Raw genomic sequence first — 128,756 nt, forward strand, 5'->3', positions numbered from 1 at the left:
TGTACATTATTTTGATCAAAATTATGTTTACTAAATACCTTTATTATTATTACTACCTTTATGCATTATTTGCAGTATATTTTTTACTTTTTAGCTCAGGATATTTGTGTTTTTTGCTTTTTGTTTTCTCTGATATACAGCATAGTATAATGCTGTATATAATCCCCCAATCCAACCTGGAAGAACAGAAAAATAACTTACTATACTCACCTGCATGGTGGTCCAGTCCGTTGGGTTGTCGCTGGTCCTGAGCCTCCCATCTTCTTATGATCGCCGCCCTCCTGCTTGCTTCTTGTTGATGACACGCCCCTGCATCATCCACACAGGCTCCCTGGCATCGCACTCCTGTGCAGGAGTACTTCTCTGCCCTGTTGATGGCAGAACAAAGTACTGCAGTGCGCAGGCACTGGGCTTCTCTGACTGTTCCCGGCACCTGTGCACTGCAGGACTTTGCTCTGCCCTCAACTAGCCAGAGAAGTACAGCTGCGCAGGAGTGTGATGCCGGGGAGCCTGCGTGGATGATACAGGGACCCATAGTCCACAAGAAGCAAGCAGGAGGGTGGAGATCACAAGAAGATGGGAGGCGCCGGACGAAGATCAGTGACTCCCCTCGGACTGGACCGCCCCACAGGTGACTATAATAAAGGATATTTTTCTACTCTTACAGGTCGGATTGGGGGCTTATATACAGCATTATACAATGCTGTATATAAGCCCTGAAAGGTGATGGACGCATATATATATCGGCCAAGACTGCTGACAGGTTCCACTTTAATCTGTAACTTACTTTTATCAGTCTCAAGTTGTGTCAGTGACCATTGTGGGGGTGGCTTGCTTTAACATGAGGGTCGTAAGAATTGTGGCCACATGTGTACAAATCTTCTGTTTGAGATAGAGTGCAGATCAACAACTCTCTGCTTCCAAAACCAACCCAGCAGAATACTATAAGTAGTATATCAGTGGAGAACAGACAAAATAGCTGAAATAAATAGAAAACCACTGCTAAAAAAAACAGCAGCCAAATTTGTAATCTTTTGAGTCACAGTCAGTATAAAACCATTACAAAAAGGGTATTCCTTGAATTTATCCATCCAAAGATTGTACATTGTAAACAAATTGTAATGCCAGATGTTCGGTCCTGGTCTCAGTGTAGAGAATGTGATCCACTCGACTCCTGTTTTGGCCTCCTCTCCCATTGTAAAGTCCTCTGCTGCTGAATGTACTGAAACAAAAAAACATAGAAAAGTACTGAAGCTTGTTCAGGATCTGCTGCCTAGCCCCTTCCCAATGTAGACCATTTTTACTTTTGCACTCTTTTTTTCAGACACTTCTTCCAAAAGCCATAACTTTATTTTTTTTGTTTATAGCCATATGAGAGCTTCATAATTTCACAGAATGAGTTGTAGTTTAGAATGACATCATTCATTTTCTAACAATGTAATAAAGGAGGAAAAATTAAGTGCCGTGAAATAGTGGGGAAAAAAAAGCACAATTCTGCTAATGTTTAATTTATTGTTGTTTGCAGCGTTTATGTCAGCAGGCATTATGACAATACCAAACCTGTACAGTTGTTTTGTTTCTTTCTGTTTTTTTTTTATACTCTCAAAAATGCCAATTCTGGAGATTCGATTTAGGGAATGTGAACACGCGACGTACTCGCCAAGTTTTCCAAGGAAACAGCCTGTGGTGGTTTTTCTCCTCATTTTTGCAATAGTTTTGCCGCCAACAGCTTTTATATGGACTTTAAATGCTGCATACATGTTGGCTTCAAAGCGGAAGTCACCCAGAGTGTGAACATGCTACGTCTTCTAAACGCTTTCAAAGTCAGACATGACAAAAGACAGAACGTGCACAGAAAGTGGTCTTTAGGCTATGTGCACACATAGTTTTCGGTGGTGTGGATTTTGGAAAAACCACAGGTCAAAAAGACCTGGGGTATACCTGCGGTTTAGCCCTGCGGTTTCACACCTCTACAATGGAGGAGATGTGAAACCGCAGCGGATTCTGCACAAAGAATTGACATGCTGCAGAAGGTAACCCGCAGCAAATCGGCGCGGAAAAATCCGCAGCATGTGCACTGCGTTTTTGGTTTTACCATTGGAAACAATGGTACTATACAACGCAGCAGAAATTGCTGCGGACCCGCAGGGCCAGAAACACTGCGGATCCGCCGCAGAATCCGCACCGTGTTCACATAGCCTAAGTGTTCATTCTTTGTAGTAGTTTTTAGCTGATCTTCTAGGCAGGTTCCAGGGAGAATCTGCCTGAAAAATACATCGTGTGCACATACCCTTATTCTATATTATATAATCATAGCATAATTTTGCACAGTTGCCAATACAAAAAAAAATCATTTTTATATTGGGAAAAGTCGGGCAATGTTTCTAGTAAGTTTTAATGTTTTTAGAAAGTTGTTTTTTTTACCCTTTCCCTTAATTTTTCAGTTATCCTGGAATCTTTGACTAGTCTGCAATTTTCATTATGTTTTGCAAAACTGAAGTATTGTTGCACTGCATAGTAAAAGCGAACATTTAAAAGTCACCTAAGACATACTTACTATGTTTAAGCGACATAGTCAGTAGTTAAACAGCAGTGATCGAGCCTGGCATGGATGAGGAGGGCTCAGCGTCCGAGTCCGCTCCATACACCTGCACCCGATGAGTGACATACAAGCAAGTCACATGTCAGGAAGGTGTTATTGTACTTGCAGGCAAAATAAGGCTATTGTCTACACATACAAATGTAAAAGCCCATCAGCTGGAAGTAGTACTGGGTTTATACAGGGTCAAAGTGTTTAATTTAAAAGAGTACCCATCACCAATCTGGGGCTGATTTTTTTACACCATAAAACAGTGGGCATCCGGTTGTGTGATCCCTGCATACAGAGAGGGAACCCAGAGCCCTCCGCGGCTGTGCTCACAGTAGAATAGCAAGATCTTGCTCTTTCCAGTAATCCAGCTATGCTGCAAAACATTTTTAAGCCGCTACAGAACACAAAAGTACACTGGAAAGAATGAGACGTTCCTTCACTGCGACAGCAGCGGAGGAGGGTAATGAATCCCGATCTACATGTTGGGATCCCAAAACCCGCATATTCGGGCACGACTTTTCTATAAAGTCAGGCACTTTAGAGGGACATTGGGGTTAGTTCTGCATGGTATTGTTAAAAGATTAAGTTTAGAAAAGTCACCAATCCAGGGCTACCCACTGTCCTATGAAATAAAATGGGCCGCTCAAGATTGGTGATAATTTCTCTTTAATAGCTACAAAAACACCAAATTTAAATATTAGACAAAGATAACACAAGTAAAATGCAGTTTTTTTTTTAATTAATCTCATTAACCCCTTCATGACCCAGCCTATTTTGACCTTAATGACCTGGCCATTTTTTGCAATTCTGACCAGTGTCCCTTTATGAGGTAATAACTCAGGAACGCTTCAACGCATCCTAGCGATTCTGAGACTGTTTTTTCGTGACATATTGGGCTTCATGTTAGTGGTAAATTTAGGTCGATAATTTTTGCGTTTATTTGTGAAAAAAATGGAAATTTGGTGAAAATTTTCAAATTTTTATTCTGTTAAACCAGAGAGTTTTTTGTGACACAAAATAGTTAATAAATAACATTTCCCACATGTCTACTTTACATCAGCACAATTTTGGAAGCAAAATATTTTTTTGTTAGGAAGTTATAAGGGTTAAAAGTTGACCATCGATTTCTAATTTTTACAACAAAATTTACAAAACCATTTTTTTTTTTTTTTTTTTTAGGGACCACCTCACATTTGAAGTGTGGGGGGGGACCACTGTTCGGGCACACGTCGGCACTCGGGAGGGAAGTAGTGACGTTTTGAAATATCGACTTTGATGGAATGGTCTGCAGGCGTCATGTTACGTTTGCAGAGCCTCTGATGTGCCTAAACAGTGGAAACCACCCACAAGTGACCCCATTTTGGAAACTAGACCACCCAAGGAACTTATCTAGATGTGTGGTGAGCAGTTTGAACCCCCAAGTTCTTCACAGAAGTTTATAACACAGACCCGTGAAAATAAAAAAATCATTTGTTTTCCACAAAAATATTTTTTTAGCCCCCAATTTTTTATTTTGCCAAGGGTAAAAGGAGAAATTAGACCCCCAAAGTTGTTGTGCAATTTTTCCTGAGTACACTAATACCCCATATGTGGGGGTAAACCACTGTTTGGGCACACGCCAGGGCTTGGAATGGAGGGAGCACGGTTTGACTGTTTGGCCATATGTTGTGGTATGAGTTTTTTTGAATTTTTTTTCTATGTTAGCTGTTTTGTTATTAGTGTTAGGGACCTGCAAATTATGAGGAGCCTTGACGTGGCTTGCAGGCTCTATCTATTTTGGCCAAAATATTAACCAATACCTCATTTAATGTACTCATTGTATGCATTAATTTTTTGCACTAAGGCTACTTTCACACTTGCTTTTTTTTGCAGCGCTTTTTTTGCGCAAAAAAAGCATGGAAAAGACGCATAAACACATACAAACGCTGCGTTTTTTTCAAGTATTTTTATGCGCATGCAGGAAAAAAACGCGTTTTTATGCGTTTGTATGCGTTTGCGTTTTTTTCCACATTGTTTGTCCTCACCCAAAAAAACAAAAACAAATAACAATCTGGCAACACACACGACCAATGGGACGTCAGTTGCGGTGTGGTATGCTAATATATATATCCTGTCTACAGTATTCTTCACATTTGCTTGATTGTAGTCGTGTCAACATGGATCTGCGCTGGAAGAGTTTTCACTTCAACTTGGATTTGGACATCGCGATGGCTCAGGCTTATGCAGTTGCTTGCCATGAACAAAGGAAGAGAGAGAGGCAGCGAAGACGGCAGCGGCGGCGTATGTGGATACATCCGATTGTTGAACTCCGGGAGAGCCGTGGGGCATACCACACCCTCTACAGTGAGCTACAGGCAAACCCGGAGAAATTTACACATTATATCCGGATGTCCCAAGGAAGCTTCAGGGATTTGCTTGCTCGTGTCCAAGAATCCATCCGGAGACAGGACACACAGCTCCGTCGTGCGATTCATCCTGAGGAACGGCTACTGGTGACATTACGGTACGTAATATTTAAAAACCAAGGGGTGGGGTCTGATGGTTTGTTTTTTTTAACATGTACTATTCAAAACCTTGACTAATTATTTTTCGTGAATGTACTAATATTTTATTTTATAGTTTTACAAAACCATATACAGAAATATTAATTTTACTTCTTTCTCTGTTTCACAGATTCCTGGCGACTGGAGAAACCCTATCTTCACTACACTTCCAGTACCGTATTGTAATCTCTATCTTGTCTGGAATTGTTGCGGACACCTGCCGGGCTCTCTGGAATGTTCTTTGTCCAGAATTTATGCCCCTGCCCACCGCTGAAAAGTGGATGGAAATTGCTGACAAATTCTGGACAGTATGCAATTTCCCCAACTGTTTGGGAGCTGTTGATGGTAAACACATACGGATCATCAAACCCAAAAGAACTGGATCTGAGTACTATAATTACAAAAAGTATTTTTCAATAGTACTCATGGCCATTGTGGATGCCGGATGTATGTTTGTAGCAGTGGACAGTGGAGCATTTGGCCGTGGTAATGACTCACAGGCTTTTAAGAACTCGGACATGGGCCAGAGGTTGTATGGCAACCAATTTAATTTCCCTATGTCACGGCCTCTTCCTCACTCCGAAGCTCCGCCACTGCCCTTTGTAATGGTTGGGGATGAGGCTTTTCAAATGTGCGCAAACTTACTGAAACCCTACTCCAGCCGGGACTTGGACCACACAAAAAAATATTTAATTACAGGCTGACCAGGGCCAGAAGAACTGTCGAGTGTGCTTTTGGGATTCTTGTCTCCAGATGGCGAATTCTCGGCACAGCCATTAATCTTAAACTTGAAACAGTGGATGAGGTGGTGAAGGCGTGTGTGGTTCTACATAATTTTGTGATGGCTAAAGAGCACCCGACCTTTGAACTGGATGATGCTGCTCCTAACCCATTGCCTGAATTCACTCAGCACCCTCTCAGGTCATCCGTTGAAGTTGGCTAAATGAGGGACCAATTTGCGGCCTACTTTATCTCTGATGTAGGACGGGTGCACTGGCAAGATGAAATGGTGTAAGAATGTTTTCGTTTGTGTATGTTAATAAAAAACCTGATTTGATACCAGTACCGAGTGCACTATGTTTTTACACTCCAATAAAATAAAAAACTTCCCATGTATACCTGTGAATTCATGATGTTCTCAAACCTGCGCAGGTAAATACACATGAGTTAAAACGCAGCATCGCTGGTCTGCGTTAAATATATTGGTACGTAAGCAAAGCTGCAGGTTAAATATGATATGTGTATTAACCAGGCCATGATTGATAAATAGTTATGATTATGACATTTGAGCGACTTTGGTAGGATCGGGTTTCATGAAACCAAATTTGTTTCAAGTGAAACTTGTCCAACTAGTGGAAAACAAGTAGGAGATTCGTTCAAAACCAAACCACAATGCAAAGACACTCGCCTTTTTTTTGCCCGAGTTTCACCAGTTTGTGTTTCAGGAAACCAGAACCTAGTCGGTAAAACGCTAGTTATTATACTAGGCCTTGGTATTTAACATATGATGTGTATTTTACCCATCAGTGGATTCAACACACAAGAGTATGTTGTTAATTACAAGGTATATCAATAATCCCCCTTGCCTAGAATCACAATAAGTGAAATGAGGATGGTACAAACAGCCAATCCTCCAAACACTTTTTATGACATCTTGCAAAGTTTAAGTCGCATTGTGTGTACGGCGCAGTGTGTGTGAGCGGCGCCAAAAACATTAATCAAACTTTGCTATGGTGAACCAGAAATTTTAAATTTATTTTTAACCAGAAAAATTAAAGAAAACTTTATTTTTTTCTGTGTTTGGGGGCAGATGGTTGCAAGTTGGGGGTGTGCAGGGAAGATGCAGAACTTACAGTTGAAGAAGGTGTTCTAGGGGAAGGGGCAACAAAACTTGTGGGGGAAGGGAGTCCAGTTATGGGAATTGAACTAGAAACACTTGGAGAGGAAAGAGGTTCAGGGACATTGGTCCTAAGTGCTTGTCTCCGTAAATTTGTCTGCTTGGACCTACTTGGGCCCAATGCCCACCTTGATTGATGGCGCCTTGAACTTGGGGCAAATATTGAATGTGGGTCCCCCGTCTGCAGCTGTGGCTGCTGCTGCTGCAGTGGCTGCTGCTCTGTGGTGGCGGTGGCAGTGCTCGTCCTTGCAGGAGGAATGGTGGCGGCAGGGCTACTACATGTTGTTGTAGTGGCAGGGCTGTTCCATATTTGCATAGTGGTGGCTGTGCTCCAAGCATGCATGGGGGTGGCGGTGGTGCTCCAGACAGGAGCAGCGCTTGCCATGGTGGTGTTGGTGAAGTGACCAGCTGCACTCAGACTTTTGGTGGTGTAACGGTGGGTGTCCTGGCTTTGAATAGAGGTGTCCGTGCAGTGGTATGCAGCACAAGTCGGTAGTGAGGTGAAGCGAGTCAATGGTGGCACAGGTGGAAATGACACCACTGACTGCTGCCCGTAACGATTATGCTGCATAGCCTGCAAGAAAGCATTGTTGCAGGCCTGCAGCACATTCAGCTGTTGCTCAGGACTAAGGTGTTCCGCCATGTCCTTTTCAATCTTACTAAAAAAATGGTGCACTGGTCTGTTGAGGTCGGCCTCCAGACGGTCAAGGCGCTGTTCAACAGAATGGAAGCGGTGTTCCATCTGGTTAAAACCACGTTCCATGAGTGAAAAACCGCTTTCCACTCTGTCGGACAGCGACTTGAGGCTGGCATTAAAGGCCTCGCTCAAGTGCATAAACTCGGGCAAGACATTCCTGTCCAAGGCCCTCTGCCGCTGGCGGGTAGTGCCCGCATAACCAGTGGCAGAGACCTGGGACAGGGGAACACCTGATGGACCAGCTTCCTGGTCACCAGCGGTCTGTGTGGCTGACCTGCAAGGTGCTTCCTGGCTGTCGGATGGCTGGGACGGGTCAGAGGACGTCCGATGAAGGACCGCTCCAGGGCCAGGTTGCAGGGTGCTGCTCCAGGTGCTGTGGAAGAAAGGAAAATCATTACTATCATGCCTTTACAAGAAGCATCAGCTGTGGATTAGAAAAACACAGATTACTAAAAAAAAAAAAAAAATTGTAATACTTACGATCTGGTGGCAAGGACAGGTCTTAGGAACTGCAACGCATGATAGTATCGGTATCTTGTTCTTGTCCTTGACGCAGATCCACTGCGAACCTGGCCCTCAGCACGAACATCACTATTGAAGCGGTCCATGATCGAGCGCCAACGTGTTCGGAGTTTGTCCACTGTTGGAAAAACAAACCAACAACATGTAACAATTGTGTTTGATGCACGACATATGCTATCACTAAACTCAAAGGTGCCATCAAGGACAATAGTCACTGCGGCACAATACAGCAATACGATACACAAAGCAGTCACTGTAGAGCCAGATGACACTGTTGGGTTTCCTGCTAGAATATATCTAGCACAAAACCCAACAGTGCCATCAAGGACAATAGTCACTGCGGCACAATACAGCAATACAATACCCAAAGCAGTCACTGTAGAGCACGATGACACTGTTGGGTTTCCTGCTAGAATATATCTAACACGAAACCCAACAGTGCCATCAAGGACAATAGTCACTGCGGCACAATACAGCAATACAATACCCAAAGCAGTCACTGTAGAGCCAGATGACACTGTTGGGTTTCCTGCTAGACTATATCTAGCACGAAACCCAACAGTGCCATCAAGGACAATAGTCACTGCGGCATAACAGAGCAGGGAAATACTTACTAAACGCCTTTTTGGAGGATGCCGTGGCGCTGTCCCAGCCATCCATCAACGCTGCGGCCACCTCATTCCATAGCCACCGGGTCACCACATTGTCCTTGTACAGCCGGTCACGGCTGTCCCACAACGGGGCACGCTCCTGAACCAGGCTGATAAGCTGCTCATTATCCAGGTATACGTCTTCATCCCGTTGTGGAACCTAGACAAAACACATTCATTAGAATATTCAAATTTTGAGTGAATAAAAAGTTACAAAAAAAAAATCCAGAAAAGATGAAATATAGAAGATAAAAAATAAAGAACATTACAAATCATTTGATACTTACATTCCGTATCACCACCGGGACTTGGCTTGGCTGCTCCTACTGTTCGCCCTCAGTAGTCACGTCCGCAGAAGATGACGATGTCTGAAAAAAAAAACCCAACAAACAAACGTAAGCGATTTGGAGAAGCAGCAGATATACTTACCAAACGCACGAAAATAATCACCTCACGGTCTGCTTGCGCCAGTTCCTGCCGGGATGGGGAATATTCTGATTCCGATGACATACTGCATGTAAAAATAATAAAACGCATTAGTACATATACAATTTAAAAGGACAGGCATACATTATTAGATGTAATAATACTCACATTCTTGACGCTGAATCTGGGATTGAAGATGGGTTCGTTTTTAGCTGAATTTCTGCTCTCCAGTCTGTCACTATAGTTGTGGTACAGTGTTGGCAGACACCTCCTTTATATAGACATGTATAAAAAAATGCAACATGTAGCGTCTGGAATATAAAATCGCACACCACGAAAAATGCATACGTGCGCATGCCAATACGCACGTATGCGCACCCATGTTAAATATAGGGGGAAAAAACGCAAATGTGAAACCAGCCTTATATCATTTTTTGCAGGATGCAGCCGGGCCTCTTTTTGTTGGCTTGGTCTATTGGGGCGTCTGTCACTGTGTGTTGCATATTATAATGCTGGAGCAGCCCGCCTGAGAATACTATGGGCGTCACTAATAGGTTGCAATCCAGACACTTTGAATCACACTTACATGTGTGACTGACGTCCTATGCAAGCCTTATCTATGTGCATTTTTTCTACTAGGCAGCCAACCCCTCCATGGTTTGGTAGGTGTGGGGTGGTTGTTTTTATCAGTAGTTTGCACCTGAGCTGCCCCTTGCCTTTATTAATGGAGGCCTGCTGTATCCTGCTATATGTGCACTCATTTCGCAGAGCTCACACCGCGATTCCCCTGCAAATACCTCCAAGAATCGCTGAGTCAGCCCACAGGTCTCCTCAGGAGCGGGATCCGAACGATGGCGTTCGTCTCTCTGCAGGAGACACAGGACAAGATTCCGGCCGCCACCCACTACAGGCCTCACTCCTCGCTGAACAGCTGCGGGGTCTCCTCATTGAAGCTGCCCACGCACCTCCCGGGAAGCTAGATGTTGTCAGGAGCCCGGGGGACCATGCCGCAGGCAAATATATCACTCTCAGCAGGCTCGGTGTCAGGATAATTGCCCGGATTATAGGAGCTCTCTCAAGGTGCGTCCTCACGGCTCTGCTACATCGCCCCGTCCCCGGAAATGTTATTTTAGTAGCAAAAATGTAATTTTTGTATTTTCTGCACATTTATTAGTTACACAGGGGCTAATAAATAAAAAAATTGGGGTTTAAAATTTTTTTTTATTTTTTTTTTTAAAAGTTACATTTTTTTCCTTCAACATTCCAAAAATTCCTGTGACACACCTGAAGGGTTAATAAACTTATTGAATGTGATTTTGAACACCTTGAGGGGTGAAGTTTTTAGAATGGTGTCACTTCAAATATAATGTGGCTCCTAAAAAATGGTTTTGCAAATTGGGTTAAAAAAAAAAATTAGTCAATCGCTGATCACTTTTTACCCTTCTAACAAAAAAAAAATAAAATAAATCATGTTTCAAAAATTGTGCTGATGTAGACATGTGGGAAATGTTATTAATTATTTTGTGTGACATAACTCTCTGATTTAACCCCTTTACCCCAAAGGGTGGTTTGTGCGTTAATGACCGGACCAATTTTTACAATTCTGACCACTGTCCCTTTATGAGGTAATAACTCTGGAACGCTTCCATGGATCCTGGTGATTCTGACATGGTTTTCTTGTGACATATTGTACTTCATTTTAGTGGTAAAATTTCATTCATATAACTTGCGTTTATTTGTGAAAAAAAACGGTTTCTCATTTTAACATCATATTTTCTTTTTTTTTTTATGGACCACATCACATTTGAAGGCACATTGATGGATTGGATCTATATGATAAAAAATACCCTAAAGTGACACCATTCTGAAAACAGCACCCCTCAAGGTACTCAAAACCACATTCAAGAAGTTTATTAACCCTTCAGGTGGTTCACAGGGATTTTTTGAATGTTTAAAAAAAAAAAAAAGCGAACATTTAACTTTTTTTTTTTTTTTACAAAAAAATTACTTTAGGTCCAATTTTTTTTTTTTTATTTTACCAAGGGTAACAGGAGAAATTGGACTGCAAAAGTTATTGTGCAATTTGTCCTGAGTACGCCGATACCTGATATGTGGGGGGAACCACTGTTTCGGCGCATGGCAGAGCTCGGAAGGGAATGGCGCCGTTTGGCTTTTTCAACGCAAAATTGGCTGGAATTCAGATCGGACGCCATGTCACGTTTGGAGAGTCCCTGATATGCCTAAACAGTGGAAACCCTCGCACAAGTGACCCCATTTTGGAAACTAGACCCACCCCCCAAGGAGCTTATCTAGATATGTGGTGAGAACTTTGAACCCCAAGGGCTTCACAGAAGTTTATAACGTACAGCCGTACAATTAAAAAAATCATTTTTCCACATGATCTTTTCACCCCCAATTGTTATTTTCCCAAGGGTACAGGACCCCAAAAGTTATTGCGCAATTTGTCATGAGTACGCCGATACCCCATATGTGGGGGTAAACCACTATTTGTGCACATGGCAGAGCTCGGAAGGGAAGCAGTGCCATTTGACTTTTTTGGCTGGAATGGAGACCGGACGTCATGTTGCGTTTAGAGAGCCCCTGAAGTGCCTAAACAGTGGAACCCCCCACAAATGACACCATTTTGGAAACTAGACCCCCCCAAGGAACTTATCTAGATGTCTGGTGAGTACTTTGAAACCCCAAGGGCTTCACAGAAGTTTAACACGCCCGGGCGTGAAAATAAAAAATCATATTTTTTCCACAAACATGATTTTTTAGTCCCCAATTTTTTTTAGTTTTCCCAAGGGTAACAGGAGAAATTGGACCCCAAAAATTGTTGTCCAATTTGTCCTGAGTACATCGATACCCCATATGTGAGAGAAATCTACTGCATTGGCACACGTCGGGGCTCGGAAGGGAAGTAGTAACGTTTTGGAATGCAGACTTTGATGGAATGGTCTGCGGGTGTCATGTTGCCTTTGGAGAGCCCCTGATGTGCCTAAACTGTGGAACCCCCCCACAAGTGACCCCATTTTGGAAACTAGACCCCCCCCCCAAGGAACTTATCTAGATGTGTGGTGAGCACTTTGAACCCCCAAGTGCTTCACATAAGTTTATACCGTAGAGCCATAAAAATAAAAAAAAAAAAAATCGTATTTTTTTTCCACAAAAATTATATTTTTGCCCCCTATTTTTTATTTTTCCAAGGGTAACAGGAGAAATTGGACCCCAAAAGTTGTTGTGCAATTTGTCCTGAGTAGGCTGATACCCCATATGTGGGGGTAAACCACTGTTTGTGCGCATGGCAGAACTTGGAAGGGAAGGAGCACCGTTTGATTTTTTCAACGCAGAATTGGCTGGAATTGAGATCAGATGCCATGTTGCATTTGGAGAGCACCTGATGTGCCTAAACAGTGGAAACCCACCAATTCTAACTCCAACCCTATCCCCAACACACCCCTAAATAATCTCAGCCCTAACAGGAAAATGGAAATAAATCCTTTTTTCTTAATTGTATTATTTTTCCCTAAGGGGGTGATAAGGGGGGGGTTTAATTAACTATTTATGGCGGGTTTTTATGTTTGGCAGATGTCACACGCTAAAAGACGCTTTTTATTGTAAAAATAGTTTTTGCACCACCACATTTTGAGAGCTATAATTTTTCCATATCTTGATCCACAGATTCATGTGAGGTCTTATTTTTTGCGGGAAGAGTTGACGTTTTTAATGGTACCATTTTCAGGCATTTGACTTTTTTTTTTTAAATCACTTTTTACTCCGATTTTTGGGACGCAGAATGAACAAAAAACAGCATTTCATGAATTTCTTTACGGGGGCACTTACACCGTTCCATGTCCGGTAAAATTGATAAAGCGGTTTTATTCTTCGGGTCAGTACCATTACAGTGATACCTCATTTATATCATTTTTCATATTTTGGCGCTTTTATACAATAAAAATAATTTTATATAAAAAATATAATTATTTTTGCATCGCTTTATTCTGCGAGCTATAACTTTTTTTTATTTTTTTTGCTGATGACGCTGTATCGCGGCTCGTCTTTTGCGGGACAAGATGACGTTTTCAGTGGTACCATGTTTATTTATATCCGTCTTTTTGATCGCGTGTTATTGCACTTTTTGTTCGGCGGTATGGTGATAAAGCATTCTTTTTTCGCCTTTTTTATTTTTTTAGGGATTCACTTAAGGGTAAAGTTAACTAGTGGGACAGTTTTATAGGGCGGGTCATTACGGATGCGGCAATACTAAATATGTGTATTTTTATTTATTTTTTTTATTTACAAAAAAAAAAAAGAATTTAGGGATTTTTTTATTTAAGAATATATTTTATAAATTATTTTTATACATGATTTTTATTTTTTTACACTTTATTATAATGTCTCATTGTGAGACATTACTGTAAAGTGTCAGATCGCTGATCTGACACTTTGCAGTGCAGTGTCAGATCAGCGATCTGACATGCACCGAGGATGCTTTCTCAGCGCCTGCTCTCAGCAGGTACTGAGAAAGCCGCCTCCCTGCAGGATCCCGAAGGACCCTGTGGCCATATTGGATCCGGGGGTCTGCAGGGAGGAGACCCTTGGTGCTAACTAAGGTGTGACTCTTCTTAATTGTTTGTGGCCAAATTGTATCTCGTTGAGATATTTTACGTTCATGGAGAAAAACCACTCGTGATTGACAACACATTTACCGTATTTTTCGGACCATAAGACGCACTTTTTTTCCCCAAAAATTTTGGAGGAAAGTGGGGGTTGCGTGTTATGGTCACAATGTTCCTACCTGTGCGGGGGCCTCCGGGCTTGGAGGAAATGCTGGCGGAGCCGCCACCCCTGCACCGGAGCACAGAGAGCCGCCACCCTCACCCCACAGAGCCCAGCTGCCCCAGCACAGCCCACCGGCCCCAGCCCCAGTACAGCTGCCCCAGCACAGCCCAGCTGCCCCAGCCCAGCCCACCTGCCCCAGCACTGCCCACCTGCCCCAGGACAGCTGCCCCAGCACAGCCCAGCTGCCCCAGCACAGCTGCCCCAGCACAGCTGCCCCAGCACAGCCCACTTGCCCCAGCACAGCACAGCTGCCCCAGCACAGCACAGCTGCCCCAGCACAGCTGCCCCAGCACAGAACCGCCGCCGCACGAGTCTGGACCACTGAATGACCCCTGTGACCACTCCTCCACCTGTGCCGGATCCCTTCCCAGGTAAGCTGAATTCGGACTGTAAGACGGACCCCCATTTGACACATTTTTTTCCCCCCTATTTTCCTTCTGAAAATTGGGGTGCGTCTTATGGTACGGTACCAGAAGCAAATCTATTTTATTGCTCAGAAGGCACATCCTTTTATAGATTATCAATGTAAATCTGTCATCAAACCTCCAAGTCCTCCTTCTTTTGGGAGGACTTTGATCAATATTCATTAGATTTTATGATTCTGGCTTTCTCCTAATCATTACTCATTCTTTATTAGCTGAGTGCACACGTTATCATATCAGAGTCCACTGGAGTGTTGTATAATCTGCTAACAGGCATGAATTGGAGCATGTACACACATCACTTAATATCTTGTGATTCTTATACATATTCAGCAAAGCGTCCAATTTGTTTATTAACGTCCATTTTTTGTATATCTTCATAATCAGATAATTATCCTTAACATCACAAATAAACGCAAGTCATATCAAAGAAATTTTACCACGATCATGCAGTACAATATGTCATGAAAAAACAAATCTCAGAAACAGCGGGATCATTTGACGTGTTCAATAGTTATTACCACAAAGTGACATTGGGGGCTGAAGGAGTTAAGTCACGACATCCTGATGGAACGCACTTTTGCGTGCCCATTGCCAAGATTGGGTAGAAATGGTACATGAAGAGCAATGCAAGACTTAATATACAGTATATACTCGTGTATAAGCCGACCCCCCCCCCAAATTTGCCACAAAAAACTGGGAAAACTTATTGACTCGCGTATAAGCCTAGGATGGAAAATGCAGCAGCTACTGGTAAATTTCAAAAATAAAAATAGATACCAATAAAAGTAAAATTGATTGAGACATCAGTAGGTTAAATGTTTTTGAATATCCATATTGAATCAGGAGCCCCATATAATGCTCCATACAGTCCAAGAAGGCCCCATAAGATGCTCTATACAAAAGACACCCCATATAATGCTGCACAACGGTTAATAATGCCCCATATGCTGTCCCATAAAGGTAATGGCCCCATAAGATATTCCATAGATTATGCTCCCATAAAATGCTCCATAGATTATGCCCCCATATGCTGCTCCATAGATTATGCCCCCATATGCTGCTCCATAGATTATGCCCCCATATATTGCTGCTCCATAGATTATGCCCCCATATATTGCTGCTCCATAATTATGGCCCCATATGCTGCTCCATAGTTTATGCCCCCATATATTGCTGCTGCAAATAAAAAAAAAAAAAAAAATAACAATCACACTCTCCTCTCGTCGCTGGGGGCTCGGTGCCGTTGTCCTGAGCAGGCGGTGACAGGTTCTGATGTCACTACTGGCTCAGGACCCCGGCACTGGGGTTATTTACCAATCCCCACTCCATGGCTGCGCGTCGCTCTGTCCTCTCCTCCGCGTCCTGTCAGTGACGTTCAGGCAAAGGGCACGGCGCACACTAACTACGTCACCGTGCCCTCTGCCTTGAACATCAGACAGAGGATGCGGAGAGGACAGAGCAGCGCGCAGAGATGGACCCGGGGCAGGTGAATATAGCTTATACTTACCCCCTCCTGGCGCGGTCTCTGCAGCCCCGCTTCTCCTGGTCTCAGGCTCCTTCCTTCAGCGGTCACGTGGTACCGCTCATTTAAGTCATAAATATGAGCATATTCATGACTTTAATGAGCGGTACGACGTGACCGCTGAAGGAAGGAGCCTGAGACCGGGAGAAGCAGGGGGGCTGCCTGGAGGGGGTAAGTATGACCTGACACCCCCGCCAACCCCCTGGTATATGACTTGCGTATAAGCCGAGAGGGGGACTTTCAGCCCCCAAAAAATGGGCTGAAAATCTCGGCTTATACGCGTGTATATACGGTATTTAAAAAATATATATATATTTATAAAAAGAAAAGAAAAACATAACAGAAATAACCCCACACTTAAAAATAAAGAAATTAAAAAAAAAACAAAAAAAAAAAAAAAAAAACATATTTGGTGATTTAGTGTCTGTAAGGCTGGTTTCACATTAGCGTTTTTTAGCACAGCGCATCGTGCGCGTCCATGCGCATGCGCCATGTTTAAAATGGCGGGCACATGGTCTAGCGTTCGCACGTGTTCGTATGCGTTTTCGTGAGCATGCATTTTTTTGTAGTGTGCGCCTAGGCGCGCCAGACGCAACCTGTTGCATTTTTGGGTCCGTCCAACGGCGTTAAAAAAACGCATGTGCACGCTTGCGCACGGAATGTGCCAAAATAAAACATTACAATCTATGGGAACGCAGGCGTGCGCATGGACTTGCGCACGCCTACGTTTGAAATCGTATGTGTTTTAAGAGTTAGCATGGCTAGAAACTGGTTAAAACGCAGGCGCCTAAAAAACGCAAGCGCATGATGTGTTTTTTGCATGCGTTTTTATTGCGCACGAAGCGCAGCGCTAAAAAACGTTAATGTGAAAGTAGCGTTAGACCTACAAAAATATAAAAAGGTAATTTTTTTTTCTTTTTAAGGTACAATCACCACACCCAAAAGGTCTAATAAAAAGCTATAAAAAAAATGATGCCACTGAGAAACTACAGCTTAGCATGCAAAAAAACAAGCCCTCATAACTCCTTTGACGGAAAAACTAAAACATTATGGGTCCTGGAAAATGTTAACACAAACCTTTTTTTTTTCTTTAAAAAAATCCTCCAGAGATCCAAGATGGCCACCGACATGATTAGACACACAGAGGAGATCCAAGACTGGGCTTATCAATCCACTCCATCCAGCTCAATCAGGACCCCTACAAACAACAACTGGAACACAACTAAACTCAGGATTCCTGAAAGCCCATTATATTGGGATCTGGACTGTAAATTGTTGCCCAGGAGAGTCAAAGGCACCATAGCAAATGTGAGGCCTGCGCATGCGGCCTACACCGACAGATGAGAGCCTGACCAAAAGTGATTGCTGACCCACAGCAGAATCCCTGCAGCCACCTCAGAAGCCGGACAGTAGAAAGGAGCCCCCGAGGTGGGCTCACACAGACCCACCACTGGGTGCACAAAGCCTGGACAATGATCCCACCAGATGACCCCCACAGCAGATGGGACTAGAAACATTCTTCTCTCCACCTTTTCTGAGGGAATCTGACTCACCCAGCCCGGCGGTGGATCCACAGCAGCACTTGACTGGTAGGTGCAGGCACTGTGGAGAGAGAGAGTAGAGCAGAGCCAGTGAGGCCATACATGCCGAGGTGCGAGAGGCAGGAGGCCAGTGAGTGCTGGCAGACACACGGCCTGGAAACTCCCCAGCACAAGCTGGAACTTTGACGACATCTTGTGGCCAAGAGAGGAAAACACACTATAAATTTATATTTGGTGTTTGTACATTACATATCCTCTTGATCATAACACCGAGGGATGAAAACTGAAAATTTGCCTACAACTACATAGACAGTTATCGAGATAAACTTCCGGAGGTCAGCGCTGAGCAACTACTGCTTCTTTTATAACGGTGCCTGCTTACTTTACACTTACACATGTTTGGATAAATAACGGATAAAGCCCCCTTCCATCAGGGCTCGCCTTCCGTATTGCGGTTGACCCTGGCCCAATTTGGGATATACCTTCGATCTAACCCTAACAAGACTGTAAGCTTCGTTAGCCAAATCTTGGCTGTGGTATCCCCCCCCCCCTTCTCTCTCTGTGTATACCTCGTGGCTGCATATTCTGCTCCACCATCCATGGATACATTCGTGAATCAGGGTAGCTCCAAATCGGTCAAGACCGGAACTCAGGTTGTCAGATCTCCTCCTAAAACATCTAACACCACCATGTCTGAGGAATCCCTCAAAGCAATTGCTGCTTCTATTACAATGAAGCTCATGTCGGTGATTGACGCCAGACTTCAATCATCACTGAATCAAGCACATCACAGATAACTGAACACACCAATAAAATTTCAGTGGCAGAACAGCGGATTTCTGACTTGGAGGACACAGTACAATCCTTTGTTATTCAGATAAAGGACAGAGGCCACGAGATAGAGCAGCCTCGGGAAAAATTTGATGACCTGGAAAACCGGACTCGTAACAATCTACGGATCATCGGCGTTCCTGAAACTGTAAAAGACCTACACCACCTTACTTCCTCATGGCTCCCACGAGCACTCAATTTGCCTGACATGCCTGGCTCTATGGTTGTGGAGCGAGCACACAGGATTGGACCTGAACGCTCTGATCCGAAAGCTCATCCAAGCCCAGTAATTTTCAAGTTGCTCAATTACCAGGACAAACTTCAGTTGCTCCGGGTGTACCGAGCCGCCTCCTCATTGAAATATGAGGGCCATTTCCCTCCTTATGTTTCAAGATTTCTCCTTCTTGGTGGTGACCAAGCGCCGTGCTTTTTCTTCAGTATGTAAACTATTACATGACAAAGGCAATCGTTTTGCTCTTCTCTACCCTGCACAACTTCGGGTGGTGCTTCAAGGAAAACAGGTATTTTTTGATGACTCAGATAAAGCATTAGAGGAAGTTGAGCGCTTTTCCCAGGCTTCCTCTCCGATCACTTGACTCTGATTTGTAGCCATGTATTATTTTGCCTTTAAGATTTGATTTTGAGCTTATGGCTTGATCTATATTGAACTTTTGTTCTTTTCTCATGTTTTTCCTTCTAGGGGATACCATTAGTTAAGGTAACTTAACCCGATGTTTAACTTTTTGGTTTATATGTGGTTTCTCAGTTCAGTTGGAGGTGGGCTTCCTCTCCTTGGGCACGCTTTATGTCCGGTCTTTTTGGCTAACTTGGGTTGGTAGGTTTGCTCGCTGGAACAGACCTTTGCCCAACTCTTTTTTTTTTCCTATTTCTAAGTTCTGGCCCCAATGTGGGATAGGTTAACATGGCCGCCCATAATAACATAGCTTCTCACATTAATTTACGCTCCATCGAACTTCTATCATGGAATGTGGTTAGCCTCAATTCACCAGTCAAGCGCAGAAAAGTACTAGATCACATTACTCGTCTACGCCCCCATATTGTCTTTTAACAAGAAACCCATTGGCTATGCAGGGGTCACCCAGCGCTCCATAATAGACATTATGCGGAGTGCTTGGAGGCTTCCTTTACACAGAAAAAACATGGTGTGGCCATTTTGTTTCATAAGGATGTCGATTATTCTATACAGGATGTGGTGAGGGACCAGGCAGGGCGATATATTTTAGTCAAAGCTATTATTGAACAGCGGGAATATTGCCTTATAAATGTTTATGCACCCAATACTACTAGCCCCTCCTTCTTTGCTAAACTTGAAGAGATGGTTCACGGCTGGAATCCTACCAATATATCATTGGGTGGAGAGTGGAGATTTAAACGCCCTTCATGATGCTTTTTTAGACAGATCTACCCCCCTGCCAGCATCTCACCCTCCATCCAGAGCGATTTCTACCTTGTTAAACAAGCTTGACTTGGTTGATGCCTGGAGGTGCTGCCACCCTACAGAAAGAGAATATACCTTCTATTCTAGGGTACATGATGTTCACACTCGAATTGATTTTTGGCAAACTTCTGCCTCTCTTCTTTCCCTTCTAAAAACAGTTGACATTCTCCCTTCAATTATCTCAGACCACTCCCCGGGTCTTTCTTACTCTGGAACTCCCCACTAATAGATCTGTGTCTTTGCGCTAGCGTTTCCCCTCTTATCTCTATACTTCAGATGATTTCAAGCGCTATATGACGGGCTGGTGGGAGACTTTCATGGAGGACAACTTGGAACACTTGGAAGATATCAATCTATTTTGGGCCACTGCTAAAAAAAGTACTTGGGGGACATGTTATCTCTTATGTGTCCCAGAAAAAAAGGAAGTTGTTGTCCTCCTTGCGGCCTCACCTAGACCAGCTCATAGAGACTTTAAATTACATAATACTCCCTCCTCCAGAGAGGCTTACCTGACAGCACAATAACACCACTAAAAAGCTCCGGCAAGTGTCCAGGACTGCAGAGCGGCGCTGGAAGAAAACAAATTCGCAAGATGACTTCACCACATTCAAACAGGCAACATTCGACTTCAAATCTGCCCTCACCTCTGCTAAACAAGCCTACTTCACAACCCTCGTATCTTCCCTATCTTACAACCCAAAACAGTTATTCAAAACTTTCAACTCTCTCTTCCGCCCACCACTGCCTCCTCCAACCTCCCTTATCTCTGCCGAGGACTTTGCCACACACTTAAAAAACAAGATTGACTAAACAAGGCAAGTCTTCATCACTCAACCACCACAACCCCTTTGAATACCAGACCAATGCCCAAACCCCATAACCTCACTCTCCAACATCACTGAAGGGGAGCTTAATCGCCTCTTTTCCAAATCGCACCTCACAACCTGTGCACTTGACCCCATCCCACCTCCTCCCCAACCTCACCACCACACTTATCCCATCCCTAACCCACCTCTTCAACCTATCACTAATGCCCGGTCCCTTCCCTTCTGCTTTCAAGCATGCCACAATCACGCCTATCCTTAAAAAGCCAACCCTCGACCCAACCGCTATGTCCAGCTATTGCCCAATATCATTGCTTCCATTCACTTCCAAACTCCTGGAACAGCATGTCCACGCTGAACTTTCCTCCCACCTATCATCTAACTTGCTCTTTGACAATCTACAATCTGGTTTCCGCCCCCATCACTCCACTGAGACAGCCCTGACCAAAATTACTAATGACCTACTTACAGCCAAATCAAATGGACAATACTCTATACTCTTGCTTCTAGACCTGTCCTCTGCATTTGACACAGTTGACCACTGCCTCCTACTACAGATCCTCTCCTCCTTCAGCATCAAAGGCCTTGCCCTATCCTGGATCTCCTCATACCTTTCCAACTGCACATTCAGCATCTCCCACTCCCACACCACCTCCTCATCCCACCCTCTCTGTGTTGGAGTCCCCCAAGGCTCTGTTTTAGGACCCCTACTCTTCTCAATCTATACACTTGGTCTGGGGCAACTCATAAAGTCCCACGGATTCCACTACCACCTTTATGCTGATGTCACTCAGATCTACCTCTCTGGCCCAGACGTCACCTCTCTGCTGTCCAGAATCCCAGAGTGTCTATCAGCAATATCCTCCTTCTCTCGCTTCCTCAAACTCAATGTAGACAAATCTGAACTCATCATCTTTCCTCCATCTCACAGATCTTCTTTACCCGACCTAGCTATAACAATTAATGACATCACACTTTCCCCAGTACCAGAAGTCCGCTGCCTTGGAGTAACCTTTGACTCTGCCCTGTCCTTCAAACCGCACATCCAAGCTCTTTCTACCTCCTGACGCCTCCAGCTCAAAAATACTTCCAGAATCCATCCTTTCCTCAACCCTCAATCTACTAAAATGCTTGTGCATGCCCTCATCATCTCCCGCCTCGACTACTGCAACATCCTTTTCTGTGGTCTCCCTGCTAACACCCTCGCACCTCTCCAGTCCATCCTTAACTCTGCCGCCCGACTAATTAATCTCTCTCCTCGCTACTCCTCCGCTTCTCCCCTCTGCAAATCTCTTCACTGGCTCCCATTCCCTCAGCGTATCCAGTTCAAATTACTAATAGTGACCTACATGGCCATCTATAACCTGTCTCCCTCATATGTCTCTGAACTAATCTCCCGATACCTTCCCTCACGTAATCTCTTGTCCTCACAAGACCTCCTCTCCTCCACTCTTATTCGCTCCTCACCCAACCGCCTCCAAGACTTCTCCCGAATAGCCCCTATTCTCTGGAATTCTTTGCCCCAACAAGTCCGACTATCAACCACATTTGGATCCTTCAGACGGAACCTGAAAACCCACCTCTTCAAGAACGCCTACAGCCTGCAATGACCCCGCTACCTCCTTCTCTCTCACCACTACCGGTGATATCACCTCAACCAACACCGGAACTGCTGCAACCTACTGTCTCCTTCCCCACCATCCTGTAGCATGTAAGCCCGAAAGGGCAGGGTCCTCTCTCCACTCTGTATCAGTCTGTCATTGTTAGTTTGATTACTGTAAGTGATATCTGTAATTTGTATGTAACCCCTTCTCATGTACAGCACCATGGAATCAATGGCGCTATATAAATAAAATAATAATAATTTAAATACCCTATTAAATGAGCAGGCACACAACCAATTACATCATCAACGTAACCGTTATTTTCTTTGGGGTAACAAACCAGGCCGTCTCCTGGCGTCTAACAAAGCCATTCATAGATTCATAGAATCGTAGAGTTGGAAGGAACCTCCTGGGCCATCTGGTCCAACCCCCTGCTCAAAGCAGGATTCGCTAAATCATCCCAGTCAGATGTCTGTCCAGCCTCTGTTTGAAGACTTCCATTGAAGGAGAACTCACCACTTCTTGTGGCAGCCTGTTCCACTCATTGATCACTCTAACTGTCAAAAAGTTTTTTCTAATATCTAATCTGTGTCTCCTCCCATTCAGTTTCATCCCATTGCTTCTAGTCTTTCCTTGTGCAAATGAGAATAAAGTTGATCCTTCTACAATGTGACAGCCCTTTAGATATTTGTAGACAGCTATTAAAGCTGATCAAAGCGGCTACTAGGGTTCCCAATATTGCCTTACCCGATGGCTCTATCACTCTTGACCCAACCCAAAATTGGGCGGTTTTTAGAGACTTATGCAGATCTTTATGGCCCATCTCTGGACTCTCAGGAGGATGGATATGCATTCCTACACAAGGCTTGTCCACCAAGGCATTGTGACTCTCAGAGGAAGATCCTAAACCAACCAATTTCTTCTGAGTAGGTAAGATCAGTCATTAAATTTTCAAAACTGCATAAAGCCCCTGGCCCGGATGGGTTCTCCATAGAGTTTTATAAACTGTTACAACCCTTAATTACTCCACACCTCACTTCTCTTTTTAACCATATTTTGGACTCGGGTTCTCTGCCGCATAGATTTAATGAAGCTTGTCTGTCATTACTTCTAAAACCGGGCAAAGATCCGCTTCTCCCTACCTCGTACCGCCCGATTTCCCTTTTAAATGTTGATTTTAAATTGCTCACCAAAATCATGGCTAATAGATTACAGTCTATGCTTCCTGATATTCTTACCTCGTCTCAAACGGGCTTTGTCCATGGTCGGTCTATCACTTACAATATCAGGACGGAGTTAGCGGCCATCACACATAGTTACCAGGCTAGGGCCAAGCAGAATATAGTGGCCAGTCTTGACGCTGATAAGGCTTTCCACCGTGTGTCCTGGTCTCATCTTATCAGAACTCTGAAGTATAGACTGTTTGGCTTTACCTTTTTTTAATTTTATACGTACAATTTACACTAACTCCCAATCTTCGATTTGGCTTAATGGTATCCAGTCAACCCTTTTCCATCTTCAGGGGGATGAGGCAGGGCTGTCCTCTGTCACCTTTGTTGTTTAATATTGCCCTTGATCCCTTACTAAGATGTCTGGAAATGATCCCTTCCTTTGGAGGCATAGGGGTCGGTCACCATACACTTAAAACTTTGGCATTTGCTGACAATATCTTACTCATGATATCCAATCCTAAGGAATCCATTTCCTCTATCTCATGCTTTAGCTATTTTTAAAACTGCTCTGAAACGGTGGCCGTTCCCTTTTCCCTTTCAGTGGAGGAGAAATTCTTTACGTTATCTTGGCGTGGACCTACCATCAAATCCTCATGATATCTATAAATTAAATGTTCAGCCTCTTATTTCTGTAGTTATACAAGAAATTCAATCCTGGAAATCCCTTAAATTATCCTTTGCAGGTAAAGCCCATCTAATTAAAATACTCTTTCCTTTACAGTCGCTCCTGGTTCTACTTTCTAAAGCTGATGATAGGCTACTGACACGACCCTTCTGCCAATTTATTTGGGGCTCAGAAGGGGCTCTAGAATTAGTATTTTTAAGCTACAACAAACCAAATCATTGGGTGGACTTCATCTCCCAAATTTACGCCTCTACAGTATAGCGGCTGCTCTTCGCCATTCCCTTGATTGGATATACGCATTTAATCGCTTCACTAACACCCCAATAGATGAGGCCATGTGTAGACCCCTTCAGCCTCCCAGCATTGCTTCACCTACGAAATGCTGAAATTCCAGTGGAGGTTAGAGATAATCCTCTATTATGGTCGGTAATCTTAGGATGGCGTCAAGCTAGACGAGTTAGCGGTCTTGACCCCCACATCTCGATGTTTCTTCCCTTTCAAGGTAACCCCTCCTTTCTACAAGGCAAGCCACCTCCCATTTACAAGGTGCTTGGAAACAATGGGTGTAGACTGGTCTGAGATACGTTAAATAATCAATGCCTTCTTACCTTAGAGGACATGGTTTTCAAATACCCAATCCTTACAGAAGACAATTTTACTCTATCTCTCAAATTAGACATTACGTAAGCTCAATATCGCAAGACATACCGGATGATGCTAGAACACACCCTCTAAATTTATTATCCATTAAAGCCCAAATGGGAACTTATTCTATGAGTCTTATATATAAATCATTAAAGCCTTCTATACATTGGTCAGACTCTACACCAGGCTCAGAAAAATGGGTTGCTCAATTAACGAACTGTCGGGTAAATGACCTTTTGAAAGCCACTCTGCGTATTAGCTCTATATTACCATATGACAGTTACATAAATATGTCTCTTATGATATTTCATAAAGCATACATATCCCCGGAGGTCAAGTCTAAAATGTCCCCCTCGGGGGACTATCCCTGCCCTATATGCTTACCAGGGCCGGACTGGGCCTAAAATTCAGCCCTGGCATTTGAAGTTACACAGGGCCACTAGTCACATGGTGACTATATAATATCTTTGTACACTTGTAGGTTACAAGAAGTGAGAGGAGATTAACACGACTATATAACATGTAGTCACAGCTGTGCCCAGTATTTCAGCTCAGTCCTATTTATTGCTTTTAGGTACAGTACTCCTCCCAAAGCTCTGCCCCCTTTTGTACGCATGGTGACAGAATTCCTGGCAGAACTGCTCTCTATTGGGCAACCAGACCCCCTGGTCATAGCCACCCCTATCATACCTCCCAACTTTTGAAGAAGGGAAAGATGGACAAAGACTGCGGCGCGCGCAGCGCGCCGCTGCAAATTTTGGCCACGTCCAGCCACACCCATTTCACAACTAGTCACACCCATGTCCACACCTAATCGCACCCATTTAGCACTGCTGATCACACTGACTGGTACTGAGGGCACAGTGGCTGGTACTAAGGAAGAGAGAAAACAGAGAGAGAGAGAAAAAAGAAAACAGAGAGAGCGAGAAAGAAAGGGGAAAGAAAGAAAGAACAGTGAGAGACAAAGAAAGAACAGTGAGAGACAGAGAAAGAACAGAGAGAGAAAGAAAGAGGGGAAAGAAAGAACAGAGAGAGACAGAGAAAGAACAGAGAGAAAGAAAGAACAGAGAGAAAGAGAGGAAAGAAAAAGAAAGAAAGAGGGGAAGAAAGAACAGAGAAAAAAGAAAGATTAGAGAGAGAAAGAAAGAAAGAACAGAGAGAAAGAAAGAACAGAAAGAGAAAGAAAATGAGGGAAAGACAGAACAGAGAATGAAAGAACAGAGAAAGAAAGAAAAAGAGAGAAATAAATAAAGAAAGATTCTACAAAGATACTATAGCAGCCCGGCTCCCATTGTAATGCCCACCTGAGCCTCCCGGTGCAGGACATATCATGATCCGCTCACATGGCCGGCATCCCCGATTCCAAGGCGATCCTGCTGTCTGCGCTGTCGGAGGAGGACACGGTGATGGATCTGAAGCATTCCTGGTTCCGTCACAATCTCCTCAAGAAATTATCTCATTTCCGGTCAGCTTCCAGCACATCACTTCAGGTGGAACGTCATGTGTGTGTTTTAAGATGCTCCTCGGGGCTCCGCCGTGTACTCCTGTGTCCGTGGGAAAAGCCCGCTTTGTACACGTATGGCTCCACTCCATACACGCGCGGCTCCGCTCCGTACACACATCTCGTACGCGCGGCTCCGCTCCGTACACACATCTCGTACACGTGCGGCTCCTCTCCGTACACCTCGTACACGTGCGGCTCCGCTCCGTACACCTCGTACACGCGCGGCTCCGCTCCGTACACCTCGTACACGCGCGGCTCCGCTCCGTACACCTCGTACACGCGCGGCTCCGCTCCGTACACCTCGTACACGCGCGGCTCCGCTCCGTACACCTCGTACACGCGCGGCTCCGCTCCGTACACCTCGTACACGCGCGGCTCCGCTCCGTACACCTCGTACACGCGCGGCTCCGCTCCGTACACCTCGTACACGCGCGGCTCCGCTCCGTACACCTCGTACACGCGCGGCTCTGCTACATCCACACTGTAAATCCTAACCCCACATACTTACCTCAACCAGCACCATGACAACAGCAAAGCAGAGTCTTGCAGACGGTAGAGGCAAGGCTGAGCGCACAGGACCTGTGATGAGGTCACAGGAGGGGCGGAGTCAGGGGGTGACGTCGGGGGTCTGGACAAAGGCTCCTGATCATGTGATTCCCTGATTCCTCCCCTCCTGTGACCTCATCACAGGTCCTGCGAACAGAGCGAGCAGGCAAGCGAGTGCGACGCTCTGAGTGGCTGCGGGGGGGGGGAGGAGGTCTCATGCTACGGCGAGGATGGGGTGTGGGGGGGGCGTGGTGGCTTATCTCCCTGCAGTGCGGGAGGAACTTGAAACTATCACCGCTGTGCCCGCAGAGGGCCGGCGGCAGAAGCAACAGTGGCCGCAGCCGCTGGCAAGCGGCCAGATGATCGGGCGCTGCCGCCCGCGGCCCACGTGACAGCGGCCCAGCGGGAAAATGCCCGGTTGGTTATATTGCCAATCCGGGCCTGATGCTTACACTCCCCAGCTGATATTTTCCATTGCCTTTGGGACTGCCCAAAAATAAGGGAGGTGTGGGATACACTTCTGCAACATTTCATCAACACTCCTGGCATATTTATCTCTCTCTCCCCTGAGTGGGCCATATTTAATATTCTCGCACAGGACCAGTTGGTGAGGCTTTCTGTCCAGCAGCACCGCATCTTGTTCAAATGGGCGTCAGCCACACGTAAAAGCATTCTCCATTTGTGGGCACAGGATGTAACACCTTCTTTAAGCCTAATTACTACAAAAGTAACATATCTCTTCACAATGGATTGGATAGAGGCCTTACTTAATAAAGAAAAAGACACTGAACGCTTTTTTTCACATGGTCCTCTATTATCAATACTCAGGCATCTTCCACACGCCAGGCGATACATAGTTGTTTCCAGCTCACCAACTGGTATATGAGAGAGCAGCTTGCCGGTAATATTCCTGTTAGACTGGATTGAAATTGTGTTACGAAGTTATGGAGTCTGCCTGGTGGAGTGGGGGGGGAGGGTTATAGTTGAAAAATGCAGACTAATGTTAATAATATTGCATAAATGTTCTTCTGTTATGTTATTGGACATTATATGAATACTTTGTATTACACTCAATAAAGACGGTTTAAAAAAAAAAAAATAAATCCTTCAGACTATCATAGGAAAAAAAAAGAAAAATGTACAGGTTTGGTATCACTGTAATCATAATGACCTGCAGAACGATGCCGCTGAGTAATTTTTCCCGCAAAAAGAACACCATAAAACTGAAAACCAAAAAACAATGTTGGAACTGTGAGGGTTCTTTCACCATTTCACCTCATTTGAAATTATTGTTTTTACCATTTTTTCACTTCATCATATGATAAAGGTCTAACCCTAATGGTGTCATTCACTACAACTTGTCCCACAAAAACAAGTATGTTGATGGAAAAATAAAAAAAAGTTACGGCTCTTGGAACAAGAGACAAGGAAAACACAAGAACGTTGTCAATAGCAAGGCAAGCACAAAGAAATATATATCTATAACTTTATAGAAATTAAAGCCTGATTTACAGTAAACAGTATTATTGTTACCTCCTTGGTGTTCTCCAGTGTGGTATAGCAATATAATTCATTCTCTAGGGACCTCACAGTGGAAAGATATAGCTGTTTAGCCATGTCTACAAATGACCGTGTGAGGAATAGCTGTTGCTTTAGCATGTCATTCAGCGCCAGGGCCATTGGATTGTATGAGGTCAAAGCTGGTGGATTGCAGAAAAAGGAGAAAAAGAATTAACATTGAGCACAAGAATCTCATTAACTGAAAACTTTTAACAATGATTATACAATGAACCACAAGGCATGTTTTCAGCCCAGTTATTTTAATCAGTATAACAGAGCCAACCTGAGATTGTTTGTAGTTTACTTAGCAAAATCATGATGACAGGTTCACTTTAGGTGAAATGTAGACAGGATAAAAAAAAAAAAAGGTGTAGGGAGAGACAAAGAATGGTACAGAACAGAAAAGGGAGACAGCCAAATTGGAGTTCATTTTCCAATGTGTCTCTGATAAATGAGAATTTACATTTGATGACAGCTACTTTATCAAAGATAAGTTCCCACTACCTTCTGCTTTACTGAGAAATTGTAAATGTGGTGTTGGAGAGAGAAAAAAAATGAAATGAAGTGGTTGACAAGGGTTTCATATAAGGAACAAAAAAAAAAAAGAAGAAGAGGCAGGGGTGTAACAATCGCGGTTGTACCGTCTGTATCAGGCCCGTGCGGGAGGAGGACCCACTGGCACCAGCAGCTGCTATTTCAGCTGGATGTGCGCCCGAGATACGCACATTCAGCTGTAATGTATTGTGGTGCAGAGAGCTGTAAGGTCCCTGCACTGCAATACTCACCGCCGGCCAATAGGAGGCAACTGATGTCAGCAGTTGGTACATGGTTGTGACATCATACGTTCTGCCATCTACAGACGAGGAGGCAGCACGAACAGGGGTAACGAAAAGTACCAAACTTACAAATATACACACAAACAAAAGAGGTATGCACTGGGAAGTGGAGGATGGGGTTAAACCAAAAGTAGGAGAAGAAAGGGAATTATCACACACTCAAAACCTAGCAACAGTCACAGATATACCCACCAAACACCTTCTATTAATTTAATCAAAAACATCCAGCCGTGCAGTATAAGATATCTCTGACAAGGAGTGCTAGCCAGGCCCTAGTGTAAATAGGAGATGGGAGTGGCTAACAGTGCACAGCTGAGAGCCTAAACACTCCAGAAGCTCTCAACAGAGTGGATTAACCCCTGCACTGCCAAAAAAATTTTACACCGTATAATAAGAAGGTGAAATGCTTTGAATCAGTGGAGGAGTAGGAGTATATACAGTACAGACCAAAAGTTTGGACACACCTTCTCATTCAAAGCGTTTTCTTTATTTTCATGACTATGAAAATTGTAGATTCACTCTGAAGGCATCAAAACTATGAATTAACACATGTAGAATTATATAATTAACAAAAAAGTGTGAAACAACTGAAAATATGTCTTATATTCTAGGTTCTTCAAAGTAGCCACCTTTTGCTTTGATTACTGCTTTGCACACTCTTGGCATTCTCTTGATGAGCTTCAAGAGGTAGTCACCGGAAATGATCTTCCAACAGTCTTGAAGGAGTTCCCAGAGATGCTTAGCATGAGGGCCCTGCTCGCAAGCTTACAATCTATGAGGAAAAAAGGGAGACACGAAAGGTGGGTGGTAACTGTTGTTTTCATTATTCAGACCAGCCATAGTGTTGAGTATGTAACAGTACGGACACAGAGGTAATAGATGCATAAAGCATGTGGGAACATGATGCGGGGAACCTGGTTATGGTAAAACTTTTGACTGGGCCACCCAGGGATAGTTAAGTTAATATGCTGAGGCGGTAGGCCAGTCTGAATAAATGCGTTTTTAGGGCACGCTTAAAATTGTGTTGATTGGGGACTAATCGTATTCACCTGGGTAGTGCATTCCAAAGAATTGACACAGAACGTGTAAAGTCTTGGAGACGAGAGAGGGAGGTTCTGATTATTGCGGATGCTAACCTCAGGTCATCAGCAGAACAGAGGGCACAGGTAGGGTGGTAGACTGAGATGAGGGAGGAGATATAGGCCTTGTTTTTTGCGGGACGAGTTGTACTTTTGAACGACACCATTCGTTTTAAAAATGGTGTCCTAGAAAACGGGAAAAATAATCCAAGTGCGGTGAAATTGCAAAAAAGTGCAATCCCACAGTTGCTTTTTGTTTTGCTTTTTTACTAGGTTCAATAAATGCTAAAACTGACCTTCCATTATGGTTCTCCAGGTCATTACGAGTTCATAGACACCAAAATGTCACATGTCTAGGTTCTTTTTTATCTAAGTGGTGAAAAAAGTTACAAACTTTGTTAAAAAAAAATTGCGCCATATTCCGATACCCGTAGCGTCTCCATTTTTTGTGATCTCGGGTTGGGTGAGGGCTTATTTTTTGCGTGCCAAGCTGACGTTTTTAATTATACCATTTTAGTGCAGATACGATCTTTTGATCACCTGTTGAGGTGACAAAAAAAAAAAACGTAATTCTGGCTTTTTCACTTATTTTCTTGCTGCGCCGTTTAGCAATCAGGTTAATCCTTTTTTTATTGAAAGATCGGGCGATTCTAAATGAGGTGATACCAAATATGTGCATGTTTGATTTTTTTTTTCAATTGCTTTATTTTGAATGGGGGGGCGATTTGAACGTTTATATTTTTCATATCTTTAAAAACATGTTTTTTCACTTTTTGCATGCTTCAATAGTCTTCATGGGAGACTAGAAGCTGCCATAACCCAATCGGCTCTGCCACATGCAGACAATGATCAGATTGCTTTAATGTAGCAGAACACCGGGTGGCGCTCATAGCAATCCGCCAGTGACAACCATAGAGGTCTCCAGGAGACCTCTGGTTGTTATGTCAACCCATCGGTGAACCGTGATCACGTGATATGATGTGCTGGAAAAGGTGCAGGCTCATCGCCGGAGCCAGCACCAAACAGGGGGAGGCGTCAAATGATGGATAGATCTGTCATTGGTTTTTAATAAGCATAATACTAAGGTCAGACCGCTTACATTTGCAGCACCAGTCCAGCACTACAATAAAAAAAAAACCACTGGAGTGGTGCTAGCAATGCTCCAACTCCGGTCATTCAGAAAATGTTATCAAGTGCAAAAATGCTGCGTTTTTTTCTGCTTCATTTTTTCTGCAGGTGTCCACACCAAAATATGCAATAGCAATCTGCTCAGATTATTACGTAGTCCCCTTTTTGAAGTGTTTGTGTTGTATATCTGACATTAAGCTTATTTTAAGATCCCAGGGAAGCCTATAGGAAAAACAATGCAGCAAGAAAAAAAAAAAAGGCACAGATCCACAGCATCAAATGCACAGTGGGTGTGCGTTTTCAACTAATAATATCCACATTCACAGAGTTGTGAAACGAACAAAAAAAGAAAAAAAACAAAAACATAGCGCTTCAGGAAAGTGGGAATTTGAGCTAAGTGTGACTATACATCGGTGCCTCCATTTTTACACGGCCTTTGCGAAAGGCAGAAAGAGCACTGTGGAAAGTAAGATATACACTTCACCAATGTCATCCACACTAGCCAGTTCCACACCAGGATAGGATGATTAACAGGTAGATGTGGGATTAGGTATGGTTACAATACACAAGAAATACACTGCTCAAAAAAATAAAGGGAACATTTAAACAACAGAATATAACTCCAAGTAAATCAAACTTCTCTGAAATCTAACTGTCCACTTAGGAAGCAACACTGATTGACAATTTCACATGCTGTTGTGCAAATGGAATAGACAACAGATGGAAATTATTGGCAATTATCAAGACACCCTCAATAAAGGAGTGGTTTTGCAGGTGGGGACCACAGACCACATCTCAGTACCAATGCTTTCTGGCTGATGTTTTGGTCACTTTTGAATGTTGGTTGTGCTTTCACACTCGTAGTAGCATGAGACGGACTTATACAACCCACACAAGTGGCTCAGGTAGTGCAGTTCATCCAGGATGGCACATCAATGCGAGCTGTGGCAAGAAGGTTTGCTGTGTCTGTCAGCGTAGTGTCCAGAGGTAGGGAGGCGCTCCCAGGAGACAGGCCAGTACACCAGGAGATGTGGAGGGGGCCGTAGGAGGGCAACAACCCAGTAGCAGGACCGCTACCTCCGCCTTTGTGCAAGGAGGAACAGGAGGAGCAGTGCCAGAGCCCTGCAAAATGACCTCTAGCAGGCCACAAATGTGCACGTGTCTGCACAAACGATTAGAAACCGACTCCATGAGGATGGTCTGAATGCCCGACGTCCACAGATGGGGGTGTGCTCACAGCCCAACACCGTGCAGGACGCTTGGCATTTGCCACAGAACACCAGGATTGGCAAATTCGCCACTGGCGCCATGTGCTCTTCACAGATGAAAGCAGGTTCACACTGAGCACATGTGACAGACGTTACAGAGTCTGGAGATGCCGTGGAGAGCGATCTACTGCCTGCAACATCCTTCAGCATGACCAGTTTGGCAGTGGGTCAGTAGTGGTGTGGGGTGGCATTTCTTTGGAGGGCCGCACAGCCCTCCATGTGCTCATCAGAGGTAGCCTGACTGCCATTAGGTACTGAGATGAGATCATCAGACCCCTTGTGAGACCATATGCTGGTGCGGTTGGCCCTGGGGCCCTCCTAATGCAGGACAATGCCAGACCTCATGTGGCTGGAATGCGTCAGCAGTTCCTGCAAGATGAAGGCATTGAAGCTATGGCCTGGCCCGCCCATTTCCCCCATACCTAAATCCGATTGCGCACATCCGGGACATCATGTCTCGCTCCATACACGAACGTCACGTTGCACCACAGACTGTCCAGGAGTTGGTGGATGCTTTAGTCCAGGTCTGGGAGGAGGTCCCTCAGGACACCATCCACCGCCTCATCAGGAGCATGCCCAGGCGTTGTACAGTAGGGAGGTCATACAGGTACGTGGAGGCCACACAATACTGAGCCTCATTTTGACGTGTTTTAAGGACACTACATTCCACTTTAATTTTGTGTGTGACTCCAAATTTAGGCCTCCGTTGGTTAATAAATTTGACTTCCATTGATTTTTGTGTGATTTTGTTGTCAGCACATTCAACTTTGTACAGAACAAAGTATTCAATGAGAATATTTCTTTCATTCAGATCTAGGATGTGTTATTTGAGTGTTCCCTTTATTTTTTTGAGCAGTGTATATAGTCATATTTAATGTTGGGGATGACTGGTCCCTTTAACATTCTGCAGTATCAGGGCTCTATCTAAGGCTACGTTCACACGTAGCGGAACTCTCGCGGAAATTACCACGAGAATTCCGAATTCCATTCCGCGGGAAAATCGTATTTTAAATTCCCGCAATTTTCCTGCGGAAAAACTAGCATTTTGCAAGCGTTATTAGCTTGCAGAAGTGCTAGCATTTTCCAAGCGATCTGTAGCATCGCTTGGAGAACTGATTGACAGGTTGGTCACACTCGTCAAACATAGTGTTTGACGAGTGTGACCAACTTTTTACTATTGAGGCTGCCTATGCGGCATCAATAGTAAGATAGGATGTAAAAAAAAAATAAAAAAACATTGTTATTCTTACCTTCCGGCGTCCCGCGCAGCCTTCCCGCCTCTCTCTACGCTCCCAATCCCAGTAATCCTTTGCGAGAATTACCGCGATGACGTCGCGCGAATGACCGCGAGACTTCGCAATCCCGCGAGAACGGACGTCATCGCTTGCAAAGGATTACTGGGACCGGGAGCGTGGAGAGAGGCGGTAAGGCTGGGCGGGACGTCGGAAGGTGAGAATAATATTTTTTATTTTAAATTCTATTTTTTACAGGGATATGGTACCCAAAGCCCAGAGGACAATCTCCTCTCCTCCGGACCGTGGGTACCATCCGCAAATGTTCTGCTTACTTTTCGCATGGTGTGCACAGTCACATGCGGAAAGTAAGCAGAACAATGCATTCCTATGGGTGCGGGATCGCCGCGATTCCGTTAAATTAATGAGCATGCTGCGTTTTTTACCGCAAAGCGATTCCGCTGCGGTAAAAACCGCAGCATTAGCACAGCATTGCGGAATCCCATGGGAATGCATGGGATGCTTATTTTTCGCGGCAAAATCGCGCGGTTAAAACCACCGCAAAAACGCGAAAAAACCACCACGTGTGAACATAGCCTTATGGGGCTGGAAAACCCCTTCATGGGCATAAATGGCATAAACAAAAAGTTATTTATAAACAACAAACTGAGCTCTAGTTTTCAAAAGTGGAGACAAAAGTGAATAGAGTTTAGCAGGAGAGGACATGTTGCACAACAGGCTGACAAATGTCTTACTTTAAAGCCAGAATATTACTGTATACTTATTGTTGGTTTTAAGAGCCAGAGATGTGCCACATTTATAATAAAAATAATAACAATAATATTCTCTTAACTTATATAGCGGCAACATTTTCAGCAGCATTTTACAGTTAGCACACATTATCATCGCTGTCCCCGATGGGGCTCACAATCTAAATGCCCTATCAGTATGTCTTTGGTGTTATATGGCGCATAATACACCTCTAAATAAATTTGGCGCTTTTCACTCTTGAAATTGTTAGTGTTAAGGGGTTCTCCATTACAAAACAACCCTAGCTGAATCAATTCATGACCCAAATTAAATAAAAACAGTGTATACACACCTCCTGTTCCTAGCAGTGACATGACTTTGCTGTGTTGTGTGCAAGTTGAAGCCAATGAGAGGCCATTTGTGACTGCAGCTCATCAATATTCTGTTAGGGCAGCCATCCGCTCTGATGAAATAGTAAAGGGTGTAGCAGACGGACGGCTGCCACTCTCTACAGCTAGCACATGACACAACAATGTCATATCACCGACAGGAACAGCTGCACCCACATCGCTGACATGCTGCTGCTGCAGGAGGAGAGTATACATGGTTTTCATGTTAATTCAGGTCCTGAATTCATTAACCCCTTTAATCCCAAGGGTGGTTTGCACGTTCATGACCAGGCCAATTTTTACAATTCAGATCACTGTCCCTTTATGAGGTAATAACTCTGGAACACTTCCATGGATCCTGGCGATTCTGACATTGTTTTCTCGTGACATATTGTACTTCATGTTAGTGGTAAAATTTAATTCATATAACTTGCGCTTGTGAAAAAAACAGAAATTTGGCGAAAATTTCGCAATTTTCCAACTTTGAACTTTTATGCCCTTAAATCACAGAGATACGGCACTCAAAAAACTTAATAAGTAACATTTCCCACATGTTTACTTTACATCAGCACAATTTGGGAACCAAAATTTTTTTTTGATAGGAAGTTATAAGGGTTAAAAGTTGACCAGCGATTTCTCATTTTTACAACACCATTTTATTTTTACGGACCACGTCACTTTGAGGGGTCTATATGATAAATACCCGAAAGTGACACCATTCTAAAAACTGCACCCCTCAAGGTGCTCAAAACCAGATTCAAGAAGTTTATTAACCCTTCAGGTACTTCACAGGAATTTTTTGAATGTTTAAAAAAAAAAAAAATGAACATTTAACTTTTTTTCACAAAAAAAATTACTTCAGGTTCAATTTTTTTATTTTACCAAGGGTAACAGGAGGAATTGGACTGGAAAAGTTATTGTGCAATTTGTCCTGAGTACGCTGATACCTGATATGTGGGGGGAACCACTGTTTGGGTGCATGGCAGAGCTTGGAAGGGAAGGAGCGCCGTTTGACTTTTTCACTGCAAAATTGTCTGGAATTCAGATTGGACGCCATGTCACGTTTGGAGAGCCCCTGATGTGCCTAAACAGTGGAAACCCCCCACAAATGACCCCATTTTGGAGACTAGACCCCCCAAGGAACTTATCTAGATATGTGGTGAGCACTTTGAACCCCCAAGGGCTTCACAGAAGTTTATAACGTACAGCCGTACAATTAAAAAAATCATATTTTTTCCACAAAAATGATCTTTTCACCCCCAATTGTTATTTTCCCAAGAGTAACAGGACCCCAAAAGTTATTGTGCAATTTGTCCTGAGTACGCTGAAACTCCATATGTGGGGGTAAACCACTATTTGGGCGCATGGTAGAGCTCGGAAGGGAAGCAGCGCCATTTGACTTTTTTGGCTGGAATTGAGATCGGACGCCATGTCGCGTTTGGAAAGCCCCTGATGTGCCAAAACAGAGGAACCCCCCCAATTCTAACTCCAACCCTAACCCCGACACACCCCTAGTCCTAACCCTAGCCCTAATGGGAAAATGGAAATAAATACTTTTATTTTATTATTTTTCCCTAACTAAGGGGGTAAATAAAGGGGGGTTTGATTTACTATTTATAGCGGGTTTTTATTTTTGGCAGCTGTCGCACGCTAAAACACGCTTTTTATTGTAAAAATAGTTTATGCATCACCACATTTTGAGAGCTATAATTTTTCCATATTTTGACCCACTGAGTCACGTGAGGTCTTATTTTTTGCGGGACGAGTTGACGTTTTTATTGGTACCATTTTCGGGCATGTGACATTTTTTGATCGCTTTTTATTCCGATTTTTGGGACGCAGAATGAACAAAAACCAGCGTTTCATGAATTTCTTTTGGGGGGTGCGTTTACACCGTTCCGCGTGTGGTAAAATTGATAAAGCGGTGTTATTCTTCAGGTCAGTACGGTTACAGTGATACCTCATTTATGTTTTTTTATGTTTTGGCGCTTTTATGCAATGAAAACAATTTTATATAAAAAATAATTATTTTTGCATCGCTTTATTCTGCGAGCTATAACTTTTTTATTTTTCCGCTGATGATGCTGCGTGGCAGCTCGTTTTTTTGCGGGACAAGATGACGTTTTCAGTGGTACCATGTTTATTTATATCCGTCTTTTTGATAGCGCGTTATTGCACTTTTTGTTCGGCGATATGATGATAAAGCTTTATTTTTTGCTTCGTTTTTTATTTAAGGGGTTCAATAAAGGGGTTAACTAGTGGGAGAGCTTTACAGGGCGGGTCGTTACGGACACAGCGATACCAAATATGTGTACTTTTATTGTTTTTTTTATTTTCAAAAAATGAATTTATTAGGGAATTTTTTTTTAAAGTTTATTTTGCGATTTTGTTATAAATTTTTACACTTTTTTTTTTTTTTTTTTAATTTTGCAGGCATGAGGAAGCCGCCTCCCTGCAGGCCCCCACCGCTATTTTGGATTCGAGGACCTGCAAGGAAGGAGACCCCCGCAGCAGTGCTGCACATTGTGCTGCTGCGGGGGTCTCAGGGAAGCATGGAGGGACCCCCTCCCCCCCCCCCCCCCGATGCTTCCCTAAACCCCCGATACACTGCGATGTGCCAGGGGTTAACGCGTCAGGGGCGGTCCGTGATCGCTCCTGACACACAGTGCCGGGTGTCAGCTGTGATAATCAGCTGACACCTGGTCGCAATCAGCTGCGCTCCCCCCGTGAGCGCAGCTGATCGCGCTAGACGTACTATTCCGTCCTTGGGACTTAGGTCCCAGGTCACATGGACGGAATAGTACGTCTAATGTAGTAAAGGGGTTAAAGTTGGGGTTGTCCTGTAGTAGAGAACCCCTTTAAGACTGTCATATGAAATGATATTCTTAATAATCTCCAATACAGACTAGTTTTTAGGTTTAGCTGTAATTAATATAGTGCAGTGTTCTGTGACATCCCATACATAAAATTCAACAATAGGAACTTACCTTCTATTAGATCAGGGCTCACAACATGACCGACAATTGACACTGGATCCATAAAAGGTGCAGCAGAACTTGCTGGAAATGAAAAAAAGAGAATTGAAATATCTCAATACCGCCTACAGGACTAGAACCTCTAATAGTTTACTGTCCTGTTTAAAGCCTTCTTCCCATGTCCTCGTGATTCCTGCACAGTAAAGAAACAGGACTTGTGAGATCGGTGGTCCATGTGCCATCCGTATGTAAATATGTGACATCCGTGTGCCACGTACCGGAACCTGTGAAAAGTAGTACAGTTCGTGCTGATCCCAGGCGCCGTTCACAACATTGACGCTTGGTCTTCCAGAGATCAGCGCGACCAGGCAACAATGAAGGGAGCACCCGCTGTGTACAGTTTGTGTAAAATGCAGAATTATATAAAAAAAAATTTCAAGTTGGCTCCCGTGTAATTTTTAGAACCAGAAGAGGGAAAGCCCATGGCTGGGGGCTGATGATGATAATCTGGGAAAAGGGACAATATCCTTAAAGGTTTGAAGTTCTTAAAAGCTCACAGCTGTTTGCTTAGCCTTTACTGGGACCCCAGGAAAAAGAACAACAACAAAAAAAGACGTAGGATCCCCTATAAACTCAAACCAGCAAAGGCTTTGAGTTGTTGCAACCATTCACGCTGAAAACCAGGATACAATGAGATGCTGTTTTTTTTAACAGGAGAAATCAGCTTCAATGGATTAGTCGTTAAGGGGAGTATAAAACTGGTTTTTATTTTTATTTCAAATAAAGGATTTTATTCTTGCTGTGTATTTCAAAACTTACTATGGGGTTAGTAATGGGGGGGGGTTGTCTTATAGACGTCTCTCCATTACAAACCTCTGGGCTTGAAGTCAGCTGACAAAACAAGGCTGACATCAGCCCAACAAATATTATCCCACTTGTCACCGCAACATGTCAAGTGGGAAGACAGAAGCTAATCGTCAGATTTGGTGACCTTATGGATGCACCATTTTTGGGGTGGCTGAGTGCTGATATTGGTAACCTGGGAGGGGACAATATCTCTGGCCCCTTTCCAGGCTATTAATATCATCCCACAGCTACCACTTGCTAGTTTGAATTTATAGAGGAACCCTATGTAATTTTTTTCTCTGGGGTCCCCCATAAATTCACCAGTAAAGGCTAAGCAAACAGCTGTGAGCTGTTATTAATAGCCTGGGAACCTTTTGGGATATTGTGCCTTGTCCCATATTATTAACATCAGCGCCGGGCCATGGGTTTCCTTATGAAAATTATGCAGGAGCCCACACCATTATTTTTATGCACAGAGTGGGTGCTTAATGCAACTCCCATCATTGTTGCTTGGTTGCACGGATCTCAGGGAGACTAAACGACAATAATGAGAGCTGCCTTCAGCAGCCGGCGCCTGCGAACAGCGCAAACTGTACCGCTTCTTCCCAAGCGCCGGTATGTGTTACGCTGATGACACACAGACATGTCTGTGGGTTTTTCACATGGACACACAGCCCATGTGAAAAACCTGACATGTGCAAACCACCATTGAATACAATGGGTTTGCATGTGTCTGTATTTGCGACCCTTAAAAAACGGACCGCATACGGACACAAAAAAAACGGACACGTGAAGGGGGCCTTACTCTGACAATAGAGCAATACTGACCTAAGAACCAAGTTAGTTTTACATAAGAAGTTGACCCTCTTTGAAAGCCCATCAGCACCACCACAATGCTATCAGAAGGTGACAGCAGGTCGCTATTACAGCTAGTGTGCAGAAAAAGAAATTCTTTTTTTTTTTTTCTTAAAGTGTAAAAATTTAGGCTTGAAAAGCACTTAAATGTCCCGCCATATTTTTTTTTTTTTTTTCTTTGTTGCCTCTTAGCAGCTATAGCTATTTTTCCTCGATGTGGCTGTGTGAATGTTTTGTTTTATGCATGGCAAATTCAATTATTCTTTTAGGGCTGCTTTGAGGTACAAATAAATTACTATGTGATTTGTATAATTTATTTTGCAACACTGTAAAAAAAAAACCTGTAATTTTTTTGTTAATATTACTGTTCAGTTTCATGCCAAATAAGTTGAATGAATTCTCTAGATTTTTACAGTCGTGTGAATATCCAATATGTGTAGTGTTTTTGTTGCCTAACTGTAAGTAGATCATAAAATATATTTCATTTAATGAAAAAAAGTTGCTTTTTTACAGTGGGGACTTTTTATGTATATATATGTTTTACATAATTTGCTTCCTAACAAATGAAAGATCTCTGTACAACATTTTTTTTCCCACCGTAACTAGGGCATTCGTAGGGAAACGCAGCCCAGTACCGTAATATAAGTCGCTGGCAGACCTGATGTTGGTCGACAAGAACCTTGCAGCCCTAACATGCTGCTAGACACCTGGTGATGTGATCACCAGCTCCTACAGAAGCATCTAAGGTGCAGTAATAAACCGCTTCGGTCTTGTCTCCAGGGTTCCTGGTCATGTCTGAAAGCCGAGCATTCAACCTCATCCTGTGAAATTACAGAAGCATCACACACTGTAAATTTACAATGCTGACGGGTTAACGCTCAGGACCAAAAACCGTAACTACATGGCACTTGGTGCTTATGAGGTTAACGCAGTAAAAATATAAAAACTACATATACTGTAACTGATGTTGGCGCAGCAGTTATATTCCGTACTTTGATAGTAAGGTCCCATCAGATCATGCAGAAGCCTGGGGTTTCCGCCTGTGGCAGTGGTAAGATAAGAATATACGGGGGACAAGGATTCAGAAACATCCAAGGCACCAAGAAGTGTTCTTCTTAAAAGCTTCCATCTTTATTCCGATATTAAAAAAAAAAAAAAAAATGATGATACAGATTTAAAAAGACAGAGTGAGGCAACACGTATAACAGTTTAGGCTTCAGAAAGGCCATGATTGGCTGAAACATTACCTCGCTTTGTCGTCTTGCATTAGGTTTTTTGTTTGTTTATTGTTTTAAGACTGGAATAAAGATAGAAACTTTTTAAAAGAACACTACATGGTGTCTCGGATCTTTCTGAATCTCTGTAGCCTTTGGACGCAGGGAGAGGCTCTGCAGAGAAAGCACAATATTATCAATGGTGCATGGGAACAAATCGGATTGTACAGGGGACAGTGAGCGGATTTTTTTGTATATCTTATATTTATTTTAGACCCCAGTACATAAGGAAAATAAATTAGCTGTGACTCGATTTTACCAGTAAAATTCACACAGTTTGGCTAATTCAATTCTCCTCAGATGCAATCATCTCCAATTTTGTATGCTGTCTGTGCTGATGCAGAAAAATACTACAATGTATCCTTAAACACAAGTAGCAGTTGGGCTATAAATTTAAAAGAAAAAAAAAAGAAGATTTTGGGTACTCACTGGGTACTGCAATGGGTGCATGATGCGGCAAATAGGAGGCAGACACAAAGCAAAAAAAATGTTAACTCCTCCTCAGTAAGATACACCCACCAACTGGAACTAAGTTAATCAGTTAGAGAGAAAGCAGTAGGAGAAGAAGAAAAAAAAAAAAAAGACACAAGAATGGAAAAGAAAAACTTCAAACTGGCTCAACATAGGCACAAACAAAGGTGGATGCTGTGTCCCTCCAATGAAGGCTCTGAGAAAGATTTTACATGGAATACCAAAATCTTTTCTCTATCGCTTCATTGGGGGACACAGGAAGACATGGGACATCCTAAATCAGTCCCAAGGGTGGGAAGAAGAAGGAAGAAGCCATACCTAGGTCTGATCTCAGGCTATTGCCACTTACAGAACATTTCTGCCCAAGCTCGCATCTGCCGAGGCGTGGGTGTGCACTCTGCAAAACTTAAAAGAAGATATGAAAAGAGGATCAGGTAGCAGACTTGCAGAGCTGGAAACAGACCTGATGACGAACGGCTCAAGATGCCCCTACTACACAGCTGGAGAGCCATTACCCGAGGTGGGTGGGGTCTATCCTTTTTACTTGATAAGCTCTTCCCCTCTCCCCATCTGCTCCTAACCTTTTAGCTCTAACCTCCTCTTTCAGCCTTTTGCAGCTTACGAACTCTCCAACGCATGAAGACGGAAACTCCCTCGACTTGGTCTTCTCTCGGCTTTGCTCAATGGATGATTTCACAAACTTCCCTCTCCCACTCTCTGACCACAACCTTCTCTCATTCTCTATCAAGAACTGCCACCCCGCTCAGGTCACCCCCACTTTCCATACGTATAGAAACATACAGGCCATTAACACTCAGAAACTCATGAAGAACTTGCAGTCATCATTGGCCTCTCCTACCTCTCATGTCCTGACTCTGCACTGAAGCATTACAATGAAACACTTCAAAAGTGCCCAGGATGAAATTTCACCTTCTATACATAGAACAACACGACACAGATGGTGACAACCCTGGCACACCCTGCAAACACTTTTCCTGCAGCGGTACTCCAGGTGCGCCGAACGTCTGGAGAAAATCCAACCTGCATGAAGATTTCATCCATTATAAGTTTATGCTTAGAATATACAACACTGCCCTTCACCTCTCCAAACAAACTTATTTCAACACCCTCATTACCTCACCGTCCAAGAACCCTAAACATCTCTTTGACACTTTTTATTCCCTACTCAACCCAAAAGTGCAGGCCCCAACAACGGATCTTTGAGCCGACTAGCTGGCCAATTACTTCAAAGAAAAAATTGACCATATCCAACAGGAAATGATCTCCCAATTACCTCAAACCATGCATTTTCCTTCCTCCCCCAGTGCAGCTAGCTCACTCTCTGATTTTGAACCAGTCACAGAAGAAGTAAACAGGCTCCTTGCATCTTCTCGCCCAACCACTTGCACCAGTGACCCAATTCCGTGACATCTCCAGTCCCTTTCGCCTGCTGTCACCGCCCACCTAACAAAAATATTTAACCTCTCTCTCTCTTCTGTTATCTTTCCCTCCTCATTTAAGCATGTCATCATACATCCACTACTTAAAAAAACCATCCCTCGAGCAAAATTGTGCCTCTAACTATAGACCTGTCTCTGATCTTCCCTTCATCTCTAAACTCCTGGAACGCCTGGTCCACTCCCGTCTTATCCGCTATCTCTCTGATAACTCTCTTCTCGATGCTCTACAATCCGGTTTCCGCTCTTTACACTCTACTGAAACTGCTCTCACTAAAGTCTCTAATGATCTACTAACAGCTAAATCTAATGGTCACTACTCCATGCTAATTATCCTGGATCTCTCCGCAGCATTCGACACTGTGGATCATCAGCTCCTCCTCACTACGCTCCATTCCATTGGCCTCAAGGACACCGTTCTCTCCTGATTCTCCTCTTATCTCACTGACCGCTCCTTCACTGTATCTTTCGCTGGCTCCTCCTCCTCTCATCTTCCACTTACTGTTGGGGTTCCTCAAGGATCAGTTCTAGGCCCCCTTCTATTCTCTTTGTATACTGCCCCTCTTGGTCAAAATCAGTAGATTTGGTTTCCAGTATCATCTCTATGCTGATGAAGCCCAATTATACGCTTCTTCTCCTGACATCACACCTGCCTTTTTATAAAGCACCAGTGATTCTAAACACTGTCTCTAACATCATGTCCTCCTTCTTGAAACAGAACCTGTCAAAAACTGAACTCCTTGTGTTTCCTCCCTCTACTAATGTACCTATGCCCAACATTGCCATCTCGGTGTGTGGTTCCACTATTACTCCCCAGCAACATGCCCACTGTCTTGGGGTCATACTTAACTCCGAGCTTTCATTCGCCCCACACATCCGATCACTGGCCCGCTCTTGTTATCTGTATCTCAAAAACATTTCCAGAATTTGATCTTTTCCTACTTTTGATTCTGCAAAAACTTTTACTGTTTCTCTTATTCATTCTCGTCTGGAATATTGTAACTCTCTACTAATCAGTCTTGCTCTTACCAAACTCTACCCCCTCCAATCTGTCTTAAATGCTGCAGCCAGGATCATATTCCTCACCAATCGTTACACCGATGCCTCTACCTTGTGCCAGTCCTTACATTGGTTACCCATCCACTCCAGAATCCAGTACAAACTTATTACCCTCACCCACAAAGCACTCCATGGCTCAGCACCAGCCTATATCTCCTCCCTCATCTCAGTCTACCACCCTACCTGTGCCCTCTGTTCTGCTGATGACCTGAGGTTAGCATCCGCAATAATCATAACCTCCCACTCCTGTCTCCAAGACTTTACACGTTCTGTGCCAATTCTTTGGAATGCACTACCCAGGTGAATACGATTAGTCCCCAATCCCCACAATTTTAAGCATGCCCTAAAAACGCATTTATTCAGACTGGCCTACCGCCTCAACACTTTAACCTAACTATCCCTGGGTGGCCCAGTCAAAAGTTTTACCATAACCAGGTTCCCCGCATCATGCTCCCACGTTCTTTATGAATCTATTATCTCTGTGTCCGTACTGTTACATACTCAACACTATGGCTGGTCTGAATAATGGAGACAACTGTTACCACCCACCTTTCGTGTCTCCCTTTTTTCCTCATAGATTGTAAGCTTGCGAGCAGGGCCTTCATTCCTCTTGGTATCTGTTATGGCTTATGTGATTACTGTTATGCTGTTACAGTACAGACCAAAAGTTTGGACATACCTTCTCATTCAGAGAGTTTTCTTCATTTTCAGGTCTATGAAAATTGTAGATTCACTCTGAAGGAATCAAAACTATGAATTAACACATGTGGAATTATATAATTAACAAAAAAGTGTGAAACAACTGAAAATGTCTTATATTCTAGGTTCTTCAAAGTAGCCACCTTTTGCTTTGATTACTGCTTTGCACACTCTTGGCATTTTCTTGATGAGCTTCAAGAGGTAGTCACCGGAAATGGTCTTCCAACAGTCTTGAACGAGTTCCCAGAGATGCTTAGCACTTGTTGGCCCTTTTGCCTTCACTCTGCGGTCCAGCTCACCCCAAACCATCTTGATTGGGTTCAGGTCTGGTGACTGTGGAGGCCAGGTCATCTGGCGTAGCACCCCATCACTCTCCTTCTTGGTCAAATAGCCCTTACACAGCCTGGAGGTGTGTTTGGGGTTATTGTCCTGTTGAAAAATAAATGATGGCTCAACTAAACGCAAACCAGATGGAATAGCATGCCGCTGCAAGATGCTGTGGTAGCCATGCTGGTTCAGTATGCCTTCAATTTTGAATAAATCCCCAACAGTGTCACCAGCAAAGCACCCCCACACCATCAAACCTCCTCCTCCATGCTTCACGTTGGGAACCAGACATGTAGAGTCCCATCCGTTCACCTTTTCTGTGTCGCACAAAAACACGGTGGTTGGAACGAAAGATTTCAAATTTGGACTCATCAGACCAAAGCACAGATTTCCACTGGTCTATTGTCCATTCCTTGTGTTCTTTAGCCCAAACAAGTCTCTTCTGCTTGTTGCCTGCCCTTAGCAGTGGTTTCCTAGCAGCTATTTTACCATGAAGGCCTGCTGCACAAAGTCTCCTCTTAACAGTTGTTGTAGAGATGTGTCTGCTGCTAGAACTCTGTGTGGCATTGACCTGGTCTCTAATCTGAGCTGCTGTTAACCTGCGATTTCTGAGGCTGGTGACTCAGATGAACTTCTCCTCCGCAGCAGAGGTCTTCTTTTCATGGGGCGGTCCTCATGTGAGCCTGCACTTAGGGACACTTTCAAAGTTTTCCAAATTTTTCATACCCTGAAACAGCTGTCTGTGGATGGATACCATGTTTTGGCATAGGTGGTTTCCTTCATACCCTGAAACAGCTGTCTGTGGATGGATACCATGTTTTGGCATAGGTGGTTTCCTTCATTGGAGACTGCCCTTCCCGTGGTTGTTCCTTCCCGGTGAAAGACCTGGCTAGTCATTGCTTGCGTTGAGAAACATGTGATGGTGTCTCCGCGGCTGTTGATTTACATGTTTTTGCATATTTCCCATAAGGGATGGGGGCATTGCTCTAGAATCACTGCGTTGAGAAACATGTGATGGTGTCTCCGCAGTGTCGGATGTTGATCTCCATGAGGTCACTCATCCTCCTTTTCGCAGTCTTTTTACTAGGCATTGCTCCTACTAGCCAGTTTCCTACTCCACACTGATGAGGGGCAATACCCCGAAACAGCTGTCTGTGGATGGATACCATGTTTTGGCATAGGTGGTTTCCTTCATTGGAGACTGCCCTTCCCGTGGTTGTTCCTTCCCGGTGAAAGACCTGGCTAGTCATTGCTTGCGTTGAGAAACATGTGATGGTGTCTCCGCGGCTGTTGATTTACATGTTTTTGCATATTTCCCATAAGGGATGGGGGCATTGCTCTAGTATCACTGCGTTGAGAAACATGTGATGGTGTCTCCGCAGTGTCGGATGTTGATCTCCATGAGGTCACTCATCCTCCTTTTCGCTATCGTCTGTACAAGTCCCCTCTAAAATGTAAAGTGCTGCGGAATATATCGGCACTATATAAATAAAATTTATTATTATTATTATTATTATTATTATTATTATTATTATTATCTTCCAAGATTGCAGAGCAGATCCAATTGGTGATGGTGGCCTTGGAGGCGGGAAACACACTGCGGTGACCCTCTAAAAATCACAAAAAAGCAATCGGAGCATCTGAAAGATGCTGGCCTGGTAACAGACGCAGGGCTCTGACAAGATTTAGTTTGTGTACAGACCACTACAGAGGATGAGAGGGAGACGGACATAACAAGGGAAGAATGACATCCTCATTGAGGTGGAAAGGGGAAACAACCTTAGGGAGAAAGGATGGAACCAGACGCACAACAAGGAAGTGGAAAACAAGGAAGGGAGAACAGAAAAGAGCTACAAGCTCTCAGACTTGCCTTAAGGAGGAGACTGCAACGAGGAAGGTAACCTTCAAGGAAAGTAAGGAGAGGGAGGCATCCTGTAAGAGTTCAAAAGAGGGATCCTGAAGAAAATTTAGCACCGAATTGAGGTCTCAAAGATCGACAGTAGACAGATAAAGGGGAACCGAATGGGCAAGTCCCTGCACGAGCGTCCTGATCTGACAGAGGGAAACCAGATTCCTCTGGAAAAGGATCAAAAGGAAGGAAACCAGACCCTAAAGAGAGCCAAGTGACATACCAGACTCCAGGCCCAATTGAAAAAAATAACAGGAGGGAAGGGCAAGAGAAGGACGTGGGGGCAATTGGATTAGCTTAGCACCAGCGAAAGAAGGACTTTCATGTGCAGTGATGGATGCAAGAGGAAGAGGGCTTCCTTGCCTTGATCATGGTTTGGATAACCTGGTCAGAGAAACTTGCATCCCTTAATGCTGTGGCTGCAATAGCCATGCCATTAAATTGAGAGACTGAATTCTAGTGAAAGAGAGGACCCAGGAAAAGCAGGTCTAGATGATCTGAATGTTTCCACAAGGCATCCGTGTCAAAGTTGATTACTTTGGCATACCAAGCTCTTCTGGGCCAGTCTGGAGCAACAAGGCTGACTGGCATTCCTTCTGCCTTGTTCTTCTTGATGAGCCTAATAATTAGAGATGGGGTGGGGGAATAGATATGGGATGTTGAAGTGAGACTAGATCACAAGGGCATTGGAGTCAACCGCTAGGAGATCGCAGGACCTGGACATAAACTGTGGAACCTTTTTTATTCTGGACGTCACGAAATCTACGTCAGGTACGGAAATCTGTCTGTAGACTGTTGGGTTCTGAGACCACCCGCTTGCGTAAAGACCCTCGCTGCTTAGGAAATCGGCTTCCTAGTTGTCCAATCCAGGGATGTACACTGCCGAAATCGCCGGAATGTTCTGTACGGACCAAGAAAGGATGCAAGATACCTCAGACATAACTGCCTTGCTTGGAGTTCCATCCTGGTGATTAATGTATGCCATGGCAGAATAAGGATCAGGCGGCCCAGCAGAAGATCCTGCCAATGAAGGAGGGAGAGATTAATGGCTTTGAGTTCTAGAAGACTGATGGGGAGGGAGGATTTTGGAGCCTTCCAGTGGCACTGAACCCTGAGATGTTGAAATACCGCCCCCCAACCGAGTAGGCTAGCGTCCGTCGTCACAATCTCCCAGTATAATGGGACCCAAAGGGGAGATTGATTTGTAGACTCTTGCATACGGGTAGGATGGGGCTTTGAACAGGAGGTTGTCCAGATAAGGGATAACTAGAATAAAGCCCCCGTCACACAGTGATCTCGCTAGCGAGATCGCTGCTGAGTCATGAGTCACAATTTTTGTGACGCAACAGCGATCTCACCAGCGAGATCGCTGTGTGTGTGTGACACTGACCAGCGACTGGTCCCCCTGCCGGTTATCGCTGATCATCCTGGAATAGCCAGGACATTTTTTTGATCGCTGGTCTGTTCGACCGCTCACCAGCGATCATGTAACGACTCACCAGCAATCCTGACAAGTTGATATCGTTGTCGGGATTGCTGGTGAGTCGCTATGTGTGACGGGGCCCTAACACTGAATTGAAGAATGGCCATGACAGCTGCCATGATGTTTGTGAAGACCCTAGAAGCGATGGCTAGGCCGAAGAGAAGAGCCGTGAACTGGAAATGGGACTCTTGGACTACGAAATTAAATAAAATCTTTTGTGAGATGCACAAATGGGCATGTGGAGGTAGGCATCCTGAATGTCTACAAACAAAGGAACTCTTCAGGCTATATGGAGGTTATCAAAGAACAGATAGACTCCATCCTGAAGTGGTGAAGATGAAATCACTTGCTCAAGATCTTGAGGTCCAGGATGGGATTGATGGACCCGTCCTTCTTGGGGACTACAAAAAAGTTTGAATAAAAACCTGAGCAGCGCTTCGGAAGGGCCTGAAGGGAAATGGGAATGATGGCCTAGAAAAAAAAATAGGAACCAGAGAGGTTGTTATGGCAGAGTGGGGTCAGACGATCACATCATCTGGTGACACGTACACTTATGGTAGCTAGAACAGTCATTAGCAGTTCTGGTTTTCTTTGCTCTGATGCTGCAGGGATTACATTGCTTAGTTGGACTGTCTTGGATTGTATCAGCTATTCTGGGTTCGTTACTCCCAGCAGGTATAAGAACCCTCCCTCCTTGCTTCTGACCTTTCCAATGATAGTTCGACTTCCTGTTTCGGTGGTGAAGGAGAAAGTTCAGTGTTTGTGGTTGGAGAGTTTTTTGGAGATTGCTGCGTGGAGTTGGTTTGCGTGTTTTTCCTCATCCTCTCATATTTGCTTTTCCCTTCCTATACCTCCTCTGGTTCCCACTCTTTTCTAAAAATGCTTTTCTGGATGTTGCCACTCCCTAGAAAAAACCCTGTCAAAACTTTTTGTCATTAGAGAACACCCATGGTAGGCACTTAACCCACAAACCTTCTCCTTGACATGTAAGGTCTGATTAACAGCCAGAACCAGAATATCCATCATGGTACGGAACTTGGAGGCCAGGTCAGAGTAGAGATCAGAGTCCAACTTGGAACGGAGGGCTTATTGGTGTAAGGAAGAACAAAAAGTAGGAGTGAACCTGAAGGAGGTGGAAGGAGAACGAGACCTAGGAGAGGAGCTGGTATGCGTCTGCTTTTTAGACCTCTTATACGATCTGCCATGGTGGAGTGGATTGACGAGCGAGTCTGACTCGCCTTGTCGCCTTGAGACAATCGAAGCACCAATGACGACTGATGGGAGATGGAGATGCTCTAGGTCTGAGACCAAAGACTGAGATACCTTGGTTAGGTCAGCGACAGACTGTGATAAAGCTGCAGGCCACTCAGGGGGAGGAGGAGGCGGCGTGCTCTCATCGTGGGCAGTGGGGGCGCCTATGGGTCCAGCATAAGTTGGATGACCCAAACGCTCTTGATGTGTGTTAGTGTCCTGACCCGTAAACCAGAGAAAGTATGATGAAGATACTACACTGTTCTCTGAGTCTATGTGGGATGATCGAGTGGCATTTTCCACTCTGCTGCCCAAAATCACATGCTGTATCTGAAAGACAAAAAGGAAAAATATTAAAAGAAAAAAAAAAAAAACCAAGGTAGAAATGGGACTAGGAGCAGATCCGTGTCTGACTCCTACGGACACCAAGACAAAACTGATTAGCTCGGTTCCAGAGGGTGGTTGCACCCAACTGAGGATGCGTTTACTTATCATGCCTAGTGTCAGCCTCATAGTGGCAGCACGATACACCCATGGTTTCCTGTGTCCCAAAATGAAGTGAAAGAGAAAAAAAAAAAAAAAAAGAGAAAAAAAAAAAAAAAAAAAGAAAAAAAAAAAAAAAGGTGGAAGCTAATCAGAGCTAATATTATTTAGTCCGATTCACATGAGATAATACTTACAATGTGGCCAGTGATAAATAAATCCAGAATCACTGGTCTGCACAGCAATTTCCTTTACTGTTACTTTCTCTACGTTCTCAGCCATTTTATTCCATGGCACTGCTATGTTAGGTGGGGTGTAAGAATGATGTGGGAGGACAGATTTTTTTGCGGATAAAGATTTAGAGTAGGAATGTGAATTAGATTTTGAACTATATTCAGTCTCAGTAAGCACAGAACCTTCAAAATCCTCTGAATAAACAGAGCAAACTGTGGATACATCTGCGGTTTCTGGAATGTAATTGTCAGAAGAACTGGAGTCATCTCTGTGTCGCTGGGATAAAATTTCGGAATCTTTGTCTGTCTCAGAGTTTGCTTCTGTAACAGATTCCCCTTCTGAGGTGGACCGTCTCGTAAATGACTTTACACCTCTACTAAGCGAGTGTCCTTTGACATGAGCAGGAGAGGGATGCAGAAAATCCTTTGGCTTTTCATTAATTATCTGGGGTAGGAGAAAATCTCAGTTATTGAAATGAAAACAAAGGTTGGTTACATTGCACTATTTTGTAATATTAATTTTAGAAAATTGGTAACACGATATAAAAATACATACATTTCAAGATTTTATTGCTTAGAAGTTAATACTAGTTTGACAAAAGGAGCATAAAAATAATGTTCTAACCTTTACTTTTGTTTCCTCTGCTTCTATAGGGAGTACCAGGTCATCCAAACTGAGGATGTTCAGTTTAAAATCTAAAAAGTTAAGCATGCAGAATGATAAAACTATACAGTAACTATAGTACTAGTCAGAATATGACAAAATGCTAATAATTGTATCAGTGAAAGATGCCATCCTCTTAAGAAGAGAAGAAGAGGGACTTGTTGCCATTCCCTTAAAATGTTAACTATACTGCTCAAAAAAAGAAAGGGAACACTATTCCATTTGCATCAGGCTGTTTGTCTTCCCTTTATTTTTTTGAGCAGTATATATCAATTTGTAAAACAAGCAAGAAACCAATTAATGACCACATTTCTGTAAAAATATAGGTAGAAACGTAAGGACAAAGAAAAAAAAGAAAGAAAAAACCCCAATCTTTTGCAGAGTTAGGGTACAGTTACACTTAGCAATGCACCAGCGATCCCGACAACGATATGGATCGCTGGTGCATCGCTAAGTGGTCGCTAGTGAGCTGCCACACAGGCAGATCTCACCAGCGACATCGCTGGGGTCGGGGGTCGCTACTTACCTGTCAGACGCGGCGATCCTGACGTCCTCCCGCCCGCGTCCACACGTCGCTAGTGAGCTGCCACACAGGCAGATCTCACCAGCGACATAGCGGGGGTCGCTACTTACCTGTCAGATGCGGCGATCCTGACGTCCTCTCGCCCGTGTCCACGCGGCGCCACAGGAAGCCCAGCAGGAAGTGGCCGACGAGAAATGATCCAGGACCTTCTCGCGCGACCAGCGATAATCAGCGGGGGAGCCGGTCGGAGGTAAGTATCACATGTAGCGATATCGCTAGCAATATCGCTGCTACGTCACAAAATCGGTGACGTTACAGCGATATTGCTAGCGATATCGCAGTGTGTAACGGGGGCTTTAGAGCAGTCAAACGACCATATAAATCGGACAGAGGTCAGAACCCAGTTTACGGACTGGCTGGCGGCTCTCCCAACCTGAGCGTTGACCGCTTCATGTATTTCCATGCAGCTGTCACTCTCGGTTCGGGGGAGCTGCTGGCCAATCAGTGCACTGTAGTCTGAACGCTGTCTAATTTATATAGCCGTCTGACTGTGCCTTTATAAAGCTAAACAACACCTTACTAATGAGCCCAGGAAAATTAAGGTAGTAATAAAACAGATCAGCTACTGATAAAAAAAAGCAGCGTTGGTTTAGGAGTGGAGAGTTGTTTTTGTAGCTATTGTACTGTTCTATGTTCAGCAGGCATAATTTAGTACATTTTTTAAACATTTTTATCTTGGACTGCAACCAATGATGAGGTCCAGGCGCTGCCAAGTTTAAATGGTGATGGACTAGTAGCAGGGAAAAAAAACCAAAACAAAACACTAATGGGAAGCCAAGATGCATCTTTACTGGAATGCTCAGTGTGTGTACCTACGCTCATTAGGATCGATGAGGTTACCACACGGACTACCTGAATTTAAGCTGTTGTGACAGGTTCTCTTCAGGGAGACTTACATCATCACCATTGCTATACTTTACTGTTCTTTTAAAACCACCAGCATGACCTATTCGAATAACCTTTCTCAATATTATCATGGGTCTAGAGGAGAGGGTGTTTCGATTGCTATATCCAAACCTCCCCGCCAGATGCACATTTATAGAAAATATCTGTACCAAAACCACTGGTAGGTCAGGCTTTTCAACTGTGAAATTTTCAGCTCGCAGCTGTCAAACAATTGTCAATACACAGACAATATTACAGCCAGGGTAGTTTAACAATTTTTCAGAATTTGTTTTAACTTGTGTAACTAAATATCATTACTTATGCAAGAAAACTGAACCTTACCGTTGGAGCATGCACTGCTATCATCCTCAGGTCTAGAGAAGAGCTCATCTAGGGATTTAATGTCACTCCTTTGGGACACAGGTGTTCGACTTCGTCTCCCCAGCCTTGTCCTTGGAGATGGACTGTTCATTGAGCTTCTTACAGATGATGATGGAGATGGAGATCTGAACCGATTTAAGGAATGTGTTCTTCTTGGAAACCTAGGGCTCCCATAGCTTGGGGGCGATGGTGTTCTAGAATTTAAGCGGGAAGGAACGCGGCAAGAAACAAATGCCATCGTTGAGGGACTGTGACGAAGCTTTCTGCGAGGGGTTGATTTGCTGGGAGGTGAAGGGGTCCTAGGTGGTTTCTAATGTGAAGTAAATGAAACATTCATACAGAATATTACAAATTGAAATTTCCAAAACTATAAGGAATTGAATACCGTAGTATAATTGTGTTACGATATATATGTTACAGCCAGAACTTTGAAAGTGAAGATTTAACCCCTTCATGACCCAGCCTATTTTGACCTTAATGACCTGGCCATTTTTTGCAATTCTGACCAGTGTTCCTTTATGAGGTAATAACTCAGGAACGCTTCAACGGATCCTAGCGATTCTGAGATTATTTTTTCATGACATATTGGGCTTCTTATTAGTGGTAAATTTAGGTCGATAATTTTTGCGTTTATTTGTGGGGGGGGGGGAAGATAATTTGGCGAAAATTTCGCGATTTTCAAATTTTGAATTTTTAGTCTGTTAAACCAGAGAATTATGTGACACAAAATAGTTAATAAATAACATTTCCCACATGTCTACTTTACATCAGCACAATTTTGGAAACAATTTTTTTTGTTAGGAAGTTATAACGGTTAAGAGTTCACATTTGAAGTCACTTTGATGGGTCTATATGGCAGAAAATACACAAAAGTGACACCCTTCTAAAAACTGCACCCCTCAAGCTACTCAAAACCACATTCAAGATGTTTATTAACCCTTCAGGTGCTTCACCAGAACTAAGGCAACGTGGAAGGAAAAAATGGACAATTTTTCAAACAAAAATTTTCTTTTAGCATCAGTTTTTTCATTTTCACATGGGTAACAGGATAAAATGGATCCTAAAATTTGTTGGGCAATTTCTCCCGAGTACACCGATACCTCATATGTGGTCATAAACCACTGTTTGGGCGCACAGCAGGGCCTGGAAGGGAAGGCGTGCCATTTGACTTTTTGAATGGAAAATTAGCTCCAATCGCTAGCAGACACCATGTCGTGTTTAGAGAGCCCCTGTGTGCCTAAACTTTGGAGCTCCCCCACAAATGACCCCAATTTGGAAACTAGACCCCCTAGGAACTTATCTAGATGCACAGTGAGCACTTTCAACCCCCAGGTGCTTCACAGAAGTTTATAAAGCAGAGCCATGAAAAGAAAAAAATCATTTTTTTTCCGCAAACATTTTTTTAGCCCGCAATTCTTTATTTTCACAAGGGTAACAGGAGAAATTGGACCCCAAAAGTTGTTGTCCAGTTTGTTCTGAATAAGCTAGTACCCTATATGTGGCGGGGAACCAATGTTTGGGCACAGGTCAGGGCTCGGAAGGAAAGTAGTGACGTTTTGAAATGCCGACTTGATGGAATGGTCAGCGGGCGTCATGTTACATTTGCAGAGCCCTTGATGTGCCTAAACAGTAGAAACCTCACACAAGTGACCCCTTTTTGGAAACTAGACCCCCCCCATGGAACTTATCTAGATGTATGGTGAGCACTTTGAACCCCAAAGTGCTTCACAGAAGTTTATAATGCAGAGCTGTGAAAATAAAAAATGATTTTTTAGCCCACAATTTTTTATTTTCACAAGAGTAACAGGAGAAATTGGACCACAAAAGTTGTTGTTCAGTTTGCCCTGAGTACACTGGTACCCCATATATGGGGAGGGGGGGGACCACTGTTTGGGCACATGCTGGAGCTCGGAAGGGAGCGAGCACAGTTTGACTTTTTGAACGCAAAATTGGCTGGAATCAATGGTGGCGCCATGTTGTGTTTGAAGACCCCCTAAATAGTGGAAACCCCTCAATTCTAACTCAACGCTAACCCCAACACACCTCTAACCCTAACCACAACCCTAATTCTAATCCTAACACTAACCACAAGCCTAACCATAATCCCAACCCCAAAACACCCCTAACCCTAATCTTAACCCTAAATCCAACCCTAAGGCTATGTGCTCACGTATGCAGAAAATTTCTGCATGAAAACAGGCCTCCTTCCCAGAAAACGCGCGTTTTTCTCGCGTGTCCCCAGTCTCATAGAAAATAGCTAAAAACGCTGACTTTTCCACAAAATTAATGAGCATGCTGCGTTTTTTACCGCGATGCTTTTTTTCACGGAAAAAAAATGCATCAATACCCACAAAAAGTGCAAAATGCATTAAAATGAATAGGATGCTTCTTTTAAGCGTTTTTGCCGGTAAAAACGCGAAAAAAAAAAAGCTTACGTGAGCACACAGCCTTAATCTAACCCTAATTCCAACTCCAACCTTAATGGAAAAAAAAAATTATTTTATTATTTGCCCCTACGTATGGGGGTCATAAACGGGGGTTAATTTACTTTATTTTTTATTTTGATCACTATGATGGGGTCTATCATAGTGATCAAAATGTACCTGCAATGAATGAATGAATCTGCAGCCGGCAGATTAGGACGGGCGCACTGCGCATGCGCCCGCCATTTTGGAAGATGCCCATGCAGGAGGGAGGAGGGACACCGGGAGCAACAAGGAGATCGGAAGGCGGGGGGAGCGGAGGGCAGAGGAGGGGGAGCAGATACTGACGGACGTGACCGATCGCTGCCGTCAGTCGTTGGCGGGGACCGATGGCTCCCGTCAGCTGGTGGGAGGGGGGTCGGATCTCGGTCTCCAGCCATGCGCGATGCTATTGCAGCATCTGCCATGGCTGGATGGTAATATTTCACCAAATTTCATTGGTGAAATATTTCAATTGCTCTGATTGTCTGTTAAAAGTGAAACGGCCAATCAGAGCGATCGTAGCCGCGCGGGGGGGGGGGGGGGCAAAGCCATTCCCCCTGGGGTGAAGTACAAAGGGTCTTGTGCCTGCGGGTCTGGTCACCCGACCCGCAGGAACGCGATCCTCCCATGACACAGCATATGCGGATTGGCACCGACTTTCATGACGCATACGCTGTGTCACAGGTCGGGAAAGGGTTAAAGCTCTACTCATTCTAGTTGCAGCAAAAATAAATAGTATAAATATCTGTCCTTGGTAAGAATAACAGCTACTTTATATTGTTTGTTCATGTCTTAGGCTCAATATACACCATGTTCAGAAGAACTGTATGAATTGGTCCAGCTGAAAGTGCAGCAAGACATGCGTATATAAATTCAGTTACATGAAAGATGTATATCTTTGTACCGTGTTAGCCAGTAGATAGAAAAATATTCAGAATTGAGAGTCCTCAGTGGTTGATACCTTTTAATGGCTAACTGAAAAGATGGTAACACATTGCAAGTTTTCGAAACTACTCAGGTCTCTTCATCAGGCATAGACTAACACAAAATGTGAAGGGTCACATATTTATGCATAATAAATGCACATATTTATGCACAATGTATTGTGCATAAATATGTGACACTTCAGATTTTGTATTAGTCTATGCCTGATGACGAGACCTGAGTACTCTTGAAAGCTTGCAATGTGTTACCTTTTTAATGGCTAACTGAAAAGATGGTATCAACCACTGAGGACTCTCAATTTTGAATATTTTTCTAAATTCAGTTACACACTTGTCACTGCCTGCCTATAAGTGTATTGAAAGGCAAAGTCAACATACCTTTAAGCATAGCTGTAGCTGTTAAAAGGAAATCTGTCTAGAAGATCAACATCACATACTGCATATATGGGCATGCAGGTCTCTTAAAGGAAACCTGTTACCTGAAAACCGCTATTAACTTGCAGATATGGGGTTACAGCCACCGCACTCCATGCACAGAGCTGTGACTGAACGTGCACGGAAGCCACCCCCTATGCTCGAATGCTGCTGGGGTGGGAATAAAGTTAATTTCCTTCTGGCAGGGTGGGTCTTAATACTGGCACCGGTTAGGTTCAGAACCCTATAAACCTGTATATTAACCCTATATCTGTTGGCTAAAAGCATTTTTTCAGGAGACAGGCTCTCTTTCAATGTAAAGTGATTCACACATACATATCTTCAACTGTTGCAGCATTCTTAAGAGATTAGCATTTTCATTCATATGCAAAATTATGTGTTAAGATTTCTGGGCATAAAGTATTAAGGAGCCCAGGTTGTTTCCTGTTATGAATGTGTCACAGAGGAGGATGGCACGAACAGGCTAAGCCACCAGAGAGGTTGGTAACTCAGCGGATTGCAGACCCCTGATCCTATCAACACAACTAGCAGTAGCCGTGGAGCGTTCCTACGATGCCCTAGACGCCTCGGCACAGCCGGAGAACTAACAGCCTAAAGCCAGAAAGGTGAAATCTAAACTGTCCCGGAGCAGATCCCCAAAGGAATAGACAGCCCCCAAACATATATTGTCGGTGAGACAAGATGAGACACAAACACAGGCAGAGAACAGGCTGAGCAAACAGTGGGGCCCAAGCTGTCTAGACAGGAGAGGACAGAAAAGATACTGTCTGCAATCACGCACAAAACCCTAAAAAAATCCAATACATCTGATAAACAAAAAAACTGAGGCCACACGACCTCACCCCCGCTAGATCAGCACTCTGGTATGAACTGGAAGCAAAGCAAAAGATACTAACATAATAGGGGACTGAACAAACTAACAAAAGCTGTAACATATGAGCGGGGCCCAGCGCTGCCCCCAACAGGGAGTACGCTGAACCATCACAACAAAGCAGAAAGCAAAAAAAGGCACAACCAGATTAGATGCAAAGGATTAGCAAAAGAATCACTTAACTGAACCATGCAGATCAGGCAGGAGACAAAATAACTTCAAATGCACAAGGAGGAAATTACCAGCAACCACCAAGGAAAGCCTGCTCAATTATATGCTCCCAGCCAGTAATCCCAGATACCCAATTATCGCCGTCAGGTGGCAAACGTCCATCAACCTGGCCAGCTCCACTACTTCCAGTAACCACCAGAGGGATCTCTGGCTCAGAAGTCCGAGCAAGGGAATTCACAACAGTAACCCCCCCTTGAGGAGTGGTCACCGAACCCTCATCCACACCACCAGGCCGATCAGAATGGGCCCGGTGAAAGGCACGAGTCAATCTCTTGGCATGGATGTCAGAAGCAGAGACTCAAGAATTATCCTCCTGGCCATAACCCTTCCACTTGACCAAGTACTGAAGTCTCCGTCTAATATCTTCTCTACCTCATACTCCAAATTACCCTTAACCAGTACAGGGTCAGGGTGCGCTGCCATGGGAACTACTGGCTCCACAAACCTTTCCAACAAAGATTTATAAAAAACGTTATGAATCTTAAACGTAACTGGAAGAGCCAAAACGGAAAGAAACGGGGTTAAGGATTTCCAAAATCTTATAAGGTCCAATAAACCTTGGCTTGAATTTTGGAGATACAACCTTCATGGGAATATTTTTTGAAGACAACCAAACCATATCACCCACTCCTAACCGGGGACCAATGGTCCTATGCTGGTTGGAAAACCGTTGGGCCTTTTCCTAAGAGTGGGACAACTTTTCCACTACTTGGTCCCAAATCTGCTGCATTCTCTCTACACAGAATCCACACTTGGGCAGGCAGAAGCTTCCACCTGCCTCGAAGAAAATCAAGGATGAAACCCAAAGTTACAAAAGAAAGGAGACATCAAAGTGGCAGAACTAGCCCTATTGTTTAGAGCGAATTCGGCCAAGGGCAAAAATGAGACCCAATCATCCTGGTCAGCAGATATGAAACATCTCAAATAGGACTCCAAACGTCTGGTTTGTTCTCTCAGTCTGCCCATTGGTCTGAGGATGAAATGCAGAGGAGAAAGACAACTGAATTCCCAGTTTGGAACAAAAAGCTCTCCAAAATCTGGAAACAAACTGGACCCCTCTGTCCAACACAATGTTCTCAGGAATCCCGTGCAAACGAACCACTTGTTGTAAAAACAAGGACACCAACTCAGAAGAAGATGGCAACTTTGGGAGTGGTACAAGATGGACCATCTTAGAAAATCTATCACAGATCACCCAAATAACAGTCATTTTCTAAGAGACAGGGAGATCAGAGATAAAATCCATTGAGATATGGGTCCATGGCCTCCTGGGCACCGGCAGGGGCATCAACAAACCACTAGCACGAGAACAGGGCTTGGAGCGAGAACAAGTCCCACGGGACTGCACAAAATTCCTGACATCACGAGATAAGGCAGGCCACCAAAAAGACCGACTCACCAAATCTCTGGTACCAAAGATACCTGGATAACCAGCCAACGCGGAGCAATGAATTTCAGACATTACTCTTTTCCTCCACTGGTCAGGGACATACAATATTCCCATAGTGCATCGTTCAGGTTTATCCTCCTGAAAATTCTCCATGGCACGTTTCAAATCGGGACAGATGGCGGAAAGAACTACACCCTCATTTAGAATGGTAGTAGGCTCTGTCACATCAAGAGAATGCGCAAAAAAACTCCTGGAAAGGGCGTTCGCCTTAACATTCTTAGTGCCCAGAAGAAAGGAGACCACAAAATTAAAACGCGTGAAAAACAAGGCCCACCTAGCCTGTCTAGGATTCAAGCGTTTGGCTGATTCAAGATAAATCAAATTCTTGTGATCGGTGAGGACTACAACTTGATGTCTAGCTCCCTCCAAACAATGACTCCACTCTTCAAATGCCCACTTCATGGCCAACAATTCCCCACGTCATAGTTACGTTCAGATGGAGAAAATTTTCGAGAAAAGAAGGCACAGGGATTCATCTTAGAGGTTACAGGATCTCTTTGAGACAAAGCGGCTCCTGCACCAATCTCAGAAACATCTATATCCACCTGAAATGGGAGTGAAACATCAGGTTTCCGTAGAACCGGAGCAGAAGTGAAACTCTGCTTAGGCTCCTGAAATGCCAAGACTGCCTCTGGAGACCAATTCACCACATCAGCGCCCTTTTTGGTCAAATCCGCCAGAGGTTTAACAATACCAGAAAATTAACTTATAAATTTACGGTAGAAATTAGCAAAACCCAAAAACTTGTGAAGAGCCTTCAGAGAAGTGGGCTGAACCCAATCATAAATGGCCTGTACCTTGGCCGGGCCCATTTCAATAGTAGACGGGGTCAAAATGAATCCCACAAACGAAATCCTCTGTACACCAAAAAGACATTTCGATCTCTTAACATACAAAGTATTTTCCCTCAAAATCCGGAACACAGTCCGGACATGTTCCACATGAGAATCCCAATCACTGGAAAAAAAATCAAAATATCATCCAGATAAATGATCAAAAACTTATCCACAAAGTCCCGGAAAATATCTTTCATAAAAGATTGGAAGACGGAAGGGGCATTAGTGAGCCCAAAAGACATCACCAGGTACTCAAAATGTCCCTCCGGAGTATTAAACGCCATCTTCCATTCATCCCCGTGCTTGATGCGAATAAGATTATACGCCCCCCTGAGGTCAAGTTTGGTAAACCAACAAGCACTTTTAACTCTGGAAAATAAATCAGAAATCACAGGTAACGGGTACTGATATTTAACAGTGATTTTGTTAAGGGAACAATAGTCAATACATGGCCTTAACGAGCCATCTTTTCTGGCCACAAAAAAAAAAAAAAAAAAAAAAAAAAAAACAGCACCCAAAGGCGAAGAGGATGGTCTGATATGACCCTTCTCCAATGATTCCTTGATATAAGATCGCATAGCATCTTGTTCAGGTACCGATAAGTTGAAAAGCCGACCCTTGGGGAATTTACAACTGGGCATTAACTCAATTGCGCAGTCATAACTCCTATGAGGCGGCAAAGACGCAGACTTACTCTCACTAAACACATCAGAAAAATCAGCCAAATAGTCAGGAACATCTTGAGACTGGGGAGAGGTGTAGAAAATAGGAGTGTCACTAAGAACACATTGACATCCCCAACTCACCACAGACACAGATTTCCAATCCAAAACAGGATTATGGGTTTGCAACCAAGGAAAACCCAGTACAATAATATCAAATTGTGCAACACCAAAAATTTGCAATTCTCTTGATGGTCCGGGGCGACCCGTATTATTACCTGGGTCCAAAACTGAGGTTTATTCTCCGCCAAAGGGGTAGCATCAATCCCCCCTCAAGGGAATAGGGGTCCGCAGGGGCACCATGGGGAAACCACAACGTTTGGCAAAGGCAAGATCCATCAGATTCCAGGCTGCTCCTGAATCATCAAAGGCCTTTGCAGAAAATGTAGACAAAGAGCAGATCAAGGTAACTGCCAACAGGAACTTACACTGTACAGTGCCCACGGCAAATGAGTGAGCAAAACGTTTTTCTCATTTAGGGCAGACAGAAATAACATGAGAGGCATCCCCACAAAAGAAGCATAACTTATTACGCCTTCCAAACTTTTGATGTTGCGTCCTAGACAAAGCCCTATCACATTGCATGGGTTCAAAAGTTTGTTCAAAAGGCAGCATCGCCTCTCGCGTACTTTTACGTTCACGTAAACGTCGATCAATTTGAATGGCTAATGACATGGAGTTGTTAAGACCAGAGGGGACAGGAAATCCCACCATAACATATTTTACAGTTTCTGCCAGACCCATCCGAAAGAGAGCTGCTAGGGCATCATCATTCCATTTAGTAAGGAACGCCCACTTTCGGAACTTCTGGCAATATAACTCCGCAGCATCCTGACCCTGGTTTAACGCCAATAAGGTTTTCTCAGTTTGATCAATAGCATTAGGTTCATCACACAACGACCCCAGGGCCTGAAAAAACGCATCTACATTAGCCAGAATAGGATCTCCAGGTGTCAGAGAAAAAGCCCAGTCCTGGGGATTGCCGCGCAGCAGGGAGATGACAATTTTAACCTGCTGCATTGAGCTCCCCGATGAATTAGGTTTCAAAGCAAGAAATAGTTTACAGTTATTCTTAGAATTCAAAAATTTAGACCGATCCCCCGAAAACACATCAGGAGTAGGGATCTTTGGTTCTACAGAAGATGATTGAGCGAGATAGGCAGAAATTCCCCGCACTTCAACGGCGAGCTGCTCAACACGATTGAACAGTTGCTTAGTCTCCATTAAGGAAAAAATCCTCCTACGGCCCCGGAGAAAAAGAGGAAAAAAAATATATTAAAAAAATTGACACTTTTTTTTTTTTTTTTTCTCTTTACTTCTTTTGAGTACCCTAGAGTCTACAGTTTGGCTGGTGATTCTGTTATGAATGGGTCACCAAGGAGGATGGCAGGAACAGGCTAAGCCACCAGAAAACCAGAGAGGTTGGTAACTCAGCAGATTGCAGACCCCTGATCCTATCAACACAACTAGCAGTAGCCGTGGAGCGTTCCTACGATGCCCTAGACGCCTCGGCACAGCCGGAGAACTAAGCCTAAAGCCAGAAAGGTGAAATCTAAACTGCCCCGGAGCAGATCCCCAAAGGAATAGACAGCCCCCAAACATATATTGTCGGTGAGACAAGATGAGACACAAACACAGGTAGAGAACAGACTGAGCAAACGGTGGGGCCCAAGCTGTCTAGACAGGTCAGGACAGAAAAGATACTGTCTGCAATCACGCACAAAACCCTAAAAAAATCCAACACATCTGATATACAAAAAACCTGAGGCCACACGACCTCACCCCCCACTAGATCAGCACTCTGGCATGAACTGGAAGCAAAGCAAAAGATACTAACATAATAGGGGACTGAACAAACTAACACAAGCTGTAACATATGAGCGGGGCCCAGCGCTGCCCCCAGCAGGGAGTACGCTGAACCCTCGCAACTTTGCAGAAAGCAAAAAAAAGGCACAACCACATTAGATGCAAAGGATTAGCAAAATAATCACTTAACTGAACCATGCAGATCAGGTAGGAGACAAAAGAACTCCAAATGCACACGGAGGAAATCATCAGCAACCACCAAGGGAAGCCTGCTCAATTATATGTTCTCAGCCAGTAATCCCAGATTCCCAATTATTGTCGTCAGGTGGCAAACTTCCATCAACCTGGCCAACTCCACTACTCCCAGTAACCACCAGAGGGAGCAGAGGGAGCTCCGGCTCAGAAGTCCAAGCAAGGGAATTCACAACAGTTTCCCTGTTCAGCACCAGCCTCTTTCAAGTGCCAGGCAAAGAATGCAGACAGTGAGCTATCAATATAGCTAAAGAGGCTGTGCAAGGTGGAGAAACAACCTGGAGTGGCAAAGGATGATTAACCCCTTAGTGACAGCCAATTTGGTACTTCATGACCAAGCCAATTTTTACAATTCTGATCACTGTCAATTTATGAGGTTATAGCTCTGGAACGCTTCAACGGATCCCACTGATTCTGAGACTGTTTTTAGTGACATATAGTACTTTCACGTTAGCGGTAAAATTTCTTCAATATGACTTTTGCAATTTTCAAACTTTTAATTTTTATGCCCATAAATCAGAGAGTCATATTGCACAAAATAGTTTATAAATAACATTTCCCACATGTCTACTTTACATCAGCACAAATTTGTAAACAATTTTTTTTTGTTAAGAAGTTATAAGGGAGTGGACCATTGATTTCTCATTTTTCCAACAAGATTTACAAAACCTTTTCATTTTTTTAGGGACCACCTCACATTTGAAGTGAGTTTGGGAGTTTGGGGGGGGGGGGGTCAATATGACAAAAAATACCCAAGGGTGACACCTTTTGTAAAAACTGCACCCCTCCAGGTGCTCAAAACCGCATTCAAGAAGAAGTTTATTAACCCATCAGGTGTTTCACGAGAACTAAAGCAATATTGAAGGAAAAAATCAACTTTTTTCACAAATTTACTTTGGAACCAAACTTTTATTTTCACAAGGCTATCAGGAGAAAACAGACCACAAAATTTGTTGTGTAATTTCTTCTAAGTACACCGATACCGCATACACGGGGGAAATCCACTGTTTGGCGCATGGCAGGGCTCAGAAGGGAGGGAGCACTGTTTGACTTTTTGAACGTAAAAAAATTGGCTGGAAATCAATAGCGGGCGCCGTGTCGCGTTTGGAGACCCCCTGATGTGCCTGAACAGTGGAAACCCCCCAATTCTTACTCTAACACAGCCCTAACCCCAACACACTCCTAACCCTAGCCCAACCCTAGCTTTAACCCCAGCCCAATCCTAACCCTAGCTATAACCCCAACCATAACCCTAGCAGAAAAATATACATGTTATTATTTTTACCTAACTAAGGGGGTGATAAAGAGGGGGTTTGATTTACTATTTGTTTTATATTTATAACTGTGATAGACCCTATCACTGTGATCAAAAGAACCAACAGACGAAATCTATTGTTGCTGCATGCCAGCTGGCAGATCTCGAAGGGCGCACTGCGCATGCGCCCGCTATTTTTTTCCCGGAAGAAGCCGGAGGGACATCGCAGGTACCGGGGTGGGCTCAGGGGACCCCATTTCTCTCTCCTCTGATGTGCTAGATCATATCAGAGGGGAGAGAAATAAGTACGGAAATCTGACTTTTTTTTTCCACTGTGGTCGGAAAAAAACTGACCCGACGCTGGGGGGGCGTTATAATCTTATTTCTCAGGGCCGTTAAAAAGGCACTGAGGAATAAGTACCCTTTAACTGCCACCGTTAAAAGTATATCGGTGGTAGTTAAGGGGTTAATAAAGAAACAAATTTAAAAGGGAATGAAGAGGAGGTGGAAAAGAGAGGAGCTGTTGATCCATACTCTAGTCTTGAATTGGATGGGTTATCTAGTCAACATAGAAATTCTTCCTTTTTTTTTTTAACCCCTTAGTGACCGAGCCAATTTTTACAATTCTGACCACTTATGAGGTAATAACTGAAATGCTTCAATGCACCCCACTGATTCTGAGACTATTTTTGCGTGCCATATTGTCATTTAAGATAATGGTAAAATTTAATTTATATGACTTGCATTTACTTATGAAAAAAATGGAAATTTGGCAAAAACGTAGAAATGTTTGCAATTTTCAAACTTAATTTTTGTGTCCTTAAATCAGATTTACATATGTCACAAAATAGTTAATAAATAACGGCACTGAGGAATACGTACCCTTAACTGCCACCGTTACAAGGCGTATTGGTAGTCGTTAAGGGGTTAAGTGCTCTGTCTAATCCAGTGTGAACTTAAAGAGGTTATCCACTTCTTTTTCACTGATGACCTATCCTTTGGATAGGTCATTAATGTCTGATCGGTGGGGGTCTGGCACCAAACACCCCCACCGATCAGCTGTTCAGTGTCGACAGCAGGAGCTGCTCGAATGCGGAGCTGCACAGTCTTCTGATAGTGGAGGCAACAGGGTACTGCACATTCGCCTCAAATTCAAATCAATAGGAGGCGGATACGTAGTGCCCTGCTACCGCTACTATCAGAAGACGGAGCAGCTCCACAATCGAGCTGTTCAGGTCTGCCGATACCGAGAACAGCTGATCGGCGGGGGGGTTCCAGACCCCAACTGATCAGACATTGATGACCTACTCTAGGATAGGTCATCACTACTTTTTCATTGGACAGCCTCTTTAAGTGTATGATTTGCATAAAGATGAAAAAAATATATATTTGTCTGGAATACAGCAACAGATAGAAGATCTGAAAGTGACAATGCATTTACATTTCAAAGACATGAATGCCCATATAGGCAGTATGGGAGGTTGATGGGCCCATCATTGTATCACTTGTGGATAAGGCTAGGTTCATACTGAGTTAAAGCAGTCCGTTCAATGCACAACGTTGACGGGCTGCGTCAACGCTATAGCATAACACGATCGCATTATGCTATACCGCTAGAGCAGATGCTTTGTCTGCGCTAGCGGTGACAGACCCTCGGACGCTGCAGCCCGCATCCGAGGGTCCAGCACATCGCTAAGTGCATGCCGATTATGGCATGTGTTGGCGATGCGCCTGATAATGGGGGTTAATGGCAGTGTTAACGGATTGCGTTACACCGCGTTATGCCGCTGTGTAAAGCAAACAGTTAAACAGACTGCCTTAAAGCAGTGTGATCCCAGCCTTAGGCTAGCTCCGCAATGCATTTAGCCTGCACGTTCACTCTGTTGGAAGGCTCTGTCAGAAAAACTGGATCCAGATAGAGCCCCTGATAAAGCCACTGAACATTAGGAGGCAGAAAGCTTTCAGGTTTCCACCACATTTAGCCTCCTTTCTTGTGGTGTCCATTTTTTTTTAGCCAAACAGAAGCAATATGAAAACTTATTGAAAAAAAAAAAAAAAACAAAAACAAAAAAAAAAAACAAGAAAACCAAACTCACTGGAAGCTTCCACCATCTCTCGTCATTTTCCATCTCTCGTCATTTTCTGAAAATTCCACCGAGCTGCCAACAAGATGAAGCATTTCTTCCTCCTCGCTTTCTAAAGTTCGTGGCTTACTATTCACCGGTTTGTTCCTAACACCATGCCTGTTCTGGCTTACAGGCTCTGGCTCCATTATGTTAACTTTCTTTTTCAGAAATTTTTTTTCACGACTGCTGAATTCACTACTTGATCTATTAGAGAAAGGTCTTTCTTCAGATGTCCTTATTTCAGAGTCGTTCTCAGAAATGTCAATCTCTAATTTTCTGTAAAAGTAAAGCCATGAAATGTCAAAATGTTGCACATAAACCAAATGAAAAGAAAAGCAATAAAGACTCTCAGATTTTCTACTTCCCTTTCTTTATAGCACTCCAAAGGAAAATTATTAAACAGCCAAAAGAGAATAGTAACGCAAAGCAACCTCACCTTAATTGATGTCTGTTCTCAATTTCTGCCAACCTCCTCAGTGCTGCACTGGTTGGCATCTTTGACTGGACAGGCTGGGGATTGGCAGGCTTTTTGGCCTCAATTGTGACATCTGCATTGCTCTTTAGATCATTTATAGATGGTGTATTCTTCTTTAGAAACCTACTCTGAGTCCCCGATACCTGTTGAGGACTAGCAGTAGCTCTGTACTTTTCACTCTCCTGTTCTTCGACTAACATGTCGCTCAGGTCAACATCTGATCGCTGGGAGAGTTTTAAAGCACTTGTCTTCTTGTTAAGTGCAAGCATATATTCCTACAAATGCAAACCAAAAATAGATCATCTTAACCCAGAGTAAAGCCCAATGTGGAAATAATTCTTACCTATAGACTACTGTAGTAATGACAGCAATTTCAATAATAAAACCAAACTATAATAAATTTTACATTTGCAATAATAAGCTAGGAAATTGCTTAGATACAAAAAAAAAAAAAGGACCTAAGCGCTCACTTTCTAGTCAGTTTTTCACCTATGAGTTCTAGCTAGGTTTTTCATGGATAACACTCGTACCTATGATTTTTTGCGGACAAAATGTCATCCAAGTGCTGTCCGTTTTTCATGGACTGATAGATTGGAAGCCAATGGAACTCAGGCACTCTGACCAATTTTCTTGTAAGTAGATGTTCACTTTCTTCTATTCAATGTTGCCATTCCAATTCATCAAAGCAACAAAAAAATGGAACTGAAGCCGTGACTGATCAGTCATAAGTTCTGTCAGGTTTCGTCATCTTACCAGAAAGAAAAAAATACTGTATGCTGCGCTATTTTTTCCGTCAAATATGAAGGAGATTGCAACAAACGCTTCTAAAAACACCACTATCATTGTGAACACATACTTACACTCAGCTTTTATCACATGTTGGCATCCATCCCTCATCACCTGGACTAAATAAAACACAAAGTAATAAAGCACTTTCAGAACACAGACCTGTAGTTCATCTGCCGGAGCCTTGGGTTTTACCGGAACTCTCTGACCAGAAAGCTGGGCCTGTGCTCGAGCCAGTGCTGAACTTCTCATACCACTTTGGGCCATTTTGTCCTACGGAAGATTGATCCCAAAATGTTGATCAATAACAGTTCCTTGACATTGTACGGCAATAGAGCTGTGTGCAAACCATCTTAATGGGCTGGCCACTTTATCTTTAGTATAACTGAAGTGTTGGGGGTATACGGTAGTTATATATTAGTAAGTGGCCAAAAGTATTACGCATTCTCCACCTGTGCCTGTGTTGCCATCTTATTCACAGACAGTCCTGTCCATAAAATTTTTGATAACAGGTAATCAAGTGACCAGACCTGGCCACCATTCTCCTCCTGACAGCCAGGTCTGGTCACCTGCTCATCCATCAGTTGCCATTTTTAGAACAGGAGATCGGTGCGGTCTACAATTGCATGAGAAGAACCCATAATACATATACTATGTATGTGGTGCTCTGAAAAGCTATTCACCAGTATGGCTTCTGCTCGGTCACTGATTATATTATAATACTAGATGGTAGCCAGATTCTAACGCATCGGGTATTCTAGAATATGTATGTAGTTTATTTTGAAGATTTAAGAATAATACAATGAATACACAGGATTTTCCAGGTAAAATGTTACATTATCATTAAATGTTATTGCTCATAGACGTTCAAAAGACGGTCCAGGACGATCCACCACGATCGGCGATCTCACAGTGGGGGGCCTGGTTGCTGCTGCGTGACACACTGAGCGAGATCGATAGCTGGTCGGGATACTTCCGCTAGCGCCGGTCATCTCCCGGCTACGTCGCCGCTGACCTCCGTGCGGCAGGAGATGACCCGCAGATCTCCCGACGGTAGCCGTAGCGTGCCAATTCGCGGCCGGACTGCTCCTGTCAGCGATGCGGGATTTCCGTTACAAACAGACAGAATTAGACGAATATATATATATATATATATATATATATATATATATATATTATATTATATATAAGAAAAAAAAAATACTCCTTTTCAGGCAGGCGACAGCGGTGCTGCCTCAAGATCACATCTATAATGTGTATTTAATTCTTTTCTTTGATGGTATCCATAAAGTAATTTAAAAAAAAAAAATCAGTTTGAAAATGGTGCCGGCAGTGCTTGTGCAGCAGCAGCTGTCGGATTGTCAATAGCTGCTACTGCACAGGCGTGGCTGGCACCATTTTCAAACTGATTTTTTTCTTATTTTAATTCATGGATACCATCACAGAAAAGAATGAAATATACATTAGAAGGGGATTTTTTTTTCAATATAAATATAATATTCACTATGTAAACTAGAGGGCACGTCACAGAAGGATCAGTGACATGTCAGAAGCCATGCTGATGAATACCTAAATCAGAGCACAACATGAAGACCCCCCCCCCCCCCCCCCCCCCCTCACACACACACACACACACACACACACACACACACACACACACACACACACACACAGGCCGCCCTAAAGTAAGAGCTTATCGTTAAATGAAAACTAAAAATAGAAGATTAACACAACCCCAAGATGGATTTCATCAACCAAAGTATCATTTTAATCAGTATAACGGTGCCAACCTGACAGTGCATGTAGGTTACTCAGCACAATGCTGCTGACAGGCCCTTTAAATATGGAACATAAATACCAAGTGAATGAGGGCAAACACCTTTGGTTGCACCATATCATGTGAACACAGAGGAAGTCAAATACTCCATTACAAGGTTACACCCCAGTGAAGACCTTATGTACTGTAAAAAATAAAAAAATTGGAATAGATGGTGTTAAAAAAACTGTGCATATTGCATAAATGATTATCGCATGTAGCAGAAGTTACAGCTAGCCCTACAGAGCAGAATTATCAGACTCCCTTCACATTCTACTCAGTCTACACATTCCCTACACATTCTACTCAAAAAACTGGAGACTGAACTGAGAAAGTAAATTAATGTGTATGCACAATGTAAGTGCATATGAACACATGACCATTACCCAGAGAAGACAAAAAGCAAAAAACACAAATATCCTGAAATAAAAAGTAAAAAATAAACTGCAAATAATGCATAAAAGTAATAATAATAAAAGGTATTTAGTAAACATAATTTTGATCAAAATAACGTACAAACCATCCCGCGACGTCACGGCAACCCTTGTGGGACAGTCCTACTCTAGTAATTAAAACCTTTTCACTTGCCAAGTGACGTGAATGTGAACAAGGATCGAGGGACTGACCCACTTGTAAAAGCATAGGCCAGACTGGGCTTCCGAGCGCTAACCATTGTAGCAACCACATTGCGTCCGAACCTAGCCTAGGTCAGAATCCAAGATTCAACGGCTAAGCCATCAAACACAGGGCCCTTGGGCTCGGGTGGTAGATCGGGCCCTGGGAAAGTAGATCTGGGCACTCTGGCAGTCCCCAGGGAACGTCGGCGAGTAGCTGCACCAGGTTTGCGCACTACGCCCGCCGAGCCAATCTGGGGCCAGTAGCATCACTGGAACCCCTTCTGCCTTGATCCTCTTGATGATCCTTGAAAGTAGCGGCAGCGGGGGGGGGGGGGGGGGGGGGGGGGGGGGGGGGGGGGGAAATACGCGGCCACCTTGGCACCTACCCCAGAGGCCATCAGGTCCACGACCGGCAAACGGCTGAGGAAGTCTGCCACCCTTTCTTTACGCCCGGAATGTGCACTGCTGAGATCACCGAGTGGTTCCTCTCGGCCCAGTGAGGGATGTGCCTCACCTCGTGCATGGCTGCCTTGCTGCGGGTGCCCCCTTGGTGATTTATGTCAGCCACGGCCGTGGCATTGTCCGATTGAATCCGGATGGGGCGGTCTGCTGGAAGATGATGAGAACGTTGCAGAGCCAGCCGGATTGCTCGAATCAAGTTGATCGGGAGGCGTGCCCCCTGCGGCGACCACCGTCCCTGGGTCGCGTGAAAGCGAAAAAACTGCTCCCCAGCCGAGGAGACCGGCATCTGTTGTGACCATCAACCAATGGTCCAGGGGAAAGTGTTTCCCCTGAAGACGGGAGGAACTGACTGTCCACCCGCCGAGTGCCTGTCTGACCTGCATGGACAACCGGCACTGGTGGTCCGAGTGTAAACGGGTTCTTGTCCCGCGATGCCAAGAGGGCATGCTGCAGGGGGCGAAGATGGAGTTGGGCACATGGAATTGCTTCCATTGCTGCCACCCTCTTCCCTAAGACCCTCATGCAAAAACGAATGGTATGAGGGGCTGGTTGGCGAAGTACCTGGACTCCCTGCTGAAGAGTCAAGGCCTTGTCTCGAGGGAGAATTACTAACCCTCGGATGTCGAAAATCATCCATAAAAAGGAAATCCTCTGAGCTGGAACCGGGGATGATTTCTTCAGGCTGACCAACCACCCTAAGCGGACAAGAGTATCTAGCGTGATGCTGATACTCTCCTCGTATGCTCGACATGAAGGGCCCTTCATCAAGAGGTCGTCTAAATAAGGCAAGACAACTACGCCCCGGAGAGTGCAGGATGGGCATGACGACCGCCAGGACCCTTGTGAACACTCCTGGGGCGGTAGCTAGCCCAAAGGGGAGAGCTGCAAACAGAGTATAGGCCGTTGATAGCGAAGAATAGAACTTTCTAATATGGAGGGAAAAAGGGGATGTACAGGTACGCGTCTTAGATGTCGATAGAAGCCAAATATTCTCCGTGTTCTATGGTAGCTATGACCGAGCGGAGAGACTCCATCCGGAAATGTCTGATCCTGACAAATCTGTTCAGAAGCTTTAGGTCCAGAATGGGCCTGACCATCCCTTCCCTTTCAGGGACCGTGAACAGGTTGGAAAAGAAACCCTGACCTCTTTCGCCTTCCGGTACGGGGATGACATCGCCGTTTTTCTGGAGCAATTTGATGGCCCTGAACAAGGCTTGTGCCCGGGATTCCACTTTGGGAGGATGAGAAAGAAAAAAAAACACGTCTTGGGGGCTGTTTGACAAAGTCTAACTTGTACGCCGAGGCTACCAGCTCCCTTACCCATGCGTTGTGCACGATGGAGAGCCAGACATGGCGAAACCAGAGCAGGCGACCGCCTACTCTGCTGGTGTCGCCCGGCATTTGCCTCGGGCCATTTGGCTGAAGATCTTTGGGACCTAGGTCCCCTTGATCTGGGCTTGTTGGGATCGCATTCTCCCCAATGGGTTGGCTCTATATGAGACTTGACGATCCCTGTCCTGGTTGGGGCACCCTGCAATGGCAAAGTTGGTTGCTGAATCCCACCCGGGGTTGCGAAAGGACCAAAACTGTGTCTGAAGCAGGTGACGACAAAGCTGTTTAACCCTTTATTGAGGGAGAAAACTGCCCCTGTGGAGTCAGAGATAAGCTGGTTCAACCTTTCATAAAATAGGCGAATGCAGCCACGCTCTGCCTAGAATGACCGGTGGCACCCAAATAGGCGGCCACTCTAATAAGATAAAGAAGTTAAGGACTTCTTGGAGGTTGAATCTGCACGCCAGGTTCTCAACCACAGACTCTTAATAGAAATTGCATTTGCGGCAGCGAGTGCTGCTTAGCTAGCCGTATTCAAAGACGCATTAATCAAGTAGTCTGCGGCCAACGCAATCTGATACCTCTGCAGGCAGGTCCATACCCTGCAAGGCTCTGTTTAATGATTCAGACCCAGAGCCCATGGCCTTAGCTAACCAAGTTGCAGCAAACGAGGGATAGAGTGCTGAACCTGACGCCTCAAATACTGAGCGAGCCAGGCTTTCTATGAGACAGTCGGTGGGATCCTTAATAGAGGAACCGTTAGGTATGGACAATAGGGCTTTAGAGGCCAAGCGTGACACGGGTGAATCTACCGCTGGGGATTCCACCCACCCTTTACAGAGATCAAGGGCAAACGTCGAGCGCTTTCTGGCCTAAAGGCCCCGTCACACTAAGCGACATACCAGCGATCCCGACACCGATATCAAGGTGTCAGGATCGCTAGTAAGTCGCTATGTGATCGCTGGTGAGCTGTCACACAGACAGCTTCACCAGCGATCAGCACAGCGATGCCGAGCGCCCGGCATCGCTGGCCATCGCTGAAAAAAAATAGAATTAAAATAAAAAATATAGTTATTCTCACCTTCTGACGTCGCGTTCAGCCATCCTGCCTCTCTCCACGCTCCGGTCCCAGTGATCCTTTGCACGAATGACCGCGAGATGTCACGGTCTCGAGGAATAAGAAAGTCTCGCGGTCATTTGTGCAACGGATCACTGGGACCGGAGCGTGGAGAGAGGCAGGATGGCTGAACGGGACGTCGGAAGGTGAGAATAACTATATTTTTTATTTTTTTTTATTATTTTTTACACCTGATTGCTGGTCTCCCTCCTGTCACACACCGCGATGCGTGCTGGTCAGCGGGAGACCAGCGACCAAAGAAATGTCCAGAGATTTCTTGCAGCGATCAGCGATACCGGCAGGGGGGCCGCTCGCTGATCGCTGTCACACACAGCGATCTCGCTGGTGAGATCGCTGTTACGTCACAAAAGTTGTGACTCAGCAGCGATCTCGCTACCGAGATCGCTTAGTGAGACGGGGCCTTTAGAAACACCTGTCCGGCAGTTGGCTGTGCCACTGTACTATGTCGTCAACTCTGGGTGAGCGGCAAATACTCTATGAGGTCTCTTGACCTGCGTAAATGACACCCTGTGCCCTGAGACCGGGGTGGATTCATTGTCAATCCCTAGGGTCTGGTTGAAAGCCTCGATAAGGATGTCCACTGTTTCCTGGTAACCCGGAGTAACTAAGTCAAGGGGCTCGTCTGAGTCGTAATCAGAGTTCTGCTCGTTATCGAATATTGGCGAGGGCGCGCGAGAGGCAGAGCTCACGGATGCCGAGGCACCAGACGGACCGGGAGACGCTGTGTGGGTTCGATTCCCCCGCGTCTGCCTAGTGAGAGAGCGGCCCCTGCAGGCCGGAGGCTCCTGTGAGGTGGAGGACCCCTCCAAGACAGGTGAACCACTATCCCTGCCCCTATCTGGGGCATGAAGGGACTCGATTGCTCTCGTAATGCCATGGACTGCGACAGAGACAGAGCCCATTCCGGGCGGTCACAGGGGAGGGCTCCTGGGCACGTTCGGACTTTCAGGCTTCACAGATTTGCCTACTTTGTGCATGTGGGAAGGCGGACCGACAGGAGGTGCACACAACATACAGAACGTGTGCGTCTTCTGGACATGGTGGCCCTGCCAGGTGATATGCCTGCGGGGTTCTACTGCTTAGCCTCTGGCAAAAAAAACAGAGGGTGGCCTTCCTCTTTCGGGGGTAGCACTTACCCCAGTCCTGGATCCCATTAGGTGTCCAGCCTGCCAAACCGCTGCACTCTTTTTCAAAAAGTGTGCCTCAGCGTGTGGGCGGTCGTGCAGAGACGCCGCCGGTGACATCCTATGGGCAGAGCCTGCTGCTCGCTGCCTAGCGCCGGCTGAAGCCGGACACTAAATTTTTCGGCACCCGCCCAAGGCTCCGGGGCGGGTCCGCCGGAAGTACACGCGTTACGAGGGTGGGACTTCCGCCTGCGGCCTAGTACCGGCAGAAGCCGGGTACTAAATTTACGGCGCCCGCCCGAACACGGGGATGGGACCGCCAAAAAAAAAAAAAAAAGAAGGAGGTCTGTCAGGACATGCGCTGCCGAGCGCCAGTGGAATGCCGACCCTGGGGATTTCAGGAGCCCTCCCAGCCCACCTCCTTCCGCGCCTCACCCCTGGTGCTCCGGCTGATCCTCAGGTTGGGGGGTGAGGGGGGGGAAAGGGGTGCTGCATCCAAATCAAGGATGGTGCAGGCACCCTAGTTCCTTCTTTCCCTCCAAGGGACGAGGAGAGGGTCCGTCCGCCTCCTTTCCACTACCGCAGTTCTTGCATTGGTGGTGCAGTGGGAGGCCGCACGGACTGTGCCTGTTCCTCTATACAGCCTAGGGTTTCAATACCTTAGGGTGGTCAGGGCGAGTCCAGCATCCCACGTCGCTGGAAAGGAAACATGGAGGCGATACTCGCACATGCTTGCCCGTTGTTGGTTTGGCTAGATCGGACCCTTTCAATAGGGTCCGCTGCCCCTGTCTCATCTTCATGGAAGGCAGAAAAGAGGGAAAAAAAAAAAAAAGCCTGGGAAAAAAAACAGATGTGATCATGTCCCACGTTGCAGGAGAGGATACGTGGAGGCAACACTCGCACATGCTCGCCTGTTGTTGGTTTGGGGAGATCAGACCCTTTCAATAGGGTCCGTCGCCCCTGTCTCATCTTCATGGGAAAAAAAAAAAACAAAAAAAAAAAAATCGTAGTTACTTACCGACAACGGTATTTCTCTGATCCCATGACGGCACCACGGAGAGGGGGATCCGCCCTCAGGGACAGGAAACCTACAGATGAAAAAGGCGGTACCTCTCTCCCACATCAGCTGGTTTACAGAGCATTACACAGAACTTTCAGCTGCAACTCAAATGGTTATAAAAAATCCAAAATTAATCAAATTAAACTTAATAGAGGCACCGTGTGGCTAAGTACTAAAGCTGCACACCTGTGTGTGAAAGGGAGGGAATGTACGGGTGCCGTCATGGGATCAGAGAAATACCATAATCGGTAAGTAACTACGATTTTCTCTTTCCCCCCATGACGGCACCACAGAGAGAATTACAAAGATTGTACATCTAGGGAGGGACCATCGCCTCCAGAACCCTTTTCCCAAAGGTGAGATCTGAAGAGGAGGTCAAGTCTAGACGGTAATGTTTGAAAAATGTATAGGGGGAAGACCAAGTGACAGCTCTACATATCTGGTCTATTGAAGCGCCGGCTTTCTCCGCCCAGGATGACACCACTGCCCTGGTTAAATGGGCCCGTACGTCCTCTGGGATGGCCGCCCCGCAAGAGGAGTAGGATAGGGTGATGGCCTCTCTTATCCATGTCGCCAGCGTGGCCTTCGATGCTTTTTGACCCTTCTGCGGACCCTGAAAGCAGACAAACAGAGCCCTATCCTTCCTAAACCCCCTCGTGGTTGTCAAGTATTGGACCAGGCACCTTTTTGACATCTAAAGTGTGTAATACCTCTTCTGTTTTGATCTTGGGATTGAGACAGAAGGAGGGCAGAGAGATTTCCTGGATCCTCTGAAAACTGACGCTACCTTGGGGAGATATACTGGGTCGGTTCTAAGAATTACCCTATCATCCAGTACTTGCATGAAGGGTGAGTGGGCAGACAAAGCTTGCATAATCACTAATGCGGCGGGCAGAAGTTAAGGCTACGAGGAGGGAGGTCTTAAAGGACAATATTTTTAAAGGAACCTCCTCTAGGGGTTCGAAGGGAGATTTGATTAGTGCGTTTAGTACTAGGTTTAGATCCCGGGGGGGGGGGGGGGGGGGGGGGGGTGTGTGCATAGAGGGATCGGCCTGGATCTACTTCAGGCTCTAATAAATCTCCTAACCCACCTATTTTTGGCTAGGTCGTGGCTATACAAAGCTCCCAAGGCCGCCACCTGTACTTTTAAAGGTGCTGGTAGCCAACCCCTTTTGTAGGAATTCCATGATTTTGTCTATTGTCATTTCCCCCGTTGCGTCAGAGCCGGATACTGACATGAATTTTTTCCATACTTTCCCATACGCTTTAGTGGTTACTGGCTTTCTGCTTTGTAGTAGCGTGGATACCAAGTTTGACGAGAAGCCCCTATTGCTTAGGAGTTCCCTCTCAAAAGCCAAGCTGTCATGGGTAAGTTTTTTATATGGGGGTGATACACTGGTCCCTGGGATAGAAGTCTGGAGTTTCTGGTAGAACCCAGGGATCGGTTACGGACATTCTTCTCAGCCAGGGGAACCATATTCTCCGTGGCCAGAAGGGCGCTATTACCACTACCGTCGCCTTGTCCCCCCCGTATTTTCCTCAGAACTAAGGGGATAAGAGATATTGGAGGGAAGGCGTAAGCCAGAAGATAATCCCAGGGGATCGTGAAGGCATCTAGAGCTACTGGGCCCCCCCGGGGGATTGATCGAGCAAAAGGTTTCCAACTTCCGGTTCTGACTTTTCGCAAATAAAGTCTATTTCTGTCTGGCCCCAGAGTTACACAATTTGGCTGAAGACTGACTGGCTTAGTTCCCTCTCCCCGTTTTAGGCGTGTTCTGCTTAAGAAGTCTGCTGTTCGGTTTTCCGAACCTTTTATGTGAAGGGCTGTCAGGGATTTTAGATTGTGTTCTGCTAGATGAAAGATGGATTTTGTTAACTCCATCAGCTCTCGAGATCTGGTGCCCCCCTGGTGGTTTAGATATGCTACCACTACCTGGTGGTCTGAAAAGACCCTTGTATGTTGGGAGCGAAGTGAATCCAGAAAATGAACGAGAGCTAGATTTACTGCCAGCAACTCCTTCACATTTGAGGAAGCTGATTCTCTTCCCCGAGTCCTGGGCCCTTTCGCCACCTGGTTGTCCAGATGTGCACCCCACCCCCAGGGGCTTGCATCCGTAGTTAGGATCTTTGTCGCTGGTAACGCCAAGGGAACCCCCTTGGTTAGATTGGCTGGGTCTGTCCACCATGTTAAGAAACGTATTGTGTTTGGTGAGATGTCTAATTGCCTGTCTAAATTGCCGTGTAGGGAAACGTCTGCGTATGGCTTTGTGCCCACTGTACTGCTGGCATGCAGGCTGTCATTGACCCTAATAGAAACATTGCTTTTCTCAGAGTAGTGACTGGGGAAGCTATCATTTGTGACACCATCTGTGTCTTTTGAATCTTCGTCTGCAGAAGATAACATTTTTGTAATCCCCAAGTACTCCTGCACCCGACTTGGTACAAGTCTGGATTTGGGCAAATTCAGCATCCATCCTAGACTCAGTAGAGATCTCAATTGCTGTTTGCAGTGGTGAAAGGTGACGCCTATTACTAAGAGATCGTCCAGGTATGGGACTATCAGGATGTTTTTCTCTCTTATGTGGGCCATTACTTCTAACATTATCTTTGTAAATACCCTTGGAGCAATCGCTAGCCCGAAGGGGAGGGCTGTGAACTAATAATGTTTTATCTCCCCCTGGATCGTCACCGCCACCCTGAGGTATTTCCTGTGGTCTCTGTGAATAAGTACATGGTAATATGCGTCTCTCAAGTCTAAAGCCCCCGTTACACATAGCGATATCGCTAGCAATATCGCTGTAACGTCACTGATTTTGTGACGTAGCAGCGATATCGCTATGTCTGATACTTACCTCCGACCGGCTCCCCTGCTGCTCATCGCTGGTCGCGCGAAAACGTCCTGGACCATTTCTCGTCGGGCGCTTCCTGCTGGGCTTCCTGTGGAGCCGCGTGGACACGGGCGAGAGGACGTCAGGATCGCCGCATCTGACAGGTAAGTAGCGACCCCCGCTATGTCGCTGGTGAGATCTGCCTGTGTGGCAGCTCACTAGCAACCACTTAGCGATGCACGAGCGATCCATATCGTTGTCGGGCTCACTGGTGCATCGCTAAGTGTAACGGTACCCTAATACAGCCATGAAGCAAGATGGGGAAAGCATTTTTACACAAGATTTATTGTCTCCATTTTGAAGTGCTGAATTTCCAGGAACTGGTTCAGTCTTTTTAGATTTAAGATCGCCCTGTACGATCCGTCTGGCTTTCTGCAAAGGAAGAGAGGGGAGTAGAAGCCTTTGCCTCTGTCCCGGTAGGGGACTTCTTGCAATACGTCCTTCTCCCTGAGATTCGTGATTTCTTCTTGCAGAGCCAGCTGCTCGTGTGATGTCCTTTGGGGCGTTATCACAAAAGAATTGTTTGGGATGGTGTTGAATTTTAGCTTTAGACCTTCCTTTATTATACTTAGTATCCATGAACTCGCGGAAATTTTTTCCCAGGCCTGGAGAAAGTAGGATAATCTTCCCCTGACCCAGGGAGTACCTTCTTTGTAGCTTTTTGTTGTCGGGGGGGGGGGGTTTGTCGCATGAACCTTCTGTTCCGAAAAGGCCGTTTGCATGCCCGATTGGGAACCCGGGAAAGGATTTTTTTCTTGTCCCCCTTCCTTGTCCAGGATTTTCGTCTAGCGTTGGGCCAAATAAAAATTCCCCCTCGCACGGGATTGCGCACAATTTGGTTTTTGTCTGTAAGTCTTCCAGCCAGCATTTCAGCCATAAGGCGCGTCTTGTGGCATTCGAGAAGGCGGCTGTTCTGGCTGCCAGCTTGGTCGAGTCTACTGACGCATCCGCCAGGAAGGCTGCTGCCCCCTTCATTACAGAAACTGATCTTTGCATTGTTTCTCTTGGGACTTTTTCCTTTATTTGTAAATCTAAGTGATCCAGCCAGACCATTAGGGCGCATGCCGTGCTCGTGGCTGCTATGGCTGGCTTTAGCCCCCCTGCTGCCGCCTCCCACGCATTTTTTAGAAAAGTTTCTGCTTTTTTGTCCATTGGGTCCTTCAGGGTGCCCATGTCTTCGTAGGGCAGGGCAAATTTTTTAGAAGCTTTTGCAACCGGTACGTCTAATTTAGGTGCTTTACTCCATAGGGAGCAGGCCGGGTCGTCAAAGGGGTATTTCCTCTAGGGTGTTAGGAGGACTTATTTGACTGCATTTTTCCACTCTCGTTTAATTAGGGAGTGGATTTTCTCATTGATCGGAAAATTCCTCGGTTTTTTTTTTTTGTTCCAGCCCACCGAACATCAGATCTTGGGGCATTCATCTACCAGCCCCATAGTTGTCCTCACCGTAAAAGTACCAGGGTGTCCGTTTCTTCAAATGGGGAAGCAGCTACGTCCCCATTCTGATGAAGAAGAGGACTGGGAGGATGATGAGTTACTTGAGTCAGATAGTTCGCTTCCTGACTCACTAACACTGGACTGTGGCGATCTATGCCTGGGCCTACGTTTTTTCTTTGAGGTTCTAACGCCCTTAAGGGCGTCTTCGACCTGGGTTCTTATTAGTGTCTTGAGATCTAAAGCAAACCTTGGGGATTCCTCCTGTATTGTCTGCTCTATGCACGCCGCACAGAGCTTTTTCTCACACGTAGGGAGTAGCTCCTCCGTGCATATAGCACATGACATGTGCTTGGATTTGGCTGTGCATTTACGCGCCTGAAACAGAAAAAATTAACAATCACACATTAGCGAGCGGGCATTCACGGAGATCACTCACCCTCCTTGTGGAACGAGAGATACCGTCTTGGGCGTAGGGATTATTTCCACCACTGAATTCACTTCTGGCTTTGCTGCCATGGTGGAGCTTTGGCTGCGCCGTGATCCTGTGTGACCGCTGCTGCTGCGCTGCTGGGAAGAGTTGCGCTGGTGCTGTAAATGCTGGCGCTGGTCCTGCGTTTGCCACGGCCCCTGCTTCGGGGACCGCCGCCGCATCTCCTTCTCTTTCTGCTTTTTGCTCATGGTGATCGCTACTTTCCCCTTTAGTGGGGTTTTAAATATGAGCACTTTTTTTCCCCCCCTTTTTTGAACTTGGCGACGCCCTCTACCCAGCAGTCCCTGCGCCCCTGCCGGAAGTGGCCGCCCGAGCATGCGCACTGCGGATTTCCCAGCAGTGCACTGCAGCCCCTTCTTTAATGGCGCTGTGCTTGTGCTCGCCCTGCCGGTGTCCTGTTCGCGCCCAGTGCCAGCGTTCTGCACCCGCCTGCAGAGGCCCCATCTCTCACGGCTCCCGGTGGCCCCTGCCACCCTCCACCGCTCCGAGGCCCTGTACTTAGCGGCTCCCGGTGGCCGCCGCCACCCCCCTCCAAGGTGCAGCCGAGGCCCGTATCTTGGGGCTCCCTGTGGCTGCCGCCACCTTCCACAGGCTGCTCCAGGCCCGGCGCTCGGCGGGGGGCCCTCTTTTAGTGACCGCCGCCACTACTCGTAGGAGGCAGCATCCTTTTTTTTTTTTTTCTTCTTCTTTCTTCTTTTCCTGGGATTGGCAGACTTGCTCCAATCTTCACTGCCTCTCCCCACTCACCCTCAAGGCCCGCCGACCCCGGTGGTGGTGCTTCGGGGAAAGCCAGCACAAGGCCTCGACCCAGCCGAGGCAGGGAGCCCCGCTGCCTATTACTGGACTGGTTCGGTCCCCGGCATCCCACGTCGACTGCAGGTACGTGCTGTAGGTTCCCCGTCAGGGACAGGAAACCATCTGAAGTGGGAGAGAGGGACCGCCTTTTTCATCTGTAGGTTTCCTGTCCCTGAGGGCGGATCCCTCTCTCCGTGGTGCAGTCATGGGGGAAAGAGAAATGAAAAGAGACTGGAAAAAGACCAGACGTGTGTGCCTGCTAGGACACTAAGCATGAACTGGTTCCGCCTGCAATCGAGATGAGGGTGTATACTGCAGAGGAGGAGCTAGCCTTTTTTTCATCCACTTAATGTCAGCCTCCTGGCGGCAGTAGCATACACCCACTGTCCTGTGTCCCCCAATGAGGCGAAGGAGAAATAAGAAGAGAAAAGGAGTATCCAGTGATAATTTATTAAAAAAACAAACAATATAAATTTTATTAAATATCAAAAGACAATAAAAAGACATAGTTCATAGTAGTAACACATACTCCAGAAGTGTATAGACAGGCAGGAGTCACCACTTAAGCAGTAAAAATATCAGTCATTAGTATATAGCTGTATTTCATCATGGACCACAGAGAAAGCCATCCTAACCAAGTGAAAATAACAAACAAATAACGCAAGGTAACAAATAAATAACAAGGGAAGAGCTTACCGCTTACTAGGGTCTATGAATAAGTAAAGTGGTGACCCCAGGACAGATGTCCAACCCGACGAGTGTTTTGCTGGCCACACGCCGCTTTCTCAAGGGGTAAGTGTCAGTGTGAGAATAGGACCTTAAAATAGCCCCCGTGATGCATCACATGGTCTCAATGGACCAATCATCATGGCATCTTCGGCGCATGTGCAATGCGTACACCAGGTCCTGCAGCAGAGGCGAATCTCCGCAGCGCTCACCGGAAATAAAGACGCCCAGCAGCATGAAGGAGCCGATGAACCACACCACGCATGCACACAGCCAGAAGAATGCCCGAAGCGGAGGATAATGTATCATGGCAACAAGTACACATAACACGCATTTGCAATATAAACGGCAACCAGTTAACTAGGCATAAAAAGGCAAAGAATAAATGCCTGAAGTAATAATGTGCCATGGTCACCATTTAAAACGGTATGCCATATATGCAGTAATGCAATAACCCCGGTCAAAGAAGCATCAATAAATATTATTACCGGTAAATCTAGAAAATAACAAACCATAGATCACATATCATATAATATATAATACAAACACCACAATCAATGCAGATAATATAATGGCCAACAATGTCATGACAGTTGTTAAGCTGTCTTTTGATATTTAATAAAATTTATATTGTTGTTTAATAAATTATCACCAGGTACTCCTTTCTCTTCTGATTTCCTATATTCCCTGGAGTTGGTGCAGGTATATATAGGGTGGGTCACCATTGATACTCTAATCCCTAGCATTTATTATGCAGCTGGGTTTGTTATTAATTTTTTCTGTGTTTTTCAGTTTTCACCAGTTAATTCATGGACTTCCACGCATGCGATTGTACATGGCGTGCACAAATTAAGGTCTTCCAGGATGGTACAAATAGAGCTTTTGATGGGCTCAATAACGACCTACAGGAGGTCATTTTTCAATTCAAGGATTTGCTCAAAAAGAAGACACGCATTTGGTGGAACCATGAGTTCCTGGATAAATACATCCAAACAGATCTTATCCCTAGGGGGTTACGTATTCAGGTCTTTCCCTCATTTCGTATATCTGATGATGCCTTTAAGAACAAATGGGAAGATGTGACAAATACATGTTCTAAGGGATTTATGGTTCTATTAAAAGAGATGAACCATAATATACTTGAATCATAGATTAAGAGAATTTACAGGTGATCCTGCGGAGGAATATGATGAGTGACGCCCTCAAGAAATTTAATGATGATATTGATGCTGAGCTACAAAAATGGCCTCATGAGATCCAGTCTACAAAATCTAAGAAGTTCAAGAGGGATATTCAGGACAAGCAATTGTCCCTGGTATATAGATGGCGAAATACTACAGAGAGCTCACGTTTCCGATATAGGGATTCTTCTTACTCAAGATCGAGATCTACTTCGATGCGATCGAATAAGTCTTTCCATGAGGAGTCTACATCTAAAACACCCCAAACTGGTGGTCCATCGTCATATGACGCAACCAACAAGAGGATCATGACCCGCCAATCTACCAAGAATAAGGCATCCGGGGGGAGGCCTGCCCAGACTGGGTCCCAGGGTGGCTTAAAGGTATTGAACCTTCCTGACCATGTTCTCACTGATGCACAGCTGGAGATTTTGAGTAAAGGTCTTACTTTTTCTCAAACTAAATCATTTTACAGCTTCAAAAGATTTACAACTTTTTTCTTGGAAATTGGTACTCAAAAAACTTCATAGTAGAGGTCAAGCTTTGGAACCCTTGAGTGAAACCAAGAGGGAGGCATTCAGTAACTTGGAGGACCTGCATGAAGAACAAACCGTCCACCACACAAGTAGGTTCCCTTTCGCTATTTTTCCCAGATCGGCCAGGTTCCCCCCTTTGTCCCTCAGTCCAGCTATAGAGATCTTTACCAGATTGGTATCAGAGGATTTAAAAAAATTGTCATCTAAACGTAAGTACGATAATCAAACCTCTAGACAACGTCAAGCTATTACACAGTTGAAATCTTTTTCTGATGTTGTCCTTAAGCCAGCGGACAAAGGGGGGGGGGGGACATTGTCATCTGACCAAATAAAAAGTACGAACGTGAAGCTTTTCGTCAGCTTACGGACACTAGTACTTCATTAAATTATCTTTTAACCCCATGTCCTCCTCCTCGGCTGATCTCCAGCAAATCTTAATTAGGGCCTATGAGGTGAATGTCATCACAAAGGGCATCTAGAACAACACGACACAGACTGCGACAACCCTGGCACACCACGCAAACACGTTTCCTGCAGCGGTGCTCCAGGTTTGCCGAAAGTCTGTGGAGAAAATCCAATCTACACGAAGATTTCATCCATTATAAGTTTATGCTTAGAACATACAACACTGCCTTTCATCTCACTAAACAAACCTATTTCAACACCCTCATCACCTCACTGTCCAATAACCCTAAACATCTCTTTGACACTTTTCATTCCCTACTCAACCCAAGAGTGCAGTCCCCAACCACGGAGCTTCGAGCTGATGATCTGGCCAATTATTTCAAAGAAAAATTGACCATATCCGACAGGAAATTATCTCCCAATCACCTCATACCATGCATTTTCCCTCCTCCCCCAATGCATCTAGCTCACTCTCTGATTTTGAACCAGTCACAGAAGATGAAGTAAGCAGGCTCCTTGCATCTTCTCACCCAGCCAGTTGCACCAGTGACCCAATTCCATCACATCTCCTCCAGTCCCTTTCCCCTGTTGTCACCGCCCACCTGACAAAAATATTTAACCTCTCTCTTCTGGTATCTTTCTGTCACGATGACCCGTCCTGTGTGACGCAACCCGCAGACCGGTAACTAAAACAACAAGACACAGGGAAACAGTTACAACGGTGGGCCCTGCAATAGGGAAAGGGGACGTGGAGACCTCCTGCACTCCCCTGAGTTAGTGTCTCTAACGCTCCTAACGTTCCCTATGCCGGTTCTGCACCGGGCGTCGATCAGGCACCTGTCGTCCTAGCACACCCTACGCCTATTCCTTACTAGGGAGCTGGGTGGCGCAGGCACTGGCCCCACCGCTGTACATATACACACTAAGGAAAAACACAAACAGGGAAAAACCACTTAGCTTTACTCTGATGTACTTGCTCCTGGCAACAGAGTCCACCACCAGAATGCAGCTCTTCTCCTGAATCGCTGCCACCAAGCTCTGTCAGAGCTACAAGGAATTCCCCTATGACTCCTTCCACACCAGGGCTAAGACAGTGCTGCAAGGAACGTTCTCCAGCTCCTTCCTCCACCAAGGATGGTTGAAATGAACACCATTACCAAAACTGATTGCAACAGCTGTGACTCTTTTATAGCAGAGCCAAAGCAATCACACCTGCATTATAATCATGTGCACTTAACTAAAGAAACCAGAGTGCAATGACGCTCACCACCAAAGGGGTGAAACTTAAAACAAACAACACCACAGTGCAATAATCCTAATGGCCACCGGGGGCAAAAACCAAACTTATGCACAGCTTAAAAAAAAAAAAAAAAAAAAAAAAAAAAGGCTACCTGTGCTTTTTATCAGTCCTGATCCAGCATGGATCATGACACTTTCCCTCCTCATTTAAGCATGCCATCATACAACCACTAATTAAAAAACTATCCCTCGACCAAAACTGTGCTGCTAACTACAGACCTGTCTCTGATCTTCCCTTCATCTCTAAACTCCTGGAACGCCTGGTCCACTCCCGTCTTATCCGCTATCTCTGATAACTTTCTATTCGACCCTCTACAAGCCGGTTTCCGCTCTTTACACTCTACTGAAATGGCCCTCACTAAAGTCTTTAATGATCTACTAACAGCTAAATCTAAGGGTCGTTATTCCATGCTAATTCTCTTGGATCTCTCTGCAGCATTCGACACTGTGGATCACCAGCTCCTCCTCACTATACTCCGCTCCATCGGCATCAAGGACACCGTTCTCTCCTGGTTTTCCTCCTATCTCTCTGACCGCTCCTCTACTGTATCTTTTGCTGGCTCCGCATCCCCACATCTTCCACTTACTGTTGGGGTTCTTTAAAGATCGGTTCTAGGCCCCCTCCTCTTCTCTTTTTACACTACCCCTATTGGTCAAACAATCAGTAGATTTGGTTTCCAGTACCATCTCTATGCTGATGACATCCAATTATACGCTTCTTCTCCTGACATAACCCTGCCTTTTTAGAGAACACAAGTGTTTGACTAAACGCTGTGTCTAACATCATGTCCTCACTATATCTGAAAATGAACCTGTCAAAGACTGAACTTGTGTTTCCTCCCTCTACTAATGTACCTATGCCCGACACTTGCCATTTCTGTGTGTGCTTCAACTATTACTCCCCAGCAACATGCCCGCTGTCTTGGGGTCATACTTAACTTGGAGCACATCCGATTACTGGCTCGCTCTTGTTATCTGCATCTCAAAAAGATTTCTAGAATTCGACCTCGTCTTACTTTTGACTTCGCAAAAACTCTTACTGTTTTTCTTATTCATTCTTGTCTGGACTATTGTAACTCTCTTCTAATCAGTCTAGTCTCCCTCTTACCAAACTCTCCCCCCCTCCAATCTGTCTTGAATGCTGCAGCCAGGATCATATTCCTCGACAATTGTTACACCGATGCCTTTACCTTGTGCCAGTTATTACACTGGCTACCCATCCACTCCAGAATCCAGTACAAACTTATGACCCTCACCCACAAAGCACTCCACGGCTCAGCACCACCCTACATCTCCCTCGTCTCAGTCTACCACCCTACCCGTGCCCTCCATTCTGCTGATGACCTGAGGTTAGAATCCTCAATCAGAACCTCCCACTCCCGTCTCCAAGACTATACACGTGCTGCGCCAATTCTTTGGAATGCACTTCCCAGGTCAATACGATTAGTCCCCAATCCCCACAATTTTAAGCGTGCCCTAAAAACGCATTTATTCAGACTGGCCTATCGCCTCAAAGCATTAACCTAACTATCCCTGTGTGGCACAGTCAAAAGTTTTACCATAACCAGGTTCCCCGCATCATATTCCCACATGCTATTATGCATCCATTAGCCCTCTGTGTCTGTATTGTTACACACTTAACATTATAGCTGGTCCGAACAATGAAGGCAACTGTTACCACCCACCTTTTGTGTCTACCTTTTTTCCTCATAGATTGTAAACTTGCAAGCAGGGCCCTCATTCCTCTTGGTATTTGTTATGATCTATGTAATTACTGTTATGCTGTAATGTCTATCGTCTGTACAAGTCTCCTCTGAAATGTAAAGTGCTGCGGAATATGTCGGCGCTATAGAAATAAAATTAAACATTATCATTATTAATCAGGATCCTGACAGCGCCGGCGTACAGCCTCCGCTGAGCAGGGACTCACCCGCACTGTAGGGACCCCTGGGGATCAGGACAACCAGAAAGTATAGGTGCACAGGACCTGAGTGATGAAGTTTAGCAAGCCGGCACGGGACCCAGAGTCACGTGACTTCAAGGGGGCGGGGATTAGCGTCCTGCTTTCAAAGAAGACAGAAAACTCAGAGTCAGGCAAAACGGAGTTCATACATAGTACAGACAGCGAGGTACAGGAGGGATAAACAGACGGGAGGTCAGACAAAGCCAAAGGTCATACACAAGAGGGCGACGAGCAGAGAGAAGTCGGGTCACAAGCAGAGAGTCATACACGAGAGGTAGCGCAGTACAGGAGGGACAGGCATAACTCGTAACAGGGACAGAACCGGATCAAAACTAAGCAAGCAAGATATCAGGCACAAGGCACACGTACGCACAAGGTCAACTAACTCAGCCGAGGGCAGGAGTATAACTGACACCGGACCTAGGTCTAGTGAGCATTAAATAGCCGCCCTCTGCCAGGGAGAGGCGGAACAATTAACCCCCAGTCAGACCAGGACGGGCCAAAGCGAAACCCCGTCCTGGATCATGACATTATTATCTTTGACGGCCTCACTACTAAGTCACCAAGGGTTCCAACGTTTTACCTATTAAAACACAAGGATGCCCTCAACACCCCGGGGTGTCCTATCGTGTCAGGGATTCGGGGACTTTGTGATGCAGTCTATAAAATTCATTGACTTCTATTTGAAACCTACTATTGAAACATTACCCTCCTATATCCGTGAGACAACGGATGTCCTAGCACAAGTTGATAGCATCCTTGTGGATAGGAATGCTCTTCTTGTTACAGCTGACGTGGATTCACTTTACACTTGCATCGATCATTCCCATGGCCTTGATGCAGTCCGTCTTTTCCTTGGGGCCTCCGACCTGAAGGGCTCTTTATGTCAGCTGATCCTCGATCTGTTGCACTATATCCTTACCCACAACTTCTTTGTCTTTAAGGACACCTTTTACTTACAGAAATGCAGCACAGCCATGGGCGCGGCCTGTGCGCCCGCGTATGCCAATCTCTTCCTGGGCTCCTGGGAGAGATCTCTCTTTGGTGACGAGGGTGCGTCAGCCGTCTCCCATTTTTTGGTACACGTGGTCCCACCCAGGGCTTCATTCCTTGTGGACGCTGCCTTGCCTATGCCAATATCCTGCGTTGATCGACTTTTGAATCCTCTGATGGTTCAAGAACCTTTGATATATGCCAGCGTATATCCTGTGGGAGCACTAATGACATATTATGCCATGCGTGGCTGCCCCATGATATATGTTGGTCTTACTACAAGGGTGCTTCGCATACGGGTGTGTAAGCACGTACAGGACATTGGCGCAGCCAAGACTATATCTGAGTTAAAAACGATCCCCCGTCACTTTAAATCACATCATGATTGTGACGCCAAGACACTTAAGATCGGGGGATAGATATTCTCCATCTGGGCATTAGAGGAGGCAATAATAAAAAGCTACTTGCCCAGATGGAGACACAGTGGATCGTTACTTTGGACACCATTGTGCCCAGGTGCCTGAATGAATCCTTGAACTTTACCTCCTTCTTATAAACACCTCTATGATCCGGGTTACCCATCTTGATAGGATGTTTATTGTTTTCATTATTTCTTGTTTTTACATTTTTCCTTTTTTTGTTATATATGGTCTTATAGTGACCAATTGACTTCTGGTGTGCATATGACCGTCATCTCGCCTCCCGTTCGGCTTCTTCCCAAATGGCTTCCTGAATTGACATATCAACATCCCATAACCATGAAAAACAACTGTCATGGCAATGTTGGCCATTATATTATCTGCATTGATTGTGGTGTTTGTATTATATATTGCTATATGATATGTAATCTATGGGTTATGTTTCTAGATTTACTGATATTTATTGATGCTTCTTTGACCGGAGTTATTGCATTACAGCATATATGGCATACCGTTTTAAACGGTGACAATGGCAGGTTATTACTTAGGGCATTTAATCTTTGTCTTTTTATGCCTAGTTAAAGGGAGTCTGTCACCTAATTTGTTGGCCTATGAGGTGCTGCCACCGCCATCAGGGGCTTATCTACAGCATTCTGTAATGCTGTAGATAAGCCTCTGATGTAACCTGAAAGATAAGAAAAACGAGTTAGATTATACTCACCGGAGGGCGTGGTCCGCTGCGGTGGTTGTCGCGGTCCGGTCCGGTCCGGCGCCTCCCATCTTCTAGCGATGACGTCCTCCCTCTCACTTCTGCCGCGGCTCCTGCGCAGGCGTACTTTATCTGCCCTTTTGAGGGCAGAGTAAGCACTGCAGTGCGCAGGTGCTGGACCTCTCTAACCTTTCCCAGCGCCTGCGCACTGAAGTACTTTACTCTGCCCTCAACAGGGCAGATAAAGTACGCTTGCGCAGGAGCCACGGCAGAAGTGAGGAGGACGTCATTGCTAGAAGATGGGAGGCGTCGGACCGAACTGCGACACCCATCGGACCGGACCCCCGAGTGAGTATAATCTAACTCGTTTTTCTTATCTTTCAGGTTACACTGGCAGTGGCGGCATCTCATAGGCCAAAAATGAGGTGATGATTCCCTTTAACTGGTTGCGGTTTATATTGCAAATGCGCATTATGTGCACTTGTTTCCGTGATACATTATCCTCCGCTTCGGGCATACATCTGGCTGTGCGAAAGCACGGTGTGGTTCATTGGCTCCTTCATGCTGCCAGGCGTCTTTATGTTTCCTGCGCGCAATGCGTAGATTCGCAGAGAGGCATGACGCTCTGGCTGCAGCAGGACCTGGTGTACGCATTGCCCATGTGCTGAAGATGCCATGATGATTGATCCATTGAGACCATGTGATGCATCACGGGGCTATTTTAAGGTCCTATTCTCACACTGACACTTACCCCTTGAGAAAGCGGCGTGTGTGCCAGTGAAACACTCGCTGGGGTGGACATCCGTCCTGGGGTCACCACTTTACTTCTTCATAGACCCTGGTAAGCTCTTCCGTTGTTATTTGTTACCTTGCGTTATTTGTTTGTTATTTTCACTTGGCTGGGATGGCTTTCTCTGTGGTCCATGATGAATAACAGCTCTATACTAATTTGAAAAAAAAAGCCCACCAAAATATATGGGTATTTAACTCAAATAATATGCAGACACAACAACATGCAGTTAACAAATAACCAAAAGAGCATAAACCGTTAAAACGAATTTTATTAAATCCACAGATTGGTTAAAATATATAAAAAAAGTAATACTGCTGGATAATTACATGATAAAACAGGGACGCCACATACGTATCCAATCAAATATCTTAGTGCATAACAACTGCCCACGCCTATCCTATTAACTATGGCAATAAACCATCAACTTACTCTACAAATTATCTGATAATAAATAACATTGAAATAAAGGACAGAAGATCAGGCAAATAAAACTTACATAGAATATGTAGGAAGTAGCATCCCCGTCACCTTAACGCAAGTTTCGTGCCTCCTGATGAAGTAATAACACGAAACGTGCGTTGGGGCGACGAGGACGCTACTTCCTACATATTCTATGCCAAGTGTTATTTGCCTGATCTTCTGTCCTTTATTTCAATGTTGTTATTTATTATCAGATATTATGTAGAGTAAGTTGATGGTTTATTGCCATAGTTAATAAAATAGAAGTGGGCAGTTATTATGCACTAAGATATTTTATTATGCACTAAGATATTTGATTGGATATGTATGTGGTGTCCCTGTTTTATCATGTAATTGTCCAGCAGCATTAGTTTTTCATATATTTTAACCAATTTTTGGATTTAATAAAATTAGTTTTAAGGGTTTATGCTCTTTTGGTTAGCTCTATCCTAATGCCTAATATTTTTACTGCTTAAGTGGTGACTCCTGCCTGTCTGTACACTCCTGGAGTATGTGTTACTACTATGAACTCTATCTTTTTATTGTCTTTCGATATTTAATAAAAATTATATTGTTTTTTAATAAATTATCACCGAGTACACCTTTCTCTTCTAATTTCCTATGTTCCCTGGAGTTGGTGTTGGTACACTACCATGTAAAAGTTTAGGGTTACTTAGAAATTTCCTTATTTTTGAAAGAAAAGCATAGTTTTTTCTTCCAATGAAACTAACATTAAATGATTCAGAAATACACTCTATACATTGTTAATGTGGTAAATGACTATTCTAGCTGCAAACGTCTGGTGTATAATGCAGTATCTTCAAAGGTGTATAGAGGCCCATTTCCAACAACCATCACTCCAGTGTTCTTATGGTACTTTTTGTTTGCTAACCGTGTTATAAGGCTAATGGATGGTTAAAATACCCTTGAAAACCCTTGTGCAAGTATGTTAGCACAGCTGAACACAGTTTGGCTGATTAGAAAAGCTATAAACCCGACCTTCCTTTGAGCTAGTTGAGAATCTGGAGCATTACATTTGTTGGTTCCATTAAAATCTCAAATGGCCAGAAAAAAAAAACTTTCATGTGAAACTTAACAGTCTATTCTTGTGCTTAGAAATGAAGGCTATTCCATGCGAGAAATTGCCAAGAAACTGAAGATTTCCTACAACGGTGTGTACTACTCCCTTCTGAGGAGAGGACAAACAGGCTCTAATCAGAGTAGAAGAGAAGTGGGAGGCCCCGCTGCACAACTGAGCAACAAGACAAGTACATTAGAGTCTGTAGTTTGAGAAATCAACGCCTCACAGGTCCTCACCTGGCAGCTTAATTAAATAATACACGCAAAACCCCAGTGTCAACATCTACAGTGATGAGGCGACTCCAGGATCACTGGCCTTCAGGGAAGAGTGGCAAAGAAAAAGCCATATCTGGGACTGGCTAATAAAAGGAAAAGATTAATATGGGCAAAAGAACACAGACATTGGACAGAGGAATATTGTAAAAAAGTGTTATGGACAGACGAATCCAAGTCTGAGATGTTTGGATCACACAGAAAAATATTTGTGAGACGCAGAACAACTGAAAAGATGCTGGAAGAGTGCCTGACGCCATCCGTCAAGCATGGTAGAGGTAATGTGATGGTCTGGCGTTGCTTTGGTTCTGGTAAAGTGAGAGATTTGTACAAGGTAAAAGGGATTTTGAATAACGAAGGCTATCACTCCATTTTGCAACACCATGGCATACCCTGTGGACAGCGCTTGATTGGAGCCAAATTCATCCTACAACAGGACAATGACCCAAAGCAAACCTCCAAATTATGCAAGAACTATTTAGGGAAGAAGCAGGCAGCTGGTATTCTATCTGTAATGGAGTGGCCAGCGCAGTCACCAGATCTCAACCCCACTGAGCTGTTGTGGGACCATATGGTACGCAAAAAGTGCCCATCAAGCCACACCAACTTGTGGGAGGGGCTTCTGGAAGCTTGGGGTGAAATTTCTCCAGATTACCTCAGCAAATTAACTGCTAGAATGACAAACTTCCGCAATGCTGTAATTGCTGCAAAGGGAGCATTCTTTGATGAAAGCAAAGTTTGAAGGAGTAAATTATTATTTTAAATGAAAATCTTTTTTTCGAACCTTGTCAATGTCTGGACTAGATTTTAAATTAATTTGGCAACTCATTTGATTGAGGCTACTTTCACACTTGCGTTTTTTTGCTGCGGGTTTTATGCGCACACAAACGCATGAAAAAAATGCATCATGCGTTTGTATGCGTTTATTGCGGGTTTTGGTGCTTTTTAAAAAAAATGCATGCTTTTTTTGCGCATACGTGCGCACGTATGCGCACCCATAGACTATAATGGGTGTTTTGCTGTAAAAAAACGCATTGCGTGAGCATGCGTTTTTTGGGGCAAGTCGGACGCACAAAAAATGCAACAGGATGCATTTTGTGCGCCCGAGCGCACACTACAAAAAAATGCATGCGCATACAAACGCGTACAAACGCATGTGTATGCGCACCTATGTTAAAGTATAGGGGAAAAAACGCATGCGTTTTTTTGCGCTTAAAACGCAAGTGTGAAACCAGCCTAATAAAAGTATGAGTTTTCATGGCAAAAACAAAATTGTCTGGGTGACCCCAAACTTTTCAACGGTAGTGTATATATAGGGTGGGTCACCATTGGTGCTCTATTCCCTAGCATTTATCATGCAGCTGGGTTTATTATTACATACTAGCTGAAGAGCCCGGCACTGCCCGAGCATAGTAACTAACTACGGTTAGTTATAACAAATTATAATGATTATATCTATAATATAACGGGCTAAGCGTCACTCTGTCCGAAGCCTTTATGGACTGCGCAAGAGCGACGCGCCTGCACAGTCTGGCTCCAAACAGAAAGTGGCATCCAGCGGTGAGGAGTGTGTATGGCGCCAGGAGATGGCAGTATGCGTACATACTCAGGGCGCCATACTTACATACTTACCTGACCAGGAGCGTTGCCGCGGCGCTTCTCTTCAGCCGGAGACCGGGGCAGGAGTGCGGCCGGAATCTCGCATGCGCATAGCGCAATCCGGCGCCATTTTACTGAAGACACATTTGCAGTGTGTCTTCAGCAATATGGCGCTGGACAGCGCTATGGGCATACACATGCTCTGGCGCCAGACTCCTCCCCCGGCCTCCAGCAGAACGTGACTGCACTGGAGCACAGGAAAGAAGGTTATAAATGTTTTCTTTTTTTATGTGTGTAGTTTTTTTAATAGGGGTGAGGGGGATCATACATACCACAAAAGGGGGGTGAGGGGACCATGCATACCACGAAAAGGGGGTGAGGGGACCATGCATACCACGAAAAGGGGGTGAGGGGACCATGCATACCACGAAAAGGGGGTGAGGGGACCATGCATACCACGAAAAGGGGGTGAGGGGACCATGCATACCACGAAAAGGGGGTGAGGGGACCATGCATACCACGAAAAGGGGGTGAGGGGTAGCATGCATACCAGGATTGGGGCGTGAGGGGTAGCATGCATACCAGGATTGGGGGGTGAGGGGACCATGCATACCAGGATTGGGGGGTGAGGGGACCATGCATACCAGGATTGGGGGGTGAGGGGACCATGCATACCAGGATTGGGGGGGTGAGGGGACCATGCATACCAGGATTGGGGGTGAGGGGACCATGCACACCAGGATTGGGGGGTGAGGGAACCATGCACACCAGGATAGGAGGGTGGCAGCACAAACCAGGATAGGAGACCATATACCTATAAAAATGCTTGCCACCTGGGCGTAGAACGGGTTCATAGCCAGAATATATAATCACACTGGAAGTCACGTGACCGCAGGTCCTAAAGATACAATGAGCTGCCTGAATGAGCAGCTGCTGACGCACGCCCTCACAGGAGGAGGATGTCAGCACAGACATAAGAAGAGACACGGGGATGCTGAAAGCAGGAGCCATCATCATAAAATGAATATAATGACGTGGCGGGGGGAGTGAAGGTTCATGTAATATGCACCGCTCCCCTGTCTACCAACTCGGCGCGGCTTCAGCACCGAAGTGATGGACAGCGGGTGCAGTGGATATTACATGAGCCTAATGAGCAGGAGCACGTGACCACCCGCTGTCTCTGCAGCCCGCAGCCAGCCCACCCCAGCCCCCTGACACCACGCCAAAGCGGCCTCCCCCCTACTCTGTAGCACAGCACACAGGTTCGGATTATAAGACACACCCCCCACAATTTGTGGAAACAAAAGTCCGTCTTATAATCCGAAAAAAACGAGCTCCACCCACTCCGCATAGCCACATTCACTATAATATCCCACATCATCCCGTCAGCCAGAGCCACCGGACTACTACCCCTAATATCCCACATCATCCCGTCAGCCAGAGCCACCGGACTACTACCCCTAATATCCCACATCATCCCGTCAGCCAGAGCCACAGGACTACTACCCCTAATATCCCACATCAACCCGTCAGCCAGAGCCACAGGACTACTACCCCTAATATCCCACATCATCCCGTCAGCCAGAGCCACAGGACTACTACCCCTAATATCCCACATCATCCCGTCAGCCAGAGCCACAGGACTACTACCCCTAATATCCCACATCATCCAGTCAGCCAGAGCCACCGGACTACTACCACTAATATCCCACATCATCCCATCAGCCAGAGCCACCGGACTACTACCCCTAATTTCCCACATCATCCCGTCAGCCAGAGCCACCGGACAACTACCACTAATATCCCACATCATCCAGTCACAGTGCCAGACAACTACCACTAATCATAGAAACGTAGAGTTGGAAGGGACCTCCTGGGCCATCTGGTCCAACCCCCTGCTCAAAGCAGGATTCGCTAAATCATCCCAGTCAGATGTCTGTCCAGCCTCTGCTTGAAGACTTCCATTGAAGGAGAACTCACCACTTCTCGTGGGAGCCTGTTCCACTCATTGATCACTCTGTCAAAAAGTTTTTTCTAATATCTAATCTGTGTCTCCTCCCATTCAGTTTCATCCCATTGCTTCTAGTCTTTCCTTGTGCAAATGAGAATAAAGTTGATCCTTCTACAATGTGACAGCCCTTGAGATATTTGTAGACAGCTATTAAGTCTCCTCTCAGTCTTCTCTTTTGCAAACTAAACATTCCCAAATCCTGCAACCTTTCCTCATAAGACAGGGTTTGCAGACCGGTCACCATTCTGGTCGCTCTCTTCTGAACTTGCTCCAGTTTGTTGATGTCTTTTTTAAAATGTGGTGCCCAAAACTGGACACAATATCCCACGTCAACCAGAGCCACCGGACTACTACCCCTAATATCCAACATCATCCCGTCAGCTAGAGCTACCAGACTACTACCTGGCATCAGAACCAGAGATCTGAGTGGATTTTCCCTGACTTCCATACCAATGATCCCTTTAATAGAACCATGGGGTGATAATCAGAGCTCTGAGAGATTTACCCTAACTTCCATACCGGAGACCCCTTTAAGAGAGGCCTGGGATCAGTACCAAAGCACAGTTTGGATTTGCCCTGACTTCCATACCGGGGATCCCTTCAAGCGGGGCCTGGGGTCAGAATCAGAGCACAGAGTGGATTTGCCCTGACTTCCATACCGGGGATCCCTTCAAGAGGGGCCTGGGGTCAGAATCAGAGCGCAGAGTGGATTTGCCCTCAATCCATACCGGGCATCCCTTTAAGAGGGGCCTGGGTTCAGAACCAGAGCGCTGAGTGGAATTGCTCTAACTTCCATACAGGGGATCCCTTTAAGAGAGCCTGGGATCAGAACCAGAGCGGAGTGGATTTGCCATGACTTGCATACTACTGATCCGTTTAATAGAATCCTGGGGTCAGAATCAGAGCCCTGAGGGATTCTCCCTCACTTCCGTACCAGGGATTCCTTTAAGAGAGGCCTGGGGTCAGAACCAGAGAGCTTAGTGGAATTGCCCTAACCTCCACACCAATGATTTCTTTAAGAGACCCTGGGGTCAGAACCACAGCGCTGAGTGGAACGGTCCTAACTTCCACACCAGGGATCCCTTTAAGAGAGGCCTGGGGTCAGAACCAGAGAGCTTAGTGGAATTGCCCTAACCTCCACACCAATGATTTCTTTAAGAGACCCTGGGGTCAGAACCACAGCGCTGAGTGGAACGGTCCTAACTTCCACACCAGAGATCCCTTTAAGAGAGGCCTGGGGTCAAAACCAAAGCGCTGGATGGATTTGCCCTGACTTCCATACCAATGATCCATTTAATAGAAGCCTGGGGTCAGAATCAGAGCGCTGAGGGATTTGCCCTGACTTCCATACCAGAGATCCCTTTAAGAGGGAAGATGTGCCTATGGGATGGAGGATGTGTGATGGGTATATAGGCGGGGGGGGGGGGGCTCCCTGCTCCTTTCTGGGGGGCAGACAACGGCTGGGAGCTTATGTTCCGGGGGATGCTAGATTTCTCCCACCATGTCGGTGTCTGCTGAGGTGTTGAGGCGTGAGAAAACTGTTGCTCATAGCAACCAATCACAGCTCAGCTTCTTTTAAACAGCTCTGGTAAAATGAAAGATGCTTCGTGATTGGATGGCGATACACACATGCATTCAATTTTATATACATATATGGATTCTACTCAGTCTACACATTCCCTACACATATTGAATTTGGTCTAAACATTCCCTATACACATTCTACTCAGTCTACACATTCAGTATACATATATTTATTATACAGAATGATTTACTATATCAGCGTATTGACTGTACATATCCTACTTACTATACATCATATTCACTAACCACATTATTATTATTGCTGTTACGTACGGACTACACATTATATCCATTCTACACATCTATAATTGATGCTCCTAGCATTATCTCTGTCCGAAGCCTTTATAGACTGCGCAAGCGTCACGCGCCTGCACAGTCTGGACCACACAGAGTTACGCATCGGGGGGTGAGGAGTGTGGGCCAGGAGATCGCGATATGTGTAAGCACTGAACGCATACCGCGATCTCTGGCACACCTTACCCATCACGTATTGCCGCGGGGTCTCGCCGTGATGTCAGGAGAGACCGTGTTGTGGCGCCGGAATCGGCGCCTGCACAGTCGCGCTTTCCGGCGTCATTTTGTTGAAGACACACTGCAGTGTGTTTTCAACAAAATGGTGCCGTAAAGCGTGGACTGTAGGCGCCGATTTTGGCGGCACAATCCCGCCCTCTCCTGACATCACGGAATGGTAGCAGCACATGACAAGATTAGGGCACAGGATGGAAGCAGCACATACCAGGATGGAGACCAAATACCAATAGAAATGCTCGCCACCCGGGCGTAGAACGGGTTCATAGCTAGTTTACTATATATTAGCATACTGACTGCACATACCCCATTTACATACTGACTATATATATTTCCTATATATTCACCTCAGATAAAATGTCACCAGATGCAGGAATAATTCCTCCCCACGCTCGATGTCCGGAAAGCGCCTAGTTGTGACCCGAGCAAGGAACACTCGCCGGTTACCTGAAGACCGACACTAGGTTCCCGCACACCATGTTCTCAGCTGCTCTGGTAACCAGCGCAGTCGCAGTCAACCGTCACACACTTACAGGGCACAAAGCTATTGCTTTTGTTTGCATTCCAAGCCTCGTTTTCATAAAGTAGGCGTGGCTCTCACAGCGCCCATATGTTGAGCTTAGCAATTTGCTGCTCTGCGGAGGGCAAGTGCTCCCCCATCGCACCAGGCACAACGGCGCTCACCATGAAATGAATGGTAGCGTCTAGATTGGAGTGGTTGCTGTGAGGGGATGATGTCACCGGAAGGGACGGGGTTTCCCTCTTTCCTCCTGCGCCGACCTGATAGCAGGAAGCGGCGTTGTGCAGAGGCTGCTGGAGTCTAGAGTGGAGGTGATTTTTTTGAGTCCCTCATTGTAGCCACTCCACTGTAGACAGTTCAGTGCTGAGGTGATTCCAGGAGCGCCCCACACCCTCCATGCTTATGGTCGTATCTGGCTTTTTAATGCTTTTTTTTAGGGAATTGCTCAAATTTTTAATGGAGCAAACATCGTCATACATGAATATTTGTTACCCAGTCACGTTTTATGTATTTCTCTGGTAAAATTCGTTTTTATTTCCTGATTAATAAAACTTGCATGGTTATTATCACTTTTTGTAATATGTACACTCTGTGCTGGCAGTTTTTCCAGAATGAGACTTTTGCTGTCGGCAGCACTGACAATTTTGAAGACTGGGCAGAGCTTTGAGGGACAGGTATAAGGCTGTGTGCCCACGTTGCGTTTCTTAAGCGTTTGCTCCGCGTTTTGCCGCAGCGGAAACGCTAACAAAACGCATCCTATGCAATTCCGCAGTTGCTGTACTCATGTTGCCGATTTTTCCGCTGCGGAATCACATAGCGGTAAAATCCGCAGCATGTCCATTATTTCTGCGGAATCGCGGCGATTCTGCCGCCATAGGATTGCATTGAAACGCTCACTTTACGCATGTGGCTATGCCCACCATGCATAAAGTGAGCGCTTCATGTGCGGATGGTACCCAGGGTCTGGAGGAGAGGAGACTCCTCCATGCCCTGTGTACCATATCTCTGTAAAAAATAGAATTAAAATATTAAAATAAAAAATTGGGATATACTCACCTTCTGATGGCCCCCGGAGCCTTCCCACCTCTCAGCCACGCTGCCAGCATCTTCCGTTCCCAGGGATGCATTGCACGAATCACCTGAGATGACGTTGCGGTCTCGCAAGCGTGAGGTCACAAAGGTCCTTCGCGCAAAGCATCCCTGGGAACGGAAGATGCTGGCAGCGTGGCTGAGGAGATCGGGGGCCATTGGAAGGTGAGAATAATCGTATTTTTTATTATTTTTAACATCCTATCTTTTACTACTGATGCTGCATAGGCCGCATCAATAGTAAGAAATTGGTCATACTTGCCAAGCACTATGCTTGACAAGTGTGAACAACCAGTCAATCACCTTTCCAAGCGATGCTTCAAATCGCTTGGAAAGTGCTAGCATGCTGCAAGCTAAAAATGCTTGTGCTTTGCGGGAAAATACATGCGAATTTCGCATGCGTTTTACCTGCGGCAGGGAGTTGCGGAAATGCTGCAGCATTTCTACAACGTGGGCACTTAGCCTAAAAGAGCGCAACCAATAGTCATCATAATTCACAGCATAGAAGTGACATAAATCATTGCAGAAATGTCCGGGATCACTGGAGAACACTTCTATTGTCATTTCCGCCACTTTTGTGTTGTAAATTTTGATTCTCTCGGTTGCACTCCATCATGGTTACGTTCCTCTGCACGTTTCCACCCTTTAAGCAGGCTCCTTGCATCTTCTCGCCCAACCACTTGCACCAGTGACCCATTTCCGTCACATCTACTCCAGTCCCTTTCCCCTGCTGTCACCCCTCACCTAACTAAAATATTTAAAGGGGTTGTCCGGGCTTTTCACATAATCTCAGTGCTTATCTGGGCTGCAGACTGCTGACAATAAGTAATTTACCTTCTGTGGCCAGTTGGCAGCGTTTGCTAGATATCAGCTCTTGCTTGTAAGAAAAACGTCCAGGGGGGTGTGTTCTGGCATTGAAATGAGAACTGGTCGTTTCCTCCTCAATAGTTTCACTTTCCATAGATCACTATTCAGCGTGTGTCTGGGGGAGGAGCAGCTGCTCTCTGCACTGAGGCAGCTAGAGGGGGAGGATTTGTTACTGTGTGAGGAGTGATAGGCTTGTTCATGTGGTCGGGGAGGGCCTGTTGCTATGGAGGGTGGGGTTGTTGCTATAGAGGGCATGCTTTTAGTAGAGTAGGAGGAAACAACCAGTTCTCATTTCAATGCAAGAACACACCCCCCCTGGACGTTTTTATTACAAGCAAGAGCTGATATCTAGCAAACGCTGCAAACTGGCCACAGAAGGTAAATTACTTATTGTCAGCATTCTGCAGCCCAGATAAGCACTGAGATTATGTGAAAAGCCCGGACAACCCCTTTAACCTCTCTCTCTCTTCTGGTATCTTTCCCTCCTCATTTAAGCATGCCATCATACATCCACTACTTAAAAAAAAAATCCCTCGACCAAAACTGTGCCGCTCACTATAGACCTGTCTCTAATCTTCCCTTCATCTCTAAACTCCTGGAACGCCTGGTCCACTCCCGTCTTATCCGCTATCTCTTTGATAACTCTCTTCTCGACCCTCTCCAATCCGGTTTCCGCTCTTTACACTCTACTGAAACTGCCCTCACTAAAGTCTCTAATGAGCTACTAACAGCTAAATCAAATGGTCATTACTCCATGCTAATTCTCTTGGATCTCTCTGCAGCATTCAACACTGTGGATCATCAGCTCCCCCTCTCTATGCTCCGTTTCATTGGCCTCAAGGACACCGCTCTCTCCTGGTTCTCCTATCTCTCTGACCGCTCCTTTACTGTATCTTTTGCTGGTTCCTCCTCCTCTCATCTTCCCCTTACTATTGGGGTTCCTCAAGGATCAGTCCTAGGCCCCCTCCTCTTCTCTTTGTACACTGCCCCATTGGTCAAACAATCAGCAGATTTGGTTTCCAGTACCATCTCTATGCTGATGACACCCAATTATATGATTCTCCTGACATCACGCCTGCCTTTCTATAAACCATCAGGAGCCAAGACAGGAAGGAAAGAAGAGGACAGCATCGTATGAAGATGGGAGGCGCCGGACAGCAACATCCATCGGACCAAAACCGGACCGCCCCCGGGTGAGTATAATCTAACTCCTTTTACTTCTCTTTCAGGTTACATCCGGGGCTCATCCACAGCATTACAGAATGCTGCAGATAAGCTCCTGATTTCGATGCCGGCAGCTCATATTCGAAAAAAGGGGTGACAGATTCCCTTTAAGTTAAAGGGGCCGAATAATATTGCACGTCCCACTTTTCAGTTTTGGAATTTCCACAAAAATTTAAAATAACCAATAAATTTCGTTCAACTTCACAATTGTGTCCCACTTGTTGTTGATTCTTCACCAAAAATTTACATTTGGTATCTTTATGTTTGAAGCATGATATGTGGGAAAAGGTTGAAAAGTTCCAAGGGGCGGAATACTTTCGCAAGGCACTGTATAGAATTATAAGATAATTTGTTGTCTATTATATGCTTGAGTGTGTCTTTAGATGTATAACTAACAATTAACAATTGTTGAATGAAATTGGATGAAGTGACGAGTGTAATATTTCAGGATTCTAAGGATTGTTATACAGTGACTTGTGAAAGTATTCGGCCCCCTGGAACTTTTCAACCTTTTCCCACATATCATGATTCAAACATAAAGATATCAAATGCAAAATTTTGGTGAAGACTCAACAACAAGTGGGACACAATTGTGTAGTTGACCGAAATTTATTGGTTATTTTAAATTTTTGTGGAAAGTCAAAAACTGAAAAGTGGGGCGTGCAATATTATTCGGCCCCTTTACTTTCAGTGCAGCAAACTCTCTCCAGAAGTTCATTGTGGATCTCTGTATGATCCAATGTTGTCCTAAATGGCTAATGATAATAGCATTAAGAACATTTTGGAAGAATGTTCTTTGGTCAGATGAGACAAGAGTAGAGCTTTTAGGGCAAAAGCATCAACATAGAGTTTACAGGAGAAAAAAAAGGCATTCAAAGAAAAGTACACGGTCCCTACAGTCAAACATGGCGGAGGTTCCCTGATGTTTTGGGGTTGCTTTGCTGCCTCTGGCACTGGACTGCTTGACCGTGTGCATGGCATTATGAAGTCAGAAGACTACCAACAAATTTTGCAGCATAATTTGGGGCCCAGTGTGAGAAAGCTGGGTCTACCTCAGAGGTCATGGGTCTTCCAGCAGGACAATAACCCAAAACACACTTCAAAAAGCACTAGAAAATGGTTTGAGAGAAAGCACTGGAGACTTCTAAGGTGGCCAGCAATGAGTCCAGACCTGAATCCCATAGAACACCTGTGGAGAGATCTAAAAATGGCAGTTTGGAGAAGGCACCCTTCAAATATCAGGGACCTGGAGTAGTTTGCCAAAGAAGAATGATCTAATATTCCAGCAGAGCATTGTAAGAAACTCATTGATGGTTACCGGAAGCGGTTGGTTGCAGTTATTTTGGCTAAAGGTTGTGCAACCAAGTATTAGGCTGAGGGTGCCAATACTTTTGTCCGGCCCATTTTTGGAGTTTTGTGTGAAATGATCAATGTTTTGCTTTTTGCTTCATTCTCTTTTGTGTTTTTTAATTTAAGACAAATTAAATGAAGATAATAATACCAAAGAATTTGTGTTTGCAATCATTTTCAGGAAGAAACTGAGTATTATCTGACAGAATTGCAGGGGTGTCAATACTTTTGGCCATGACTGTATAGGATATATTGACCGTATATACCTAGCCCCAGGTCTAATTGGCTAGTAAATAATTTTTTGCCAGGTTAATAGAGCTTATTTTATTGCAAAGCAATCCAGAGCCCTTTTTTTTTCTCTATTTGATTTTTGACACTGCATAATACAACCTTACCTTATCCTTTTCCTAGCATAGCGTTAAAATCCAGCAATTTTGAAGGGGTCCCAAAAATCACTTTTGAGTGCGCAGAGAAATATTTCATTTTTATGTGGTACGATAGAGTAGATTTTATTTGAGTGTCTTACACAATTTCTTGACACCATTTCGCTGAACCAAAAAAAAAAAATACATACAGGCCACATATTTTATAGCGTGGTATATCTGTGACACTCCTCATCCATCCGTCTGCTAAAAATTTAGGCATTTTAGGCCTAAATTCCATTTTTTTTTCTGTTGTCTGTCACTGTAGTTATATACAGCACTATTTAGCATAAAAAAAAGAAAAAAATACACGCCACATCTTTGTCAGTGTGGTATCTCTGTGCCAGCTCATATATCTGCGTGCTCCAAGTTTGGCCATTTTAGGCCGGTTTTCCATGCGAAGATGCCTCCTGCCCTGCACCTGCCGTTGCCCACAGTCAAATGGCACCATCATCAAGCACGTCCACGTCCTTGTCCCAGCGCAGCCTTCAGTTGTCCATATCCCAGTCATTGAAACGTAAGCAGAAATACGCAGCCAACATCCCACAGGCCACAGTACTCAATTCTCATATTTCTCATCTGCTTGTGCTCGAAATGTTGCCTTTTAGGCTCGTGGAGATGGGATGATCTAGTCTCAGTCATTATATAGTTACTTACTATTGCTGCATTGTTTCATGAACGGTCTTAGATTTACAGTCCAGACTACCGTATGTACTAGTTGCCTGGAGTGGCATAATATGCAATGGGTTGATCTGAAGAAAATAGCAGCCAGAAAGGAAAGAGGGAGAGGGGGAAGTAACCATCAAGTTTGTGGAACTACTGTGCCACAAACCACGGAGAACCTGGAGGAGCCTGACTAAGCGAGCACCTGACTATTCACTAGAGCTTCTGATGGTGAAGCTAGAAATGGCTCCCGATGAAGGCCAGGTGCCACTCCAGGACAGTCCATCGGACGCGCAGCAGCTGTGTAGGGAAGTGGACTGACCTATCTGCAGCAGGAAGGTGAATGCAAAATGTGCAGTAAAAGTACTTGACGTGAACTGGTGTATATGTATGTGGGGAGACAGCTAGAGACAGTGAAAGATGGTAAAGTACTTGGTTTTGACCACTAGGGGAAGACCAAGAACAGCAGGAAAAGGAGACGGTGCAGTACTAAGGTTTGGCCACAAGATGGAGGCAGTGAGCAGAGAGAAAAGGGCTTAACAGCAGCTTAAGACTAGGAAACCGCATAGTCATGGTCGGCTGAGTTATAGGGGCTCTAGAGGGGATTTCCCGGGGAGGGGAATAAAAAAGGCAGAGAGAGTTCCAGAAGGAAGCCAGTCCAGGAGGAGGAGTTCAGCAAAGGAGGAGACTGAAGGAGGAAGAGACTGAGAGAGGAAGAACTCCAGGAGGGACTGGAAGGAGAAACAGTCAGGGGGGGTGGCCCTGACAGGAGAGCCCGGGGGTACCAGACGGATGGACTCGGACAGACGAAGTGCTGTGGTGGTAGGCCTAGGGCAGCCACAGCGATAAAACCGAGAGGGACGTCAATTTAGGAAAGAGAAGAAGGTGAAAGGTAGCCGGGCCTGTGTATACGGAAAGCTGTTGTGCTGCTGTGGTCGTCGGGAGGACGGCCCATAAAGATGACCTATTGAACGTGCATTGGTTTCTGTCTCCAGTCTGTTCGAGGCGAAAAAGGGACCACCAACCAGTCGGCACACGTACCTACAATTCGTGTAGTTGGCAGGATTATCAATGCCTAATCCACCAACGCCGGCGGTGAGACCACACCGAAGATCTAAAGGGCCCAAGCTGAACGGGTTGAAGATTTACCACTGTGGATTATAAAATTGCACTGTGTTTGAGATTGCTGGCTTTAATCAGAAGAACCGTGAAAAAAAGGACTTGGCAGAAATGGCTGGCATATAAGCGCCTGAAAGAATCGCAGGAGTTTGCTTCTAAATTGGACTATCGGGGGCTGTGCCGAACCCGCCCCTGGGGGGAGCGGTGTACATCTAGTGACAGCCGCCCCTTCCCACTGAACGCTGACAAATGGGTAGAGGGGCCGATCCATGCCCCACCCAAGAACGGGAGTGACCCTGGTGAAAAGGCTGGTTGCAGCTGTTTGGCGCCATTAAGCTTCTGGACATCGGACACAATGCGACGCTGCAGCTGCCGTGGCCTCAGACGCGTGGAGTGGAAATGGCATCAGGAGGTCGAGGCCCACCGTGTCACCTGTGCCTGGGAGTCACTGCCAGGGTATCGGGAACTCACCCTGGAGGAAGACTGACCAGGGACTCCACTGCAGCTGCCGACTCTCCCAGCGGAACCATCGGACCTGGAGGCTGGTCCTGCCGGATGGCGGGATGAAGAGCAGTGGCGTGCTCCAGACGACGGGACCGGGAGCTACAGAGGAGTGACAGAGACCAGCGACACCTCGGGCCCTCTGGTCGCACAGATGCGCAGGCTCCTGGAGGAGCTGCGGGATGGCCTGTGGGGAGCCGTGGCGCCGGGGAAGGTGAGCGCTCCCCCGGCCCAGCTGGTGGCACCGCAGGTAGCTCCCGCCCCCACGCCCCATGTACGAGACAGGCCCCAGGACCCCGACATCGGCCCTCAGCTCTCCCGCTCGGCCACACCTCGTCCAGTATCCCTGGTTCCCAATGGATCCGTGGCCCACGCAGGGCCGACCAATGTCCGCGTCATTGGCCCCGAGCTGGAAGTGTGTTACTGGGTTCTGGAGTTCTCGGGTGATCGGGCCGTATCGGGTGTCGGCCATCCTTGGCCCAGAGACTTACCAGCTGGAGTTACTCCCAATTATGCCCATACACAACTCGTTCCCCAGGTCGGCGCTCTGGAGATTTGTGGTGCCTCCGAAGCATACATTGCCATTTCCATCTGCCCACGTTTTCCATAAACCTGCGAGTCAGGTGGTCGCTGAGGTGAACTCTGGTGGACCTAGGTGTCCGCACCGTAGGTGTTTTTCGGGTGAGGTGCAGTGTTAAGGGTCCAGAGGCCCCTTATTGAAGGAGGGGTACTGTCACGGTCCATTTTTGGAGCCGTGGCAGAATGTGGATTCTTATAGAAACCTTTTTCCCCCGGTGGCCGCTGGGGTTTACTACAACTGTAGTTGTTTTGGTGCTGGTTTTGCCCCCGGTGGCCGCGGGGGTTACTACATGTTTGAATTAACCAACAGGTGATGACTACTCCCCCCTCCTTCCTATAAGGCTATGTGCACACACTGCGGAATCACCTGCGGGTTTTTCCCCACGGAACCGCAGGGAAAACCGCAGGTAAAGTGACCTGTGGTTTTCCTGCGGTTTGGCCTGCGGTTTTGCCCTGCGGTTTCACACCTCTAATATGTTAAAGGTGTGAAACCGCAGCGGAATCCGCAGAAACAGTTGACATGCTGCGGTTTATAAACCGCAGCAAAACCGCGTGGAAAAAACCGCAGCGTGAGCATTGCGGTTTTGAAAACCCATAGGGTTACATGGTACTGTACCATATCTGCGGAACTGCTGCGGTTCCGCAGGGCCAAAACCGCAGCGAAACCGCAGCAAAAACCGCAGCGTGTGCACATAGCCTAAAAGGTCGTCATGTGCAGTAAATCACTGTTGGTAATATTGTTCATTTGTTATCCAACCGTGGTGAAGACTGGACCTACCTGGTGGAGAGGGGGTTCAGCTTATCTGGAGCAATGGAGTTGCTGCTGGATGCTGATCGGATCCTTAGGCCGGGGTCACACTAACCTGCGCAAAATACGGTCAGTATTTTAAATGCCTAATACGGATGAATGGCCCCTAAACAGTGATCCGTATGTCATCCGTAATCAAGGTGTGGTCGCGTATTTTGCGCATGTAAGCATCCGTATGTAATCCGTATGGCGAGATTTTCTCACAGGCTTGCAAAATGGACATATAATGGAGCCCTATGACAGGGTTTCTAAACAGAAACCAAAGAATAGATATAGACACATAGAATGCATATATATAGATAGATATATATATACAGTCATATGTAAAAGTTTGGGCACCCCTATTAATGTTAACCTTTTTTCTTTATAACAATTTTGGTTTTGGCAACAGCTATTTCAGTTTCATATATCTAATAACTGATGGACTCAGTTATATTTCTGGATTCAAATGAGGTTTATTGTACTATCAGAAAATGTGCAATCTGCATTTAAACAAAATTTGACCGGTGCAAAAGTATGTGCACCCTTATCATTTTCTTGATTTGAACACTCCTAACTACTTTTTACTGACTTCCTGAAGCACTAAATTGGTTTTGTAACCTCATTGAGCTTTGAACTTCATAGCCAGGTGTATCAAATCATGAGAAAAGGTATTTAAGGTGGCCACTTGCAAGTAGTTCTCCTATTTGATTCTCCTATGAAGAGTGGCATCATGGGCTCCTCAAAACAACTCTCAAATGATCTGAAAACAAAGATTATTCAACATAGCTTTTCAGGGGAAGGATACAAAAAGTTGTCTCAGAGATTTAACCTGTCAGTTTCCACTGTGAGGAACATAGTAAGGAAATGGAAGAACACAGGTACAGTTCTTGTTAAGCCCAGAAGTGGCAGGCCAAGAAAAATATCAGAAAGGCAGAGAAGAAGAATGGTGAGAACAGTCAAGGACAATCCACAGACCACCTCCAAAGACCTGCAGCATCATCTTGCTGCAGATGGTGTCACTGTGCATCGGTCAACAATACAGCGCATGCATAACGCCTTTTTGTATGACCAAACAACTCAATCTTTGTTTCATCAGTCCACAGGACCTTCTTCCAAAATGTAACTGGCTTGTCCAAATGTGCTTTTGCATACCTCAGGTGACTCTGTTTGTGGCGTGCTTGCAGAAACGGCTTCTTTCGCATCACTCTCCCATACAGCTTCTCCTTGTGTAAAGTGCGCTGTATTGTTGACCGATGCACAGTGACACCATCTGCAGCAAGATGATGCTGCAGGTCTTTGGAGGTGGTCTGTGGATTGTCCTTGACTGTTCTCAGCATTCTTCTTCTCTGCCTTTCTGATATTTTTCTTGGCCTGCCACTTCTGGGCTTAACAAGAACTGTACCTGTGTTCTTCCATTTCCTTACTATGTTCCTCACAGTGGAAACTGACAGGTTAAATCTCTGAGACAACTTTTTGTATCCTTCCCCTGAAAAGCTATGTTGATTAATCTTTGTTTTCAGATCATTTGAGAGTTGTTTTGAGGAGCCCATGATGCCACTCTTCATAGGAGAATCAAATAGGAGAACTACTTGCAAGTGGCCACCTTAAATACCTTTTCTCATGATTTGATACACCTGGCTATGAAGTTCAAAGCTCAATGAGGTTACAAAACCAATTTAGTGCTTCAGGAAGTCAGTAAAAAGTAGTTAGGAGTGTTCAAATCAAGAAAATGATAAGGGTGCCCATACTTTTGCACCGGTCAAATTTTGTTTAAATGCAGATTGCACATTTTCTGTTAGTACAATAAACCTCATTTGAATCTAGAAATATAACTGAGTCCATCAGTTATTAGATATATGAAACTGAAATACCTGTTGCAAAAAACAAAATTGCTATAAAGAAAAAAGGTTGACATTAATAGGGGTGCCCAAACTTTTACATATGACTGTATATATGTATTCTATGTGTATATATCTATTCTTTTGTTTCTTTATTAAAACTGTCATTGTGAGTTTACTGTATAGCGCACTGAATTGCCGGCTTTGCTAAAAGACACCTGGTGCATATTTCTCGCAAGTCACATGTGTGGTCCGTGTGTAATGCATATTTTTTTGCGCACCCATAGACTTGCATTGGCGTACTACGGGCGTAGTACGCTGACAATCGCAGAATGCTGCGATTGGCACGGAGCGTAGAATACGGATGAGAAATATACGCCTGGTGCGAGGGACCCCATAGAGAATCATTTGTCCGTGTCTACTGCGTGCTTTTAGCGCCTCTTACTCGGCCGTATTCATCGCCAATGTGACCCCGGCCTTACTCTGTTGCTTGGAGCATTTGCAGCAGAGCAAAGCTAAGTTTTGGGTTTTAGTTGCTTTAACCCCGTGGTGTCTGTTTTATTTTCCCTTGTGAGTTATTGGGTGCAGTTCACTGCATTCTCTGTCTCACCTCCTGGGGAGGGGGTTGGTGGTTTAGCTCAGGGCTAAACAGGAGATAGGGACAGGTCGAGGACTTGGATCTCACTACCTTCAAGTGTACCCCCAAGTTAAGGAGAGTCAGGGCACCCCCTTAGCCTGAGGGGCAGTTCAGGGGCCCAGGTTCCACGTCTCCTGCTTTGTCCCAACTGCCCCGTGACATCATCTCGCAGAAGAAGGCCAAAGAGCGGGAGGTCTGGGCGCTGCTGCATGAAAAGGGGGAGGCGGCCATGTCTGTTCCTCGGAGTACCGGGCAGCTAGTATACACAAACATCGAAAAGGGCTACGGTTTCATCAGAGAGGAGGAAATTAGCCACAAAGTATATCTGAATGTGGCCTCCATCAAGCATGGGCGGGCCCTGCGAATGGGAGATTGAGTATCCTTTTATAAAGAATACTGCGCCCGCAGCTACTATGCCGTGGCAGTTTTTGCGTACCCCGAAGGACATGACCTCCCGCAAAGGGGATTAAGACTCCTGGGTCTCGGGCACAAAGGACACTCGGCGCCCAGGGCCAATCAAGACATCCCGGGAGCTTCATGGCTGTGGCGTTCCTTGATGTTGGCGAAAACATCGGCCATCAGGAGACGGCCCGAAGCACCGCTGAAATACGGACTACCGGGACTGCTGTGCGCTGTTGCGCAGCATGGGGACTGTTCCGCGTCCCCTCGGGGTAAAATACCTAACTCTTGATACGGTGGGGATGTGCGGGGGTGCTTCCCACAAAGGAAGGGGGCGCACCACTGGTTACAATGTTGTTGAAAATGTTTAAAAATGTGACACAGGAAAGAGTGGTTGATACCTTTTAATGGCTAACTGAAAAGATGGTAACAAATTGCAAGTAATAGAAAAAACTGACGGCACATCTAGAACTAGTCTGAATAGGTGCATACCAAAAGGCAACTTACATATTAAATTTGAAAATGGTAGCACACCAAATATGAAATATGTGAAATACGAATAGCAAAATGGCTTTAGTAATACATTTCATAATGGCTTTTGTAAGGCATATCAAATATGAAATAAGTGAAATATGAATAGCATAATGGCTTTTGTAATCTAGAAAAAACATATGAGATACTTAGCACAAAATTTGGCCAAAAGATGTGAGCCCATTCACCAGCGACAAGGTGATCTCAGATTGAATGGGTCCCTATACTGACTGACTGGTGTGAACTGACCTCTGGCTAGTATCATGATAAAGCCTGTATATATCGGACGATAGGAACCAAACGTGATTGAATGCGATTAATGGCTTTTGTAAGGCATATCAAATATGAAATAAGTGAAATATGAATAGCATAATGGCTTTTGTAATCTAGAAAAACATATGAGAAAATTGCAAGCTTTCAAGACTACTCAGGTCTCTTCATCAGGCTAGACTAATACAAAATCTGAAGAATCATATATTTATACACAAGACAGCACATAAATAAATAGATAAGACAAGATAATAGATAAGACAAGTGATGTGAAGCGGAATAGTCACTATGGGAGAGAGATAAGCATAAATATCGGAGCAGTTCATAGAGAAGCAGTGTGAAGGTTTTTTTGCCCTCTGATTGCCGGTCTGGTTCTGTGTTGTGATGACCTCAGAAGGTCTGACGAGCAAATTCCTTAATTGATGTAAAAAGACATAAATCCATGCGACACATTAATACCTGCACTGAAGGTGTCGAAAGTTTTCATAAATTTGTACTCAGAGATTCTTCTCTCTCTCTGAGACTTGAAGTTACCTTTTAATACAAGTATTTTAATGTGCATCATGCTATGACCAGGGATGCAAAAATGTTTTGCCACAGGTAGATCCATTCTCTCTTCTCTTATTGTGTGGCGATGAGAATTCATCCTTGTTCTCAGTTTTTGCCCTGTCTCCCCCACATACAGACCTCCAGTTAGACATTTAGTGCAAATTATTAAGTACACCACATTAGATGTGATGCAGCTGAACGTACCTGGGATCTTGTAGTCCTGATGTGAGTTGCGGATCTTTATCTTATAAATTATAAATGGACACGTTTTACATTTTTTCAGCTGTTGGAGAGGACAGGGAGCTTCTGACAATTAAGCTTCTTAAATTTGGGGGCTGCATAAAACACAGCAGTGGGGGGGTCTGGAAATATGGATTGTAATCGGGCATCTTTTTGCAGTAAAGGTTGTAATTTCCGTGCAGCTCCCCTTAGCACCTCCAGATTTGGATTGTAGGTGACCACTAGAGGCAAAGAAAACCCTATATTAAGGGTCACCAATCTAACCCAAGAAGAGGTACAAATCCGGCTAAATAAGATTAAAATAGATAAATCTCCAGGTCCGAATGGCATACACCCACGAGTACTAAGAGAACTAAGTAATGTAATAGACAAACCATTATTTCTTATATTTAGAGACTCTATAGCGACGGGGTCTGTTCCACAGGACTGGCGCATAGCAAATGTGGTACCAATATTCAAAAAGGGATCTAAAAGTGAACCTGGAAATTATAGGCCAGTAAGTCTAACCTCTATTGTTGGTAAAATATTTGAAGGGTTTCTGTGGGATATTATTCTGGATTATCTCAATGAGAATAACTGTTTAACGCCATATCAGCATGGGTTTATGAGGAATTGCTCCTGTCAAACCAATCTAATCCGTTTTTATGAAGAGGAAAGCTATAGACAGGACCAAGGTGAGTCATTGGATGTGGTATATCTTGATTTTTCCAAAGCGTTTGATACCGTGCCACACAAGAGGTTGGTACACAAAATGAGAATGCTGGGTCTGGGGGAAAATGTGTGTAAATGGGTAAGTAACTGGCTTAGTGATAGAAAGCAGAGGGTGGTTATAAATGGTATATTCTCTAACTGGGCCGCTGTGACCAGTGGGGTACCGCAGGGGTCGATGTTGGGACCTATTCTCTTCAACATATTTATTAACGATCTGGTAGAAGGTTTGCACAGTAAAATATCGATATTTGCAGATGATACAAAACTATGTAAAGCAGTCAATACAAGAGAAAATAGTATTCTGCTACAGATGGATCTGGATAAGTTGGGAACTTGGGCCAAAAGGTGGCAGATGCAGTTTAACAATGATAAATGTAAGGTTATACACATGGGAAGAAGGAATCAATATCACCATTACACACCGAACAGTAAACCACTGGGTAAATCTGACATGGAGAAGGACTTGGGGATCCTAGTTAATGATAAACTTACTTGGAGCAGCCAGTGCCAGGCAGCGGCTGCCAAGGCAAACAGGATGATGGGTTGCATTAAAAGAGGTCTGGATACACATGATGAGAGCATTATACTGCCTCTGTACAAATCTCTGGTTAGACCGCACATGGAGTACTGTGTACAGTTTGGGGCACCGGTGCATAGGAACGATATAATGGAACTAGAGCGGGTACAAAGGAGGGCAACAAAATTAATAAAGGGGATGGGGGAACTACAATACCCAGAGAGATTAGCAAAATTAGGATTATTTAGTCTAGAAAAAAGACGACTGAGGGGCGATCTAATAACCATGTATAAGTATATAAGGGGACAATACAAATATCTCTCCGAGGATCTGTTTATACCAAGGAAGGTGACGGTCACAAGGGGGCATTCTCTGTGTCTGGAGGAGAAAAGGTTTTTCCACCAAAATAGAAGAGGATTTTTTTACAGTTAGGGCAGTGAGAATCTGGAATTCCCTGCCTGAGTAGGTGGTGATGGCGAACTCAGTCGAAGGGTTCAAGAGAGGCCTGGATGTCTTCCTGGAACGTAACAATATTGTATCTTACAGCTATTGTTAGGTTCTTTAGAAGGACGTAGATCTGGGGATTTATTCTGACAGAATTTTATAGGCTGAACTGGATGGACTAATGTCTTTTTTCGGCCTTACTAACTATGTTACTATGTTACCCGGTTATTCTCTTCTTTAGCTTTGTAATGTAGCAGGTGATTCCTTGGTATTCTGGTGGCCCTTGTAATTTGGTTTTCATCTGTTCTTGGTTGGTAGCCCTGATTCAAAAAGGTTTTTCTGAGGCGACCAAGGTGTTCATCTCTATCCATGGGGTTGGAACATCTACGATTGTGTCTGATGGTTTGGCTGTAGATAATAGAGTTTTTTATGTGTTTTGGATGGAAACTGTCCCATTAACCTCTTCCCGACCGCCCACAGTAGATAAACGTTGGCGCTTGCTGGGCTTTGTGCAGCGCCGACGTTTATCTACTGTCGGCGGTTTTGTGCCCCCCGGGACCCCCACGTACCTTATAATGCAGGGATCCCGGCGCACAATGCATACTGGGACCCCTGACCTCATCGAGACCTGATTGGTTCAGGTCCTGATGACGTCAGATCACAGCAGCCAATGAGAGAGCTCGCTGGGAAAAGTTTGTTGTAGCAACAAACTTTCCCAGCGATCTGCCTTATAAAAATGCTGTTTCTCCTCAGAGCTCCTGTCAGTAAGAGATTTGAGGAGAAACAGCGTTACAAGTGCTGCTGGCAACAGCTGTGCCAGGCAGCAATTGTGCTATAAAGTGAAAAAAACAATAAAAAACCCAGATAAGGCAGGTTAGGGCTAGTAACAGTTAGGGTTACTGTTAGGTTAAAGTTAGGGTTACGTCAGTCAGTCACGTGACGTCAGTCAGTCACGTCACGTCAGTCACGTCACGTCAGTCACGACACGTCAGTCACGTCACTTCAGTCAGTCACGTCACGTCAGTCAGTCACGTCACGTCAGTCACGTCACGTCAGTCACGTCACGTCAGTCACGTCACGTCAGTGACGTCACGTCAGTCACGACACGTCACTCACGACACGTCAGTCACGACACTTCAGTCACGACACTTCAGTCACGACACTTCAGTCACGTCACGTCAGTCAGTCACGTCACGTCAGTCAGTCACGTCACGTCAGTCACGTCACGTCAGTCACGTCACGTCAGTCACGTCAGTCACGTCACGTCAGTCACGTCACATCAGTCAGTCACGTCACATCAGTCAGTCACGTCACCTCAGAGTTTTCTATTTCTGGAAAAAAAATAAAAACTAATAAAATGGCCCATCCGTATTATAGTACAGAGGAAGCTTATGCACTGTTATGTTCTGACAGTGAAGAAAGCGCAGTGTCAGATGGCGATGTGGATTTCGAGGGCTTTAGTAGCAGCGACAGTGATAGCTCAGAAATGAGCAGTGATTCTGGTCCATCTTCACACACAAGGACCAGTACAACAAGAAGGACAAATAGCGCTTCTGGAGAAACGTCTCCAACTCAGGGAACAATGCCCAGTACTAGCGCTGTCCCTAGTGCTCGTGAATTGGCGCACGTCAGTGTCCAAGGGGCTTTGCCTCTTGATGTAGCATTTCCCAGATGGGAGGCTTCGGATTCGGCTACTCCATTCATCCCTAATTTTAATGCCATTCCTGGTATAAATGTGGAGGTGGAAAATTTTGGACCAATTAATTTTTTTAATTTGTTTATGACAGATAGCTTGCTAGAGCATATTGTCCTACAAACAAATTTATATGCGTCCCAATTCATCAGCCAGAATCCACGATCCTATTATGCTAGGTCAAATTTATGGACACCAACTAATGTCTTAGAAATGAAAAATTTTTTAGGACTTACATTCGCTATGGGGCTTGTAAAAAAAACGAGCATTCGGTCCTATTGGTCCAACCGCCCTGTTCAAGCCACCCCTATGTTTTCTGCAGTTCTTCCTAGGACCCGTTATGAAATGCTCATGAGGTTTTGGCATTTTAACGACAATAGTCAATCCCTGCCCAGAGATGCCTCAGAACATGACAGACTATTCAAAATCAGACCCATCATCAAAGACTTAACAGAAAAGTTCTTGAGGCTCTACACCCCAACAGAAAACATTTCCATTGATGAGTCCCTTGTAAAATTCAAAGGAAGACTGCACCTCAAGCAATTTATTCCTTCTAAGAGAGCAAGGTTCGGAATAAAGCTCTATAAAATGTGCGAGAGTTCAACCGGATACACAGCTGCTTTTCGCATTTATGAGGGGAAAGATAGCCAACTAAACCCACCAGGATGCCCTACTTATCTGGGGACATCTGGAAAAATTGTTTGGGAGCTGATAACTTCATTTTTACAAAAAGGCTATAATCTGTATGTTGACAACTACTACACCAGCATACCCCTATTTAAAAGTCTGGTTGACCATAACATAGGGGCTTGTGGGACCATTCGCAAAAACCGTCAGGGGTTTCCACAATCGTTGGTCAACGAAAAGTTCCGAAAGGGGCAGTCAGGGGCTTTACGCAATGGAGAGCTGCTTGCCCTTAAGTATAAGGATAAAAAAGATATTTTTATCCTGAGCTCGATCCACACAGATGCCACAAAGGCCATTGCAGACCATCAGGGATCCACTACTCCAAAACCTGTGTCTGTCATTGACTACAACAAATATATGGGGGGTGTGGACCTTGCAGATCAGGTTCTACAGCCATACCAGGTATCAAGAAAATCATATACCTGGTATAAGAAGTTAGTCATTTATTTGTTTCAGGTGGCCACATATAATTCCTTTGTGTTGTACAGAAAAGCCGGAAATACAGATACTTTCCTTGATTATCAGGAAAAGGTCATTGAACATCTTGTTATTGAAAATTTTGTCCCCGCCAATCCTTTAGAATCTGAAGATGTTAGAAGACTCACTGAGCGACATTTTTTTGCACTCATTCCAGCAACTGAAACAAGAAAGAACCCCCAGAGAAGATGTCGTGTATGTTCCAAGAGAGGAATGAGGCATGATACCCGCTATTATTGCCCACAATGCCCATCATTGCCAGCCTTATGCCTCCATGACTGCTTTAAAATCTTCCATACAGAACCACGTTTTTAAACTTTTTTGACATTCAATGCTGTCACTTTTGGGGGCTTATGCTGTTCTGGCACCTCAGGGGCTCTGACAATGTGACATGACATCCTCAAAACATTCCAGCAAAATCTGAACTCCAATATGGCGCTCCTTCCCTTCCAAGCTCTGACATGCGCCCAAACAGTGGTTTATCCCCACATATGGGGTGTCATCATACTCATGACAAATTGCACAACAACTGTTGGGGTCTAATTTCTCTGGTTACCCTTTGGAAAAAAAATTGAGGGCGAAAAGGTAATTTTTTGTGGAAAAAATATGATTTTTTTTATTTTCACGGCTCTTCGTTATTAACTTCTGTGTAGCACTTGGGCGTTCAAAGTGCCCACTACGCATCTAGATAAGTTCCATGGGGGGGTCTAGTTTCCAAAATGGGGTCACTTATTGGGGGTTTCCACTGTTTAGTCACGTCAAGGGCTCTGACAATGTGACAGGTCACCCACAAACAATTCCAGCAAAATCTGCTCTCCAATATGGCACTCCTCCCCTTCCAAGCTCTGCCGTGCGCCCAAACAGTAGTATTCTCCCACATATGGGGTATCGGCATGCTCAGGAGAAATTGCTCAACAAATTGTATGGAGCAATTTCTCATGTTACCCTTATGAAAATGCAAAATATGAAGCTAAAACAATTTATTTGTGAAAAATGTTGCTTTTTTTTATTTCCACGGCTCTATGTTATAAACTTCTGTGAAGCACCTGTGGGTTCAAGGTGCTCAATACACATCTAGATAAGTTCCCTAAGGGGTCTAGTTTCCAAAATGGGGTCACTTATTGGGGGTTTCCACTGTTTAGGCACGTCAAGGGCTCTGACAATGTGACAGGTCACCCACAAACAATTCCAGCAAAATCTGCTCTCCAATATGGCACTCCTCCCCTTCCAAGCTCTGCCATGCGCCCAAACAGTAGTATTCTCCCACATATGGGGTATCGGCATGCTCAGGAGAAATTGCTCAACAAATTGTATGGAGCAATTTCTCCTGTTACCCTTATAAAAATGCAAAATATGAAGCTAAAACAATTTATATGTGAAAAATGTTGCTTTTTTTTATTTCCAAGGCTCTATGTTATAAACTTCTGTGAAGCACCTGTGGGTTCAAGGTGCTCAATACACATCTAGATAAGTTCCCTAAGGGGTCTAGTTTCCAAAATGGGGTCACTTATTGGGGGTTTCCACTGTTTAGGCACGTCAAGGGCTCTGACAATGTGACAGGTCACCCACAAACAATTCCAGCAAAATCTGCTCTCCAATATGGCACTCCTCCCCTTCCAAGCTCTGCCATGCGCCCAAACAGTAGTATTCTCCCACATATGGGGTATCGGCATGCTCAGGAGAAATTGCTCAACAAATTGTATGGAGCAATTTCTCATGTTACCCTTATGAAAATGCAAAATATGAAGCTAAAACAATTTATTTGTGAAAAATGTTGCTTTTTTTTATTTCCACGGCTCTATGTTATAAACTTCTGTGAAGCACCTGTGGGTTCAAGGTGCTCAATACACATCTAGATAAGTTCCCTAAGGGGTCTAGTTTCCAAAATGGGGTCACTTATTGGGGGTTTCCACTGTTTAGGCACGTCAAGGGCTCTGACAATGTGACAGGTCACCCACAAACAATTCCAGCAAAATCTGCTCTCCAATATGGCACTCCACCCCTTCCAAGCTCTGCCATGCGCCCAAACAGTAGTATTCTCCCACATATGGGGTATCGGCATGCTCAGGAGAAATTGCTCAACAAATTGTATGGAGCAATTTCTCCTGTTACCCTTATAAAAATGCAAAATATGAAGCTAAAACAATTTATATGTGAAAAATGTTGCTTTTTTTTATTTCCACGGCTCTATGTTATAAACTTCTGTGAAGCACCTGTGGGTTCAAGGTGCTCAATACACATCTAGATAAGTTCCCTAAGGGGTCTAGTTTCCAAAATGGGGTCACTTGTTGGGGGTTTCCACTATTTAGGCATGTCAGGGGCTCTCCAAACGCAACATGGTGTCCGCTATCGATTCCAGGTAATTTTGCATTCCAAAAGTCAAGTGGTGCTCCTTCCCTTTCAAGCCCTGCCATGCGCCCAAACAGTATTATTCTCCCACATATGGGGTATCGGCGTGCTCAGGAGAAATTGCTAAACAAATTGTATGGAGCAATTTCTCCTGTTACCCTTATGAAAATGCAAAATATGAAGCTAAAACAATTTATTTGTGAAAAATGTTGCTTTTTTTTATTTCCATGGCTCTATGTTATAAACTTCTGTGAAGCACCTGTGGGTTCAAGGTGCTCAATACACATCTAGATAAGTTCCCTAAGGGGTCTAGTTTCCATAATGGGGTCACTTGTTGGGGGTTTCCACTATTTAGGCATGTCAGGGGCTCTCCAAACGCAACATGGTGTCCGCTATCGATTCCAGCCAATTTTGCATTCCAAAAGTCAAGTGGTGCTCCTTCCCTTTTAATCTCTGCTGTGCGCCCAAACAGTATTATTCTCTCACATATGGGGTATCGGCATGCTCAGGAGAAATTGAAAAGCAAAATGTATAGACCATTTTCTTCTGTTACCCTTGCGAAAGTAAAGAAAAAAAAGTCTAAAGGAAAATTTTTGTGACAGAAAAGGAAATGTTTATTTTTCCCTCCAAATTCCATTCATTCCTGTGAAGCACCTGAAGGGTTAATAAACTTCTTGAATGTGGTTTTGAGTACCTTGAGGGGTGCAGTTTTTAGAATGGTGTCACTTTTGGGTATTTTCTGTCATATTGACCCCCCAAACTCACTTCAAGTGTGAGGTGGTCCCTAAAACAAATGGTTTTGCAAATTTTGTTGTAAAAATGAGAAATCGCTGGTCAACTTTTAACTCTTATAACTTCCTAACAAAAAAAAATTTTGATTCCAAAATTGTGCAGATGTAAAGTAGACATGTGGGAAATATTATGTATTAACTATTTTGTGCGATATAACTCTCTGATGTAAGGGAATAAAAATTAAAAATTTGAAAATTGCAAAATTTTCAAAATTTTCACCAAATTTGCATATTTTTAACAAATAAACGCAAGTCATAGCAAAGAAATTTTACCACTGTCATGAAGTACAATATATCACGAGAAAACAATGTCAGAATCAGCAGGATCCGTTGAAGCGTTCTAGAGTTATGACCTCATAAAGTGACACTGGTCAGAATTGAAAAAATTGGCCCGGTCACGAAGGCAAAAACAGGCTCGGGTGCGAAGGGGTTAAAGGTATGTTGGACGGTCGATTGGCTTCTGATACAGGGATGTCTCTATTTCATTGTTCTTTAGCTTAATGATGGTGTCTAAAAAGTTAATTTTAGTGCTGGAATAGTTGAGTGTTAAGTTGATGGTGGAATGAAATTGATTAACCAATTCATGACCCAGCCTATTTTGACCCTAATGACCTGGCCATTTTTTGCAATTCTGACCAGTGTCCCTTTATGAGGTAATAACTCTGGAATGCTTCAACACATCCTAGTGATTGTTTTTTTCGTGAGATATTGGGCTTCATGATAGTGGTAAATTTATGTCGATCATTTTTGCGTTTATTTGTGAAAAAAATGGAAATTTGGCGAAAATTTTGAAAATTTCAGCATTTTCACATTTTGAATTTTTATTCTGTTAAACCAGAGAGTTATGTGACACAAAATAGTTAATAAATAACATTTCCCATATGTCTACTTTACATCTGCACAATTTTGGGAACAAATTTTTTTTTGTTAGGAAGATATAAGGGTTAAAAGTTGACCAGCGATTTCTCATTTTTACAACAAAATTTACAAAACCATTTTTTTTAGGGACCACCTCACATTTGAAGTCACTTTTAGGGGTCTATATGGCAGAAAATACCCAAAAGTGACACCATTCTAAAAACTGGACCCCTCAAGCTACTCAAAACTATATTCAAGAAGATTATTAACCGTTCAGGTGCTTCACTGGAACTAAAGCAACGTGGAAGGAAAAATGGACATTTTAATTTTTCCAACAAACATTTTCTTTTAGCATCAATTTTTTCATTTTCACATGGATAAAATGGATCCTAAAATTTGTTGGGCAATTTCTCCTCAGTACACCGATACCTAATATGTGTTTATAAACCACTGCTTGGGCGGATGGCAAGGCTCAGAAGGGAAGGAGCGCCATTTGACTTTTTGAATGGAAAATATGCTGGAATATTTAGCGGTTGCCATGTCGCTTTTGGAGAGTCGCTATGTGCCTAAACACTGGAGCTTCCCCACAAGTGACCCCATTTTGGAAACTAGACCCTCCATGGAACTTATCTAGATGCATAGTGAGCACTTTGAACCCCCTGGTGCTTCACAAATTGATCCGTAAAAAAGGACCTTTTTTTCACAAAAATTGTCTTTTAGCCTCAGTTTTTTCATTTTCACATGGGCAACAGGATAAAATGGATCCTAAAATTTATTGGGCAAGTTATCCTGAGTACACAGATACCTCATATGTGGTCATAAACCACTATTTGGGCACACGGCAGGGCCCGGAAGAAAAGGAGCACCATTTAACTTTTTGAATGGAAAATTAGCTCCAATCCTAGGCGGACACCATGTCGTGTTTGGAGAGCCCCTGTGTACCTAAACGTTGGAGCTCCCCCACAAGTGACCCCATATTGGAAACACGACCCCCCTAGGAACTTATCTAGATGTGTGGTGGGCACTTTGAGCCCCCAAGTGCTTCACAGAAGTTTATAACGCAGAGCAGTGAAAATAAAAAATCATTTTTATTTCCTCAAAAATGATTTTTTTGCCTGCTATTTTTTATTTTCACAAGGCTAACAGGAGAAATTGGACCACAAAAGTTGTTGTGCAATTTGTCCTGAGTACACCAATACCCCATATGTGGGGGGGAACCACGTTTGGGAGCATGGGAGAGCTCAGAAGGGAAGGAGCACGATTTTGGAATGCAGACTTTGATGGAATGTTCTGCGGGTTTGCAGAGCCCCTGATGTGCCTAAACAGTAGAAACCCCCCCAGGTGATTCCATGTTGGAAACTAGACCCCCCAAGGAGCTTATCTAGATATGTAGTGAGTACTTTGAACCCCCAAGTGCTTCATAGAAGTTTATAAACACAGAGCCATGAAAATAAATATTTCTTTTTCCTCAAAAATGATTTTTTTAGCCCGCTATTTTTTATTTTCACAAGGGTAACAGGATAAATTGGTCCCCTAAAGTTGTTGTTCAGTTTGTCCTGAGTACGCTGGTACCCCATATGTGGGGGGGAACCACTGTTTGGGCGCACGGCAGGGCTCAGAATGGAAGGAGCGCCATTTGACTTTTTGAATGGAAAATTATCTCCAATCATTAGCGGACACCATGTCGTGTTTGGAGAGCCCATGTGTGCCTAAACTTTGGAGCTCCCCCACAAATGACCCCATCTTGGAAACTAGACCCCCTAAGGAACTTATCTAGATGCATAGTGAGCACTTTGAACCCCCAGGTGCTTCACAAATTGATCCGTAAAAAAAAAAGACTTTTTCACAAAAATTTTCTTTTAGCCTCAGTTTTTTCATTTTCACATGGGCTACAGAATAAAATGGATCCCAAAATTTGTTGGGCAATTTCTCCTGAGTACACTGATACCTCATATGTGGTCATAAACCAATGTTTGGACGCACGGCAGGGCCCGGAAGGGACGGAGCACCATTTGACTTTTTGAATGGAAAAATAGCTCCAATCGTTAGCAGACACCATGTCGCATTTGCAGAGCCCCTATGTGCCTAAACATTGGAGCTCCCCCACAAGTGACTCCATTTTGGAAACTAGACCCCCCCAAGGAACTTAGATGTGTGGTGAGCACTTTGAACCCCCAGGTGCTTCACAGAAGTGTATAAGGCAGAGCTGTGAAAATTAAAAAAAAAATTCCCTCAAAAAATGATTTTTTAGTCTGCAATTTTTTTATTTTCACAAGCGTAACAGAATAAATTGGACCCCAAAAGTTGTTGTACAGTTTGTCCTGAGTACGCTGGTACCCCATATGTGGGGGGGAACAACTGTTCGGGCACATGTCGGGGCTCGGAAGGAAAGTAGTGACGTTTTGAAATGTCGACTTTGATGGAATGGTATGCGGGCGTCATGTACGTTTGCAGATCACCTGATGTGCCTAAACAGTATAAACTCCCCACAAGTGACCCCATTTTGGAAACTAGACAACCCAAGGAACTTATCTAGATGTGTGGTGAGCATTTTGAACCCCCAAGTGCTTCACAGAAGTTTATAACGTAGAGTCGTAAAAATACAAAATCATTTTTTTTCCACAAAAATCAGTTTTTCAGCCCCCAATTTTTTATTTTCCCAAGGGTAACAGGAGAAATTAGACCCCCAAATTTGTTGTGCAATTTTTCCTGAGTACGCTGGTGCCCCATATGTGGGGGTAAACCACTGTTTGGGCATACGTCGGGGCTCGGAATGGAGGGAGCGCTGTTTGACTTTTTGAACGGAAATTTGGCTGGAATAAATCGTGGCGCCATGTCACGTTCGGAGACCCCGTGATGTGCCTAAACAGTCGAAACCCCTCAATTCTAACTCCAATCCTAACCCCAACACATCCCTAACCCAAACCCAACCCTAATCATAACCCTAACCACAACCCTAACCCTAATCCCAACTCTAACCATAACCACAAGCATAACCCTAATCCCAACCCCAACCCACCCCTAACCCTAATCTTAACCCTAATTTCAACCCTAACCCTAATTCCACCCCTAACCCTAACTCCAACCCTAATTCTAACCCTAATTCTAACCCTAATGGGAAAATGCAATTTTTTTATTTTATTATTTGTGCCTACCTATGTTGGTGATAAACGGGGGGTGTATTTACTTTTTTTTTCATTTTGATCACTGTACAAGTTTATCACAGTGATCAAAATGAAAAATGAATGGGCAGCTGGCAAATTCATGGGCACCGCCATCTTGGAAAATGGTAGGCGCACTGTGCATGCGCCCGCCATTTTCCAAGATGGCGGCACCCATGATCCGGGACAGCGGGACCCCGGGAGCCACAGCAGGACATCGGAGGTACCGGGGAGGTGAGGGGGGGATCGGAAGGTGGGGGAGATCGGAGGGAAGGGGAGGGGGAGCAGATGATGACTGCGGCGACCGATCGCCATCCGTCGGTGGCGGGGGCCTATAGCCCCCGCCAGTCAGTGTGGGGGGGGTCGGGTCTCAGTGTCCAGCCATGTACAATGCTATTTCAGCATCGGCCATGGCTGGATTGTAATATTTCACCAAATTTCATTGGTGAAATATTACAAATCGCTCTGATTGGCTGTTAAAAGTGAAACAGCCAAACAGCCAATCAGAGCGATCGTAGACACATGGGGGCTAAGCCACACCCCCTGGGGTAAACTCTAAAGGGTCCTGTGTGTGCCGGTCGGGTGACCTTTCAGTAACCCCGGTCACCCGACCCGCAGGGGGGCAATCAATTCATGACGCCACATAGGCGTCATGGGTCGTATTGGCACGACTTTTCATGACGCCTACGTGGCATCAAAGGTCGGGAAGGGGTTAAACTGTTCGTGGAATGTCTTTAGCTGTTGCTCAGACTCCGTCCAGATGATTAAAATATCATCAATGAAGCGGTAGTAGACCAGAGGCTTGATGGGACAAGAGGACAAAAAGTCACTTTCAAGCTTGGCCATGAAAAGATTTGCACACTGTGGAGCCATTTTACTTCCCATAGCTGTGCCTTTCTCCTGTAAATAGATATTATTGTCAAATTTAAAGTAATTGTGGGTGAGGATAAATTTTGTGAGTTTCACCACAGAATTCACATCATTCCCGGTGTTTTCCATGAAGACTTTGCAGGCATTTAATCCATCCTGGTGTGGGATATTAGAGTACAAAGATTCCACATACATGGTGGCTAGGATGGTTCCTTCTGGTAGAGGACCTATTGCTGCTAGTTTATTCAATAGGTCAGTTGTGTCCTGAATGTAGATGGTTGTATCCTTTACCAGGGGTTTAAGAATACCTTCTACCCATCCACATACCTGCTCAGTAAGGGTGCCCACACATGAAATAATTGGCCTCCCTGGATTTCCAGATTTGTGGATTTTGGGAAGCATGTAGAATATCCCTATTATTGGACTCTCTGGTATCAGGTCATTGCCTCTTATGGATCCGTCAGGCAGACCAGATACCAACTTGTTTAGTTCCTTGTAATAGTCCTGTGCAGGATCCGACTCCAATTTTCTGTAGTAGCGTGTGTCCATAAGTTGTCTGTTTGCTTCCTTAATATAGTCTGATGTGTTCATCATGACTATTGCACCTCACTTGTCAGCAGGTTTAATGATGATTTCTTTGTTGGTTTACAGAGACTGTATGGCCTTTCTCTCCTGGGCACTGATATTGGATGCTTGTCTCCTGTTGCTGTCTATGATGGTGGATTTTATCAAATGTCTGAATGAGTCTATGTATTTATCCAAATGAGGGTTGCGTCCAGGTGGAGGTGTCCAGTCTGACCTCTTCTTGGTTGTTAGGAACCCTTTTCGTTCAGTCTGAGTGTTTTCTGAATCTTCGGTATCATTGAAATATTTCCTCAGGTGCAGTCTCCTGAAATAATGTTCCATATCCCTGAAGAGTTCAGTTTTATCTAGGGCCTTAGTGGTGCAAAATGAGAGTCCTCTAGAAAGCAAGGCAAGTTCCATTTTGTTGTGTTTATAATCCGATGTCCAACTGCGGGTCTATATGTGGGGGGAAATAGGGCAAAAACTGAGAACAAGGATGAATTTTCATCACCACACAATAAGAGAAAAAAGAATGGATCTACTTGTGGCAAAACATTTTTGTATCCCTGGTCATAGCATGATGGTCATTAAACTACTTGTATTAAAAGGTAACTTCAAGTCTCAGAGAGAGAGAAGAATCTCTGAGTACAAATTTATGAAAACTTTCGACACATTCAGTGCAGGTATTAATGTGTCGCATGGATTTATGTCTTTTTACATCAATTAAGGAATTTGCTCCTCAGACCTTCTGGGGTCATCACAACACAGAACCAGACCGGCAATCAGAGGGCAATAAAACCTTCACACTGCTTATCTATGAACTGCTCCAATATTTATGCTTATCTCTCTCCCATAATGACTATTCCGCTTCACATCACTTGTCTTATCTATTGAGTTATTTAAGTGCTGTCTTATGTATAAATATGTGATTCTTCAGATTTTGCATTAGTCAAGCCTGATGAAGAGACCTGCGTAGTCTCAAAAGCTTGCAATTTGTTACATCTTTTCAGTTAGCCATTAATAGGTATCAACCACTGAGGGCTCTCAATTCTAAATATTCTTCTTAAAAATGTGACATCATGAAGAAGAAGTTTAAAAATCATGTATGGTTGTAGGCTAGCTAAAATGTTATCTGTATTAAAGAAAGGAGAATGTTCAACAGGTTCCGGGTACTAAGTTGGAGAAAAATTGCTTGCTATGACTGATCTTAACTGTAGGTACAAGATGGTTTATAGAATTGAAACAGACAGCGGTCCATAGATCAGATCCTAAGTAGCACAAACACCCCAGACTGAAAGAGGGGAGCATGCGGTGACCTGGTAGGCCAGAGCCTCGATCGTTGCGCTCCAAATTCGAAAATGGTACTGAAAGTGAGAAAAGTGGGGGAAAAAGCACCTGTTGAGAAGTCCGGGTGGTCCTACTCCAACCAAAAAGGAATTGTCATAGTGGTGTACGCGCCGGCAAGTAGCCGTAAGCTACTCGGAGCATGATTGCTTCCAGTTCTGTTCAGCTCCCCGCGTATCACGGACTTTGCTCAACAACCGGTCAGACAAAAAGAAGGTGGGGAAGCTTAAGAAGGAAAAATGAAGCTTGTCGGGAATGACTGGTAAAGTCCTGGGTTTTGACCACTAGGGGGAGACCAAGAACAGCAGGAAAAGGAGACGGTGCAGTACTAAGGTTTGGCCACAAGATGGAGGCAGTGAGCAGAGAGAAAAGGGCTTAACAGCAGCTTAAGGCTAGGAAACCATATAGTCATGGTGGGCGGAGTTACAGGGGCTCTAGAGGGGAATTCCCGGGGAGGGGAACAAAAAAGGCAGGGAGAGTTCCAGAAGGAAGCCAGTACAGGAGGAGGAGTTCAGCAGAGGAGGAGACTGAAGGAGAAAGAGACTGAGAGAGGAAGAACTCCGGGAGCGTCTGGAAGGAGAAACAGTCAGGGGGGGTGGCCCTGACAGGAGGGCCGCAGGACAGAGGAAGCCCGGGGGTACCAGACGGACGGACTCGGACAGGCAAAGCGCTGTGGTGGTAGGCCTAGGACAGCCACAGCGATAGAACCGCGAGGGACGTCAATTTAGGAAAGAGAAGAAGGTGAAAGGGTCCCCGGGCCTGTGTGTACGGAAGCTATCATGCTGCTGTGGTCGTCAGGAGGACGGCCAATAAAGAGGACCTGTTGAACGTGCATCGGTTTCTATCTCCAGTCTGTTCCCGGCAAAAAAGGGACCACCCCCCAGTCAGCACACGTACCTACAGCTGAACCCAGAGGTCAGACTGGATGGAGCAGCAGGCAGAGTTTGAATCAGAGTGCAGCAGACAGAGTTCGCATCAGAGTACAGCAGACAGAGTTCGCACCAGAGTGCAACAGGTGGCGTTTGTATCAGAGAGCAGCAGGCAGGATCTGCATAAGAGTGCAGCGGGTAGGATTTGCACAAGAGTGCAGCAGGCAGGTATGCGACTTTACACAAGATAGACTGCAAACAGGAAGGTTGCTCAAGCATCTCCCCAGTGGGGAGGAAGCAATATATACATAATGTCCCACAGCTATTGGCTGGGGAGGAAATATCAAGTGCACCCGCTGACCCTTTAAGAACGCGGGAGTGCAAGCACGCGTGCCCTAAGGACATGGCTAGAGGACCGACTGGAAGCATGCAGAGCATGGGGAAGAGAATAACTGACCGTAGCACGGGTGAGTGAAGTGACACGCTGGAGACCCTGCATGTCAGAGCAGGACTCCGTCGTGGTGCTAACAGTACCCCCCCTTTATGACCCCTCTTCTTCAGGCCATCGAGGAAGTTCCAGAGGAGATTCGGAGTGTGGATGTTGCCCTTAGGCTCCCAGGACCTCTCTTCTGACCAAATCCCTTCCAGACAACAAGGAAGAAGGCCTTGCCTCTCATCTTCTTCATGGCCAAGATGTTCTCCACTTTAAAAACACAAAAACATCATCCGAGGCAGTTGACATGGGCGTGGCACTGGGGTCCTTGGAGAAGGGATTCAGGAATCTGTAATGTAGGAGGCAACTTGAGTTTATAGGAGACCTCGCTGATCCGCTTCAGCACTTTGAAAGGACCGATAAAACGAGGACCTAACTTGTAAAAGGGAACCTTCAGCCGGACGTACCTGGACGAGAGCCATACCTTGTCGCCAGGGCGGAAGCATGGAGGATCCAGGTGTCTCTTGTCTGCATGTCTCTTCATACGGACGGAGGATGCTATTAAAGTTGCTTTGGTGTCCTCCCACAACTTTACAAAATTCTTGGAGAGGACATCAGCAACAGGAATATCAGAAGGAACCGTCATCGGGAGGTGTACCGAACACAATGTGCCGACCGAACACATTGTAGAATGGAGACTCTCCTGAGGCTTCACCAACATGATTGTTGTACGACAACTAACCCCAGGGAAGTAATTTCACCCAATCATTATGGTGGGCATTGACGAAGTGTCACAGGTAGTTGCACAGAACCTGCTTGACATGCTCCACTTGCCGATTGGACCGAGGGTTATAGGCTGAGGAGAAATCCAAGACGATATACAGATGTTTAAAGAGAGCTCGCCAGAATCTGGAAGTGAACTGCGAACCTCAATCAGACGCAGTGTGACGAAGAAATCCGTGCAGAGGTGGAAAATATGTTTGATGAAGCTGTCAGCTAGTTCTGCCTCTTTGATGTCACCCTTTTTCTGTAATTTTGGGTTTCATCCTCGATTCTCTTTAGGGCAAGTGGAATCTTCATCCTGCCCAGGTGTGGACACTGTGGTTGAGAGAATGCAGCAGATATGGGACCAAGTGGTGGATAAGTTGTCACTCTCTCAGGAAAATGGCACAGCGATTTTCCAACTGGCATAGGACCATTGGTCCCCGGTTTAAAGTATGTGATATGGTTTGGTTGTCGTCTAAGAATATTCCTATGAAGGTTGCATCTCCAAAATTTAAGCCAAGATTTATTGGACCTTATAAGATTTTGGAGATTCTTAATCCTGTTTCTTTTCGATTGGCTCTTCCAGTTACGTTCAAGATCCATAAAGTATTTCACAAATCTCTGTTGAAGAGGTTTGTTGAGCCAGTGGTTCCTATGGCAGCACCTCCTGACCCTGTGTTGGTTGAAAGCAATGTGGAATATGAGGTAGAGAAAATATTGGATTCTCGTTTGGTTAGAAGGAGACTCCAGTATTTGGTCAAATGGAAGGGTTATGGCCAGGAGGATAATTCTTGGGTCGCTGCCTCTCATATTCATGCCAATAGATTGGTTCGTGCTTTTCACCGGGCCCATCCTGATCGGCCTGGTGGCGTGGATGAGGGTTCGGTGACCCCTCCTCAAGGGGGGGTACTGTTGTGAGTTCATTTTCTGGTCTACCAGTTGTGAGTTCTCCTTCCAGGCTCCCTCTGGTGGTAACAGGAGGTGGTGAGGCTGATTTAATCAGTAGAGATCTGCCACCTGATAATGAGGATGACGATTGGACCTCAGGAATCTCAGATTGGATTTAAGACAGCCGACGCCCTACTCTGGTGCTAGTGATTCCTTCTGCTTATCAGGTCTTGGTTCTCAGCTCTGTTCCAGTCAGCTCAAGCTAAGTTTTTCTGCTAATGTTTACACTTGATTTTGTTGTTCTATTCAGTTTTTTGTGTGGTCAGCCAGCCCCGGCTGGGGCTGTGCTGAATTTCCACTCTTATTTATCT

General features: G+C 44.9%; 2 protein-coding genes across 3 annotated transcripts; both read right to left on the minus strand.

Moving 5' to 3' along the window:
* Nucleotides 1-1,003: 1,003 nt before the first annotated feature.
* Nucleotides 1,004-87,974, minus strand: CUNH19orf44 (chromosome unknown C19orf44 homolog). The gene is given in 11 exon segments (XM_073559864.1): nt 1,004-1,222; nt 28,462-28,628; nt 38,158-38,229; nt 50,457-50,937; nt 51,118-51,188; nt 52,967-53,315; nt 66,369-66,398; nt 66,401-66,674; nt 66,835-67,148; nt 67,822-67,932; nt 86,651-87,974. Coding segments are annotated over 10 exon segments (1,941 nt in total). The 5' UTR covers nt 67,927-67,932; nt 86,651-87,974; the 3' UTR covers nt 1,004-1,144.
* LOC141072575 (uncharacterized) lies at nt 6,651-14,237 on the minus strand. 2 transcript variants are annotated; one of them, XM_073559862.1, is made up of 6 exons: nt 9,494-14,237; nt 9,350-9,410; nt 9,187-9,267; nt 8,864-9,059; nt 8,208-8,367; nt 6,651-8,100 (listed from the first exon to the last, which is right to left on the minus strand). In XM_073559862.1, exons 4-6 carry the CDS (start codon nt 8,907-8,909, stop codon nt 6,918-6,920), a joined length of 1,389 nt encoding a protein of 462 aa, XP_073415963.1. In that variant the 5' UTR covers nt 8,910-9,059; nt 9,187-9,267; nt 9,350-9,410; nt 9,494-14,237; the 3' UTR covers nt 6,651-6,917. The 2 variants fall into 2 exon arrangements, with proteins under 2 accessions (XP_073415963.1, XP_073415962.1); XM_073559861.1 differs by having other exon boundaries at nt 9,350-14,237.
* Nucleotides 87,975-128,756: the final 40,782 nt, after the last annotated feature.

The sequence above is a fragment of the Dendrobates tinctorius genome, unplaced genomic scaffold (assembly GCF_039654945.1).
Source record: "Dendrobates tinctorius isolate UK_male_01 unplaced genomic scaffold, ASM3965494v1 ptg000276l, whole genome shotgun sequence".
Taxonomy (NCBI): Eukaryota; Metazoa; Chordata; class Amphibia; order Anura; family Dendrobatidae; genus Dendrobates; species Dendrobates tinctorius.

Bases quoted from the DNA above. Each gene is read 5' to 3' on its own strand.
- LOC141072575 (XM_073559862.1), bottom strand. From the start codon at position 8,909: ATGGATGGCTGGGACAGCGCCACGGCATCCTCCAAAAAGGCGTTTA. The intron at 8,368-8,863 runs GTAAGTATTTCC...TTTTTCCAACAG, and splicing joins ATCCTCCAAAAAGGCGTTTA to TGGACAAACTCCGAACACGT. The intron at 8,101-8,207 runs GTAAGTATTACA...TTTCTTCCACAG, and splicing joins CCTGTCCTTGCCACCAGATC to CACCTGGAGCAGCACCCTGC.